The sequence below is a fragment of the Dasypus novemcinctus genome, chromosome 18 (genome assembly GCF_030445035.2).
Source record: "Dasypus novemcinctus isolate mDasNov1 chromosome 18, mDasNov1.1.hap2, whole genome shotgun sequence".
Classification (NCBI taxonomy): domain Eukaryota; kingdom Metazoa; phylum Chordata; class Mammalia; order Cingulata; family Dasypodidae; genus Dasypus; species Dasypus novemcinctus.
The window spans coordinates 56,773,792-56,917,970 of record NC_080690.1 but is presented as its reverse complement, the minus strand read 5'-3'; the positions used below and the strand labels follow the sequence as shown (position 1 = coordinate 56,917,970).

General features: G+C 38.9%; 2 protein-coding genes across 6 annotated transcripts; both read right to left on the bottom strand.

Moving 5' to 3' along the window:
* Positions 1-51,084: 51,084 nt before the first annotated feature.
* Positions 51,085-86,371, bottom strand: ZNF527 (zinc finger protein 527). Of its 4 annotated transcripts, none has more exons than XM_058279314.1 (6): positions 86,188-86,371; positions 81,393-81,467; positions 68,728-68,805; positions 67,609-67,735; positions 66,849-66,944; positions 51,085-55,047 (listed from the first exon to the last, which is right to left on the bottom strand). In XM_058279314.1, exons 2-6 carry the CDS (start codon positions 81,438-81,440, stop codon positions 53,474-53,476), a joined length of 1,923 nt encoding a protein of 640 aa, XP_058135297.1. In that variant the 5' UTR covers positions 81,441-81,467; positions 86,188-86,371; the 3' UTR covers positions 51,085-53,473. The 4 variants fall into 4 exon arrangements, with proteins under 4 accessions (XP_058135297.1, XP_058135299.1, XP_058135298.1 ...); XM_058279316.2 differs by having other exon boundaries at positions 67,619-67,735; positions 86,188-86,338; XM_058279315.1 differs by lacking the exon at positions 68,728-68,805.
* A 3,800-nt stretch (positions 86,372-90,171) lies between these two features.
* On the bottom strand, positions 90,172-124,873 carry ZNF875 (zinc finger protein 875). 2 transcript variants are annotated; one of them, XM_058279309.2, is made up of 5 exons: positions 124,564-124,873; positions 124,106-124,163; positions 116,224-116,350; positions 115,686-115,781; positions 90,172-94,957 (listed from the first exon to the last, which is right to left on the bottom strand). In XM_058279309.2, the coding sequence occupies exons 2-5, from the start codon at positions 124,136-124,138 to the stop codon at positions 93,282-93,284; spliced, it is 1,932 nt and encodes a 643-aa protein (XP_058135292.1). In that variant the 5' UTR covers positions 124,139-124,163; positions 124,564-124,873; the 3' UTR covers positions 90,172-93,281. The 2 variants fall into 2 exon arrangements, with proteins under 2 accessions (XP_058135292.1, XP_058135291.1); XM_058279308.2 differs by having other exon boundaries at positions 124,106-124,194; positions 124,564-124,694.
* Between the last annotated feature and the right edge of the window lie 19,306 nt (positions 124,874-144,179).

Below are 144,179 nucleotides of genomic sequence, written 5' to 3'. Positions count from 1 at the left end.
GGTAAAAGTATAGTCTTTTGGTGGACAATGTGACAATAACTATGCATGGGTAAAAGTATTAACAGATCCCTGTTTCCTGATGCTTGAGAACTGAATCTGTTCTTTACTTAAACTGTCTAGGCAGGATACCTAATAAGGGCAAAACTATCAGCCATGTTATCTAGCAACAGTGCTTATAATAAAATTGGTCCAACTGGTAAATTACACCTGACTGGAAGAAATCATAAATGAACTATAAATACCTGTTAGGAAATCATAACTCTGGGCTTCTCCAAGTGTATTGATATCCATTGTGAAGAATCTGGAAGCTATGCTTATGAATTGTTACAAAAGATATTGACTCATGTAGGACATGAGGCTTTAAGCCAAAGCAACTCCCACACCTGCCCAATGTTGGATCATATCTCTTTGTATTCAGTCACCTGAAAAGATGATGGTTCCCAGAAGGCTAAGTGAACTGCTTCAAAAACTGCTGCAAAGGCTCCTGTTGAGAAGAGTGCTGCCTGCTGGCCAGCTGTGCTTCCTGCCCTATAGCAGATCCTAAGTAGTCTAGTGCCCTATGTGAGCAATAGTGGTTTTGTGAGTCCCAATGTTTAGTTGACCCTAAGAAACCACCTGATAGGGTTAGCATGAAGAAAATTTCAATACACTACCAGTTAATCTAAACAAGTCTCCTAGGAATTTACCATATAGATAGACATGCAATTGTTGGCAAGCACAAAACCAAGAAATGACCTAAATGTTTACCAATTGGGAAATGGTCAAATAAAGTTTGGTAAATCCATACAATGAAATATTATGCAGCCATTCAAGAAAATTTAATTGTTGAAATGGAAAGAATCTGACACATTATTAGGAAACAAAAGAAGGAAAATTATTATGTGTATAATTCTGTCACATTTGTATACATTTTAAAGATATATACTAATTATATATGTATATTAAAAGCAGTTTCCTTTGATGTAGTCTTGAAAGGTCCCAGGTGAGGGCAGAGGACAGACTTCTGCTTTTTATTTTGTAATTTTCTATGCTGTTTGAGTTTTCCATAATCAAGCATTTAAAAAACTCTCTCTCAAATTTTATTGGCAATTTAAACCTATTTCTGGTGCTCCAAAACCTAAACATGTCCCCAAATCCCTCAAAATACCAGGATTTGAGAGTTGATTTTTCTTACAGACAGAATACTGGTCTATCATCTTTAACAAAGAGAAAATGGTTCTAAAAAAAAAAAAAAAAAATCCATCATTCACTCAATGTTCTTTATTTTTTTAAAGATTTATTTATTTTTCCTCCTTCCCCTCCTCCCGCCCTGTTGTTTTTGCTGTCTGTGTTGTCTTCTCATTCTCTCCTCTAGGATTCATCAGGATTCGATCCTGGAGACTCCTGATGTGGTGACAGGGTCCCTGTCAATTGCACCACCTCACTTCCTGGTTTCTGCTGTGCTCCACCTTTACTCTCCCCTTGTCTCTCTTTTGTTGTGTCATCACCTTGCTGCACAACTCACTTGCATGGGCACTGGCTTACCATGTGGGCACTTGCACAGGCACTTACAAGGGCACTTGCTCACCATGTGGGCACTTGTGCTCACCATGCGGGCACTCGCACTCACTGGCTCACCATGCAGGCACTTGACTGGGCATGCTTTCTCTTCTTTTTCACCAGGAGGCCCCAGGGATAGAATCCAGGTCCTCCCATATGGTAGGAGAAGCTCTGTCACTTGAGCCACATCCGCTTCCCACTCAATGTTTTTTTAATTGAGTTTTAAAATTCAGCTTGGGAATATAAATTATCTTTAATTACATGATCTTGCTTACTTGGAATAGTTTATTAATGCTTTGTTTTGTTTGGCTTTGCCCAGAACCTCTTTTGATACCACCCCTTCCTCTTCTTTGCCCTCACACTTCCAGCATGGCTCAGACTGGCATCACCACCATTACCCCTCAACCAGATTTAGGGATAGGCATATTTCCTACAGCCTCAGTGACCATTTACAGAATAGCCTAAGGCCAAACTATGGTAACATGCACATGACTGGCTCCCTTCCCAACTTCAGATTTTTGCTTAAATGTCATCTTCTCAATGATACCCAACTTAAAATGTCAACTCTCCCCATACTTCCTGTTCCTCCTTTCCTACTTAACATTCATCCCCATCTAACTTGATAATGTCTTTTAATTATTTATCTTATTTATTGTCTTTCTCAATCTACTAAAATGCTAGCTCTATGAAGGCCAGGATTTGAGACTGTTTTGTTATCCACCATTTCCCCGGGTTGCAGAATACTCCTTGGTACATAGTAGGTGTTCAATATATATCTATTGAAGAAATGAGTGTGTGAATAAATAAAGAGTGAGTGACACAGAAGATATCCCTAGCAACACATTTTGGATTTTAATAATATATAGAATTACACAGAGAAGACAAGTGAACTCTAAAAACCTGATACCTCAGTGAGTCCTGTATAAAATCAGAATGTTTCTGAGCAACATATATTATAAAATGAGTATTTAACAAAATAAGTCATTGCAACGAATGCAAGATGAAGTATTTGAAAAGAAATCAACATGAACATGTATGAAAATAAAAATTTTAAACATGAGAAAGAGAAAGATTATCATAAATGAGGCTGTGATAATATTTTAGGAAAAAATTAGTTTTCTAATTAGTTATCTAGTGAATACAAATTTCATTTAAAAAACTGAACTTAAGTCTAACTAAAAGAAAAAATAATTATAATTTAACTTGAAATTTTTTGTAATTTCCAAAATAGATCCTAATAAAAATCAAAGTGTAATGAGAAAATATTTTCAAATTACATGACAAAGCGTTAAAAGAAAGACACTAATATTAAAGATATGAACAGAAAACTCACAAAAATACAAGTAGCAAATAAATATTTATCTTCACTAATACTAAAAGGAATACAAGTTAAAATTAAAGTTACGATCTTAAATGATTAACAAAATAAAATGTTTAATAATAATAGCCAATACCAATGAAGATTCAAATAAAAACTAATACTGTCATATGTTCACATGCTACTGGTATTCAGGTTAGCTAGATAAATCTATTAAACAATGTAGGATTGTGATTCAAGTGCCTGAAATATTCTCATTTCCTCCAGAAAAGCAATTACACACATGGGGTTCAATTCTAAGCAGAATCTGAAACATACATAAAGATCATATAGCAGATTTTTTTTAAAAAAACAGCATAAAAGAATCAATGGTATAGATATTCAAAACTTTGCCACATGAAAAAAATAATACTATGTGAGAAAAATGAGGGTACAATAATTGTATTACCCCATGATAAGAAATATATAAACTGTGAACAAGAAATTATTTTAAAGGGGAACAAATAATAAGGGGAAATGTATATGCATTTATAGAAATTTCTCCTCTTTCAGAACAACATCTTGTAATAGAGTTCTTCCATAACTTAAAAATCCATATATATATTTCCATATCTCTTCCCTGAGATCCCAAATTTAAAAGAACTCCCACCTTCCTCCTAGTGAAGTGAATTCTGCCCATTCTACTCCACCTGCACTTTTTCAAAACCAGAAACCTTATCTGGGTTATTGAGTTCCCTTATATGTGATGCTTTGCTTTTCTCTTGCTGCTTTCAGAATCCTCTCTACCTCTGATATTTACCATTCTGAATAGTAGGTGTCTTGGGGTAGGTCTATTCAGATTTATTCTGCATTGTCCTTGGATATTAATATTTATGTCCTTCATGAAGGTTAGGAAGTTTTTGGTCATTGTTTCCTCAAATATTCTTTCTGTCCCTTTTCCATTCTATTCTCCTTCTGGGACACCAGTAATGCAAATGTTTGTGCATTTCATGTTGTCATTCAACTCCCTGAGATCCTGTTCCATTTTTTTTCCATTCTCTTCTCTTTCTGTTCTCCTGTTTTTTTCCAGTTCAGATGTTTTGTCTTCAAAATCACTAATTCTGTCTTCAAGCAATTCACATCTGCTCTTATGTGCTTCTAATGTATTTTTAATCTCATACATCATGTCCTTCATTCCCATAAGGTTTTTAACTTTTCTTTGCAGGCTTTCAAATTGTTCTTTATGCTCTCCCAGTATCTTCTTATATCCTTTATTTCTTTAGTGATATTTTCTATAAATTTTTGAAGTGATTAGGGAGAGTTGTGTGATTATCATTTATTAATTGTATTAAATTCTGCATCTCTTCAGGATATTTGGTTTGTTCTTTTGGCTCAGTCATCTCTTCCTGTCTCCAAGTATGGCTTATAATTTTTTGCTGATGTCTAGGCATCTGAATATGTTGGTGAATTTACTCTGATGGCTAATTTTTCTCTTGCCTATTGTTTTTTTTCCCCACAGCTCTTCTTTGATATATAGTTCAACATATTCTCAGTCTTTATTTTTTTTTATTTATTTTTATTTATTTCTCTCCCCTCCCCAGTTGTCTGTTCTCTGTGTCCATTTGCTGCGTGTTCTTTCTCCACTTCTGTTGTTGTCAGCGGCACGGGAATCTGTGTTTCTTTTTGTTGTGTCATCTTGCTGCATCAGCTCTCCGTGTGTGCGGCACCATTCTTGGGCAGGCTGAACTTTGTTTTGTGCTGGGCAGCTCTCCTTATGGGGTGCACTCCTTGTGGGGCGCACTCCTTGCACGTGGGGTTCCCCTACATAGGGGCATGCTCGCGTGGCATGGCATTCCTTGCACGCATCAGCACTGCACATGGGCCTGCTCCACATGGGTCAAGGAGGCCCGGGGTTTGAACCGCAGACCCCCATGTGGTAGACGGACGCCCTAACCACTGGGCCAGGTCCACTTCCCATAGTCTCAGTCTTTAAAACTGCCCAGCTTAAGTTTTCAAAATCAGTCCAGGGACTCACAACTAGGGTGCAGATTTTCTCCCAGGGGTTGGATACAGAGAGCACAGTTTTTGTCCATGCAATTTCCAGACTGGCCAGAAGATGGTGCTAGTCAGCACACCTTTCCACAGGGGTATTTCAGACTTGGCTTTCCTGTGTTCCTGTGTTAAATCTTTAGATTAGAGATTCAAAGTGGCTCTGCTGGCTGAATTCACTGAAGAAAAGCACCCTGACCTCCCCTCCCTTTTCCCTTGAAACAGCTGACAGGGAGAAAAATATCTGTTCCCCTCTCAGTTGGCTGCAGTGAGCCAGGTCTTTTACCCCAGCTTAATATCTTGGGAGTGGGGTAGGGGAGCTTGGTAATTCACTTTTGCCATTTTTGGATTTTTCATCTCTCTGTCCCTCATTCTCCTTGAAGTTGTATAGCACTGTCTTGGTCTGCTGACCCCTAAAGCAGGTCCCTCTGACAGCTTTTGGCTCTTTCTCTGTTGTTTTTGTGAGAGCATTCAGCTCTGCCTGTTAGACTGTTGCCATCTTCCCACAATACTACTCATTTCTTTTTGAGATTCAGTTTCACATTTGCAGCTCCAACCTCTCCCTGAGCTCCAGACTCATTTATTCAATTGCCTACTCAACATTTCTATTCCGTGTTCGGAACCAACCTCTGATTTTACCCCCAAATCCCCTCTTCCTCATTTCAATAAAAAATAGCTTCATTCTCTTACTTGCCCTGGCTAAAACCGTTATTCCTTTGTTTCTCATATACCTCACAATTAATCTATCAGCCAAGTCCTTTTGGCTTCACTTTCTAAATATATCAAAGATCTGACCATTTCTTAGTACCTCTACCACATAGATCCAAAGCACTATCATCTGCCACCTAGATTACTTAAATAGTTTTACAGAAAGTCTATCTATTCCCAACTTTGCCCTACAATATACTATTCCCCATATAGCAGCTAGAATGATCCTGTCAAAAACTAAGATCAAGTTACTCCTCCTCTTAAAAGCCATTCTTGGCTTCCCATCTCATTTAGAATAAAAGTGACAAGCCTGAAAATGGTCTTCAAGGCTGCATATAAGCTGTTCCTCTACTATGTCTGTGACCTTATCCTCTATTAATTTCTTCACTCACTGTACCAGCCACAATGACCTCCATGCTGACCCTTAAAAATGTTAAGCATGTTGCTTCCTCAAGACCTTTGCACTTGCTATTTTCTCTCCTTGGGATGCTCATTGCCCAGATATCATAATGGAATATTCCCCAATATTGTACAGGCCTCTGCTCATATTTCATCTTACTAGAGAATGCATTCTGGGCCACCCTATCTAAAAGAGCACTTCCATACCCCCAGAACTCTCTCTATCCCCTTAACTTACTTAATTTTTCCCCATAGTACTTATTACTATCTAATATACTATATACTTATTTGTTCATTAGTTTATTGTCTCCCCCAACAAGAATGTAATCTCCATGAAGGAAGGAACTTGGTCTATTTGTTCATTGCTATATCTCAGAATCTAGATTAATGCCTGGAACAAAACAGAATTGCAATAAATATCTGTTGAATGAATTTTAACTTAGAAGTCTAACTTCATAACCCAATCTATTAAATGGCACACTGATCTCACTATTTTGTCCTATACAATGAACTTATTCTCCCTGAATCTGATAATGCTACCATTATTCATGTTCCCACCAAGCTTGGAAAACGATCTCTTTCCATCATTTAAACTCTTATTTGAAGTTCCCTATGGCAGTTTCTATTTTTCTTATCTTCCATACTATACATCTATACAGTACTATAAATTCCTTAAGGATGAATATAACCATGATACTATTATAATCAATTATCTATCCTCTCATCTGCTCTAACCATAATCCAAATCAGAACTTCAATAAATGTTGAATAAAGGGATGACTGGATAAATATAATTATAAATCAATTAAAGAGGAATTAGAGGAAGAAATGAATGACTGAAGGAAGCTAAAGAGAATGACAGAGTGAAGGAAAATTATTTGTATATGGGGGAGGGAGTATGGGATAGAATTATGAAAATATGAATGTAAATGGGAACAACTGGAATTATGATCCAGAATAAAGGTGAAAATGTTATTATAAGAGAGAGTACAGGGAAACGGACTTTGGCCCAGTGGTTAGGGCGTCCGTCTACCATATGGGAGGTCCGCGGTTCAAACCCCGGGCCTCCTTGACCCGTGTGGAGCTGGCCGTGCGCAGCGCTGATGCGCGCAAGGAGTGCCGTGCCACGCAAGGGTGTCCCCGCGTGGGGGAGCCCCACGCGCAAGGAGTGCGCCCGTGAGGAAAGCCGCCCAGCGTGAAAAGAAAGAGCAGCCTGCCCAGGAATGGCGCCGCCCACACTTCCCGTGCCACTGACGACAACAGAAGCGGACAAAGAAACAAGACGCAGCAAATAGACACCAAGAACAGACAACCAGGGGAGGGGGGGAAATTAAATAAATAAATAAAAATCTTTAAAAAAAAAAAAAAAAAGAGAGAGTACAATATACTATACATCTTTCTAGGCCTAGGGAAGATTATAATATGAGGTGGGAATTTTAAAATGATAAGTGGGGGTGGATGAAGGAAGAAGAGCCTCAATTTTCAGGCCTGGAGCTACAGTGAGGCCCAAACAACATCTTTAGAATGTGAATGGAATGGAACATGACAGTGAAGCAGTTGTTTTCATGAATAATGTCTTCTCCCTGTCTGTCTCTGCCTACTCACCTGGACACAGGTTTCTTGTCTTCCTTTTCCATTATCTACTGTTATTTTAATTCCTCCAATAAGGAAATCACATCTGGCTTAAATATAGAAAAGCCTGCATTTCAGGGGAAAAAAAACATGACTGAACCAGGCATAGCCAACCAAGAAATCAGACCCACTCCCTTAGTCAGGAGAAGAAAAGACAATAAAGGAGGGCCTGGAGGAAATTGTAAGGATGATTACAAAAGAGAAAGATAAAACTTCAAGGACAGCTACTCATTTCTAACTAAACAGTTGAAACAGAAAGTTTTTTTTTTTTTTTTTAATTTTTTTATTTTTTATTGACTTTGTAATAATATTACATTAAAAATATATATGTGAGGTCCCATTCAACCCCACCCCCCCACCCCCCTCTCCCCCCCCCCAACAACACTCGTTCCCATCATCATGACACATCCATTGGATTTGGTAAGTACATCTTTGGGCACCTCTGCACCTCATATACATTGGTTCACATCATGGCCCATACTCTCCTCTATTCCATCATGTAGGCCCTGTGAGGATTTACAATGTCCGGTGATTACCTCTGAAGCACCATCCAGGGCAGCTCCATGTCCCGAAGACGCCTCCTCCTCTCATCTCTTCCTGCCTTTCCCCATACCCTTTGTCCATTATGTCCACTTTTCCCAATCCAATGCCACCTCTTCTATGTGGACACTGGATTGGTTGTGTCCATTGCACCTTTATGTCAAGAGGAGGCTCAGATTCCACCTGGATGCTGGATGCAATCCTCCCATTTTCAGTTGTAATCACTCTAGGCTCCATGGTGTGGTGGTTGTCCTTCTTCACCTCCATCTTAGCTGAGTGTGGTAAGTCCAATAAATCAGATTGTAGGTGCTGGAGTGAAACAGAAAGTTTTTTAATGTCTCCAAGAAAACGCCAAGATATACTGTGAAGGATTACCACTTCTTATAATGGTTCCACAAAATTCTGTAAAAATACCAGCTAAAACAAAAACAAACCCTAGAAATTCTGGGTAAAATGCAAAAGATATCTTCTAAATGCATGGCTGAGCTTGCAATAAGTTAATATTCCCAGAGAACAAAATTGCAGAGAAAGCAGGAAGCCAAAGTGTTGAGCAAGTACAAAAGTCACAGCTGCCCTGAGGGCTTTTGTTGGTCGCAGGAAACCACCTTTGGGCTTTAAAGCCACACAGCTTTATGAGGAAATGCAAAATAAATATACTATGGGATCTCATTTCATACACATCAGATTGGCAAAAGTTAAAAAGCCTGACAATAGTAAAGGCTGCTGAGAACAAGGAAAAAAGGGGGGAAAAGAGAACCCTAATACATTGCTTGTGGGAGTGTTAACTGGAAATATTAGTAAAGCTGAAAATACTCATACCCTAATGTCTCAGAAATTCTACCCCTAAGTATGAACCAAAAATAACTTTTTCCATATAATCCTGTGTTCATGGCAGTATTGTTTTAATGTTTATCAATGGGAGTATGGAGAATAATATATAATTGAATACAGCAGTGAAAATGTATGACCTAATAATATCAAGCAGGGCTGAACTGCATAATAATGAGCACAAATAAACAAGTTGCAGAAGGATATATATTATATAATATTTAAATAAATTTCAAAAACAGTACTACTACTATATTTCAATAATTCTAAAATGTTATCATGAATTAAGACACATCATTATTTTATGTGCCAGCAAGAAAAAAATGCTACCAACTAAAATATGATACATTATCAACCATAAGCTGTAACCTGGCTATTAGAATGCTAAAATGTGCATCTTAGCTTCAATGAAATCTGGCAAATATTGTTTAGGGATACATGCAAATACAGTAAAACTTTAAGGAAATGCATGGAAATGATACTTTTCAAATCCATTATAGTGGTTATCTCCACAGAAAAATAGGAGTAGGGCAGGTTATGATCAGGGAAAGGTCTTTTAAAAAAAGCAAGGTGCAGAATATGTGTAAAATAAAAAATAAAAAAGAAGAGTACTTATTTATGTGTTTATTTATATATAGATTATCTCTGGAAAGATACTTAAGAAATTGGTATCACCGACTGCTTCTATGGGGCAGGGAGTCAGAGTGAAGTGAGAGCCTTTTCACTGTGTACCACTTTGTACATTTTGAATTTTAAATCTCATGAATGTATCTATCCACAAAAGAGAATAAAATGGGAGAAAAAAGATCAAGCTTAAACCATCTTTATAGAATATGTTATATGGATGCTCAAAGATACACCCAGGGGGATGCTAGGTAGGAAGCTTCTGCACAATAGCAAGGAAATGTCCTACCAAGCTGGACCTGACTGCGATAGTTCTCCAACCTGATATCTCTGTACAGAGTCTGATAAGCAGGGTTCAGGCAGCCCCACGCTTCACAGGAAGTAGATGGCCACATCTCTGAAGGTCATCAGCCACTGAAAGGATAAACATATCCAAGCTTATCATGTGCCAGGACCCCAATAATCTTAGGGAAAGGAAGAATACCTGGAAGTGATAAGATAGCCACAATTTTAAAAAATCATTACTAATCTATTTGTGAAACATCCATTTACTCAGGTGAAATTTTTTAAAACTATCCCTAAAGAGTATTTAATGACACATTAAGGTGACCAACATAAATTATAAATTATAAAAATGACTTAGAGTCATAGAGTGAGACAGAGAAGAAAGAGATAGAGAAGGCAGAGAAATAACGAACAAGAAGAAATTCAGAGAGAGACTCATACACACAAAGAGCAAGAGAATGAGAGAAGTCCAGATAGCAGGAAATGGAGAACAGGAGAAAGCCAGACAAAGGGAGCCACTAAAAGAGACACACACATACATGAGAGACTACACACAGAGACTGACATATAGAGACAAAGCCATATAATGAGAGAGCCACATGAAGTTAGAGACGGACATAAACACACACAAAGAAATAAAAAGAGACATTCACAGAAATTCATACCCATAGAGATAGACACCCAGAGAGTGAGAGACCCAGGAACACTGTCACCCAGACTCTAACATACTGAAAAGAGAGAGAGAGACAGAGATACCTAGAATGAGTCAAATATAAATATAAATATATATAGAGAAAAAATACACACGTGCAGAGAAAGACTCAAAGAGAGAGCAACCCACACAAAGTGAGAGAGGCCCACAGGGAAAGAGATATCCATGCAGAAGGAAACCTAGAGAGAGACCCATGCAGAAGAAGAACTAGAGAGCAGCCAAAGACACACTCAGCCCCAAAACACTCTGGAAGGCACACAGAGACAGAAACACAAAACTATTCATCAAAATCTTAATAGTGATTGCCTCTGGATTGTATTACTCTAGGTAATTTTTATTGTCTTATTTGGGGTTAATATTTTGACAATGACAAAACAAAGATATCAAATACCTCCACACACACAACCCCAACACACACACACATAAATCTAACTTCACTATTGGGCCCTAGTTTCCTAGCCAGTCCAATGTTGAAATTTGCTTTATTTATACCTCTCAGCCACAATCCTCTCCCTCCACCTAACCCTGTCTTCCTTCCCCATGGGTCAAAGTAAAATCCCAGTATATATTTTTTTACAAAGCACCACTGTGTTTTTCCTGAGTGGCTGGTCTTTGTCCCCCATCTCACCCTCCAGTAGCCCCATGTCCCTGTAGTTGCTGAACTCTACTTGGGCTATGGTGTGTCCTGTGAACAGATGAGAGGGCTTTCCTAGCCACAACCTCTTCTCTCTTGCTGACAAGTGGGTTCATTTTGTGTTAAGACCATGCCTACAAGAGGATGTGTTCCACATCTTCTCATCCAGTCAATCCTACTTTGACTCTAATATTATTAGAATAAAAACTGAAAGGAATCAAACAGCCATCACCAAGTTCTTTAACAAAGTTTCAGAGTTTCTCCCCATGGGCTCAGATCCCTCTGGCTGGACAAGCAATGGCTGAGAGTCATGATAATACCTCCCTCTTCTGAACTCCCACAGGGGCTGTCTGGACTATGCTAGCACCTTTATCACACTCCTTATCTTACAATGATTTCTGTAAATTTTATCTACAGAGCTAAACTATTGCAAACTCAGAGAAGGGTCTATACTTTTTTTCCCCAATCACCACCACCACCAAGTAAAGAGTACAGACACTTGTACAATGTATGCATTTAATAAATACCTATTTTTCTGACCCAACAATCTCAATTTTAAGAATTCATACTACTACTACTACTGCTGCTGCTGCTGCTGAAGAACACTTACTACATGTCAGGCACTGTCCTAAATGTTTACATACATTTACTTATTTACTAAGTGTTAACATAACATTTTCATTTAGATATGCTTCCAGTTGGGTATATAATTATTATTACTGCCATTTTGCTGGTGAGGAAACCAAGACTCAGAGGAATTAAATGACTTTCCCTCCCTCTGCAAAGTTACACAGATAATGACAGTGTTTCAGAGGCTGTGGTCTTGTTCACAAAACATAACTAGAAAATCACACAAAGATATAATGTAAGGATGCCTACTGGATGTAATGCCAGTTATTTTCAAACCCTTGTATCCATTTGTAGATTCAATAAATTATGTACATCCATGAAATGGCATATCATCAACTGTTATATTGACATTTGTTTAAATCTGTAAACATGGAAAGAGGATCTTGAATAAAGACAAGACTATAGAATAGTATGTCTAATTGGGTTCATGTACAGCGACACATGGAAAAGAAGTCTGGAAATACAACAAATAATAGTGGTCATCTTCTAGAGGTAGGAAAATGATTTTATTTCCTTCATTTTCATTTCACAATTCCTGAATGTCTGCAATAAGCCTATACCAGGTGATTGAACTCTGTGTGGATGTCCAAAAGCCAGATACAATTCCAGCTAATCCTGACAAAATGTGGAGGCACTTCTGCATACCAGTTAAAAGGGCACAACCAATGTGATAATAGCTTAAAGTTTACATTTGACCTGCCTGTTTTAGCAAGGGAATTCTTGACAGACTTTTAATTATGGTGGAATGCTCACTTTAATTAAAATATTATACATAAAATCAGACTTATTGAATATTTTCATGCCCTACTCCTTCAAATTTGCAATAAAAAATGCATCTATACCATATAACATGCAAAATATTGGGAAGGAGGAGATAAGCTCTTTCCTTTTCATAAAAAAATTGAACCCATTTTTATTGGTTGCATTTGGAGGAGGCTAAGGATGAATACTTGCAGGATAATGGGTTGGGGAAAATCAATTTCAAGGAGACTGATATGCTTCTGCTATCTAGATTTGTGTGGAGCATTCACACAAATTAGAAATAGCAGAGATAAAACAGATGACATGGTATGATACAGGTGCTTCACAAATGTGACTCCTCTAACCTTTCCCAAAAATCACCAATTAAAAAACAATATATGTACATATATTTTTTCAGAATCTTTAAAGATATTTATATTTTTCTGATAGATGCTATTTAAATGCAATTCAATGTTTGTAGTATTCTGGTTCATCATTATAAATATTGCCTAACATTTTTCCTTACTACCATTTTACTTAATTACTTTATTTTGTAAGTTAGTAGGAGACCCAGGAAAAAACTTAAATATCTACTTTTGCTATTTTTTACATTTTTATTGTAAAAATTTTCAAATATATACAAGGAGAGAGCAATGAACAAGCATGTAACCATTACCTATGTTTAATGATTATTTACATAATGACTTATTTAAGTATTTTTTTGCTGAACTATTTTAAATTACAGCTATGATGACAAGCCAGCTCTAAATGTTTCAGATTACATCTATAAAGAATGATATTTTCCTATATAATCATACTACTACCATCACATCTAATAAAATTGACAGTAAATCTGTAATATCATCTAACATCATCCAATTCTTGGACAATTAAATATGACTTATGGCTTTACAAAGTTCTATGACCGGGGATTGCAGGAAGATGGCAACAGATTAGACAAATAAGGCTCAGTTCTCCCACAAAAACAATGGAGAAAGATCCAAAAATTACTCAAGGGACCTGCTTTGGGGGTCAGCAGACCAGGAAAGTGCTTCACAACTCCCAGGAGGATGAGGGACAGAGAGGCAAAGTAGCCAAAACAATAAACTGTGAGTTTCTAAACCTCCCAGCCACCAGGAAGAAGGGCTCCCCTCCCCCACCCTGGAGATATTCAGAGGCAGTAAAACACCTGGCTCATTGTAGCTAACTGAGAGGGTAGCATTTGTCTTCCTCCCTGTCAGCTGTTACAAGGGAAAAGGGAAGGGGAGTTGGGGGTTTTTTCTTCAGTGAATTAGGCCAGTGGAGCCCACTTTGAATCTATGCTCTGGCCAGATAAAAAACAAAGGAAAACTGAGAAACACCTCATTAGAAAGGTGCATCAGTGAGCACCATCTGCTGGCTGGTCTGGAAATTACAGGGACAAAACTGCTTTTAGAGTTCTCTTTACCCCACCCCTGGGAGAAAGTCTGTGCCACAGTAGTTAGTCCTTGGCATAATTTTGATAACTTAAGCTGTGCAATCTTAAAGACTTAGGATAAGTCGAACCAAATATCAAAGAAGAGCTGTGAAAAAAAAAACAATAGGCAAAAGAGAGAAATGGGCCAGCAGAGTAAATTCACCAACAAATCAGATGCCAAGACATCAGTAAAAATTACAAGCCATACTAGGAAACAGGAAGAGATGGCCCAACCAAAAGAACAAACCAAATATCCTGAAGAGATGCAGGATTTAATACAATTAATCAGAGATAATCACACAACTCTCCTAAATCACTTCAAAGAATTTATAGAAAACATGACTAAAGAAATAAAGGATACTAAGAAGACACTGGGAGAGTATAAAGAACAATTTGGAAATATGCAAGCAAAGTAACAGATCTTATGGGAATGAAAGACATGAGAGATGAGATTAAAAATACATTAGAGGGGGAAGTGGACTTGGCCCAATGGATAGGGCATCTGCCTACCACATGGGAGGTCCGTGGTTCAAACCCCAGGCCTCCTTGACCCGTGTGGAGCTGGCCCATGTGCAGCGCTGATGCACGCAAGGAGTGCCGTGCCACGCAGGGGTGTCCCCTGCGTAGGGGAGCTCCATGCACAAGGAGTACACCCCATAAGGAGAGCCGCCCAGTGTGAAAGAAAGTGCAGCCTGCCCAGGAATGGTGCCGCACACACAGAGAGCTGACATAGCAAGATGATGCACCAAAAAGAAACACAGATTCTCAGTGCCACTGATAAGGATAGAAGCGGTCACAGAAGAACACACAGTGAACGGACACAGAGAGCAGACAACTGGGGGGGGGGGATGGGGAGAGAAATAAATAAATAAATCTTTAAAAAAATACATTAGAGGCACATAAAAGCAGATATGAACTGCAAGAAGACGGAATTAGTGATTTCAAAGACAGAACATCTGAACTGGAAAAGACAGGAGAAAAGAAAGAGAAGGGAATGGAAAAATGGAACAGGGTCTCAGGGAACTGAATGACAATGCCAAACACCCGAACATATGCATTATCGGTGTCCCAGAAGGAAAAGAAAATGGTAAAGCAACAGAAAGAATATTTGAGGAAATAATGACTGAAAACTTCCCTACCTTTATGAAAGACATAAATAAACTATTCAAGAAGGACAACACATCCAAAACAGAATAAACCCAAAAAGATTTACTCCGAGACACCTACTATTAAGAATGACAAATATCAGAGATAAAGAAAAAGTTTGGAAAGCAGCAAGAGAAAAGCAAAGCATCACATACAAGGGAAACTTGATAAGATTAAGTGTCGACCTCTCATCAGAAACTATGGAGGAGAGAAGAAAGTGGTCCGATATATTTAAGATACTGAAAGAGAAAACTACCAGCCAAGAATTTTATATCCAGCAAAGCTGTCCTCCGAAAATGAAGGGGATTTCTAAGTCTTCACAGACAAACAAAACCTGATAGAATATGTTATGAAGACCAGAATTACAAGAGATACTAAAGGTCGTTCTGCAGTCTGAAAGGGGGGAAAAAAAGGCTGAGAGACTTGGAGAAGAGTGTAGAAATGAAGATTATTAGAAAGGGCAAATTAAACGGTAAAAAGACAAGAGTTTGATATGACAACAGAAAGCCAAGGGTCAAAATGGATGGAGTAAGTAATGCCTTTACAGTTATAACACTAAATGTTAATGGCTTGAACTCCCCAATCAAAAGACATAGACTGATAGAAAGGATAAAAAATATGAGTCATCTATATGTTGTCTACAAGAGACTCACCTCAGACATAAGGACAAAACCAAGTCAAAAGTGAAAAGCTGGAAAATATATTCCACACAAACAGTAACCAAAAAAGAGCTGGAGTAGCAATACTAATATCAGACAAAATAGATTTTAAATGTAAGCTGTTACAAGGGATGAAGAAGGTCATTATATATCAATAAAAGGGGCAATTAACCAAGAAGAAATAACTATAATAAATATTTATGCACCTAACTTCAGTGCCCCAAGATACATGAGGCACACACTGGCAAAACTGAAGAGAGAAAAACATGTCTCTACAATAACAGTTGGAAACTTCAATATACCACTGTCAGTATTGGACAGAACATCTGGACAGAAGCTAAATAAACAGAGAGCTTGAATAATATGATAAATGAACTAGACTAACAGACATCTATAGACTATTGTACCCCAAAACAGCAGGATATACATTGTTTTCAAGTGCTCATAGATCCTTCTCCAAGATAGATCATATGGTGGGTCACAAGAAAAGTCTCAATAAATTTAAAAAGATTGAAATTATATAATATACTTTCTCTGATTATAATGGAATGAAGCTGGAAATCAATAATAGATGGAAAAAGGAAAAATTTGTAAATATATGGAAATTAAAAAACACACTCAAACAATCAGTGGGTCAAAGAAGAAATTTAAAGAGAATTCAGCAAATATCTTGAGAAGAATGAGAACACAACATATCACCACCTATGGAATACTGCAAAGGCAGTGGTGAGAGGGAAATTTATAGCCCTCATTGCTTACATTAAAAAAGAAGAAAGAGCTAAAATTGATGATCTAACTGCACACCTGGAAGACATAGAAATAGAACAGCAAATGAACCCCAAACTAAGCCAAAGGAAAGAAATAGTAAAGATCAGTGCAGAAATAAGTGAAATTGAGAACAAAAAACAATAGAGGGAAATGGATGTGGCTCAAGTAGTTGGGCTCCCGTTTACCATATAGGAGTTCCAGGGTTTGATGTCCAGGGCCTCTTGGTAAAGGCAAGCTGGCCCACATGGAGTGCCAGCCCACACAGGAGTGCTGCCCTTGCAGGAGTGACCCCCATGCAGGATTGCCACCCTGCACAGGATTGCTGGCCAATGCAGAGAGCTGGCACAGCAAGATAACACAACAAGAGAGACAGAGGAGAGATAATAAGAGACATAGCAGAAAAGGGAACTGAGGTGGTGCAAAAGAATGATCGCCTCTCTCCCACTCCAGAAGGTCCCAGGATCAGTTCCCATAGCCACCTAATGAGAATACAAGCAGATAGAGAACACACAGTGAATGGACACAGAAAGTAGGCAATGGGGGGGTGGGGGGGGATGTGGGGAGCCCTGCAAAGCAGGATCCCCAGAAGCCTGCAAAGGAGGCTCCAAGTTCACAATAAGAATGTAAAATGCACTTGGAGAGTCTGGAGATAAAATAAGAAGTGTCTACTGGGCAAGGTCATGTGCTGAACTAAATATGCTGAGTGTGGATAAGAAGTAGAAAGAAACTGTTATCTGTAGGCTTATGAATAGATAAATAACTTTTGTGTTTGTAGTGACCTAGAAATGCAAACCTCCTGAATGTGCTGTTTCCCCTTATGATATAAAATAAAGTGTGTGTTCAAGCCAAGGGCCTGAGGTAGTTGGACCCGGCTATTTTGTGTCTTTCATTTCTTCAGCCTCATACCCCTCTCACCTCAGGAACCTGTTCAGCTGCACAGATCACAGCAGAGAAATAAATAAATATTTTTTAAAAATCCATAATAGGGAGAATCAACAAAATCAAGAGTTGGTTCTTTGAGAAGATCAACAAAAGCAACAAAACTTTAGCTAGACTGACAAAGAAAAAAAAAAGAAGACACAATAAATAAAATGAGAAATGAGAGGGGGACATTACCACTTACCCTGCAGATAAGAGAGATCATAAGAGGATACTATGAACAACTGTATGCCAAAAAACTAGAAAATGTAGATTAGATGGTCAAATTCCTAGAAACACATGAACCACCTACACTGGCTTTAGAAGAGGTACAAGAAATAAAAGGCACCTGAGTGGGAAGGGAGGAAGTAAATCTTTCACTATTTGCTGATGACACAATCCTATATCTAGAAAATCCTGAAAAATCCACAACAAAGCTACTAGAATTAATAGATGAGTTCAGCAAAGTGGTGGGATACTAGATTAACATGCAAAAGTCTATAGTATTTCAATACACTACTGATGTACAATCTGAGAATGAATAAGAAAAAAAATCCATTTATAATAGCGACTGTGGCAGTTTGATATAATTGATGAATTCCAAAAAGAAATATTGGATTATGCTTGTAATATGATCTGTATCTGGGCATGCTTGAGTTATGATTAGGGCTTTGATTGGGCCACATCATTAGGGCATTGAGTCCCCACCCATCAAGATAAAAGACATGACAAAAGACAAAGTTGGAGCTTTTGATGCGGGGGCCTTTTAATGTTGGAGTTTTGATTTTGGAGTTTGATGCTAAAGACTTAAACTGGAGCCCTGGGAAGTCAGCACACAGAGGAAAGAGAAGCCAGTCCCAGGAAGGAAGGAACCTTGAACCCAGAGAAAAGCAAGCCCCAGGAACGCAGGAACCCAGGAAGCCTGAACCCTCACAGACATCGGCAGCCATCTTGCTCCAAATAGATTTTAGTGAGGGAAGTAACTTATGCTTTAGGGCCTGGTATCTGTAAGCGCCTACCCCAAATAAATACCCTTTATAAAAACCAAACAATTTCTGGTATTTTGCATCAGCACCCCTTTGGCTGACTAATACAGCGACTAAAACAATAAAATATTTAGGAATAAATTTAGCCAAGGGCATAAAGGACCTGTATTCAGAAAACTATAAACTAAAAGAAACCAAAGTAACCAAAGAAGACTTAAGCAAATGGAAGGACACCCCATGTTCATGGGTTAGAAGACTAAATATAGTTAAGATGTCAATTCAGGGAAGCAGATGTGGCTCACTGACAGAGTGTCCACCTACCATATAGGAGGTTCAGGGTTCGGTACCCAGGGCCTCCTGGCCTATGTAGTGAGCTGGCCCACATGCAGTGCTGCCATGTGCAAGGAGGGCTGTGCCACACAGGGGTGCCCCCCGGGAAGGGATTCCCCATGTACAAGGAGTGTGCCCCGCAAGGAGAGCTACCCCGAATGAAAAAAGCACAGCTCACCCAGGAGTGGCCACTGCACACACAGAGAGCTGACGCAGCAAGATGGCCCAACAAAAAAAGACATGGATTCCTGGTGCCATGTGACAAGAATGCAAGTGGACACAGAATAATACACAGCAAATGGACACAGAGAGCACACAATGGAGGCGGGGAGGAGAGAGAGAGAGAGAAAAAAAAGATGTCAATTCTACCCAAACTGCATTACGGATTCAATGCAATCCCAATAAAAATCCCAACAGCCTGTTTTGCAGAAATGAAAAAAGCCAATAATCAAATTTATTTGGAAGTGTAAGGGACCCCAAATAGCCAAAAATGTATTTAAAAAGAAGAAAGAAGTTGGGGTACTCTCACTTCCTGACTTTAAAGCATATTACTTAGTTATAGTGGTAAAAACAGCATGGTACTGGCATAAGTACAGACAAATTGACCACAAGAACTAAACTGAGAACTCAGAAATTGACCCTCACAAGTGTTTTTGACAAGGCTGTTAAACCCATCCAACTGGTCCAGAACAGTCTATTCAACAAATGGTGCTGGGAGAACTGGATAGCCATATCAAAAAAAAGAAAGAACGAAGACCCCTTTTTCACACCTTAAACAAAAATTAACTCAAAATGCATCAAGGACCTAAATATAAAAACAACAACCATAAAACTCTTAGAAGAAAAGGTAGGAAAACATTTTCAAGATCTTGTGGTAGGTGGTAGTTTCTTAAACCTTACGCCTAAAGCATGAGCAACAAAAAAATAAATAGTCCTTTGACAAAGTCAAAGTCCTTTGACAAAGGACTTTGTCAAAAGGGTGGGAAGGAAGCTGACTCAATAGGAGAAATTATTTTGCAATCACATATTTGATAAGAGTTTAATACCCATGATATATAAGGAGATCATACAACTCAACAATAAAGAGACAAACAACCTGAATAAAAAAATGGGCAAAAGACTTGGAAAGACAAATGTCCAAAGAAGAAATACAAATGGCAAAAGAAACATATGAAAAAATGTTCAACATCACTAGTGATTAGGGCAATGCAAATCAAAACTATAATGAGATATCATTTCACACCTATTAGACTGGCCATAATTTAAAAATCAGAAAACCATAGGTGTTGGAGAGGATGTGGAGAGGTAGGAATCCTTGTTCACTGTTGGTGGGAATGTGGAATGGTACAGCCATTGTGAAGGACTGTTTGGCAGTTCCTAGGGAGGTTGAATATAGACTTGTCATGGGACCCAGCAATACCATTGCTAGGTATATACCCAGAAGAACTGAGAGCAGTGACACGAGTGGACATCTGCACCCCAATGTTTATAGCAATGTTATTCATGATAGCCAAAAGTTGGAAACAACCCAGGTGTCCATTAGCTGAGGAATGGATAAACAAATTGTGGAGTATACACATGATGGAATATTATGTAGCAGTAAGAAGAAATGAAGTCATGAACCATATGACAACATGGATGAACCTAGGGGACATTACATTGTGTGAAGCAAGCCAGACACAAAAGCATAAATACTGTATGATTGCACTATTATGAACTAAATACATTATGTAAAATATAAATATATCATAAAATATGAATATGGGTAGAATTGCATATATAAGACTGTTTTTCTTTACAGCTAAACAAATGAAAGTTAATACTACACAATGTTAATATCAGACCAAAAAAACCCCAACATTATACTAAGTGGAGGAGACCAGACACAGAGTGATACACATTGTATGATTCCAATTATATAAAATGTAAATATAAAGCAATTTATAAAAATGAAATTAGATTAGTGGTTATGTAGATCTGAGGAAGGAATGCAAAGGGATGTGGAGTCTTTCTTTTTGGGGTAATGAAATTGTTCTAAAATTTTTGAGATGATGAATGTACAACATTGTGAATATACTAAAAGCCAGATAGAATAGCCAGAAACAACAGCTATGTATAGTGGGGGAAGTATATAGAGAGATTGAGAGGTAAAGAATTTTGTTTGTCTATTTTTTATTATGATTATTATTGAAATAATGAAAATGCTCTAATAGTGATTGAAGTGATGAATGCACAAATATGTGATTACACCAAATACCATTGATTATACACTTTGTATGAATTGTATGCTTTATTAATATGTATCAATAAAATTGATTAAAAAAAAAAACTTCTATGACATGCACAAACCATAAATTAGGTATACATTCATTGTGGGACAATGATTTGGGACAAGATTATTGCAAACACCCTTGCCAGTGCTGACAGTCTTGGGGTTCTTAACACTTTGGGGATTACGCAATCTGAGAATCTGATTCAAAATTTGGAACCAATCCCTAGCAAAATACACTTTGGCCCCAATATGCAACAACCTGCATACAAATTCTGGGAGTTCAAGGACCTCCAGGAACCTGTCCAGGGAGTCCCCCAACCTCAGTCAAGGAGTCCAACTCCTTGCTTGGGACCTGCAACTGTCCACTGGACTAAAGTACACCCAGTCAATCCACTGATGAAAATAGAGCTGGCAGGCTGATCCAGAGTTGCAGAGACATGGCCATTATCCAAAACTGCTTCAAAAATCCTGTTGTTCATGTCCTAGCAATTCCCTGCCAAAACCTCTGCCCCCTTAATCCACACTTCTGTGCTAAGGCTCCAACTACAAACCTTCTTTTAAATACCTCCTAAAGCAATTTACCCCTGTCAGGTCTCAAGACTGTCTCTTCTCTGGGCTTTAAAACTCTTATTTATGTAGTTCCTCAAATCTAAGACATTATTGATAAAAAAATTCATCCCAATTTCAAAAATGTTCAAATGTGAAGTGAATGTATCTCAGCCTCACAATTTTACAGATTGATAAAATGGTTAGTAGACAGCTGCTGCCCCAATCCCATGTCCAAGGCTGGTGAGCTGGCTTTGCCTCCCTCAGCAATAGTTTCCATCTTTGGGTTCAAAGGGCATGTTAAAATTCTCAGCATCTCACTGTCAGTGGGGCTGAGGAAGGAGAGAAGAAGCAGGCACAATGCTTTCTAGGGTCGTACCCAGAAATGATACCCATACCTGTGGTTCACATCTCATTGGCTGGATCTGAAACATAAGGCCACAATTAGCTGCCACAATACTGCTTGGTAATTGTATTTCTAGTTGGACAGCTATGATAATATGAAAACTTTAGGAAGTTTATTATTAAGATTGAGAAAACTAATGGTCTCGGGCCTACAGGACCAACCTGGATGCTAGAGATACCAAATTTCAAACTATTCCCCTACTTACCCAAGAGCTGAGACATATTAGTTGGGATACTCAGATCAAAGAGGTAAAAGAATAATTAGGAGAGTGATTTTGCAAGATTTGATACATATAGGGAAGCGGCTGAGGTTCAGTCAGATGAGTTCCCGTCTACCATATGGGAAGCCCTTGGTTTGTGTCCCGGGGCTTCCTTGTGAAGGCAGGCTCGCCTGCACACTGCGGAGCGCCATCTGACCTGCAGGTGCTGCGGAGAGCTGACTCAGCAAGGTGATGGAACAAAAAAATAAAAAAAGAAGGGAGACAAGCGACGAGAACATGGAAGATCCTGCAGTGAATGGACAGAGAGAGCAGAGAGCAAGCAAGCCACAAGGGGGGAGGGGCAATAAAAATAAATAAATACAGACACAGAAGAAAGCACAGCGAATGGACATAGAGAGCAGAGAGCACACAAAAGGCACAGGTGGGGGGGATTAAAAGATTTTAGACATATGAAGAATAAGAACTATGTGTTTCTGACCAAGATAGACTAGCCAAAGTGGAAAAACTCAATTTATGCTGTACCAGGTAGACAACTAGGGAGGATTTTGCCTCTGGACTGCAGCAAAATTAGATATAGAATAAATGATCCTTCTAACCTAACCACTTAACAAAGCTCAAAACCAGTCCCTGAAATAGTCAAACAGTTGCTAACTAGCTTAATCAGTTCCCACAATAAACCTAAAGAATATTTGTAGGAACACAAATATACGCAGCACCCAACAAAGTATAATTCAAAATGCCTGGCATTCAGGGTAGGAGGGGCAAGATGGCAACAGTAAGGAGCTTGAAGAGATGGCTCATCCTACAGTGCAGTTAGCAATCACCCAGTGCTATCTAAATCAACTGTTTGAGGGACCCAGGAGATAAGGAGAGCACCCTGCAACATCTTTGGAAGACCATAAAGAGGAGACTGCCCATCTGCAGTGAAGATCCATGAGTAAAGTACTCCATGCCAGGCCAGTGTGCAACCCCAGCTGATGGTGCAAAACTTTTCAGGAGATATTCCCTGGCTGGAGGTGGAAGCTCTATTTCTGAAAAATGGGGGAAGAAGAAATGATCAGGCACTGACTTCAGCTATTGATTAGCAAATTTGACTGGCTAAAGTCCAGTTGTTAGAACAGCTAAAGTTTGAAGCTATCACCTTGGAAAAAGGCTGGTAGTTTCCATTATAACTCCACCCCTAGGATAAGAAGAAGCAAGTATGATTGAAAATCACAGTGATGGTAGGGACCGGCTTCTTTCCATCTAGGTTGGATTGTTGCCCTAGCCTAGACTCGAGCACCAGCTCTGGTAGGGAGGAAACTGAGGGAACCTGCACCAGCCTCTTTGGGCAACTGTAGTTGCTTGCAGCCTGCATGGATTAGATTGTTAGGCATGCATATGGCTACAACACTGCCTCCAATAGGACAGGAGTGGCAGAGGTGTTTCCTCAGCCTTTCCAGGCAACTGCAGACATGTTCAGCCCACACAGAGTTGTTGGGCACTTGCAGCTGCATCCCCACCCCCAATCAGACAGGAGGGGGGACTGAGGTTCCTCAGCATCTTCAGGCAACTACAGGCACTTTTGGCCCACACAGACTAGATTGTTGCCCCTGACAGAGCAGGAGGAGGGACAGTGTTCTCAGCATGTCTGGGCAACTATAAATGCTTTCATCCCACATGGACTAGACTGTTGGACACTTCTCTGACTCCATCCTTGCCCTGAGAGCAGGAAGAAGGATAGTGCTCCCTCAACTTCTCCAGGCAACTGCAATTGCTTTCACCTTACATGGACTAGATTGTTGGGGAAATCTGTGGCCATGCCCCTGCCCCCAATAGGAAAGGAGGGAATTGATGTTTCCTCAGCTTCTCCAGGCAACTGCAGCCATTTTTGGCCCAGACAGACTAGATTGTTGGACATATTTATGGCTCCATCCCCACCCCTGTCAGCAGGAGGAGGGACAGTGTTCCCTCAACTTGTCTGGACAACTGTAGCCACTTTCAACCTGCATGAATGAGACTGTTGGACACATATGTGGCTCTGTCCCTACCCCCAACAGGGAGGAGGAGGGATAATGCTCCCTTAGCCTCTCTGGGCAAATGTAGCCACTTTTGGCTTGCATAGACTAGACTGGTGGGCACACTTGTGGCTCCATCCCCACCCCTGACAGGGAGGAGGAGGGACAGTGTTCCCACAGACTATCTGGACAACTGTAGTTACTTTCAGCCCACACAGACAAATGGTTACACACATATGTGGCGCCATGCCTGCCCCTGGCAGGGGAGGAGTGGGCCTAGTTCTTTGTCAGTCTATCTGGGCAACTGCAGTCAGTTTTGACCCACATGGCTTAGTTTACTGCTCACACCAATGGCTCCATCCCCACCCAATGCAGGGGAGGAAGAGGCATGGAGATTCATCAGTCTCTCTAGGCAACTACAGTCTTCCCTGCATGGCTTAGTTTACTGCACATGGCTGCAGCTGTATCCTTGCAGAAAGGTGGGAAAAACTCATCAGTTTCCGGTGCAACACGGGCAGATTCAGCCTCCACTGCTTACAGTACCAACTGCATTCCTAGCCCCTACTCTGCCACCAGCAAGGGAGGAAGGACAAGAAACAGATGAAAAAGAGCAGAAAAAAATTCAGATTGGTAAAGATAAGCCACTATAAAGCTCCAAATTAAGTTGAATCAAGTATCAAAGACAAGTTGTAGCACAAAACCAATCAAATAGAAAGCCCCAGACTAATGAAAGAAAGTGAGGCCAGAATAAGTACTAGTAAATCAGATGCTGAGACACCAACAAAAAATTACAATCCACAAGAAGAAACAAGAAGGTATGGCCCAGTCAAAGGAACAAACTAAGCCCCAAGATGACATAAAGGAGTTAAGACAACAATGTTAGATGTTCAAACAAATCTCTAATTCAGTGAGATGGCTAAAGAGATTAAGGATATCAAGAACACAATGGGTGAGCCCAAAGAAGAATTTGAAAGCATGAACAGAAAAACAGACCTTATGGGAATGAGTGGCACAATAAACGAAATTAAACACACACACTGGAAGCATATAAGAGCAGATTTGAAGAGGCAGAAGATCTTGAAGTGAGCTTGAAGACAGGGCCTCTGAAAGCAAACATACAAAAGATCAGATAAAGAAAAGAATGGAAAAAATTGAACAGGTTCTCAGGAAATTAAATGACAGCAAGAGACATGCAAACATATGTATTATGGATGTCCCAGGAGGAGAAGGGAAGGAAAAAGGGGCAAAAGGAATATTTGAGGAAATAATGGTAGAAAATTTTCCAACCCTATTGAAGGACAAAGATATTCATGTCCAAGAAGGACAACATATATCCATCCAAATAAATCCTAACAGACCTACTTGAGACAAATACTAATCAAAATGTCAGATACCAATGATAAAGAGAGAATTCTGAGAGCAGCAAGAGAAAAGTGATTCATCACAAGGAATGCCCAATAATATCATTGGCTGACTTCTTATCAGAAAACATGGAGGCAAAAGGCAGTGGTATGATATATTTAAGATACTGAAAAAGAAAACCTGCCAGCTAAGAATCTTAAATTCAGAAAGACTGTGCTTTAAAAGATGAAGATGAGTTTAGAATATTCACAGATAAATAGAAACTGTGAGAGTTTGTAACCAAGAGACCATCTTTGCAGGGAATACTAAAGGGAGTGCTACAGCCAGAAAAGACAGGAGAGAGAGGCTTGGAAAAGAGTTAGAAATGAAGATTATGTCATCAAAGTAACTAAAAATGTTTTAAAAAGCAGTGAAAATAAGATATTACAGATAAAATCCAAAGGTCAAAGTGGGTGAAGTAAGAACTGCCTTTAGAGTAATAACATTGAATGTTAATGGATTAAACTCCCCAATCAAAAAACAGAGGCTGGCAGAATGGATAAGAAAATATGAGTCATCTAAAAGCTGTCTACAAAAGACTCACCTTAGACCCAAGGATACAAACAGATTTAAAATGAGAGGCTGGGAAAAGATATTCCACACATGCAGACCAAAAAAAGCTAGAATAGGTATACTTATATCAGATGAAATTGACTTTAAAAGTAAAGCTGTTATTAGAGACAGGGAAGGATATTAAAAATCAGTAATAGGGACAATTCACCAGGAAGAAATAACAATCATAAATGTATATGTACCTAACCAGGATGTCCCAAATTACATGAGGCAAACACTGGCAAAACTGAAGGGAGAAATAGATGTCTCCAGAATAATAGTTAGAGGGGAGTGGGTATAGCCCAGTGGTTGAGTGCCTGCTTCCAATGTATGAGGTCCAGGTTCAATTCTAGGTATCTCCTCAAAACACCCACTCACCCCCACACACACAATGATAGCAAGAGACTTCAAAACACCACTCTTAGCCTTGGATAGAACACATTGACAGAGATCAATAAAGAAACAGAGAGCTTGAATAATATGACAAATGAACTAAACCTAATAGATATATTGAGAACACTGCATCCTAAAACTGCAGGATATATATTCTTCTCAAGTGTTCATGGATTTTTCTCCAGGATATGTTGGGTCACAAAACAATTCTCAATTAATTTAAAAATATCAAAATTATATGAAGAAATTTCTCTGTTAATAATGGGATAAAGCTGGAAATCAAGAGGCAGAAATAGGGAAATTTCCCAAATATATGGAGATTAAATAACACATTTACAATAATCAGTGGGTCTAAAAAGAAATTGTGAGAGAAATCAATAAATACCTCAATGAATGAAAATGAGAACACAAAATATCAACATATGGGAAGTAGCAAAGGCAGTGCAGAGGGGGAAATTTCTAGGCCTCAATGCTTACATTTTTAAAAAAAGAAGAGCTAAAATCAATGACCTATCTACACAGCTGGAGGAACTAGAAAAGAACAGCAAACTATTCTCAAAGCAAGTGGTAGGAATGAAATAACAAAGATCAGAGCAGAAATAAATGAAATTGAGAAAAAAATAAAATAAAATCAACAAAGCTAAAATTTGGTTCTTCAAGAAGCTCAACAATATTGACAAACCCTTAACTAGAGTAACAAAGAAAAAAGAGAGAAGATGCAAATAATAAAATCAGAAATGAGAACAGGGACATTATTACTAACACCACAGAAATAAAAGAGCTCATAAGAGGATACCATGAACAATGGTAAGTTAATAAACTAGACAATGTAGATGAAGTAGAAAAATAACTAGAAACATGTGAACAACCCAAACTGATTCTAAAAGAAATAGAAGACCTTAACAACTAATTATAAGTAAAGAGATTCAGTCATCAAACAACCACTCAAAATGAAATATCCAGGAGCAGATGGCTTCACAGGTGAATTCTACTAAGCATTCAAAGACTAAACACCAATCTTATTCAAACTCTTCCAAAAAATTGAACAGGAACAAATGCTACCAAACTCATTCTACAAAGCCAAGATCATTCTAATAATAAAGTCAGGTTAAGATATTACAAAAAAACACAAAACATAAAACACAGATATATTTCCCTAAGGAATACAGATGCAAAAATGCTCAGCAAAATACTTGCTAATCAAATCCAACAACACATTAAAAAAATTATTCATCATGATCAAGTGGATTTTATACCAGGTATGCAAGAGTGGTTCAACACAAGAAAATCTATCAGCATAATACACATTAATAAATCAAAGAAGAAAAATCACACGATCATCTCAATTGGTGCAGAAAAGGCACTTAACAAACTATATCATTGTTTCTTGGGGAAAAAAATGCACCAAAAGATAGGAACTTAAGGAAACTTTCTTGCCAAGATAAAGGGCATGTATTGAAAAACCCACATCAGACATTCTAATCAATGATCAAAGACTGAAAACTTTCCTGTTGAGATCAGGAACAAGACAAGGATGCCCACTGTCACTACTGTTGTTCAATACAGTGCTAGAGGTTCTAGATAGAGCAATTAGGTAAGAAAAAAATAAAGAAAAGGTGCCCAAATTGGAAAGGAAGAAGCCAAATTTTCACTATTTGCAGGTGAGATGATCTTATACATAGAAAGCCCCAAAAAAATCTACAACAAAGCTACTAGAGCTAATAAACAAATTCAACAGAGTGGCAGGCTACAAGAATAATACTCAAAAATCAGTAGTGTTTCCTTACACTAGTAATGAGCAATCTGAGGGGGAAATCTTCATTACAACAGCAACTCAAATATTGAGAAATAAAATTAAACAAGAATGTAAAGGACTCATATACAGGAACCTAAAATGTATTGCTAAAAGAAATTTTTAAAATACCTAAATAAATGGAAGAACATTCTGTGTTCATGGATGGAAAGATTAAATATTGTTAAATGTTAATTCTGTCCAAACCGATATACAGATTCAATGCAATCAAGATAGAAATTCCAACAGCTTTTTAAAAAGAGATGGAAAACTCAATTATCAAGTTTATTTGAAACCTCTTATGAAATATGAATATGGATAATATTGCATATGTAAGGCTGCTTTTCTCTGAAAGTGAACAAATATATGTTAATAGGCAAGAACACAACCTAAGCAAATTGTGGGCAATAGTATATAGTAATGCATTAATAATCTTCCATTAAGGGTAAAAATAAAAATAGGAAATACACGAAGGGAAAGAAACTAGACACAAGGTACTATATATTATTTGACACTATCTATACAAAATACAAATATAAATAAACTGGAGAGACAGCTACAGAATAGCAGCTATGTATGGCAAGGAAAGCATAAAGAGATTGATTGAAAGGTGATGAGTTTTTTGGTCTATTTTTGTTTGTATTATTATTTGGAATAATGAAAATAATCTAATAATGATTAATTACTATATGATTATAACAAATACCATTGACTGTACTCTTTGGATTGATTGTATGCTTTATTAATATGTATCAATAAAATTGATTTGTTAAAAAAAAGAGAGACTGAGAGAACAGATACAAAAACATGAGCCATCTATATGATGTCTACAGGAAACTCACCTCAGATGTAAAGACACAGCCAGGTTGAAAGTGAAAGGTTGGATAAAAGATATTCCACACAAATAGTAATCAAAAATTATCTGCAGTAGTGATACTAATATCAGACAAAATAGAGTTTAAATGCAAAACTGCTATAAGAGATGAAGATGGTCATTATATATTAAGAAAAGGGGCAATTCACCAAGAAGAAATAACTATAATAAATATTTGTGCATCTAACCCAGGTGCCCCAAGATACATGAGGCACAGACTGGTAAAACTGAAGGAAGAAATAGACATTTCTACGTTAATAGTTGGAGTCTTCAATACACCACTCTTAGCATTAAATAGAACATCTGGATAGAGGATAAATAAGGAAATAAAGAGCATGAATATTATAAATGAACTAGACCAAACACATATTTGTAGAGCATTACACCCCCAAAATAGCAGGATATACATTATTTTCAAGTGCTCATGGATCCTTCTCCAGGACAGACCACATTTTGGGTCATACTACAGGTCTCAATAAATGTAAAAACATTAAAATTATACCAAATACTTTCTCTGATTATAAAGGAATGAACTAGAAATAAATGACAGAAAAAGGGAAAATTTACAAACATATTGGAATTAAACAACACACTTAAATAATCAGGTAAAAGAAGAAATTACAAGAGAAATAAGTAAATATCTTGAGAAGAATGAAAATGAGAATATAGCATATCAAAAATCTATGGGATACATGTGGTGAGCTGGCCCACTCAGTGCTGATGCGTGCAAGGAGCGCCGTGCCACGCAGGGGTGTCCCTTGCATAGGAGAGCCCCACACGCAAGGAGTGTGCCCTGTAAGGAGAGTCGCCCTGCGTAAAGAAAGTGCAGCTTGCCCAGGTGTGGCACCGCACACACAGAGAGCTGACGCAGCAAGATGACATGAGAAAAAGAGACACAGATTCCCAGTGCCACTGACAAGAATTCAAGTGGACACAGAAGAACACAGTGAGTGGACAAGAGAGCAGAAAATGGGGTGGGGTGAGAGAAATAAGTTTTTGAAAAATCTTTTAAAAAAATCTATGGGATAAAGCAAAGGCAGTGCTGAGAGGGAAAGTTATAGCCCTCAAAGCTTTCATAAAAAACAAAGAACTAAAATCAAAGACTTAACTGTACACCTGGAGGAAGTAGAAAACAAACAGCAAACTAATCCCAAACCAAGCCAAAGAAAAGAAATAATAAAGATCAGAGCAGAAATATATGAAATAAAGAAGAAGAAAAAATAGAATTAAAAAAAAAACAACTCAAAGTTGGTTCTTCAAGACTAACAAAATCAACAAACCCTCACCTACACTGACAAAGAATATAAGAGAGAAGATGAAAATAAATGAAATCAGAAATTAGATGGGGGCATTACCACTGATCCTGCAGAAATAAGAGGATCATAAGAGGACACTAGGAACAACTTTACGCCAACAAACTAGAAAATGTAGATGAAATGAGCAAATTCTTAGAAGCACATGAACAACCTACACTGTCCCTGAAAGAAACAGACGACTTCAACAAACGGTCATGAGTAAAGAGATTCAAACAGTCATTAAAGACCTCCCAAGAATGTTCTTTTGGTAAACATGGCAAGAGAAGGTCATTAATGCAGGGTTTCAATGGTGAGGGTATGTGTGGGAAAGGATACACCTGGGGCATGCTTCTATGGAATATGAATGTGTTCATCTTGTCAGGGGGTGTTATCTCAGTGGGAGGAGCCCCATACAATAAACAAAAAATAATAAACTCCATCCTGGGGAGACCTGCTACACTCTCAAATAGAGGGGCAAGAATCTCTCAAGTACATAGGCAGTGCCTATAAAAGAAAACAGGCCAATATGTCAAGCCCTCAATATTAATGCACATAACTATGAGCCTTATTCTTGCAAAATTGAAACTTAGCCTAATAGTAACTATTGCCTAAGAGTTACCTCCTGAAAACCTCCTTGTTGCTAAAATGTGACCTCTTTCTAATCCAAACTCAGCAAATAAATGCACTACCTTCCCCCAGGCATGGAACATGACCCCCAGGGATGAGCCTTCCAGCACCAAGAGATTAAAACCAAGCACCAACCAGCAATGCATCTGGAAAAAGACCTAGACCAAAAGGGGGAAACATCAAACACAAAAGTTTTTACAACTAAGAGATTTCAAAATTAGTCAGAATATCATTCCAGAGGTTACATTTATGCATGTCTCAGGCAGACCTCGCTAACTACTACTGTGAATAAAGTCTAAAATAGGGGTGCTCCTGAAGGCTTTAGAGCTGTCCAGACACTACAGGCAAGACACACAATCTCTAGAAATCAGCATCCTGTTGGTGAGCTTGACCCTGGAATATACGACAACCTGTTTCCCCAATGTTACAGACATTTATAATTTTCACATGCATGATTCTTCTACACCTTTGATTTGAACCTATAATTAGCACTATGCCCATTAAATATATATCTCAGAGACTTAAATATTTGGTCCATTCATATGCTGGTTAGGGCCTGAATCACAGGAGACTTGCTGCCAACACCTATTCTACAGTTCATCAGACTCGCCCAGGACAACAAACAAAATGATGATGGAAAACCCCCATCCCAAAAATCAGAGAGTAGCTAAACTGCAAGCAAAACAGTTCCTTCAATCTGTCCCATATGATCTAAGTCCCCTCTCAATCTGAGGCAGAGCAGGCATCACCATCCCAAAATCCTCATGATTGAGTAAGGAACAAACATAAGGGGGGAATGCAATCATGGACAAAATAAACTTACTAATATTGTAGTAGTGGAAGAACATGTAACATTGATATAAAGATAGTGGTTACCAGAGGTTCTGAGGGGAGAGGGAAGGAATAATAGGTGGAACACAGGGCATTTTGGGGGCATTGGAATTAATTTAAACTACAGACCTTGGTTAGTAGCAATGCTTCAATATTTATTCATCAATTGTAACAAATGTACCACACTACTGTAATATGTTATTAATAGAGGAAGATGTGTGTGGGGGGGTGGAAGGGGGTATATGGGAATCCTTTGAACCTTCAATGTAACTTTTCTGTAACCTAAAACCTCTTTATAAATAAAGTTTATTATCTATATATACATACCTCCCAAATATGAAAAGTTCAGGACCAAGTGGCTTCACAGGTTAATTCTACCAATCATTCTAATACCAATCTTGTTCAAGTTCTTCCAAAAAAAATTGAATGGAAGGAATGCTATCAAACTCATTCTATGAAGCAAACATCACCCTAATACCAAAACCAGGTAAAGATACTACAAAGAAAGGAAGTCACAGACTAGTTTCTCTAATGAATATAGATGCCAAAATCCTCAACAAAACACATGCAAACCAAATCCAAAAACACATTTCTTTTTGGAGTAATGAGAGTGTTCTAAAATTTTTGAGATGATGCATGTTCAACAGTGTGATTATATGAAAAGCCATTGATTATATACTTTGGATAGATCATATGGTACGTGAATATATCTCAATAAAACTGCTTAATAAACAAACAATTGTGCAAGAATACCCAGAGAGAGCAGCTATGTACAGAAAGGGAAATACAGAGAGATTGAGAGGTGAGGAATTTTCTAGTTTGTTTTTTTATTATTATTGAAATAATGAAAATGCTCTAATAATGATTGAAGTGATGAATGCACAACTATGAGATTATACCAAATACCACTGATTGTATATTTTGGGTGAACAGTATGCTTTGTTAATATGTATCAATAAAATGGATTTTTTTATAAAAAATACTTGCAAACCAAATCCAAAAGCACATTAAAAGAATTTATACACCACAATCAACTGGGTTTTTATCTCAGGTGAGCAAAGGTGGTTCATTTAACACAGGAAAATCAGTAGCTGTAATAAACCACATTAATAAATTGAAGAAGAAAGTCACATGATCCTCTCAGTTGATGCGGAAAAGGCATTTGACAAAATACAGCATGCTTTCTTGATATAAAAAACACTCCAAAATATAGTAAAAGAAGGAAGTTTTTTCAGCATGGTAAAGTATCCACAGATACTATTGTGCTCAACAATGAAAGACCGAAAGTTTCCCACTGATACTGGGATCAAGACAAGGATGCCAGTCATTACTGTTATTCAATATTGTGCTAGAAGTTCTAGATACAGCAGTTAGGCAAGACAAAGAAATAAAAGGTACCCAAAAAGGAAGGGAAGAAGTAAAACTGTTGCTTTTTGCTAGTGATATGATCCTATATTTAGAAAATCCTGAAAAAAAAAAACCCTACTAGAACTAATAAAAAGTGATTCCAACAAAGTGGCAGGATATAAGATTGATACGCAAAAATCAGTATCACTTCTATACACTACTGATAAGCAATTTGAGATGGAAGTTAGAAAAAAATTCTATTTATAATAGCATCTAAAAATATCACATATTTAGAAATAAACTTGGCCAAGGACATAAAGGACCTCTATTCAAAAAACTAAAAAAACATTGCTAAAAGAAACCAAGGAAGACCTAAATTCCATGTTCATGGATGGGAAGATTAATATGGTTAATATGTCAATTCTACCCAAACTGATTTACAGATTCAATGCAATCCCAATAAAAATTCCAACAGCATTTTCTACAGAAATGGAAAAGCCAATTATCAAATTTATTTTGAAGGGAAGGGGCCCTGAATAGCCAGAAATATCTTTAAAAAGAACAAATTTAGAGAACTCTCACTTCCTGAATTTAAAGCATATTACTTACTGACCATGGTAAAACTAAGTTAGTACTATTGACCAATGGAACCAAATCAAGAATTCAGAAATAAACCCTCACATATACGGTCAGTTGATTTTTGACAAGGAAGTCAAACCCAACCAGCTGGGCCAGAACAGACTATTCAACAAATGCTGCTGAGAGAACTGGATATCCATACCCAAAAGAAAGAAAAAGGACCCTTATCTCACACCTTATACAAAAATTAACTTAAAATGGATCAAGAACATAAATATAAAAACCACAACCATAAAACTTCTAGAAGAAAATGTAGGGAAACATCTTCAAGACCTTGTGGTAGGCAGTAATTTCTTAAACCTTAACCTAAAGCATGAGCAATAAAAGAAAAGAGATAAATGGGATCTCCTCAAAATTCAACACTTATTTTCCTTAAAAGACTTTGTCAAAAGGGTGAAAAGGCAGCCAACTCAATGGGTGAAAATATTTGGAAACTACATTTCCAATAACGGTGTGATATCCATGTTATATAAAGAGATCATGCAACTCAATGATAAAAAGACAAGGAGCCCAAACGAAAGGTGAGCAAAAGACTTGAATAGACATTTCTCCAAATATACACCCCCAGATGTATAATGCCTGGAAATGAGAGTTGGTGAGCCTGGATTTGAAACCATCAGTCTGCAGTGTTAGTGTCAGATGCAGAGACCCAACTAAACAAAATCTGCCAAGAAATAACCAACCAAATAAATTCCTTAGTACGGGATATGGGAATTCCAGTATGGACCTCTGGGTTCCCCAGTTTCCATAGCTTATAATGCTTTAAAAGAGTTACAAGGTTTACATTGAGGCTGTGACTCCATTCCTATTCATTGAGCAAAGCTGCCCACATGCAGAGGACAGTGTATTTCCCCCCAAGGATAAGCCATATCACAGTGGGAATGGAGTAGATAAGGACCCATCCCTTCCAGATCCCAGCATTCCAGGAATACCCTACCTCCTAACCCACTACCCCCAAGCCATGCAGGAGAAGAATTCACTTTTATAGGTCCTTGTTAACCAGAGGCTATACTCAGAGTCTAACCCCCTCCCCTCAAACTAACGTTTTCCCGCCTTTTGATGTACTGTATAAATTCACACCTGCACCTTCCACAAGCAGGTTGAAGTCTAATCTTCAAACTCCCTCTGTTGGGAGAGCTTCCCAATAAACTCCTGCCTGCCTGCAATCCTCAGTCTCCATGTCCCAGTGAGCACCATTTTTCTCTAAAATTACCAACCAATCCTACCCTCACAGAGAGCAGCATCCCCGTAAGGAGGAAGCTGTTAAAGGCCTCCAGCCCATGACTAAAAAGTTCTTTAATAAAGACCTCCTAATTCCCTGTGAATCTCCTTGCAACATGCCCATTCTTTCTGTGAAAAAAAGCCCAACAGCACTTACCAGCTGTTTCAAGACATAAAAGCAATTAATAGCTTTGTTATACCAGTTCATCCAGTTGTGCCCAACCCTTATACTCTGCCAAACCAGGTGCCAGAAATAGCAGCTTGGTTTACTGTTTTTGACTTCATGAATGGCTTTTTCTGTATTCCACTCCACCAGGACTCCCAGTTCCTTTTTTCCTTTGAATGACAGGAGTACAACTTTAAAATTCTGGTCCAGCTTACATGACTGTATTGCTATAAAAGTTCTCAAGACAGCCCCATATTTTTGGGAATGACTTAGCTCAGGACCTTGCTGATCTCCACTTGCTCCTCTTACAATATGTGGATGATCTGTTGCTTTGTAGTCTGACAAAGGATATTTCTGATGCCAACACGATTTTAGTCCATAATTTCCTACCGATAGGGGCTATCAAGTGTCGGCATCCAAGGCACAAATCTCTTAGCAGAAAGTCTCCTATTTAGGGTTTCTTCACACCCTAGGGGGAAAGGCTCTCTCCCCAGAAAGAGTTCAACCCATCATTAGTAAGGCAGGCTAGTAGTTTAGGGAATCAATAGATGGATCTGGAATCTAGCAGGAAACCCATGTGGCCATGGGTACCCCACAAGATGACTGCTGGAAGGCCCTTGTGAGAACCCCCATTTGGAATGATATTTCCTGTAGAAACAAGGAGAAGCCCTGGATATTCTCCAGGGACTTATCTTTGGTCCCTCCTGGGGGATTAAGGGATGGGGTAATCAATCAAAACAGCAAACAGCTGGGACTCCTCCACTGTCATTACCAAAGGGGCAGAATAATAATGGTTCAAAAAGCAAGGTGGAAGCTAAATTGGCCATTTTTCCCCCTTTCCCCTTACCCTTTTCTCACCTTTTCCTCTCCCTGCCTGGATAAGCATGCAAGTAAACCTGGGGATTTGTAATCTTTAATGGAGAACTGTAATCTGTAAATCAGCCTCTTCCTCTCTACCTGGAACCCATAATCTGTTATTTTCTCCCATTTCTCTTCTCTCCATTCTTTAATAAATTACTGGCCTAACTAAACTGGCTTGCTCTTAAAAATCATTTCTTGTAGCTTAGCCAAGAACCTAGAGAAAATCTGGCAACACTACTATCTCCCAACCCCAAACAAAGAAACAACTGTGGGCTTTTCTAGGAATGGCTGGTTACTGTAGACTGTGGATACCTAGTATTGGAGAAAAATGTTGCTTACTGGGACACAGAGACTGATATGACCACAGGCAGAGAAAGAATTTATTGAGAAGCTCTCCCAGTGGAGGGGGTCTGAAGAACAGACTTCAGCACCCCCACCAGCATGGTCTGAAGAGAGACTTTAGTCCACTCCTGGAAGGGGGGGACTTGAATTTATACAGAACTTTCCTAGGTGGGGAAATGATAGTTGGTAGGAGGGGGGTGGGGGTCCAAGTGAGGTGCAGGGACCAAAAGGAAGCCCTAGAGGTGAAAATTTTCCCTGATAGTGATTAGAAGATAGTGGGTTAGGGAGTTATGGTTTCTTGGAATGCTGCAGGAGCAGATATTTCTTTGATCTGTAGAGATTTTCTTTCCCTCTGATAGGCAGGTAGGAAAGGTTTCCATTTCCCTTTACTCCCATCTCTATGTGGTTTCTTTGTTTAACCTGTGGGGAAGTGCCATGCCCTTAGACACATAGGCTTATGGGGGATGGGGTTAGCCTTTCCCCAGTGCATATCAGGGGAAATGGAGCTACAGCTTGTTAATTATTGCAAACCTCTAACACCCAGGTTTGGTGAAATAGCCTGGCCACTGTACAGTGCTATTGCAGGGGCTAATAACCAACCCTTAGAATAGGGAACAGATCAGGAAACTGCCTTCCATGCCTTAAAACAGGCCTTAGTTAGCCCTGCCACCTTAGGAACACCTAACCTAGGCAAGCCTTTCTTTCTGTTTGTAACTGGGAAGAAGGGAGTGGCTCTAGAAGCGTTAATCCAAAAACTGGGTAAAATTTCTTGACCAGTAGCTTATTTCTCAAAACTACTGGATAACAGCACAGGGATGGCCACCCTGCCTGAGAGCAGAGGGGCACCCTTTTAATTGAACAACCCACCAAATTAACCTGGGGGCAACCTCTCACTGTCTTCACCTCAGTTCAGGTTAAAGACATCCTTGAAGCCAGGGGCCACCAATGGCTTACAGGTAGCCAGTTATTTAAATACCAGGCACAATTACTAGAAACCTCTGAGGTGCAGCTAAGGGTATGTCAGACCTGCAACCCAGCCACCCCGCTACTGGTAGAGGGCCCAAGGCCAGATCCTGAAGGTCCCCTTCTCCACTCCTACCTTGAAACTCAATCAAAACTACTCAAGCAGGCCGGATTTAAAGGTGAGCCTCTAACAAAGCCAGACTTTGAGTGGTTCACAAATGGAAGCAGTTTTGCCCAGGGAGGAATTAAAAGGGCAGGCTATGCAATTGTCTCTCAATTTAAAATGATAAAAGCCCAAAATCTTCCCCCAGGGACGTCAGCCCAGAGGGGAGAGATAATTGCCATAATCTGAAGCTTAATAATAGCTGCTGGAAAAAGAGCTAACTTTTACACAGACTCCAGTATGTGTTCCTCATCCTCCATGCCCACTCTGCTATGTGGATGGAATGGGGTTTGCTTACTAACAGTGGGTCACCTATTAAGCATCAGCAAGAAATCTTAAACCTAGGGGTTATTTTGTTGCCTCAAGAAATAGCAGCTATGCATTGCCCAGGGCACCAGAAAACAGACACTGCTATAGCTAGGGGAAACACCCAGGCAGACACAGCAGCTAAAATTGCAGGGCAAATCCAAGTTTTCCTCCTAGCCCTTATCCCAGAACCTGTCCCACTACCTAAGGCTCCAGAGTATACCCAGCATGAGCAAATTCAAGCAGCTCACCTCAGAAGCCAGTGGGCAGTTTGTTAAGGCAGCTCATCTACCTGCCGGAAGCAGTTTAGAGGAAGAGTCCTTCATTGATTCTACCAAGCCAATCTAGGGAGGGCCAACCTGGCTTAGCCAAATGGGTTTTTGAGGGCCAGGTCCTGGCAAAAATAATCAAGGAGGTCACCAAAAGTTGCTCCTTATGTGCAATTAATGACCCAAACAACAGGGGACTTAACAAACCTTATAAGGATCATACGCAGGGGAGGACTGGCAAATAAACTTTACCCACATGCCATCTTGCCAGGAATATAAGTACCTCTTAGTACTTGTAGATACTTTTACTGGATGGGTAGAAGCATTTCCCACTAGAAGGGAAACAGCAAACAGGGTGACTAAGGCCCTCCTAAAGGAAATCATCCCCAGGTTTGGACTGCCTAAGTCCCTCCGAAGTGACAATGGGCCAGCCTTTACTGTGAAATAACCCAAGGTCTGTCAGTTCCCCTCAGAATTAAATATCATCTTCATTGTTCCTGGAAACCCCAATCCTCGCGGAAAGCAGAAAGACTAACCAAACCCTAAAACAAATTCAGTCAAACTTTGCCAGGAAACTACATCACCTTGGGTCACCAATCTACCCGTGGCTCTGCTGAGGTTGCAAATAGCTTCAAAAGACCCACTTCAGCTTAGCCCCTTCAAGATGGTCTATGGATGACCTTTCCTCACCCAGGAACTAGATCAGGAGACACAGGAACTCACAAAATATTTTACAAACATAGGAAAACTCAACAAATTATCCAGGAGCTTGGGAACAAATTACTCCCTAGCCCCAGATGTGAGTTACCTCTACCTAACAGGAGAACAGGTCTGGCAGGAGAACAGGTCTCACTCCCAATTACAGCCAAAATGGAAGGGACCTTACTCTATGATTCTGATCACTTCCACAGCTATTAAAGGAATTGCAAACTGGTTGCACTTATCCTGAGTGAAGCCCACTGTCCAAGGAAGTGCCAATTCACTGCAAGCACCTAGATATTCAAGTGCCAGCCATTGGACAGCCTGGAATACCTATTCAAGAAATAAAGTTAAGAAGTGTATATGTCAAAGCTATTACACAAATAGTGTGCTATTCCCTCTAACTCCAGCCCAAATGAAGCTTCATGTATGATACTACATCATCCTATCGCTAGAGGGGGACATAGTAGATGTCTACTTAACACCATACCCCAACAATGCCACAATGCTTACTAGCACCAAAGATCCACTCAAGGCTTAGCAGCCTAGGGGAGGAACCAGTACCGTAGGGGACACCCTGCTAGCTCTTGTTTCCATACTTCTAAACACAATTTATGCTGACCAAAACACCCAGAGAAGCATCCTGTTTCATATCCCAGGGCCCAATGGCTGTGTGCTAGCTGGTACTGTCTGCTAGCTGGTAACTGTCAGCTTTGAGGATGGCTCCAACTCACAATAATTAATATCACATTTGCTGCTACTTTAAACTACCAAGATGGAATTTTCTTTCTTTGCAGAGACAAGGCCTACCTCTCTTTTTTTTTTTTTTTTAAAAGATTTATTTATTTATTTAATTCCCCCCCCTCCCCCGGTTGTCTGTTCTCGGTGTCTGTTTGCTGCGTCTTGTTTCTTTGTCCGCTTCTGTTGTCGTCAGCGGCACGGGAAGTGTGGGCAGCGCCATTCCTGGGCAGGCTGCACTTTCTTTTCACGCTGGGCGGCTCTCCTCACGGGCACACTCCTTGCGGGGCTCCCCTACACGGGGGACACCCTGTGTGGCATGGCACTCCTTGCACGCATCAGCACTGCGCATGGGCCAGCTCCACACGGGTCAAGGAGGCCCAGGGTTTGAACCGCGGACCTCCCATGTGGTAGACGGATGCCCTAACCACTGGGCCAAGTCCGTTTCTAGGCCTACCTCTCTTTACCTCCCCTTTGGGCCAGCTTATACTCACAAACATATATCACCTCCTCTATCTACTATGGTCCTGAAAATCTCATCACACCATTTCCTATATTTTCTCATCATACAGTAACTAAAAGGGCAGTACATCTCCTCATCCCTCTCCTAGCTGTTTTAGGCATAACCACCATCATGGGAACTGGGGTTGACAATTTATACCAAACCTAGCAAGTCTTCCACAGTCTCTCCCTAGATTAACCAAAAGTATAGAAGAAACTAGCCATAACTTAGAAGTCTTTAGATAGCAAATACTGCCTTACCACCATGGTGTTGCAAAATCTAGAGCCCTAAACAAGCTAACAGCAGCACAGGAAGGAATCTGTCTGTAACTCAAGGAAGAATGCTGCTTCTATGCAAATTGCTCTGGAATAGTCCTAGACAGCATTTGAAACGTACAAGATGAAGCCCATCAATGTCAAGAGGATGCAGCCTCTGGAGGCACCTGGCCTTTCTCATTATCATGGTCCAGTATGTCATAGCACCATCTTCTTTATCCTTTTAGTAGGACCATTTATCTTCAAAATTATGTTTATTTCTTCCAGAATCAATGCCTTCCAGAACAAGGTATTATGTGGGGAGTTCATCCAGTTCCAACCATGGTGCTGCACCTGCCTTCCCTCAACCTCAATAAAGCAACCAGAGAATTCTGCACTCTGTCAGGTAGGGACTATTGCCCCTAACCAGCAAGAAATATTTACAGAAGAATGATCATCACCCTTCAGCTCCCCCTTAAGAATAAGGGAATAAACTCTCTGAGGGGGGAGTTGAGGCAAGTTAGTACAGGGAAAGAGGAAAGATGAGTCACATCTTCCCAGCAGAGAACATAGCCATGATACCCCCCCTGGAAATACCCTGAGGGAAGGCCGCTACTAAAAATAAAGCCAGAAAGACCCCCTGAGACCCTAGGTTCATGAGGAAGCCCAAGATAACCCCAAAAAGGCCTCCCATTGGCCCTAGATAACTCCAACAAAAGGTCTTATCATTGGACTCCTGAGAGCTTACAGGTGGGAATGGTAAGGGAAACAATCAGAATAACAAACATCTGAGGTCCCTTCCCAACATTAGGAAAAGCAAGGGGTGAAGAGCAACTTTAATAAAGGCAATCCCCTGACCCCAGGTGCTTCTCTTTGCCTGGAGGTAGCCTGCATCTATGCCTTGAGTGTGTGCTTTTCTCATTTCTCAATAAACTCTTTTTACTGGCCTAATTAAAAGAAATTAAAAGAAAGGAAGTAAAAAGGCAGCCTACTTAATGGGAAAAAAGAATTTGATACCAATGTTATGTAAAGAGATCACATAACTCGATGATAAAAAGACAAGCAGCCCAATTAAAGAATGGGCAAAAGACCTGAATAGACATTTCTCTGAAGAAGAAATATGAATGGCCAAAATGGACCTTCAAAATGTTCACCATCATTAGTTATTAGGAAAATGTAGATCAAAACTGCAGTGAGATACCATTTCACACCTTACAGAATGGCCATCAGCAACAAAACAGAAAACTACAAGTTCTGGAGAGGATGTGGAGGAAAAGGAACACTTCTTCACTGTTGGTGGGAATGTAGAATGGTGCAGCCTCTGGGGAAGTCAGTATAGCAGTACCTCAAGAAGCTGAATATAGAACTGCTGTATGATCTCAGTATCTCAATACTAGGAACATATTCAGGAGAACTGAAAGCAAGGACATGATACAACATTTGTACACCAATGTTCATAGCAGGATTATTCACTCTTGCTAAAATATGGAACCAGCCAAGTGTCTATCAACTAATGAATGACTAAACGAAATGTGGTACACATATATTATGGACTACTATTCAAGTGAGAAGGCAGTAGTATGATATATTTAAGGTGCTGAAAGAAAAAAACTGCCAGTCAAGAATTATATATCAGCAAAATTGTCATTCAAAAATGAGGGAGAGTTCCCAATAGTCACAGATAAACAGAAATTGAGAGAATTTGTCATCAGGAGTCCTGCCCTTGAAGAAATACTAAAGGGAGTCCTGCAAGTTGAAAGGAAAATACAGGAGAGAAAGGGTTGGAGAAGAATGTACAAGTAAGGCTATTGGTAAGAGTAACTAAAAGGACTAAAAAAGATATAAAAATAAAACATGACATATATAAGCCCAAGAAAAAATGTCTAAAGTAAATACTGCATTTAGAGTAATAACATTGAGTATCAATGGGTTAAACTGTGCAATCAAGAAATACAGAATGGTAGAATGGATAAGAAAATATGACTGATCTATATGCTGTCTACAAAAAACTCACCTTAGACTCAGGGTTACAAGTGAAAGGTTGGAAAATGGTTTTACATGGAAAGAATAACCAAAATAGGACAGAAGTAGCAATACTAATATCAGATAAAATATATTTTAAATGCAAAACTGTTGTAAGAGACAAAGAAGAACACTATATATTAATAAAGAAGAAAGAACAATCATAAATAATTATACACCTAACCAGGAAGCCCCAAAATACTTGAGGCAAATACTGGCGAAACTAACAGAGAAATAGACATTTCTAGAATCATAGTGAAGGATTTCAATACACCATTGTCACCATTAGACAGAACATCTCAAGAGAGGCTCAATTAAGAAACAGAGATTTTGAATAATATGTTAGAGGAACTAGACCTAATGGATGTATACAGAATATTACAAGCAAAAACAGCAGGATATATACTTTTTTTTGGAGTGCTTATGGATCATTCTCCAAGATAGGCCACAGGCTAGGTCACAGAACAAGTCTTGACTAATTTAGAAAGACTGAAATTATACAAAACTTTCTCTTACCACAACAAAATGAAACGAGAAATCAATAAAGGATAGAGAACTGGAATAGGCACAAATATATGGAAGTTAAACAACACATGCCTAAACAATCAGTGGGTTAAGGAAGAAACTGCCAGAGAAATCAGTAATTATCTCAAAGAGAAAGAAAATCAGAAAACAACATATAAAAATTTACAGGATACAGCTAAATCAGTGCTTGGAGGGAAATTTATAGCCCTAAATGCCTACAATAAAAAAGAAAGAGTTAAAATCAAAAGCCTAACTTCAAACCTGAAGGAACTAGAAAAAGAACAACAAACTAATACCAAAGCAAGCAGAAAGAAGGAAATAACAAAGATTAGAGCAAAATTGCATGAAATTGAGGGAAGAAGATGTGGCTCAAGAAGTTGAGCATCTGCTTCCCACTTCTGAGGTCCCAGATTTGGTTCCTGGTGCCTCCTGAAAAAAAAAAAAAAAGAAAAAGAAACTAAGAATAAAAAACAACACTAAAAAGAATGAACAAAACCAAAAGCTGGTTGAGAAGATTAATGAAATCAACAAAGCCTAAGTTAGACTAACAATGAAAAAAGAAAAGATGCAAATAAATAATCAGAAATTAGAGAGGGGACGTCACCACTGACCCCACAGAAATAAAAAGTATCATAAGAGGATACTTTGAAAAACTGTATGCCAACAGGATGGACAATTTAGATGAAATGGATGGATTTCTAAAAACACAAGCAAACTACATTGATGAAAGAAGAAATAGAAGAACTCAACACAAACAAACTACATTGATTAAAGAAGAAATAGGAGAACTCAATATCAAGTAGTGACATTGAACTAGTCATCAAAAATTTCCCAAATAAGAAAAGCCCGGGACCAGATGGCTTCACAGGTGAAGCCACCAATCATTCCAGAAAGAACTAATACCAATCCTGCTCAAACTCTTCCAAAAAACTGAAAAAGGAACATTACCTAATGCATTTTATTATGCTGACATCAATGTAATACCAAAGCCACATAAAGACACTAAAATAAAACTACAGCCCACTCAGAGGCAAAAATCCTCAAAAAAATACTTGCTAATCATATCTAACAACACATCAATCATATTATATGCCATGATCAAGTGGGTTTTATCCTAGGTATGCAAAGATGGTTCAACATAAGTAAATCAATGCAATACACCACACTAACAGATCAAAAGGGAAAAAATCACACAATCATCTCTATTGATGCAGAAAAAGCATTCAACAAAATAAAATATCATTTTTGATTTAAAATTTTTTTCAAAAGATAGGATTAGAAGGAAAATTCCTCAACATGATAAAGGGCATATATGAAAAATTCACAGCTAACATACTCAGTGGTGAAAGGTGAAAAGATTTCCCTCTAAGATCTGGAACAGACAAGGATGCCAACTGTTACCACTCTTATTTAACACTGTATTAGAAGTACTTGCTCAAGCCCTTAGGCAAGAAAAAGAAACAAAAGACATCCAAATTGGAAAGGAAGAAGTAAAACTTGCCCTATTTGCAGATGACATGATCCTATATGTAGACAGTCCTGAAAAATCTATAACAAAGTTTCTAGAACTGACAAACAAGTTCAGTAAAGTGGCAGGATATAAGATCATCATACAAAAATTAGTAGTATTTCTGTACAATAATAATGAGTAATCTGAGGAGGAAATCAAGAAAAAATTCCATTTACAATATCAACTAAAAGAATTAAATATCTAGGAATAAACTTAACCAAGGATGTAAAGGACTTGTACACCTAAAACTACATAACACTGCTAAAGGAAATCAGGGAAAGCCTAAACAAATGAAAAAAAAAAATTCCATGATCATGGATTAGAAGACTAAAATCAAGATGTCTATTCTACCCAAATTGATCTACAGATTCAATGCAATCCCAATAGAAGTTCCAACAGAATTTTTTACTGAACTGGAAAAGCCAACTATCAAATTTATCTGGAAGTGCATGGGGCCCCAAGTAGCCAAAAACATCTTGTAAAGAAAAACAAAATTGGAGGAATTATGCTGACTAAAGTATACCACAAAGCTACAGTGATCAAAACTGCATGTTATTGGAACAAAAATGGACATACGGACCAATGGACTTGAATTGAGAGTTCATATATAGATCTGCACATATTTGGCCAACTGATATTTGACAAGGCCACCAAGCCCAATCAACTAGGTCAGAATCATTTCTTCAACAAATGGTGCTTGGAGAACTGGATATCCCTATGCAAAAGAATGAAAGAGGATCACTAACTTATGCCCTATACAAAAATTAACTCAAAATTGACCAAGACCTACATATAAAAGCCAGGACTGTAAAGCTCCTAGAAGATAATGTAGGAATCATCTTTAAGATCTGGTAATAGGAAGTGGTTTCATAAACTTTACACCCAAAGCACAAACAACAAAATTAAAAACAGATAAACAGGACCTCCTCAAAATTAGAAACTCTTGAGCTCCAAAGGAGTTTGTCCAGAAAGTGAAAAGGAAGCCCACTCAATGTGATTAAATGCCTGGAAGTCACCTATCTGATAATGGTGTAATATCAAACATATATAAAGAAAGTTTACATCTCAAAAATAAAAAGACAAACAACCCATTTTTAAAAATATGCAAAGGATTTGAATAGACACTTTTCCAAAGAGGAAAAACAAATGGCTTAAAAGCACATGGAAAGATGCTCAACATCACTAGCTATTAGGCAAATGCAATGAGATATCATCTTATACCTATTAGAGGAGGTGCTATTAAAAAACAGAAAACTACAAGTGTTGGAGAGGATGTGTGAGAATAGGAATACTCATCTGCTGGTGGGAATATGCAATGTTTCAGCCACTGTGGAGGACTGTTTGGCAGTTCTTTAGGAAGCTAAGTATAGAACTGCCATATGATCCGGCAATCCTTCTACTAGGAATATATCCAGAAGAATTGAAAGCAGGAAAGCAAACAAATACATGCACACCAATGTTCATCATGGCATTATTCACAATTGCCAAAAGTTGGAAGCAACCCAAGTGTCCATCAATGGATGAATGAATAAACAAAATGTGGTATATACATACTATGGAATATTATTCAGCTGCCAGAAGGAATGAAGTACTGACAAATGCAACAACATGGATGAATCTTGAAGACCTTATGTTGAGTGAAGTAAGCCAGTCACTAAAGGACAACTACTGCATGATCTCACTGATAGGAATGAGGGATATTGAGCAGATACACAGAGGTAGAGTCTGGAAGATAGGTTACCAGGGGATAAAAAGTGAGTAGAGAATGATGAGCTAATGCTCAATCTGGGTAGAATCTATGATAAGTTGGATGGGGGAGGTTTGCCAGTGGATGGGGGGTATGGTGGTACAGCAATATGAATGGGTCAAGGATGATGGAGTGTGTGTGAGTGGGATTGTGGGGGCTATCCATAGTGTTGGAGGTCTGGAGGAAGGAACAAGTGAACTCTGGGGAGGTAGAGGACTGTGGTTGAGAATACAATTCCGTTTGGGGTGTGTTGTCCAACTCCAAGAAAACTATTATTCAGAATGTCAAATGCCAGAGATAAAGAAACCAACTCAGGGAAACCTACTATTCAGAATGTTAAATGCCAGAGATAGAGGATTCTAAAAGCAGCAAGAGAAAAGCAATGCATCACATACATGGAGGTGTGAAGGAAATGGTATATTTTAAGGTGCTGAAAGAGAAAAACTGCCAGCCAATAATTCTTTATCCAGCAAAACTGTCTTTCAAAAATGAGGTTGAGTCTAGAATATTCACAGCCAAACAAAAACAGAGAGTTTGTTCCTGAAAGACTGGATTTACAAGAGATAATAAAGGAGTGCTGCAGCCTGAAAGGAAAAGACAAGGGCAAGAGACTTGAAGAGTGAAGAAATGAAGATATTAAGTAAGAGTAACTAAAAGGGTAAAAAGACAGGCAATGCTAAGGTATGACAATAGAAAGCCAAAGGATAAAACAAAGTAATGTCTTTACAGTAATAACGCTAAAGGCTAATAGATTGAACTCCATAATTCAAAGTCATAGACTGACAGAATGGATTTTTAAAAAATGAGCCTTTATATGCTGTCTACAAGGGACTCACCTTAGATGCAAAGACAAAATCAGGCTGAAAGTGAAAGACTAGAAAAAGATACTCCATGCAAATAACAACCAAAAAAGATCTGGAGTACTGAAAGTAGTATCAGACAAAATAGATTTTAAATGCAAACTGTTATAAAAGCAATGAAGAAAGTCATTATATATTAATAAAGGGGACAATTCACCAAGAAGACATAACAATCATAAAAGTATATGTACCTAATCTATGTGACTCAAAATACATGAGACACACACTGGAAAAACTGAAAGGAGAAAGAGACATATCTATAACAATAGTTTAAGACATCAGTACACCACTCTCAGCACTGGATAAAATATCTGGATAGAGAATATAGGGAATTGAATAATATGATATATGAACTAAGCTGGACAGACATTTATAGAGCATTACACCCCAAAACAGCAGGATAGAGAAGCAGATGTGGCTCAAGCAGTTGGGCACATGCCTGCCACATGGGTGGTCATGGGTTTGGTTCCCAGTGCCTCCTAGGGAAGACAAGTGGGACAGTGAGCTGGTATGATGGGTTGGCACAGCAAGCTGACACAATGGGATGATGCAGCAAGATGATATAATGGGGAGACACAATGAGGGGCACAAAAAGCAGGAGGGATCACTACCAAACACATTCTACGAAGCCAACATCACCCTAATATCAAAGCCAGACAAAGATACTATGAAAAAAAGAAAAATACAGCCCAATTTCTCTAGTGAATACAGGTGCAAAAATCCTCAACAAAATGCTAGCTAATCAAATTCCAAAAGCACATTGAAAGACTTATACACCACAATCAAGTAGGTTTTATCCCAGGTATGCAAGGGTGGTTCAACACAAGAAAATCAATATTGTAATAAACCACATTAATAAATTGAAGAAGAAAAATCACAGGATCATCTCAATTGATGCAGAAAAGGCATTTGACAAGCTAGAGCTTTCTTGATTAAAAAAAAACAACAACTCTGGAAGAATAGAAGGAAGCTTTATATGGTAAAGTGCATACATGAAAAACCCACAGCTAACATTGTATTCAATGGTGGAAGACTGAAAGCTTTCCTGCTGAGATAGGGAACAAGACAAGGATGACCTCTGTCACCACTGTTATTCAATATTGTGCTAGAATTTCTAGCCAAAGCAATCAGGCAAGAAAAAGAAATAAAAGGCACCCAACTAGGAAAGGAAGAAGTAAAATGTCACTATTCACTAATGATATGATCCCATATCTAGAAAATCCCCCCAAACCCATAAAAAAGCTACTAGAATTAACAGATGAGTTCATCAAAGTGGCGGGATACAAGATTAATAAACAAAAATCAGTAGTGTTTCTATACACTATTCATGAGTAATCAGAGAAATAAATCAGAAAAAAAATTCCATTTACAACAGCAACTAAAAGAATGAAATATTTAGGAATAAATTTAACCAAGGACATAAAGGACCTATATTTAGAAAACTACAAAACATTGCTCAAAGAAACCAAAGAAGACCTAAATAAATGGAAGGACATTCCATATTCACGGGCTGGAAAATTAAATATATTTATGATGTCAATTCTACCTAAACTGATTTACAGATTCAACGTAATCTCAATAAAAATTCTAACAGCCTTTTTTACAGACATGGAAAGCCAATTATAAAATTTAATTGGATGGTAAAGACCCCCAAATAGCCAAAATGTCTTTAAAAAGAATGAAGTTGGAGGAGTGTAATTTCCTGACCTCACTGGCATAAAGATAGACACATTGATGAATGGAACCATCTGAGAATTCAGAAATAAAACTTCATGTCTATGGTCAAGCAATTCTTGATAAGGTTATAAGACCCACCCAGCTGGGTCAGAACAGTCGATTCGACAAATGTTGCTGGGATAACTGGATATCCATAATTAAAAGAAAGAAGACCTCATCTCACACCTCACACAAAAATTAACTAAAAATGGATCAAAAACATAAATATAAAGGCTAGAACCATAAAACTCCTAGAAGAAAATGTAGGGAAACATCTTCAAAATCTTGTTGTAGGTGGTGGTTTCTTAACATTTACACCCAAAGCACAAGCAACAGAAGGAGAGAAAAAAAGATAAATGGGACCTACTCAAACTTACATACCTTAGCACTTCAAATGACTTTGTTAATAAGTTGAAAAGGCAGCCTACTCATTGGGAGAATAATTCCGGAAATGACATATCTGAAATGGATTAGATCTCCATATTATATAAAGAGATTATACAATTCAATGATATAAAGACAAGCAACCCAATTAAAAAATGGGCAAAAGACTTGAACAGAAGTTTTCCAAAGAAGAAATACAAAAGGCCAAAAAGCACATGAAAAGTTGCTCAACATCACTAGCTATTAGGGAAATGCTGATCAAAACTACAATGAGATATAATTTCACACCTTATGGAATGGACATTGTTTAAAAAAAACAAAAACTACAAGTGCTGGAGAGGAAGAAGGGAAACAAGAACACTCATTCACTCTTGATGGCGCTGTAAAATGGTTCAGCCTCTGTGGAGGACAGTTTGGCAGCTCCTCAGGAAGCTAAATACAGAATGCCATATAATCCAATAATCCTGCTAATATATTCAGAAGAACTGAAATCAAGGATGTGAAGAGACAGTTGCACACCAATGTTCATAGCAGCACTATTTACAATTGCTAAAAGATGGAAACAACGCAAGGGTCCATCAACCAATGAATGGATAAATAAGATATGGTGTATACACACACACACACTGGAATACTATTCAGCTGTAAGAAGAAATGAACTTGGGATGCATATGACAACATGGATGAACTTTGAGGACATTATGTTGAGTGAAACAAGCCAGATACAAAAGGACAAATATTGTATGGTCTCACTAATATGACCTAAATACAGGAAGAAAACCCACGGAATTAAACTATAGAGTTTACTAGGAGATAGAATGTGGGTTGAGAAGGGGGAGCTGATGCTGAATGTATGTAGAATGTTTAATAAGGAGGATTGTAAATGTGGGGAAATGGTTAGAGTTGATGGTAACATATTATAGTGAGTATAATCAACACTGCTGACTTTAAAATGTCACTGTGACTGAAATGGGTAGTCTAGGGAGGTTAATGTCAATTGAAATAAAGCTGGAGGATAAACTAGGGACTGGATAACAGTAATTTCAGTGGTGGAAGATGATTGTGGCTAATAGTACGAATACAAGACATTCCTCTGTTACAAGGGTTTAAGAATATGGCGTTACATGGAGAAAATACAACTAATGTAATGTATAGACTATAGTTAAGAGTAATATTGCAACTTTTTTTTTACATCAATAGCAAAGAAGGTACTATATTAATGCTAAGGGTCAATAATGGGAGATATAAAGGTTACAGGATTTTTCCTTTTGGAGTAATGAAAACATTCTGAATGGACTGGGCCAATGACAGCACAATTCTGTGATGAAACAGAGCCAATGAATTTACACTTTGGCTAGACTATATGAGGCAAGGGACTGTATAACACAGTGAACCCTGTGGTGAATAATGGACAGTTGTTAACAGTACAAATAAGAGAGTGTTCTCTAATGAACTATAACAAAAATACAAAACTAATACATGGTATTAATAATAGGATAATTTGTGGAGAAAATATACTAAATATATGCTACAGACTATATTTTAAAAAGAGGCCATACAGTCTTAAATTTTAAAATGTCCTACCACTCCTCCTATATATTTTTCTCCTTAGAATTTACTCTTACATATTGTTATATTTTACTTATAAACATTTTTAATTGTCTGTCTTCCCCATTAGAAATTAGCTCTATGAAGGTAGGATATTTGTCTTAGTTCACTATTGTATTTACATTGCCTACATTAGAACAAAGCCTGGCACATAGTAGGCACTCAATAAAAATCTTTTAATGAACAAATATATATATGTAAATACAAATCTTCCATTTAACCAAGAAAGAAATGAAGAAAGAAAATTTTTAAATATGACAAGCAAAACTTGCATAAACTATACAAAGGCAGAAAGATATGTTGAACCTTAAAGGTCAAAGAGAATAACCAGATTAAAAAGAAGGTCCAATAGTTAATCGGCATTGATCATATCCAAAAAACAAGTAGAAAGGGTTTCATCAGTGTGTTCTAAAAGAATTAATCCATGTCCTAAAGAGAATTAAGTGAAGAAACTCAAACCTTTATTTACTAGGACAGGAAATCTCTAGATGGTCCTACTAACTAAAAGATCTAAGAAAACTTAAGTTTTCAAGAATGATAAAAGATCAGGTCAATAAATCACAGTAAGACAATGGTTTGTACAGTTGCAGCTAAACAAAATTCAGTACTTCAATGTGAAGGAAAATGGTAGACTGCAAAACACAAACAGATATGCTATAGGCATGAGCATAAAAGATTATCAACACTACAAGTGAAACTTAACTGTAAAAACAGAGAATCAACCAGTGGTTTGGGCATATGTTACCTTGGAGAAAGAAACCAGGTGCCATATCTCATTCAAGAAGCTGTCTGAAATATGCTATTACTAAACTCTTAGAGAGTATTAAAATAAGTATTCTTATACACCCAGAAAAAATAAAGAAATGATGACATGAATTCTTATGATGCTAATATATTTTAGAATATATGTAAATAAGTTTGGCAATGTTTTATAATAATTTCTTCTCAAAGTTTGAAGTATTAAAAAAATTAGTCACACTAAATCTGTACCTTGGTTTTTTAAAAGGGAATTTGTTTTATCAATATTTGAGGAGCAATTTTCAGATTTTTAGGTATGTTTGACTGTTAAATCACTGTTTTGTACCATGCACATACCTAAATTAGTCTTTCTTAATTCATTGATTCTGATGTTTTTACAGATGCTATCCAGACAGTCCCTAAGATTCTAACTGGTTTTACCTGTTCAAGGTGGCTAAGTTTCTATATCACCAAAGTTTACCTCCCTACATCTATTCAAATAATATAGGAATATATAACCCATACCCTCATGGTTCTCATTGGCTTAAAGAATAGGAATGATTTGTTCTCTAAAATTTTAGGCTCCAAATGCCTTATTTTTACCATTAGTTGAAAATGGTTGATCCTTTCTGTCTTCCAGGAATGTCTTTGTTTGATTATTCTAGTTCCAAATAAGTTATCCATAAACTTCTTAAGTAAGTTTGCAGACCACCCATGAAAGACCTCATTTCCAATTTCATTTTATTACAGTCTATCCGACCTTATGTTTAATCCCTACTAAAGCAGGAAATGAAATCCTTTAAAATGAAGAAGAGTCATTCAAATTGATGGATCCATTATTCTCTTAGTTTTCCATTCTCTGTTTAAAGGCCTATGGTAAAGTGCTGCCTCAAATGATTTTAACTCCTTAAATGAAAGGTTTTAAAGGATTTTACTGGATGAAGTTTCAAAAAGTTGTCCTTATTGTGAAACATACTAGTAAATATGAAGTTAATTTTATCAATAAATAAAATGTAACATTGTTTTGGCTTTATGAAGACTTACTCAACTTTCATACACTTGCTATAGCATAAGCTTTCTTTTCAGGATAAATAATTATGTTATATAAAAGATTAAGGCTTTTTCACATGTACAGCAAACAGGGTACAGGAATCGAGACTTGAATTACAAGAGGCAAAAACCCAATTCAAATGAACTTAAGCAAAAAAAGGGGGGTTTATTGGCTCATAAAAATAAAAAGGTAAAGGATGGTATAGACTTTGGGCTAATGGATTCAGGAGATCTAACAATGTCATCAGACTTCTGTCTCTCATCTCCATTGTCCTTTGTGTTGGTTTTGTTTTTGAAGGCTTTCTTCATGTGGTGGCAAAAAAGGAACTGGTGAGTTTTTAACCTTACTTAATACTCAAAGCTAGCAATTCTGGGAGAAAAATAGAACTTCTCTTTTAGTGCCCATTAAAATACCCTGAAGGAAGTCTACTGGCCTAGATAGACCAATTTGCCAGTCCCTTATTAATCACTAGTTAGGGAGAATAATTGGTCAGCCTGTAACTGATCCACTGTTCTCTTGTTAAGTTTCATCAGCATTATATGCAGCAGGGATGGGTAAAGTCTCAAATGGGGTAAAAACAGATTTTAAGAAGTAACAGATGTCTACTACTCAGGCTATTTCAAATAAGGGATGCTCATAGGCTGAAGGCTTTTCCATAGGTCCTACATTCACATAATTACCACTAGAAAGAACTCATTGATAGTCAATAAGGACTGAGTGGTGATTAAATGTTTTCTTTCCCATATTTGTTATAATCAGAGAGTTTCTCTATTATGAATTCTCTGATGTCGTCTAAGGGCTGAGGCACAGCTAAAATTATTTCCACATTCGTTACACTTATTGGGTTTCTCTCCAGCATGAATCCTCTGGTGCAGCCTAAGGGACAAGATCTGATGGAAAGCCTTCCCACATTCATTACATTCATAGGGTTTCTCTCCAGTATGAATTCTCTGATGCTGATTAAGGTATGAGCCACAGCTGAAGGCCTTCCCACATTTATTACATTCATAGGGTTTCTCTCCTGCATGACTTCTCTTATGGTGAATTAGAATTAAAGCATCACTGAAGGCTTTTCCACATTTACTACATTCAAATGGTCTCTCTCCAGTGTGAATTCTATGATGTCGATTAAGTTGGGAATCGGTCCTGAAAAACTTCCCACATTTGATGCACTCATAGGGCTTTTCTCCAGTATGAATTCTCTGATGTTGATTAAGATGTGAGCGATAGCCAAAGGTCTTCCCACATTCATTACATTTGAAGGGTTTCTCTCCTGTATGAATTCTTTGATGCAGAGTAAGGGCTATGCGTCTGCTGAAGGCTTTTCCACACTGATTACATTCATAGGGTTTCTCTCCGGTGTGAATTCTCTGATGTTGATTAAGGTGGGCACTCTGTCGAAAGGCCTTGTTACATTCCTTACATTCATAGGGTTTCTCTCCTGTGTGAATTCTTTGATGTTCAACAAGGAAGGCATAACGACTAAAAGCCTTCCCACATTCACTGCATGCAAAAGGTTTCTCTCCACTGTGGATTCTCTGATGTTGAGCAAGGTGTGCACTCTGTCTGAAGGCTTTGTTACATTCTTTACATTCATAAGGTTTCTCTCCAATATGAGTTCTCTGATGTTCAATGAGAAAGAATTCATGGCTGAAAGCTTTTCCACAGTCATTGCATGCATATGATTTCTCTCCACTATGAATTCTCTGAGGTTGAGAAAAGAATGTGTAACAGCTAAAGGCATCACCACATTCATTGTATCCATGGGGTAGTTTTCCAAAATGAGTTGTCTGATACTGGGTAATTAATGAGTGGAAGCTTAAGAGATTTGAAAAACCATTACTTTCATAAGGTTTCTCACTAGGAGGAATCCCTATATCTTTAGCAAGATGTCTACTAGGGTTGAATTCTTCCTCACATTCATTATCTATCAAAGATTCCTTCTCAGCATGGAATCTTGTATGTTCAATTATGACTGAATTTTGAGGGAGAATTTTCTCATAAATATCAAATTTATATACTTGCTCTTCTGTGGGAATACTCTGTTGTGTTATAAGTGACTTCAGGTGGATGTGTCTGCCAGAATTATTATATTCATTGTCTCTTTTCCCAGTAGAGATTTTCTTGAGAGCTGTCACTTGCCTGAAATGCCTCTTCTGATTTCTTTGATGCCTCTTAAATTCACCCTCATATTTCCAGACTTCTCTGAAATTGGAGCACTCAAGACCACGGCTTGTAAACCTTTCCATTACCATCCCTTGGGATATTTCTTCTTCATCAATGTACCATTTTGGAGATAATTCCTTGATTTCACACCAAGACTCCCAGTCTGAAAAATATCAAGAAAGCAAATGTCTCCTTTTTTTCCTTTGCTAGGAGAAAAAAAACCAAACAAACATAAAAGAAGTTGAAGAATTTAACTCAGGGGAAGGAAGAAGGAAAAGTACATGGTTGTGATATTTCTCAAATACGGCCACAGAATGTGAACAAAATAAAAAGTGCAAAGAATGAAGAGGGTGGATAGAAGAAGGTATATGTATTTATTGGTGATGGGAAAGGGGTAATAGGGAAACAAGTAAATTGGAGAGAGGGCATCAAGATGCAAATAAAGATAAATGCCAAGAAGATAAGGAATTGAGGGTGACTGTTTAGATAATAATCACAGTTTTCCTCTAATCTATAAAGCCTCCAGCCCATCTCACACTGCTCTCCATAAGACTTAAAACTCCTTGAGGTCCGGGATTAATGTTTACTTCTTTTTTCTTACTGTTACATCTATTCCTAGGACAATGGCAGCATTTTGCTGAGTGAATGAATGCTGCCAGATTAATCTCTTCAAAATAATTTTTCACAAATGCTGCTCAACAGCTTCTATAGAAGCTGCAGAAGCACAACTACTTCTTTTCCTTCACCCACTCTCCTAGGACTTCTGAACAGTATCAAACCAAGGCCACTATATTCCCTCTTATCAAGAATATATCTTTTCTATACTCCAGGCAAATTGCATCAGCTTTATATAATAACTAATGTAATGCTGAGTGGGTAAAAGAAGTCTGATTGGGAGAATACTACAGACATTTTCTAACATGGAAGGATTTCAAGTTGCTTGGAGCTCCAACAACTCCCTTAAAAAAAAAGATCCTATGATTAAATGAGGAAACGATAGAAAAATAGAGATAGGAGTCAGTTTAAGGGAGAGAGAAACTGAATAGAGCTTTGTACAGAGAAAAAGGATAGTATGGGTTCTATAGAGGAAGGAACTCCATATGGGGGGAGCAGCCTAATGAAAATAAAGAAAAGGAAACAAGTATTTTATGTGTGGAAGATACATTCACTATGACTGGAGTTAAGGAATATTTAGAAGTTAATGGTAGACTGAGGAGAGAAGAGTTTTTGTGAATTCAGACAAGTGAGTTTGAATCCCAACTCTGTACCTAGCTAGCCAGTTATTCTGCCTTTAACAAACTAATTAACCTACCTATTGAGCTTCAGTTTCCTATTAGGTGAAAGGAGGCTACCTTGCAAATATGGTCTAAGGATAAGAGATAATATATTTATAAATTTCCCAGCATTGTCTGGCTCATTACAGACACTCAGTAATTAATAGTTACCATAAAATGAAATAAATAACATATACTTATCAGTAATTCTTGTACCTGTATTACTAGTAAGCTCAGATATTATTACATCTATGTCTGAACAGACATTTGAGATAGACTTATGGTTAAGTTGCAAGATGACGAATGGGCAAGTCAAGTTCTTTGGGGTTAAAATGTCTCCAGGTAATATGTTAGATATCAGAGCTATGCAATTTCCAACTGATTATAATCTGTCACTGAATGGAAGTTAGAAGTCAAAGAATTATCAACTATGGAATCTAATCAGAACTGTATTATAATTAGGCTGATATATAACACTGGAAGACGAAAATGTCTAACTAGACTATGGACCTACTCTCCTGCATACTGCATTTGGGGGGCAAGATCAGGCAACAGATAAACTAAGTAAATTATCATTATATTCCTGGTATGAGACCCAGGAGATACTGGTGGGAAGTGTGGGAAGAGAGGACCGATAAGAAAATTTTGATAAGAAAGAGGAGAATTAATATATTAATGCCTAGAATATCTTCCAATGAATAGACTGACCAATGACACACAGACTTAAAGATTAGGTCTCCTCCTTTAAAAGGCTGCCCAATATGGTTAGTACTAGTCATTTGTGGCAAATTAAATTCATAATAATTAAAATAAAATGTCATTAAAAATTCAGTTCCTTAGTCACACTAGCCACATTTTAAGTATTCAATAGCCAAATGTGTCTAGTGGCTACTTATTAGAAAGCACAGATACAAAACATTTCTATCATTACAGAAAGTTCTATTAGACAGCAATTGGATAGAGACCAAGTTAAGCTGACAAAAATTCTACAGTTAAATAAGGAAATGATAGAAAAATTGAGATAAGAGTCAAAGGGAGAGAGAATCAGAACAGAGCTTTGTACAGAGAAAAAGGATAATACAGATTCTGCTATAAGAAAAGAGTGATTAGAACTATCTTACATATCTCAATAAGCTGAGAAATCTGAAAACTGAAGAAACACACTGGATTTAGTCAAACTAGAGGGGCAGAAGCCAGATTGCAAGTAGTAAAACAGTGGAAGAGAATTTGAAGTAAAGACAGTAAGTGGATTACAAGTATTACATATATGTACAAAATAAGATACTATAAGTAATAGAAAAAGAAAAGGCAGTATGGTGTGCAGGAACACTAAAAAGAACCAATAAAATGTTATGAAATGCCCAAGAGAATTCAGAACATATGTTCACCCAAAAACTTGTACATGAATGTCCATAGGAGGATTAGTCATAACAGCCAAAAAATAGAAACAACCCAAATGTCCATCAACTGATAAATGGATAAACAAAATGTGGTATATCCATACAATGGAATATTATTCAGCCAAAAAAAGAAATGATACATGCTACAACATGGGTAAACCTTGAAAACATTATGCTAAGTGAAAGAAGCCAGACACAAAAGGCTACCTGTTGTATGATTCCATTTATAGGAAATGTCTAGAATAGGTAAATCCATAGAGACAGAAAGTATACTAGTGGTTGCCAGGGGCTAGAGGGAGAAGGGAATTTGGAGTGAGTGCTAATGGGGTACGGGTTTTTTTGGGAGGGAGATGGAAATTTTCTGGAATTGGATAGAAAAGTAGGTTGCACAAAATTTTGAATATATTAAAATCCACTAAATTGCACACTTTAAAATGGTTAAGTTTATGTTATGTGAAATTTTAAGTTATGTGAATTATATTTCAATAAAAAGTTAGGAGTTAAACAAAAATATGTTATCTGTACTAATAATATACAAAATATGTACTAAAAGAAAAAAAATAGTACATGCATGCTTGTTTACCTGAAGTAAACAGATCAATTTCAAACAGAATTCCATGAGGAGTTTTATTTCTGAAGTTAAAAATTTTTTAAAGGTTCATGGGAAAAATGGTCAAGAATACCAAAGAAAATTCTTAAGGTAAAAAAGAAGTTTTAGGGTCAAAAACATTACATAAGCCTTGGCATTTTTCTCCATCTCTCCATCAAAATCCCTGTAAAAGTAATGACCTGCAGGGGAAAAAATACTTACAAAGCCTTAATGTCCTGAATATATAAATGAGTTCTGCAAATTACTTAGAAGATGAACAGCCTAATTTAAAAATGTGCAAGATGTAAGAAATTCATTAAGAAGGATATAATATATAAAAAATATATAAATTATATAAATATATAATAAAGGTACTCACACACTAATGAAGGATGTTGTTAATGTGGGAAAATGTGGGAGGGGGAGGGAGTGGGCCATAGGGGAATGCCTTGTATTTTTCATGTAACATTTATGTAGTCTAAAGCTTTGCTAAAAATTTTTAAAAATTAATTTAGAAAAACCTAAAAAACAAAAAAAATGTTAAAAAAGGTACTCAATTTTATAATCAGAGAATTACAAATAAAAGAGTAATGAGGTATTCTTTACCCATAAAGGGAAAGATTTTAGCCAATGAGGTTGGATATATATACTTTGTGTTAATGGCAGGAACATAAATTGATAAAATTAATTGGAGAGCAGTTTGATGGTGGATATGAATATATAAAATATGTATGTAGTTTTATTTAACATTTTTACTTTTAGAAATGTATCCTATAGAAATATAAAATTATACGAAAACGCGTATATAGTAGCAGCTGTTTATTTGATTTGTAAGTGATTAATTTAAAAAGTTACTTACAAGGAATCACAAAAAATGATACAAACATGTGGGACTTTTTAACTTTATAACATATAAATGAACATTCACTCGTCTTTTGATATAATGCCAAGGCTTTTTACTTGAGTATGAATTTGTTGATTGGAATTTAGCACTGCCTTTCTTGCATAAACCACACTTCTACCACACTCTATAATTTCCAGTTTTGATTTATTTTAAAGTGAAACAAAATACTTTCAAATTAGTGAGAGTACATAGTCCTTTTAGAGTTCAAGATTTTTAGCAGGCTTTTATAATTCTCTTTCACACCTAGTTAAAAATCAGGTTTTTAAGTAACTCGCTTTTAGCCTGTTTTTCTAAAACTTTCAACTTAGCTTTCATTAAGAAAGGACTTTCAGCACTCATTTAATTAAATATTTAATTAGTATGTAAATACTGGAAAAAGTCAATGTGAAAGAAACTCATACGGCACATGTAAAAATTAAATTCCATATGGATTACAGGCCTAAGAGTGAAAAACAAAACTTTGAAACTACTAAAAAATAATACAAGAGAATATGTTTATAACGCCAGGTTAGGAAAAGACTTAGTAAACAAGATTATAATAAAGCACAAACTGTATTGGAAAAGATGGATAAATGTAACATCAACATTAAAATTTCTATGTGGGAAAAGACTCCATAAAGTGAAAAGGAAAGGAAGAGTCTGGAAAAAGACAACTAAAACACATTACAGAAAAATGATTATTGCCAAGTATATGTCAAGTTCTACAAATCAATGAATATATAAAAATAAAAATACTAACCCCAAAAATGGGTTAAAAAGATGACAGACAATTCACAGAAGAGAAAAAAAAGAAATGAATGGACAATACACTTACAGAAAGATGCTCAATACCACTAGCAAAGTAAAATAATCACAAGAGCATTTTTACTTCATTGTAATGGCAAAAATTTAATATCAAGACATATAAAAAACTTAAGTTCAAGAGAATAAGGAAATAGGAACTCTCTGACAATGCTGGTAGAAGTATACAGTGATGCAATCACTTTCAAGGACATTTGAGTATCTAGTAATATAAAAATGTGCATTTCTAAGCACTAGCAGTTTTACCTCTATGTACAAATTTCTGAGAAATTCTTATACATGAAGACATATATGGAAAAATACCATGCTACTATGTGAAGCAACAAAAGTGGAAACAACCTAAAAGAAGAATAAATCTCAAAAACAATGTTGAGTAGTAAAAGCAAGTTGCAGAACACAATAGTTCATTTTTAAAATGAATGTAGAAAATAATACCTATGAAAATAAAAATACTGTTTTTTCACAGATGCATAAATGTTTACAAAAAATGTTAAAAAATGAAATGGAAACATACATTGAAATCATGAGCGCTTGCTGCCAAGAGCAAAAGGAAGATGAGGGTAAGAGAGCAGAGAATAGGGACAAAGAGCATTTCTAATTAATCATGATGACATTTTTTATTTTAAAAATATGCCAAAATATTAACAACAGTCAATTCTCGTGGTGAATATTTGCACATTTGTTACATTATTCTCTGTACTTTACTGTATTTTTAACTTTATCCAGACAAAAGATTTTTCCTGAAATAAAAACAAATCTTGAACACACATACTAGGAAAAAGTGACCCAAAATGGTCAAGATTGTGACATTCTCTTTTAAGTGACTTTAAAACTAAAGAATCATTTGGATGACCAGAACAAAATATAAACATACTTATATATTAAGGAAAAACATCAAGGTGGTATCAGACTTCTCCTCAGCAACATTAAACACCACAGTAGAGCAGCAGTATAAGAAACTCAAGGAAAGAATGGTTAGCACCACACTAATGCAAAGTGTTAAAAATAGGGAAATCTGGTGGGGGTGAGAGGTACGCTCTTCTTTCTACATGATTTTTCTGCAACAACTTATCTCACAAAAAATTTTTAATATGACTCATTAACACTAGGTGGTAGAGGAAAGGGAAAGGAAGAAAATGACACAAACTGGTTTCATTAATGCTTACAGGACAGAATGAGTAAAGTACACAGCAAAAGAGCATAATCATGAAAGTAAACACTTAAAGAAAAAGAAAAATCTTCCTATTATAAATACATGACAAAAAAGGCAAGAGAAACTGTCTTTTTAAAAAAACATCTTTTTAAAAAATTATAAAACCAGAAAATATAACATAAGACAATATACAGAACTAAGTCTAAATATATCAATTGATGTAATTCACCTATTTAAATGAAAAAAAAAAAAAAGCAGACAGGTTCCCAAAACAAAATTCGATTACATATTCCATATAAGCCCTATACCTAAAACAGTGATTCAAAAAGTTGGAACTGAAAGGATGTGTAAAGGCTCATAAATAAAAACAAGTACTTTCATATACATTGCTGGTAGGAAAGCAAACTAGTACAACCTTTGCAGAGGTGAATTTGGGAATCCCTAACAAACTACACAAGTATTTATTTACTCAGCAATCCCATATCTAAGAATCTATCTTGAGAAAACAATCCCAACAATATGTACCATGTTATTCACTGCAGCATTGTTTGCAATTATAAAATACCACAAATAATCTAAATGGCCACGTACTGGAGAGTAGTTGAATAAACTATGATATATCCACACAATAGAGTACAATGAAATATTATGCAGCTATTAAAAAGAATGGGGAAAGAATAATCTAGGCACTGGATAGCACAGTAAACCAAGAGGTGGGTGAGAATTGTGGTTGATGGTATGGATGCAAGAGTGTCCTTTGTTAGCTGGAACAAATGTATATCACTACTGCAGGGTTGGGAATGTGGAGAAGCATGGGAGAAGTACAGCTGGAGTGACCTATGGACTGTGGTTGGTAGTAATAATATAATATTCTTGCATCTATGCAGAGGATGTACTGTGTTGATACTGAGGCAGTATGGAAAATGTGAGCCAAATACATGCTATGGACATGGTAATAATCAGATGATATTATTTTATCTGTAGCAAATGACACACCACATTGCGGTGGGTTGATGGAGGGGTGTTGTTTGGGAATTTTGCACATGTGTATGATTGTTTTGTGAGTTTACAACTTCTGTCATAAAAAAATATATTTTAAAAGTGGTAATAGAGTGGGTTGGGGGAGAAACACACCAAGTGTAGGATGAGGACTGTGACTAGTAGTAAGATTTTGACACTGTTCTTTCATAGTTTGTAACAAATGTCTCATGACAATGCAAGGTGTTGGTGGAGGGTTAATGAATGGGATCCCTGTATGAAGTTATGCATGTTTGCCTTGTAAGTTCACAACTTTTACTATACGCTTAATTGTTTATGTATGTTCATATATAAATGATGTAAAGATAATAATCAGATTGGCTAGGGGAAAATACTTCATTAGTAGTAATATTTTGACAATGCTCTTTAATCATTAGTTAAAAACGCTGAAAAACAATGCAGGTTATTGGTGGTAGGGTGAGATGTTATATATGTTTGTTTGGTGTTGCATGTGTTTGTTTTGTAAGTTCACAACTATTATACACTTATTGTTCATGTATGTTTATGTATGAGTGATATATTTCAATAAATTTTAAAAAAAGAATGGGGAAGATCTCTAAGAACTAATATGGCATAATTTCTAGTATATACAGTTAAGTGAACAAAGCAAAGTGCGGGGTTTCTATTGTATTCTATCCTTTGTGTAAGATAAAAGGAGATACAAGAAAATATACATAAATCTACTCATTTGTACAAAAGAAACATAAGAAGTATAAACCCAAAAATACAGGGGTAATATACAAGGGGTGTGTAGGGAAGAGGTAGAAAGAAGTAGGGAATAGGAACAGGATAATAACAATAAGGAGGGAGTAACACTTTTCTGATAGTATCTTTTTGAAAAACTCCACTCTTAGAACCATAATAATGTTTCAAATATTCCCCAATATAAACCAACAATTAAAACTAACCAGGATGTGATAGGAACCCAAAGTGGAATGCAAACAGTAACAAGTGAATCTAAAAGAACTAACCTAAGTAACTTTGGAAGACAGTATTTCAACTGAATACTATAAGACTAAAGAGAAAAGAGAAAAAGAACTGTACACAAATACTGTAATATAGTTAGTAAATTTGTTACACACAGAGATATAGTTTAGGAATTCTGAAACTATTTTATATGCTAGGATTGAGCAAATAAGTAAATATACTATAGGAAATGAGAGTCAAATTTCTCAGTCAGAAAAAAAACTACAAATAAATAATGGAGGAAGGCTACAGTGGACTCTGTTGAGCTGGTCTGAATTCAGATCTATCAATATAAACTCATATTTTTTGCTATATAAGAAGATAGTATAGAAATAAATATGTGTGTGCAATATATGTAAATTAGTATAAATAAATATATTTCCTAGATACATCTGCTGTGAGGGCTAGATCTAAGCCATGACATCCCAGTAGCAATGAATATACCAAACATCATTCCCCAATAAAAGGAACAATGGCTTCTTAGAGAAGCGGTTGATTCTAGCGTTGAGGCAAGAAAAATATAAGATGCACTTGGAATACCTCGTGGTGGAGAAGAAAGTGCTCATAAAAAAGATGAGGCATGTTAAAAGATTTCCTCCAACTTATAGGAGATCCTAATGGCCAAAGTCAGAACAGTTTGAGCAGCAAAATAAATAATGATTTATTGATAAAAGTCAGTAAGTCCATAAATAATAAATAATTGAATATCTATACAAATGAGGGGAGAAAGGGAGAGCTCTTCCTTATAGAACATTCCGAATAATATATGTAAGGAAAAGAAGGAAATAGAAAATCACCATTAGGTTAACACCACAGTAATAACTACTGCAGGTAAGAATCCACCAATGGATTTTGAAAAGGGAATTTCACCAAAGCTTTAAAATTCAGATAATTTCAAAATCATTTAAACTCTATAGGGTACAGAAAAAGAAGAAAAACTTCCAAGTTTTTATGAAGAAAATATGACACTGATAACTAAACCCACCAAAATTGCACAAAAAAAAAAAAAGAACTGTAAACAATCTCACTTATGAATATCAATGCACAAGAAACTGATAAAAAGGTTACTGGAGGTTAGCAAGAATTTTCATTACATAATCTTTTACCTCTTTTATACTTTTTGCTTTTTTATTCACATGATGAGTTATAGCTTGAATTGTGTCCTCCACAAAGACATGTTCAAGTCCTAACCCTTGGCCCTGTGGATGTGAATCAATTTGTAAATAAGATCTTTGAAGGTGAGGACAGATTGAATTAGGGTGGGCCTTAACCAACATGACTGAAGTCCTTATAAGCAGAAGAAAATGGACATAGTAGGAGGAGAAATAGGGAGGAGACAGAAGGAGGCAGATTGCCATGACAGAGTTATAGATTGCCAGTAAGCCATCAGCAGAATGCTACAGATTTCAGAGAAAGCAGGGCCTGTCAAGATCTTGATTTTGGACTTCTAATCTCTGAAACTGTTTGAGACAATAAATTCCTGTTATTTAATCCAACCAGGCTGTGGTAAAATACCACTTATAGAAGCCCCGGCAAACTATGACACGATATATTACCTATTTGAAAATAAATAAACAAAATAGATTTTTTTCAAAGGTTGAAAGAGAGGACCAGTCCAGGAGTTTCCAATATCTAATTAATCAAAATTCCAGAAAGAGAATGGAAAAAACACAGAACAGGAAATAAAAGAAATAATTAAAAAGTTTTTTTTAAGACTAAAGGACATGAGCTTCCCAACTGAAAGCGCCCATGAAGTTTAGCACATCAGATGGCAGTTTATCAGCACAAAGACATGCTATGGTGAAATTTCAGAAAACTGGGTTGAAAGAGAAGACCCTATACACTTTCAAAAAGAAAAAAACAGATTTCATATGCAAGATCAATTATGAGAATGGCACTGATTTTGCAACAGCAATGTTGAAAGCCAAAAGAAAAGGCAATGGATAATTACTATGACAATGCTGATGGAAAATTATTTCCCACCTAGAATTTTATATCTACTAAGCTATCATTCATGTATAAGAGTAGAATAATGACTTTCAGATATCCAAGGTTACAAAATATTTACCTCCCATACCACTCTTTCTCAGGAAGTTGCTAAGGTGTGTACCACCAAAACATGAGTATAAACCAAGAAATAGAAGTTTTGGGTATAAGAAACAGTAGACTCAACAAAGGAGCAAGATGAAGAGATTTCCCAGGATGATGAAGAAAGAAAATCTCAAACAGGGCCCCTTTGTACATAGACGAAAAGGCCCATCTATCAAGAAGAAAGCATATATGAAGACTCTGGAAAATATTTCTCCCACAAAATTAAATTAGTATTTTACCTAATAAGTCCAAATGTCTTGAAAGTTCCTCACACAATGGGTCTTCTGAGGGCTCTAGAGACATCTAGACTCTATAAGCAGGGCAGACAGGCTTAGCAATCCGGCACGCTGTTCTGCCCCTTTTATTTGAATCTCTAATTAGCACTATACTTGTTAAATATATGTCCCAGAAACTTAAATCTTTGGTCTGCTCATGTGCCAGTTGAGCCCTCAGTCTCAGCAGAGTTGCAACATCTACTCTCCAGTTCACTGGATTCATCCAGGACAACTAACAAGAAGATGATGATGGACAACACCCATCCCAAGGAACAAAGTGTCTACAACTGCAAGCAAGAGTGTTCCATCCATCTGTCCCATGGGAACTAAGTCTCCTCTCAATTAGAAACAGAGTGGGCATCAACATCCCAAAATCCTTAAGAATGGGGAATGGACAGTGGACTAAAGTAGACTTACTATTATTCTATTATAGACTTATTATTATTCTAGCAATGGAAGAATTTTTAACAATGATATAAAGGCAGTGGCCACCAGAGGTTTAGAGGGGAGGGAGAGGTAAGAATAGGTGTAATATGGGGGCATTTTGGGGACACTGGAATTGTCCTGCATGAAATTGTAATGATGGATATAGGCCATTATAAATTTTGCCATAACCTACAAAATTGTGTGGGATAGGGTGTAAACTATAATGTAAACTATATCCACCACTGGTACCAATATTTCAAGATGTGTTCATCAATTATGGCAAACGAACCACACTAATGAGGAATGTTGTTGGTATGGGAAGGTATAGGGGGGTAGGGATGGGGCATATGGAAATCTCCTATATTTTTTATGTAACATTCATATAATCTAAAGCTTCTTTAAAAAGAAAAATTTTTAAATTAAAAAAAAAATTTTTTTTAAGATAGGGGGATGGGAGTATATGTATGCACGTGTGTGTGTATGAGTACATATGCTGGATTGAGGGTAAGAAGGTGCAAAAACCTTTGTTTACTTAGAAAGGAGATATTGGAAAAGGAATAAAATTGAAAAAACAATCAGGAAATAGCAACATAAATGTAATTTCTTTTAGTGACAAGAAGCTACAAAAGCAAAGAAAGTAGATCCCTCTAGGGAAGGGGAAACTGAGAAGCAGGGAAAGATTATCATTTTTTAGGGAACAAGCTTTATAGAACTACTTGACTCATTAAAAATGTGTATGCATAACTTAGAATAACTGATAATAATTAAAACACTGAAAAGAAATCTAGAAATATATACAATTCTAACCATAAAGGGAAAAGAAAAGTTGGGAAGGCCTGAAATTCAGGGTATAAGTAGAAGTCTACTAAGTATAATTTAATAGAAATAGGGAAGAAAACTCCAAGGGTTTAGGTGAGGTTTCTAGGGAAGTTCACGTTAAAGAAATTTCAGTTCCCTACTCAAACTCAAGGAATCTCAAGGTAATCTCATGACCACTTGCGCTGGCACCTTACAACAGCCCGCCCTGCCAACGTCCCTGTCACTTACCTGCACAATGACCATCTGATATCTCTCTTTCCATCATCCAAGGCTCCTTCCCTTGTTCCAGTAAGGTGATCATGCTGGGTTTAGAAATGGAGAGTCCTATTTATTGAGGAATTAAAATGAGAGTGAGAGAGAGACAACAGATAGACAAAGAGACAAATCAACATGCTATAGATTGGAATTCAGACCCAATCTCTTGGCCACCTGGCAAGAAAGTCATTACAGGAAGGACCAGAGAATGGAGTGATGCTTGCATGGAAAATGAGGAAGATGAAGTTTTTTCCATTGCAGTGGTTCTCAAAGTGTGGTCTCCAGAGCAGCAGCAGTAGCAGCCGCAGCATCACCTAGGAACTTATTAGAAATGTAAATTCTCAGGCCCCAACTCAAACCTACTGAATCTGAAAACAAAGGGGTTCTCAAACTTTAATAGGCCTTAGTATCATATGAAGAGATTACTAAAACCCAGACTGCTGGGCGCCAAACTTAGAGTTTCTGATTCTGTAGGTCTAGAGCGGAGTCCCATAATTTGCATTTTAACAAATTCCAAGGTCACACTGATGCTGCCATTCCAAGCCACAATTCTATTTATTGTGCAAAGGGAACTACTTATTTCCAACCTTATGACACTACTCCAAATCATTGCCTGGGAACAGGAAAGAGAAATTCAGCTAAGAACTTTAGAAATGCCCTAGATATTCCCAATGGAGGAAGCAAAAACACTTCCAGTGGGAATTTTTGAATTACAGAGGAAAGAAATCCTTACCAAGCCATACCAAGTTCCTGTAGTTCTCCAATGTGACATCTCTGTATAAATCCCTCTGAGATGGATCCAGCCATTCCCACTCCTCTTGAGAAAAGTCTACAGCCACATCCCAGAAGGACACCAACCCCTGAAATAAAAAGATGTTTGCCAAACATCCAGACTCCCATATGGTCCAAGCAAAAAAAAAAATCAATTCTGCCAGAGTTCAAAGCTCTGTTCTAAGTGACCCAAGGAAAATTGGAGGAACAATTAGGTGCCCAAGTTTGTCAAATAGTTTAAGAAAAAGAGAAATATTAGATATAGACACCCCTTGAAAGTTTTACATTTTTGTGAAAGAAAAGATATATTAAACTAAAAAAATAGCTTATGACACGAAACAGTGTATGAGCAAGGGCTAAATTGTATGTTACATATACTAGATATAAAGAAATTCTTATACACAGAGAATTATTTTTTACTCCCAAAATTGGGTTATCAGGAAGGCAGAGTAGTAAAGGAAGGCCTTGAATTAGGCTTTAACAAGAGAATATGGTCTGAAATTTAGACTCTAAATGGAAGGAGAAACTTCCAGGAATCCTAAAGAAATAATAAAGTATATGTAAAGAGATTTAGATAGACTTTTCAATGAAAGGTTATATGAAAAACCTGGAAAAACTTTAGAAGTCTAAAAATAAGGAGTTTAGGATATACCACTGGACTATAATCTGTATGAGGAGAACGTATGTTTTATAAACAGATGTATATTCAGTGTCTATTACAAAAGCTTCCATACACTAAACAGTAAGTATTTCCACTCATTGATGAAATTTTGAAGTCTCCTATAACATATCCTTATGAAGGAAGAGTACACATGCGTAAAAATGATAAGAGTTCCAGTTTGTAGAATAAGGCTTGACTTTTATTAAAAATAATAAAATATCAGGAAGGGGATGTGGCTCAAGCAATTGGGCTCCTGTCTACCATATGGGAGATCCCAGGTTCGATTTCCAGGACCTCCTGGTGAAGGCGAGCTGGCTCGCGCAGAGAGCTGGCCCGCATGGAGAGCTGACGCAACAAGATGACATACACACACACACACAAAGAGAGACTGAGGAAAAGACTATGAGAGACACAACAAACCAGAGAGCTGAGGTGGCTCCAGCGATTGAGTGCCTCTCTCCCACATTGGAAGGTCTCAGGATCAGTTCCTGGTGCCTCCTAAAGAGAAGACAAGAAGAGAAGAGAAGCAGACACAGAAGAATGTGCAGCAAATGGACACAGAGAGCAGACAGTGAGCACAAGTGGCAAGGAGGGGGGTGGTGTTAAATATAATAAATAAATCTTTAAAAAAATAAAATAAAATAATAAAATACCATATGGTTATTCTACATAATGAAATAATGGCCAAATAGGGCTGGACAAAAAATTACACAATAAAAAAAAATTACACAACTATGTAATACCTCTCTTCTCTGTATCCTCAGAGGCTGACCCATATTAACTACATGGATAAACTTCCTTGCTCCATCCCATTTTCTTTCTTTTTTTTTTTTATTTCTCTCCCCTCCCCCTCCACCCCAGTTGTCTGTTCTCTGTGTCTATTTGCTGCGTCTTCTTTGTTTGCTTCTGTTGTTGTCAGTGGCACAGGAATCTGTGTTTCTTTTTGTTGAGTCATCTTGTTATGTCAGTTCTCTGTGTGTGTGGCACCATTCCTGGGCAGATTACACTTTCTTTCATGCTGGGTGGCTCTCCTTACGGGGCACACTCCTTGCGCATGGGGCTCCCCTACATGGGGGACACCCCTGCATGGCACAGCACTCCTTATGCGCATCAGCACTGCGCATGGGTCAGCTCCACATGGGTCAAGGAGGCCCGGGGTTTGAACCGCGGACCTCCCATGTGGTAGACAGACGCCCTAACCACTGGGCCAAGTCTGCCACCCCATCCCACTTTCAATTAGGTTCAGTCACAGACAAGAGATGGGAGGGAGGCAAGTGAGGTAAGATGTGTTTTCCCTGGACCCTAGGTGGTCTCTGTCCCTCAATCAAAGGCCATAGTGACTGTCAGTGGCCCTCTCCACTCAGCTTTTTCTGGCTCTGGTTTCAGGCCTAGGGTTAGTGAGGACACTCTTCTGTTAATGAGGCCAAGGGCACAGCACTATCAGCTATGGTTTCTCTCTATCCTGTCAAATCTTCCAAGTCCTTTCAAGTTTCTTGCTTGAACTCTGGACACATGTTGATGCAATGTACTTCTAGGATATGACCAGAGATCCCACAAAAGCACTGCTGGACAACTTGACTACACTTCCCTAATAAATTCACTCTCCCACTCTGCTGGATGACTATTTCACACCTTGTCTCTCTCAAACTACAAATTTCTCCCCTGTTCTCACCTTGAGCTGTTTACTTTGCTCTTTCTTCTACTAAAAAATTAGGAACACAGAGGATAGACTGAAACAGTCTCAGAAAAGATATTCTAGGGTTTAGGACACCAGGCAAGGCTGCACACTGCTCAGAGGAGAAAGGGACAAAGGAGTAGAACTGCCACCGCAGAGCTGTGAGTTGACACCAGCAGCTACTGCTGCTGGCACCCTCCCCCACACTAAAGGCACTTTGGTCCTTCCAGCTGGGGTGGGCTTCACCATTGTTTGCCTTGGGAGCCAGCAAGGGGCTAAAGATAAAGGACCATCCCAATCTCCTCTTCTACTAACAGGGACTGACTGATTGTTGAGGACTGAGACTCAGAGGGAGTGGAAATATTTCTTGGGTGGGTGGGGGGGTGGCTACCAGAAAAGGCTAGAGAGCTGTCACTGAGAAAGTTTGAATTACAAGGTTCTTAGCCTCCAGGCAGGAAGCTCAATCGCAAGGATCTGGTAGTGTTGCAACAAATACACTCCTACCAGGCACTGAAGTGAAAGCTGTCAAAGAGTGTCATCTGCTGACAGACAAAGGAAGTGCCCATGAGAAAACTAAAAATAAGAGAAGCTTTTTCTGGCCTTTATAGCTTCCCTCCCCAAGGCCTAGGAAGCCAGTCTGCAACAAATTACTGGGTCCAGAGCCCTGTTTTGAGCAACTAGCAGGGACAATCCTAACAATCCAGGTCAAGCCAAGAATCAAAAAGCAGTGGTAACACACAGCCTCCTGCCACTAAATTCCTACAAAAGAGAAAGAAATTGAGCATCTGAGTAAACTACATCCTAATCAGATGCCTGGACATCAACAAAAACTTATGAGCCATATTTATAAAATGGGAGACATGGCCCAAGAAAAGGATTATACTGAGGCCCCAGAACAGACACAGGATTTGAGAGAAATAGTGAGATGCACACAAATTTCTAAAATCAAATTAATGAGTTAAAAGACAATATGTTAAAGAGATAAATGATATAAAGAAGACATTCAGCGAGCACAAAAAAGAATTTGAAATCCTGAAAAGGAACAGAGCTCGTGGCAATACAAGACATAATAGGTGAGATAAAAAACACATTAGAGGCATATAACAGCAGGCTCAAAATGATAGAAGAAAGAATGAGTGATATCAAGGACAGAACAGCTAAAATTGAAGAGAGAAGAAAATGGAAAAAATTGAGTAGGGGCTCAGAGAGTTGAATGATAACATGAAATGCAACAACATACATGTCATGGGAGTTTCAGAAGGAAAAGAGAAGGGAAAGGGGCAGAAAAACTATTTGAGGAAATAATAGCTAAAAATTTCCCAACTCTCAAGAAAGAAATGAATTTACACGTTCAAGAAGCACACTGTACCCCAATCAGAATATATCTGAATAGACCTACTCCAAGACACATACTACTCAGAACATCAAATGTCAAAGATAAAGAGAAAATTCTCAGAGCAGCAAGGGAGAAGCAAACCATCATGTACAAGGAACATCCAGTAAGACTTTGTTTTTGTTTTGTTTTGTTTTGTTTTTATTGATTTTGTAAAAATATTACATTAAAAAAATATGAGGTCCCATTCAACCCTACCACCCCCATCCCACCACTCCCCTCCCAGCAACCCTCACTCCCATCATCATGACTCATCCATTGCACCTGGTAAGTACATCTCTGGGAATCTCTGCACCCCATGGTCAATGGTCTAAATCATGGCCCATACTCTCCCACATTCCATCCAGTGGGCCCTGGGAGGATTTACAATGTCCGGTGATTGCCCCTGAAGCACCATCCAGGGCAACTCTAAGTCCCAAAGGCGCCTCCACCTCTCATCTCTTCCTGCCATTCCCCATACCCATCAGCCACCATGTCCACTTTTCCCACTCCAATGCCACCTTTTCTCTGTGGACCTTGGATTGGTTGTGTCCATTGCACCTCTATGTCAAGAGGAGGCTCAGATTCCACATGGATACTGGATGCAATCCTCTTGTTTTCAGTTGTAGGCCCTCTAGACTCCATGGTGTAGTGGTTGTCCTTCTTCAACTCCATCTTAGCTGAGTGAGGTGAGTCCAATAAATCAGATTGTAGGAGCTGAAGTCTGTTGGGGCTCAGGGCCTGGCTATCATATTGTCAGTCCAGAGATTCAAATTCCCTAAATATATCTTAAACCCCAACACCAACTACAATTCCAGTAAAGTAGCAGGAAAGGCTTGTGCAAAGAGATCCCATCTGAATCCAGCTCCATCACGCAGAAACACCGGCTCCAAAGAAGGGCCATCTGCCACGGCAGTAAACCCCATCTGCCATGACCATAGAACCCGTGGGTCTCTTTAGCCCTCAAAGGAACGAATACTTGGGGTTGTATCTACTTTATCTGTCTTTTAGACTCTGCTCAGTTGTGCTTAAGGGCAATCCTTCTGAAAGCCTCCAGACTCTTTTTTAGAGACTCGTAGCCATATAAACTCATTTCTCCTTTCCTTTTCCCCCTTACATTAGGTCAAACAGCATTTTAAAGTCATGTTATTATATGTAGACAGTGATATTCTGCTGATCCGCTTTGAACCTTCAATTCAAGGTCATTTTCCAGTTGCATCATCAGTTGGTACTTGGTAGTGATCTCTCGGTGCCAGGGAGGCTCATCCCCGGGTGTCATGTCCCACGCTGGGGGGAAGGCATTGCATTTACATACTGAGTTTGGCTTTGAGACTGGCCACATTTGAGTAACATGAAGGCTGTCAGGAGGAAACTCCCAGGCACAGTGCTGCTCTAGGCCTTGTTCTTATTTCAGGCATATAGGCTCACAAGCATAGTCATTAGTATCATGCTCTCACTGTTGGACCCTCATTCCTTCCTGGTCCTTACCGTTGCACCTGGGGGACTGCCGCTGCTCCCCTAGGGGCCACGACAGAGCACCCCCGGCCAGGAACCCAGTACCCCCCCAGCTTTAGTTTTTAATTGTTGCCACTATGAGTATATCCAAACATTACCATGCACCCTGGACATATGCCCTGTATAGCTCCCTGTCAGCCCTATATCACCTGTCAATAGTGTCCTATACCAGTATTCCTCCACCGCTATTGCCGAACCACTCTGTGATCCAAAACCTCCCGAAAATTGAAACCCAATATGTCAGGATCCCTTACTAGCAAAATGGGATAAGGTCCAGTAAGACTTTGTGCAGATTTCTCATCAGAAACAATGGAAATGAGCAGACAGTGGTATGACACAATTAAGACACTGTAGCAGTTTTATATGGTTATGAATTCTAAAAATAGATATTGGATTATGTTTGTTATGATTAGGGCTTTGATTGGGCCACGTCATTAGGGCACCCCACTAAGGGGTGGGGACTCACAACTAAAAGGCATGGCAAAGGACAGAGTTGAGGGTTTTTGATGTTGGAGTTTGATACTGAAAACTTAAGCTGGAGCTCCAGGAAGTAAACACACAGAGGAAAGAGAAGCCAGCTCTAGGAAGAGAGGAACCCTGAATCCAGGAAGAAGCAAGCCCTGGGAAGAGAGGAACCATAAACTCAGAGAGAAACAAAACCCCGGAAGGGAGGAACCCAGGAAGCCTGAACCCTCACAGATGTCGGCAGCCATCTTACTCTAACATGTGAAAACAGACTTTGGTGAGGGAAGCAACTTATGCTTTATGGCCTGGTATCTATAAGCTCCTACCCCAAATAAATACCCTTTATAAAAACCAACCAATTTCTGGTATTTTGCATCAGTACCCCTTTGGCTAACTAGTACAGATACTGAAACAGAAACATTGCCAGCCGAGAATTCTTTATCCAGCAAAATTGTCCTTCAAATATGAAGGTCAGTATAAAATGTTCACAAACAAACAGAAACTAAGAGAGCTTGCAAAAAAGAATTCACCTTTGCAGGAAATATTAAAGGAAGCCTTAGATCCTAAAATAAATGGCAGGAGAGAGAGGCCTGGAGGAGAATATAGAAGAAAGAAGAAAGAAAGGGTAACCAAAAGAGTAAAAAGACAGACAAAAATATGATAAGACATAAAAAAACCAAAGAATAAAATGGTGGAAGTAAATAATACATTTACAGGGAAGCAGCTGTGGCTCAATCAGCTGGGCTCCCGTCTATCATATGGGAGGTTCTGGATTCGCATCCCAGGGCCTCCTTGTGAAGGCAAAGATGGCCTGTGCGCCGCAGAGAGCTGATGGCCCATGCACTGCAGAGAGCTGCTGTAGCAAGATGATGCAACAAAAGGGAGAAAAGAAGATACAGGAAAAATGCACAGCAAATGGACACAGAGAAGAGACAGCAAAAGAAAAAGGAACAAGCCACAAGGGGGGAATAAATTTAAAAATCTTAAAAAAAAATAATGCATTTACAATAATATCATTGAATGTGAATGGATTAAACTCCCCTATCAAACTATAAAGGCTGACAGAATGGATAAAAAAACATAAGCTATCCATATGCTGCTTATAAGAAACTCATCTTAGAATCAGGGACAAAAACTGGCTGAAAGTGAAAGGTGGGAAAAAGATACTCCATGCGAATAGTAACCAGAAAAAAGCAGGGGTAGCTATACTAATACCAGACAAACCAGACTTTAAGTGTGAAAAAGTTATATGAGATACAGAAGGCCATTATATATTAATATAAGAGACAATTCAGCAGGAATATGTAACAGTCATAAATATCTATGTACCTAACCAGGGTGCCAAAAATACATGAGACAAACTCTGGAAAAACTGAAGGGAGAAATAGAAATCTCTATTATGATTGTTGGAAACCTCAACACCCCACTCACATCATTAGACAGAACAACTAGACAGAAGATAAACAAGGAAACAGAAAACTTGAACAATATGATAAACAAGTTAGACCTAACAGACATATACAGAACACTACAACCAAACTCAGTGGGTTATACATTCTTCTCTGCCCATGGATCTTTCTCCAGGACAGACCACATCTTAGGACACAATGCAGCTCTCGATAAATATAAAAAGACTGAAATTACACAAAGCACTTTCTCAAATCATAATGGAATGAAACTGGAAATCAATAATAGGAAAAAGTAAACTCACAAATGTGTGGAGGCTGAACAACACACTCCGAAAGAATCAGTGAGTCAAAGAAGAAATTGCAAGTGAAATCAGTAAATATATTTAGACAAATGAAAATGAGAACACAACTTATCAAAACTTATGGGATACAGTGAAGGCAGACTTGAGAGGGAAATCTATAGCCCTAAACACATATAGTAAAAAAGAAGAAAGAGCTAAACTCAAAGATTTAATTGAACAACTAGAGAAACTTGAAAAAGAACAGAAAACCAATCCCAAAGCAAGCAGAAGGAAAGAAATAATAAAGATTAGAGCAGAAATAAATGAAATGGAGAACAAAAAAACTACAGAGAAAATCAACAAAACCAAAAGCTGGTTCTTTGAGAAGAGCAATAAAATTGACAAACCCTTAGCTAGACTAACAAAGAAAGAAAGCGAAAAGATGCAAATAAATACAATCAGAAATGAAAGGGGGGGGGGGAGTTACTACTGACCCCCACAGAAATAAAAAGGATCACAAGAGGATATTATAATAAAATGTATGCCAACAAACTAGACAACCCAGATGAAATAGACAAATTCCTAGAAATACACAAACAACCCACACTGACACTACAAGAAATACAAGAATTTAACAAACCAATCACATTTAAAGACATTGAATCTGTCATCAAATATCTCCCAGCAAAGAAAAGTCCAGGACCAGATGGCTTCGCAAGTGAATTCTACCAAGCATTTTGAAAAGATTTTAAACCAATCCTGTTTAAACTCCTCCAAAAAATTGCAGAGGAGGGAAAATTACCCAACACATTTTATGAAGCCAACATCACACTAATACCAAAGCCAGATAAAGATGCTACAAGAAAAGAAAATTACAGACCAACCTCTCTAATGAACATAGATGCAAAAATTCTCAAAAAATACTTGCAAAACAAATCCAGCAGCATATCAAATTATATATCATGACCAAGTGGGATTTATTCCTGCTATGCAAGGCTGGTTCAACATAAGAAAATCAATTAACGTAATACATCACATTAACAAACTGAAGGAAAAAAAACCACATGGGAACAAGACTAGGATGCCTACTGTCACCATTGTTATTCAATATTGTACTAGAAAGTATAGATAGGGCAATTAGACAAGAAAAAAAAATTAAAGGCATTCAAATAGCAAAAGAGGAAGTTAAGCTCTCAATATTTGTGGATGACATGATCCCGTATTTAGAAAATTCTGAAATATCTATAAAAAAGCTACTTGAGGTAATAAATGAGTTCAGCAAAGTGGCAGGGTACAAGATCAACATGCAAAAATCAGTAATGCTTTCATACACTAGTACTGAACAATCTGAGAAGGAAATCAGGGGGAAATTTCCATTTACAAATGGCAATAAAAAGACTCAAATACCTAGGAATTAATTTAACCAAAGAAGTACAGGACCTAGATGCAGAAAACTACAAAACAAAGCTAAAAGAAATTTAAAAAGACCTAAACAAATGGAAAGACATTCTGTGTTCATGGATTGGAAGAATAAATATTGTGAAGATATCAATCTTACCCAAACTGATTTATAGATTCAGTGCAATACCAATCAAAATTCTAACAGCCTACTTGACAGAATTAGAAAAGGTAATTACCAAATTAATTTAGAAAAGAAAGTGCACCCGAATAGCCAAAAGCAATCTAAAAACGAAGAGCGACATGGGAGGAATTTCACTGCCTGACCTTGAAACATATTACAAAGCTACAGTGGTCAAAACAGCATAGTACTGGCATAAAGATAGACACATAGAGCAGTGGAATAGAACTGAGAATCCAGACATAAACCCTTACCTATATGGTTAAATGGTTTTTAACCTACCAAGTCCATGTTAACCAAGTCCGTGTTAACAGAGCAAAACAGTCTCTTCAACAAATAGTGCTGGGAGAACTGGATATCTATAACCAAAAGAATGAAAGAGGGCCCCTTCTCACTCCCTATACAAGAATCAACTCAAAATGGATCAAGGACCTAAATATAAAAGCCAGGACCATAAAACTACTAAAAGAAAATGAAGGGGAACATCTTAAAAGACCTTGTGGTAGGTGGTAGTTTCTTGGACCTTACACCCAAAGCATATGCAACAAAAGAAAAAATAGATAAATGGGACCTCCTCAAAATTAAACACTTTTTCACATCCCAGGACTTTGTCAAAAGGGTGAGAAGGCAGCCAATTCAATGGGAGAAAGTATTTGGAAATCACATGTCAGATAAGGGTTTAATATTTAGGATATGTAAAGAGATGTTACAACTCAACAATTAAAAGACAAATGATCCAATTAAAAAATGGGCTAAACTTCTTTGGAGCTGGTGTTTCTGCGTGATGGAACTGGACTCAGATGGGATTTCTTTTCACAAGACTTTCATGCAACTTTACTGGAATTGTCGTTGGTGTTGGGGTTTAAGATATATTTAGGGGATTTGAATCTCTGGACTGACAATATGATAGCCACGCTCTGAACCTCAACAGACTTCAACTCCTACACTCTGATTTATTGGACTTACCCCACTCAGCTAACATGGAGTTGAAGTATGTCAACCACCACACCATGGAGCCTAGAGTGCCTACAACTGAAAGCAGGAGGATTGCATCCAGTATCCATGTGGAATCTAAGCCCCCTCTTGACATAGATGTGCAATGGACACAACCAATCCAAGGTCCACAGAGAAAATGTGGCACTGGTGTGGGAAGGGTGGCCATGGTGGCTGCTGGGTGCGGGGAATGGGAGGAAGAGATGAGATGGGGAGGCGTTTTCGGGACTTGGAGTTGTCCTGGGTGGTGCTTCACGGACAATTACGGGACATTGTAGATCCCCCCAGGGCCCACTGGATGGAACGTGGGAGAGTGTGGGCTATGATGTGTACAATTGACTATGGGGTGCAGCGATGTACAGAGATGTACTTACCAGGTGCAATGGATGTGTCATGATGATGGGAGAGAGTGTTGCTGTGGGGGGAGTGGGGGGTGAGGGCGGTGGGATTGAATGGGACTTCCTATTTTTTTAATGTAATATTTTATAAAAAATGAATAAAAAAAAAAGAAAAAAAAATGGGCTAAAGACCTGAATAGATATTTGTCCAAAGAAGAAATACAAATGGCAGGAAAACACATGGAAAAATGTTCAACATCACTAATGATTAGGGAAATGCAAACCAAAACTACAATGAGATATAATTTCACATCTATCAGAATGGCCACTAATAAAAAAAACAGAGAGCTACAAGTGTTGGAGAGGAAGTAGAGAGATAGAAACACTTATTTACTATTGATGGGAATGGTACAGCTACTGTGGAGGACTGTTTGGCAGTTCTTGAAGAAGTTTAATATAGACTTGCCACATGATCCTGAAATACTTCTACTGGGTATATACCCAAAAGAACTGAGATCAGTGACACAAACAGGTATCTGCACCCAAATGTTCACAGTGGCATTATTCACAATTGCCAAAAGTTGAAAACAACCCAGCTGTCCCTCAACAGATGAATGGATAAACAAACTGTAGTGTATTCATATGATGGAATATCATGCAGCTGTAAGAAGAAATGAAGTCATAAAGTATATGACAACATGGAAGAACCTGGAGGACATTATGTTGTGTGAAGCCATACACAAAAGGACAAATATTGTATGATTGTGTTACTATGAACCAAATATATTGTGTAACATAGTGTATGATTTTTAAAAAAAGTATATGTATCCAGTATATTTAACTGAGAAATATGCTTTTATTTCTGTTTTCTTTTCTTATTTTTTATATTTTTCAATTATTAAATGTACAAAATAAAGTTAAAAAAATAAATAAAAAATTAGGAACACAAAGAAAAGAACTCATCCTCCTGCCACCACATCTATTTACCTACCTGCATCTGTACTCATATTTTGTCTTCCTTCTGCTGCTATGGATGAAACTGTGGGTTCCTATCTCAGACCAACCCCTCTGTTTTTCCACTTAAGAATACTGTCACCTCCCTCCCTTGTATTATCAAGTTTTCTCACTTCACAAGATCATTCCTAGAAGCATACAAACTGATGCAATATTTTCCACCAAATAAACAAACAAAAATCCCTTCCATAATCTCACTGTAACTATTGCCCCATTTCTTCACTCCTCTTAACAAAACTGTTCTGAAGAGTTATCTGAACTAGTGATGTCCAAAAGAAATATAATAAGAGTCACACAGGTAATTTAAAATTTTTCAGTGACCACATTAAAAAAGTAAATAGAAATAAGTGAAAATAATTTTAATAATATATATTTAACCTAATTTATCTAAAATGTTACCATTTCAACATACAATCAATATAAAATTATTATTGAAATACTTTCTTTTTGTACTAAGTCTTCAAAATCTGGTACATATTTTATACTTAATAGTCTACCTCAATTCAGAGTAGTCACATGTGGCTAGTGGTTACTGTATTAGATAGCACACATCTAGACTCACTGTCTCTATTCTTACTTCCTTTGCCTTTCATTCTCTCTTTTTTTTTTGTCTTTATTTTTTTAATGTTACATTCAAAAATATGAGGTCCCCATATATCCCCCACCCCCCCTTCGTTCTCTCTTTAACCCACTGCAATGTTTTCATCCCAACCACTCAGTGAAGTAGATCTTGTCAAGTCTATCAGTAACTTCCATGTTGCCAAATCCAACAGTCTGTCCCTAGTCTTCATTTTCCTCTTCTTTCAGCAGAATTCAACTCTCCTAAATTTTCAAGGAGGAAGGAAATTTGATCATTTCCTCCTTAAAACACTTTCTACTCTTGGTTTCTAGAACCCACACTCTCCTGGTTTTCTACCAACCTGTCATTATTTCTTCTCAGTCTCCTTTTCTGGTTCCTGCTCTTATTATTAGCCTCTAAATGTTGAATGCCCCAAGTTCAGTGCTTGGACTCTCTTCCCTATCTACTCTCACCACAACCCTGCTCTCAAGATAATCTTATCAAATACACTGATGACTCCCAAATTCACATCTCCAGGCCTGACTTCACCTTTGAAATCCAAATATTTAATTGATGTTCTATTTGGATGTCCAATTGGTCCAAAACTAAATTCTTTTTTTTTCTAAGATTTATTTTATTTCTTTCTTTCCCCTCCCCCTGCCCCCATTGTCGCTGTGTGTTCTTCTGTGTTCACTTGCATTCTTGGTGGCACTGGGAAACTGCGTCTCTTTTTTGTTGCATCACCTCTCCATGTGTGCGGCACCACTCCTGGGCGGGCTGCACTTTTTTTCACATGGGGTGGCTCTCTGCAGGGCACACTCCTTGCATGTGGGGCTCCCCTATGCGGGGGCACCCCTGTATGGCATGGTGCTCCTTGTGTGCCGCAGCACTGCGCATGGGCCAGCTTACCACATGGGTCAAGAGGCCCTGGGAATCGAACCCTGGACCCTCCATATGGTAAACAGACACTCTATCAGTTGAGCCATGTCCACTTCCCCAAAACTAAATTCTTGATCCCCATTTCCACTCTGATCCTGTCTTCCCATCTCAGTAAATGGCATAACCATTTATATAGTTCCCCAGTCCAAAAACCTTTGTAGTTATTCTTGACTTCTTTCCTCTTCTCATACCCCACAATGATTTCATGATCAAATTCCATAATTTCTATCTCCAAAATATATCCATCTCACCAGTATGCTACCATCATGGTCCAAGCCACCTGGATTACTGCAGTAGTCTCTTTACTGGCCACCCTGCTTTCACTCTTGCTCCCATTTTGCCTGGTCTCCTTTTGTAACATAAGTCAAATCACATCACAAAAACTCCACTGTCTCCCCTTTACACTTAAGACACAATTCAAAAAGTTCTTGTAATTAACTTTCAAAGACCTATATAATTTGGTCCCCAGCTAGATTTCTGATCTCAGTGCTCATTTCCCTCCAAGGACACTAGCCTCCTTTGTTAGTCCTGGAACATATCAAACATGCTTCCACCTCAGGAACTTTCTACTTGCTATTTTCTACTTGTAAAACTCTTCCACAGATCTCTGCAAAACTTGCTCCCTACCTTCACTGAGGTCTTTGCTGAACTGTCACTTCCTCAGAGGACTGCATTGACCTCCCTATTTAATAGGACATTCTACAATCACACTCTATCTCTTATTTCATTTGCATTCATCTCTAGCTCAATAAATCATAATCCATCTAAAGAAAATATTTCTGTTCGATCACACATTTAAGAATAACTCTGAGCAAAAATGATGTCTTGTAGAAGGATTTTATGAACAAAAGATTTTCACTGGGCTATTTTGTGAGTCTCCCTGTGGTCTCAAAGTCCTGAAAAATGAGGTGGAATTACTAGAAACAAAGTGAAAATATCAACTCACCTGAGACATGGCTTTACAAAGTCCAACAGCCATTCTTCTTTTCTTCATCAGCTTTCTTTCTTGGAGAATGAAGTCCTGAGAAGAGAGAATTAAGAAAGAAGAAATGCTGGCCCCAAACTTACAAAGATAGAAGTAGTTCCTGTTTATGGAAGGGAACATGACTCTGATTCATTCCATGGGAGGGAACATGACTCTGATTCACCTCTTCTAAGATCTAAGAAAGAGGTCAAAGCTGAAATAATCCCCTAAAATCTTGATTGGTATTAAAGACATATAGATTAAACTCAACAAAATCCAAACATCCATCCAATGACCAAGAAGGCTATTTATGACCCAGGGCCCCTGGTTGTCCCTGTGACCTCATTTCCTATCCTTCTCCCCCTTGTTCACTGCACTCCAAGCATACAGGTCTTCTAACTGTTCCTCAAACACCACACATGTTCCCTCTGCCTAGAACCCTCTTCTCCCAGATATAAGCATGGCTCACTCCCTTTCTTCATTCTGCCTGTGCTCAAATGTCACTATATCAGAGGGTCTTCCCGGAACAACCTATCTAGAAGAGAACCCCTCTCACCCAGATGCTCTTTTCCTTATCCTGATTTATTTTTCTTCTCAGCCTTTATTACCATCTGACATGTTTGGTTTTTTTTTCTGTTTACAGTATATCTTCCCCCACAAGACTAAGATCCAAGACAGCCAGTATTTGTTTGCTTTACTATTTTATTTCCAGTGCTAGAAAAATGCTAGAACTATTGCAGATGCTCAAAAAATTTTTGATAAATAAACCTTTCAGTGCCTCCTGTAATATAAATAGCCATGTTATACATACTGTATATATGTCATTGTCCTATTATAGTCTCACAACACTGTAAAGGTAGATATTATTATCCACATTTTACAGAAAGTAAAATTTGAGGTTCAGAAGACTTAAACAACTAAACTAAAGTCACAAGAGTCCAACTGAGGTGTGATTTAAAAATTGGCCCTCCAATAGTTAACAATAATATAATATTTTTGCAGCAATGGCAAAGAAGATTATATGAATCCTAAGGGACAAAAACAGGAGGGTATAAATGGGTATGGGATTTTTCCTTTTGGAGTAATGAAAACATTTTAAAATTGATTGAGGTGATGACAGCACAACTCTGTGATAAAAATGAGAGCACTGAGTATACATTTTGAATGGATTGTACAAAACATGGGACTATATAACACAGGGAATCCTATGATAGAAGATGGACTGTGATTAACAGAATATGAGATACAAATAGTACCTCATGAACTATAACAAATATATAATACTTACATAGGATGTTAATAATCAGCTGACTTAGGGGAAAATAAACCAAATATAAGATATGGGCTATAGTTAGTAGTAATATTTTGATGATGCTCTTTCATAGTTCATAACAAATGTTTTACAAAAGTGCAAGGTATTGGTGGTACGGAGATGTATGGGAGCCCTGTATGATGATATGCACATTTGTTTTGTAAGTTCACAATTTTCACTATGCAGTTATTGTTTATGTACGTTGATGTATGAATGATACACGTCAATAAAAATTTTTGAAAGAAAAGAATTGGTCTTCTATCAAGAGATCACGATACCTAAGTGGAAAATATTCAACAAAACCTGAGGAATCAAAGCTATAATACTCCTTGGCAAAGCATCTTCAAAGCATCTTCAAAAATGGCAGATGTTACCTTTATTACTTCACAGAAATGCAGACTGAGGGAAAAGGGGCCAAATTTGAATTCCAAACCAACAACAAACTGTACAAGCTGAAAAAAGTTCCTTGTCCTCTCAGAACCCAAATTTCTTCATTCTGAAAATGGGAATAACAGTCTCTGACTTAGAACTCAGATACACAACCCCCTAACTCTTGGCCATTCTGTACACTAGCCAACTCAGTCTCTATGAAAGTTATTTCCTTAGTGAAGTGCAGTTTGAACTTGTCTATAAAGGACTTTGCAACCTGAAAGGAGAATTAGAGTAGTCTTCTGGGCATCTGGGAAGAAGTAGCCCTAAGTAGCACCAGCATAAAAGAATTTTTTTCAAAGTTTCTGTTTGCAAATAGCTGTGCATCCCTTGGTTAATATGTTTCCAAGCCTGAGATGAGTCATCAGTTTCTGAAAGGTGTAATGGAAAAGACTTGAGCTTTACTTCTTCCCTCATTCCACTCCTTCCCTCACTGGCTACATGCATGACTTTGGGGAAGTTAATTCATCTCTCAGAATCTTTCTTTCCTTACTGACAAGATTGCATGAGTTAGACCTAGCTTAGATAAATGACACCCTCATTCCCACTTCAACTCTACAGATATATTTGGAAAGGAGATGAAAACATTTATCCTTATTGAATGAGAAATTAGAACAGATAGCTTAGCTCACTTGGTACATCAGAAATAGAGCCCTGGATCCAGCCTTGCTCAGCACCAAACATGGAAGAATTTTGACAATGACAAAATTAAAATCTCAAACTACTAGCCCAAGCAGAGGACAACCTGGCTTTCAGACTGGGCTTTCCTCCCCCACGGGCAGCCAATTTGAGGTTGCTCCCTACTCTAGGGTCCTTCAGTCTGGGTCCTGTCACAAGGCAACTGAAAGAAAAGACCCAGATTAAGTTTGCCTAAATTCTGTGTCCTAAGGTTCCTAGTCCAAGACCAGAAACAATCCTCTTCAACACCTCAGAAATCGAGGTCTCTCATTCTTCACTCTCAAAATGTAAAAAAGTTCAAGGGAGTTAAGAGCAAGGACTCTATAGCCAAAATGCCTGGATTCAAGTCCTGGTTCTGTCATTTATTAACTGTGTGAACTTGGACAGGTAATTTTAAATCTTTCTGTGCCTCAGTTTCCTCATTTGTAAAACGGGGAGAATGCATACCTGTCTCAGAGGATTTTTACAAGGAATTAAAACACATAAAACTTAAAGAAAGTACCTGACATACATACAAAGGTTAGCTATTAAAACAATAATTATTTAAAAATAAAAGAAAAAATGTTCTAATATTGACTGTGGTGATGACAGCACAACTCTGTGATGATACTGAGAGCCACTGAGTATAAACTTTGTATGGCTTGTACAAGGCATGTGACTGTATAACACCATGAACCATGTGATGGATGATGGACTATGGTTACCAGTACAAAGATGAGAATGTTTTCTCATGAAGTATTAACAAATGTACAATACTATTACATGGTATTAAAAATAGGGTGGCCTATAGGAAAAATACACCTAACGTATACAAGGGACTATAGTTAGTAGTAATATTTTGATGTTCTCATCAATTATAACAAATGTTCCCCAACAATGCAAGTTGTTGGCTGTGATGGTGTATGGGAATCCTGTATGTTATGCATGATTCTTCTGTAATTCCCAACCTCTCTAATTAAAGTAAAGTAGTAATTATTATTATTTTTACATTATACATTACCCACACTGTATCAGCACTACCCCTACATCCTATCCCAGTCTCCTCTCTCCCATGCTGTCCCTTGTAATTGAGAACTCCAACGCCACCTACCAAGAACTCTCCTCCTTCTTAGAGTTCTCCAATCTCAGCCTGGCCCACATTGAGTTCCCTAGGAAAACTGTCCCCTGGACAGATCCCTGCATCCTGGGTTTCCTCTTCTTTCTGGTTCCTTCTCAGGAGCATGATTTGAGGGCAACTTCTAGATTTAAAATTCTCATTCCTTTACCACAGTAGATATATATATATACACACACATATATATACACACATAGACTTAAGGTTTCTCCTAAAGACTGTCTTAGTTTTACTCCAATTCAGGAAAATGCCCTTATATCCAGGATGGCCACATGGTCCCACCCAGCACACATGGCAACCCACAATTATGCACAGCATCCACATGCTCACACAAAGGATTATGCATAATCATAAATACATAATCATAGTATATTTACATCACAGTATATAACCATATATACATAATCATAAGGATTATACATAATCATATACAGTCATACAAAATTCTACATGCTTGATGACACACAACTATACATACACATGCAAAGTCACTGCAGATACCCACATGCTCACAAACATCTGGTGGCACACAATCAGGCAAACACCAGGTGATCATTCCACACTAGATCCCACACAATCAAGCCACAATTTCACATACACATACAAATCCTCACCCATAAAAAAATCATACACATACAAATCCTCACACATATATACATGGTCACACAATCAAACTTGTAATTTCACACACACATACTGTCACATTAATACAGAGATGGAGAGATGTTTACACACAATTATTCAAACGAAGTCACAGTCACACTCAGTGACATACCACTTACAAGGTCACACATTATGTCACTACTACTCACACAAAATTATCCCTGCACAGACAGATGGTCATGGTCACACACAATCACAAATGTTGTCACACATATTTAAACAGTTATATCCAAGGAGACAGTTAAACACATGCAATGTCATACCCGCAGTCTCTGGCACACTCATACACAATAACAGTTATACCTACAGAAACAGACAATCTCACACAAACACATGCATACTCACACAATTTCACACGCAGTCACACGGCCACAGTCACATAAAATTACACACATGCAGCACGGAAATACACAAGATCACATTCTGTCACATCCAAAGCCTCTCGCGTAGTTATGCTGAACCCTACTACACGGTGATACTCAGACACACAGTCTCCTTGGCAGCGGCCGCGGAGTCCCTGCCCGTCGGCCCTGAAGCCAGCCCTGGTTTCTAGTTTTCGCCCGCGGCCCGGTCCAACTCACCTCCCCGCGCCAGCGGCACGGGATTCGGACCCCGCGACCCCAGACCCACGACGTCGCTCCCAGAACCCCCGTGAGACCGGGCCTGCGACGCGCGGGTCCCCAACCTCGGCGGGAGACGCATCCAGCGCCCGGGACCTGGGCAAGAGACACTGTAGTCCCTTCAGAACTCGCGAACCACAAGCCCCAGAATGCTTTGCGCTGGTCTCTGCTGAACTACATTTCCCAAAGGGCGGCGCGTCCTGCTTCCGCTATGCGCCTGCGCAGCGGGCGGCCAGGGTAACTGCTGGCTGCCGAAGTCAGCTGGGCGGTAGGGGGGGGCTTTGGCACCCTGCGCGACCCTGGACAGTCAAGGACCGTGAGCGACTGTGAGTGAAGCTGTGCGCCTGCCTTACTGAGATTGAACCCTTGTGGGGAGGGGGTTTCATGTGTGACTCGCTGTACACTTTTGTACTTCTGCATCATGGGAGTGACAGTGTCTGTCAGTGCGGCGACCTTCGTTATTTCAGTCACGTCCTTGTGATTGTGATTCTTTTGTGATAGGTTGTGGGTGTATTACGCTAAGAATGTGAGGATGATGACAGGTGTGTGAGAAAGACTGGCTGATTTTGATAACTGTTCTCCTTGCATCACATGATGCCAGGCACAGATTCCATTTGTACAGAAAGCTCATTTGCATCAAATGTCTTCATACTTTGGTAGCTGTTAGCCCTGGGGTTCCTCATGCAGCTGTTTCCACCATTCACTTTGCAACTTTAATTAGGGGCTCCCTTCAAGAAAACCGCCCACAGTTAGGAGGACAAGAATGACAAGAGTGTGAATCCCTAAATCAGGATTTCTTACTTAGCAAGGTGTCCGTGGGCTTGAATTGAAATAAAGAAACAAAAAACAAAAAACCAACATTATTCTTGTAGGGATGTGTTGGTGCGGTGTGATATATTTATTAAATAATACATAGTATAGTGTGGACTTAGTTCGGGATCTGTGTTTTTACCTGACTGGCAAGGGGGTCCATGGAACAAAAAAGGTTAAGAACCCCTACCCTAAATGAAAGTTCCAAACAAAGCAGCATTCTTTCCCATCCCCAGACCCTACTGCAGAATGTATATTTAGGTCTGGAAGGTATACCCAAGTCAGGATTCTAGTAAGTAGGTGATTTGTGAAAGCAAGGAGAAGTTCTGGATATGGGAATCCAGCCTTGGGAGATGTATCCTCCTGTTCCCTCCCCTCAGAGAACTCACTAATCTCTAAAGCCAGAAAATCTTAGACAAAAGGAGTCTGGCTACTTTTGTTATTTACTCTGTGGAACTGGGCACTGTCACTTTCAGAAGCAAGCAAGTAATTTTTTTTAAGGCTTTACAAACAATCTTTTGTCATTTAAAGTTGAGTTGTTTTATTGGGGAAACTTATGAGTTAAGAGTTTTTAGATGATCACTGTGGTTTGGTACTTGACAAATACATAAAACATGACTTCCCTGTACTTGAATACCAGACAGATTAGAAATCATCTTCAACATTCACACCAAGGTGCTAGAAATTTGAGGTATTTCATTCTTGACTGGCAAGGCATACCTTCAAAGAGACTTTGGGTGGTGTATGAGTGTTTCTTTTTATGTTGATAATTGATCTGTAAGGAAGGCTTTGTGTCCTTTATTTTTCCCATTTCAGACCACCAAGTCCAACACTGATTTGAGTGCATCATTCCCATAGATGTGTAATTTGATTCATGTTCCCCACAGACATGTTCAAGTCCTAATCCCCAGTCTTGTAGGCTTGAACTCATTTATAAATAGATCTCTGAAGATCCTATTTGGATGAGGCCAGATTAAGGATGGGCCTTAATCCGATATGACTGAAGTATTTGTAAGGAGAGGAAATTCAGAAACAGTCAATAGAAGCCAGAGGAGGAGTCAAAAGACAGATTGTCACGTGATGGAGAGTAAGATTGGTTGCCAGCAAGCTACCACCATTTAAAATACTACAGACTTCAGAGAAAGTTTGATCCTGCTAACAGCTGGATTTTGGATTTACAGCCTCTGAAACTATGAGACAATAAATTCCTGTTGTTTAATCCAACTAGTTCTGTGGTATTTTGTTATAGTAGCCAAGGTAAATGAAGACATTGGAGTATGACAGTGATCCTCAAAGTTTGCCAACTAAGTGGTTCCACTGTTGAAAGCAAATAGTCACTGGACTTGGCCATAAGGGACAAATCAAGAAAACGGAACCACACTAGGATTTTCTAGTAGAGGAGATTTGATTACAGGAAATTAATTAAATATCTCTCTTAAGTGCTTTCCATTGGCAAACTCTAACAGGAAGCCAGGTGGCAAGGGATTCTTAGATATACCTTTGACAGAGTCTTATCCCTAACATTATAGAATGGAGAAGGGTGCTCTTGGAGCTAAAACATGACAGGGGAATAACCAGGAAATGATCCTTTTAAAATTTTCTGGGCAATAGGTTAATTGCTATAATTTTCCAAGTTTTCCTACCACAAACTAATAATATACTACTTCCTTGTGAGAAAATTCTATTAGATGATAAAAATGGGATATATATAATAACGGTATTTTATTGACAGCAAAGAAATATAAATTATGAAATAGCTTATGTGCAGTTTGAGATTATTTATGAATTCCAAAAAGAGAGATTATGTTTATAAACTGGTCTATTCCTCTGGGTGTGATACCCTTTGATTGTATTAGATTCAACTGAGAAGTCTTTGATTAAATTATGTTAAGATTAGGGTTTTGATTTGACCAAGTCAGTAGGATGTAATTCAGGTTAAGTCCCCACCCGCTTGGTGAGCTGATATAAATGAGGACTCACTCAATAAGACACAGAAGAAAGCACAGCAAGAAAGGGAGCTCCATAGACACGGCAGAGAAGAGAACCTTGATCCTGCAGCCCCAGGAAGAGAGATGAGCCGTTTGCCTAATAGTTTGCAGCAAAAGGAAACAGAGCAGCTAAGCTGAGGAAGGCCAGAAACAAATCCTATGTCAGCCTACAGCTGAGATGGGAAGAAGCTGGGCCCACAGAGCTTTAAGAGGAAGAAGCAAGGAGAGATCAGTCCGCCATCTTACTTCAACATGTGGCAACTGACTTTGGTGAGAAAGTACCTCTTATGGAACCTTGAGTTGGACTCTTTAGGGCCTTATAACTGTAAACCTTTCTTCCAAATAAATACCCTTTATAAAAACCAACAGATTTCTGGGATTTTGCATTAGCACTTCTTTGGCTAATACAGCTTATCATATCTAGTTTAATAAATAGTTCTTTGGATGAACTCATAATTTATCATTTTGTTGTAATTTTTATAGAAAATGTAAATTTTCTCAATCTTTGTTATTATTTAATATGAATATTTTGTGATGAACCAATAATTGTCCATTTTTGTTTCCTAGGTTACCAAGGCAAATACGATGAAATGGGTTGGGTTAAACAAGGGATTAGCTCCTGAGTTTGAAGCTAGGAAAATGTCCAAATCAAGGCACCATTAAGGCAATGCTTTCTTCCTGAAGACTGGCTGCTGGTGATCCTTGGCTTCTCTGTCACATGGCAAGGCACATAGCATAATCTGCTGGTCTCTCCCTTCTCTTCCAGGTTTCTTTCAGCTTCTTGCTTCAATAGCTTTTTCTGTGTCAGAATTTCATTCTCTTATAAACTCCAGTAATAGGATTAAAACCCATCCTGACTGAAGTGGGATACACCTTAACTGAAGTAACCTCACTGAAAGGTCTTACTTAACAATGGGTGTACATCCATAGGAATGGAATTGGATTTAAGAACATGTTTTTCTGGGGGTACATAGAGCTTCAAACCACTGCAGCCCCCATGACTTCACGGTTCTCAGTATCCCAAATAAGTTTGAAAATCTGTCTGTCTGTCTGTCTGTGTGTTTGGTAAAGTATTATGTACCTTAGTTATTTCTTACTTGAAAGCAGTGAGTTCGTATCTGAATTGAGAATGAATTAAAATCCTTGATTTCTTGGTTGTAGTTATATTTTCTAACATTGAAAATTTATTTATTATACTGTTTACAGAACCGGAAATATCAAGTTTTAAAAATAAGGCTTATTTCTTCTGCTGGGGTAGATATATCAGTGTTTGTTCTATTAATTATATCTGTATTTACATCAGAAATCTAATTTTACATTTTAGTCATATATTAAAATTAATAAATAATAAAAATGAAGAGACCATTAATACAAAACAGCAGAATAATAAGGTAAATATACAGAAAAATATCAAAAATTAACAAACATGGCTTAATTTTGTATACTATCATTAATATAGAGGTACACACATTTATTTACAAATTTCACACTAATTTGGAATGCTGATTGATCACATTCTAAATGCTCATTTATAGATGGGTTTGTTTTCTGTTTGTTATATGGTGCTAAGACAAGGGTTCTTAACCAGGGGTCCACAGATCCCCAGATCTCAGGGGGTCTGTGAGCTTGAATTGATAAAAATCAACTTATCATCTTTATTTTCTCTGACCTCTGAAATCTAGCATTTCCTTCACTTATGAATATATGCAATAAATTACAGTAGTATCCATCTCACCTGTCAAAGGGGTTCGTGGAACCAAAACTGGTTTAGAACCCTGTTCTAAGAACTATTATTCTAAATGCCTTTATCAGGACAAAAAGACAGATGTTACTAGAAAATTTCTATATTTTCCTGCCCATTCTTGAAAATTTTATTTTTCAAACAAAATTCAGAATCAGTTAAGTTCCATTAAAAAAACTGAGATTTGACTCAGGATTTATAAATTAATATGTGGGATGTTGCTGTTTTCAAAGAGAGAATTCCCAGTCAGAGACATGATATATTTTAGTGGTTGGACAAATTCAAGCCAAATAAATTACCTCTGGAATGCTGTGTGATTTCATTTTCTATTTCTGCATGTGTGCATATGTTTTCTTTATAAAAGCACATAACATATTTCTAGTCCAAATACAACAATCAATAAAAAAATATCTTCATTATGATTCAACCTGGGAAGAGGAGTGAGGCCCAAGAAGCAAGCAAAGCTAGGTTATTTCAAAAGATGGATACTTCTTCCCCAAATTTAGAGCTAGGACATTTCAGTATTTCTCCCCTATCGGCCCTCTGCATTAAAAAAAAATCAGTCTATTTTTGCATTATCCCTGTCCCCATTAATTCACCATTCCCCAAACTCTCCCTTAGGGGACCCTGATGACTCATATGGGGTTTTTGCCAAGAGTCTTTCTCACATAGAAGGTGAGACAGACATCAAGAGACCAGTTATAGCAGTCATTTCTACCATATATAGATTACTATGGAAGGAGTGTTTATTTTTTTATTCATTTTTTAAAAATATTACAGTCAAAAAATGAGGTCCCCATTCACCCCCACCGCCCCCACCCCACCACTCCCCCCACAGCAACACTCTCCCCCATCATCATGACACATCCATTGCACCTGGTGAGTATATCTCTGGGCATCGCTGCATCCCATGGTCAATGGTCCACACCATAGCCCACACTCTCCCACGTTCCATCCAGTGGGCCATGGGAGGATCTACAATATCTGGTAATTGTCCCTGCAGCACCCACCCAGGACAACACCACGTCCTGAAAATACCTCCACATCTGATCTCCTCCTCCTATTCCCTGCACCCAACAGCCACCATGGCCACCCTTTCCACACCAATGCTACATTTTCTCGATCACCAACCACAATAGTTCATGAATGGAATATCAGTAAGTCCACTCTAACCCTTACTGTATTCCTCCTTCCTGTGGGCCTTGGATTAGTTGTGTCCATTCCACATCTATGTCAAGAGGGGGCTTAGATTCCACATGGATACTGGATGCAATCCTCCTGCTTTCAGTTGTAGGCACTCTAGGCTCCATGGTGTGGTGGTTTACATTCTTCAACTCCATGTTAGCTGAGTGGGGTAAGTCCAATAAACCAGAGTGTAGGAGCTGAAGTCTGTTGAGATTCAGGGCCTGGCCATCACATTGTCAGTCCAGAGATTCAGATCCCCTAGATATATCTTAAACCCCAGCACCAACTACAATTCCAGTAAAGTAACAGGAAAGGCTTGTGAAAAGCTCACATCTGAGTCCAGCTCCATCACACAGAAACACCAACTCCAAAGAAGGGCCAACTGACATGACAGTGAGCTCCATCTGCCTTGGCCATAAAACCTGTGGGTCTCTTTAGCCCTCAAAAGAACCAATACCTGGGGTTGTATCCACTTTATCTGTCTCTGAACTCTGCTCAGGTGTGTATAAGGGCAATCCTTCTGACAACCTCCAGACTATTTTTTAGAGACTCACAGCCATATAAACTCATTTGTCCTTTCCATTTCCCCCTTAATTTAGGTCAAAAAGCATTTCCAACTCCTGTTATTATATGTAGACAGGGATATTCTGCTGGTCCACGTTAAACCTCCAATTCAAGGTCATTTTCTAGTTACGTCATCAGCTGGTACTTGGTAGTGATCCCTCGGTGCCAGGGAGGCTCATCCCCGGGTGTCATGTCCCACGCTGGGGGGAAGGCAGTGCGTTTACATGCTGAGTTTGGCTTCGAGACTGGCCACATTTGAGTAACATGGAAGCTGTCAGGAGGGAACTCCTAGGCACAGTGCTGCTCTAGGCCTTGTTCTTGTTTCAGGTGTATAGGCTCACAAGCATAGTCATTAGTATCAGGGGCTCACTGTTGGACTCTCATTGGAAGGAGTGTTTAAATCGACATGGGAAATGATTCACCTCTGTTCCCTAATTTCAACCTCTTTAAAAGTACTCCCTCCATCAAGTTACCTGAATAACCTTACACAACACACCATACCAGTGAGGGGAAGCCAGAGTTTCTGGAAATTTGCCAGTGATGCCCCTTCAGGTAAAATGTAGATCCTGACTCTTTCTGCTACAGCTTCATGCACACACACTCCTGTCACACATAAGATGCCTCTGGTTTGGTATCTGGCAATGGCTGACTTATTACTAAAGCTACAGCCTGATTCTGAAAAGACTTTCTGCCCTATGTATGTCCTCTGGTGTCTGATGAAATGTGACTCCCGGCTAAAAACTTCACTCTATCTTTCACAAAGGTTTCTATCCTGAGTGTGTCCTCTGATGTCTGATGAGGTTTGACTTCCGACTAAAGCCTCTCCCACACTTTCTACAAATATAAGGCTTCTCCCCAGAGTGTGTTCTCTGGTGTCTGATGAGGTGTGACTGACGACTAAAACCTTGCCCACACTCCCTGCACACATGAGGCTTACCTCCTGAATGTGCCCTCTGGTGTGTAATGAGAGTTAACTTATCACAAAAGCCTTGTCCACACTCCCTGCAGACAAAGGGCATATCACCTGAGTGTGCCCTCTTGTGCCTGAATAGGTTTGGCTTCTGACTAAACCTCCTACCACACTGCCTGCATATGAAAGGCTTTTCCCCTGAGTGTGTCCTCTGGTGTGAGATGAGGGTTGACTTATCATTAAAGCCTCGCCCACACTCCCTGCATACAAATGGTTTCTCTCCTGAGTGTGTTCTCTGGTGTGTGATGAGGGTTGATTTCCGGGTAAAGCCTCGCCCACACTCCCTACAGATAAATGGCTTCTCCCCTGAGTGTGACCTCTGGTGTTTGTTGAGATTTGACTTCAGACTAAAGCACTGCCCACACTCCAGGCACATATATGGCTTAATCCCTGAGTGTGTCCTCTGGTGTGTCTTGAGGTTTGATTTCCAGCTAAAATGACGCCCACATTCTGGGCATACATAAGGCTTCTCTCCCGTGTGTGTCCTTAGGTGTCTGATGAGGTGTGACTTCTGGCTAAACCCTTGCTCACACTCCCTGCAAACATAAGGCTTCTCTCCTGAATGTGTCCTCAGATGTCTGATGAGGTGTGAATTCTGGCGAAAGCCATGCCCACATTCTCTGCAAACAAAAGGCTTCTCTCCAGAGTGTGCCCTCTGGTGTGTGATGAGATTTGACTTCAGGCTAAAGCTCTGTCCACATTCCTTACATATATAAGGTTTGACCCCTGAGTGTATCCTCTGATGTGTGAAGAGGTTTGACTTCCAAGTAAAGCCTCGTCCACACTCCTTACACACATAAGGTTTCTCCCCTGAGTGTGTCCTCTGGTGTGTGATGAGGTTTGATTTCCAATTAAAGCCCCGCCCACATTCCCTGCACACATAAGGCTTTTCCTCAGATTGTGTCCTCCGGTTTTTTATGAGGATTGACATGCTGTTAAAACCTTCTCCCCACTCACTATACATATAAGAGCTCTCTGCTATGTTTGTCTTCTGAAGGCTTAGTAGGTTTGACTTCTTGATACAGCCAAAACCAAAATCTGTACATTTGATTGCTCCAAATCCTGATATTTCTAAATCATTAAATACTTTGTCTGTTTCTTTAAGGTGTGTCCTCTGTTCTGGGCTGGGACCTATGTCCATCACTGTGTTGTCTTCCTTGGACCTTACTGGCTGTTCCACAAGTGGGCTGGAGAATGCCTTTGAAGTGCTGATGCTTATTCTCCCAAACAAGGGTTTGGAGTCTTCTCTCTCTTGAACTTCTGCTTTGTCACTTGAGCAGCTTTTATCAAAGGGAAGTTTCTGCTGCTGCTTCTGATCTCCTGGGTACTGCTTTCCTGGATAGAGATGATTTTCTGCACATAAACTTGAAAATATCTGAGGGAGATGACTGAGCCACACATGTTGGCTGAGGGCTTGCTGACTGGAGAATACCAGTGGGCAGGAGGGACACGACTGAATGTCTTGCTTTGATCCTAATGAAGGAAGAAAGTTTTCCAGTCAGAGTAGTCACATGTAGGATTACCTAGGCCATTTTACCATATTTTAATAAGACACATCCCTGTCTTCTACCAAGACATCTGTCCTGAGACATTTTGCTTTGCACATTACGTTTTCTACTCTAGGAGTCAGCAAACTCACATGATGGATGAAATCTAGCCTGTGACCTCTTTCTGTGAGGCAGCCATACAAAATGATTTTTAAAGGGCTGTAAAGTTTTAAAAAAAAGAATATGTGACAGACTTCATGTGGCCTGGAATGCTTAAAATATTTATCATTTCGCCCTTTATAGAAATAAATTGTCAGGCACTATTCTATTGCAATGCAGAAAACCCATACTAAAGATTTGTTTTCACATTATCCGGCAGACCAAAAATTTTCAGGGGACCTACCAAATCAACCAAAACCATACACTAAGTTAAGAAGTATTTATTAATGAAAAATGCTGAGATTCACGCAAGAATAACAGAAGTCTGCGGCATTGTGTGGAGCTTCTGCTACCCTCTAGTCTGGTTGGCATGGTAGTTAATACCAGCACAAGGCATGAAACCATCAATTTTGCTGCTGCTAGAAGAGACTCACTTGATTTAAGTGGACAGTAAAAATCAAGTCCAGTATTGTCCATAAAAGTAGTAACCTCAGTAGTAAACAAACAAGGATGGCCAGCAACTCTGCTAATCTGGATACAGTCTTGTATGGAACAAGAAACAGACTGGTGAAATGGCCAGAAATATAGCATGAAGACCCCAGAAATAAGACAACCAGAGAGCGGCTTGATAAGCCTTCCATATAACCCTGGGTGACGGAATGCTATGGGTACAAGCAGGAAAGACTGGAGGGGGCCCATGCTATACATAGATCCCTGCCTGACAAGGAGGTAGCTCCCAGGTACAGAGGTAAAACAAGAAGGTCCAATGGAAAGTAAAAGCCAGGAGAGACTTGAAAACTGCCTGAATTTTTAATGTGTTCCCAGACCCATAATCTACTGGCAGAGATAGGAAGCCTTACTGGCTCTAGGTCTTTGAACACAACCTATGGCAAATCACTGCAGACCACTAAGCTATGCAGGCACAGTGCTGACATCTCAGAACCCAGGATTAAAAATAAACAAAAAAAATGAAATAAACTGAACAGAAACATCATCTCCATATAGGAGAGATATTCCACAGATTTAGTCCAAAAAAATTATTAAATAAGCAAAGAGCACTAAAAACTATCATAAGGCAGGAAATACAATCAGAAATTAGAGGTGCTACCATATAATACCGAAAATGTCCAGTTATCAAAGAACAGGAAAGGGTGACTCATTCTCAGGAAAAAAATTCAGTCAAAAGAAACGGTCTCTGAATAATCTCAGATAATGATATAGGGGGAAAAAAACTTCAAAACTGATAATATAAATAAGTTTAAAGAACAAAAGGAAACTGTGTAAATATTAAAGGAAATTTTGATAATAAAGACTTAACAACAGAAAATTCCAATAAAAAAACTAAAGCTATTAAAAAGAACCAAAAAGAAAGTCTGGAATTAAAAAGTAAAATAACTGAAATTACAAAGTTACTTGAGAGAGACAACAGCACAAGTTTGATACAGAACCAGTGAACTTAGATATAGATAAACATCGTTACCCAAACTAAACAAGAGAGTGAAAAAAGGTTGATGAAAAACAAACAAAGCCATAGATACCTGGGGACCATCAGGCAATCCAACCTATGTGTAATGGAAACTCAATAAGGAAAAGACAAGCAAGAAAATAACAGGAAAAAAATCTGGAGAAATAATGGCCAAAACTTCACAAATTTTATGAAAAATATTAAGCTACAGATCCAACAAGCCCAAGAAACCCCAAGCAAGATAAACATAAAGACATCCCCAATTAGAACACTGTAGTTAAACTGTTGGGAAAAAAGGACAAAGAAAAAATCTTGAAAGCAGCAACAGAAAAATGACTTAACATGTATAGTAGGAAAAACACCTATAATTAATGCTGACTTCTCATCAGATAATGGAGGTCAGAAGGGTGTGGAATAACATATTCAAAGGACTAGAAGAGAAAAAACTATTAAAGAATTCTATTCTTGCAAAATTATCCTTCAAAATTAAAATTTACTTTCCCAGATTAACAATTACTAAGATTATGTGCTAGTAAAGATGTCTTACAAGGAATGCTAAAGTAAGTCCTTGAGGCTGAAAAAGAAATGATGCCAAACACAAACTCAAATCCATAGGATGAAATGAAGAGCACTGATAATGATAATTATGTGAGTAAATATAAAATGTTATATAAATCTATATTTCTCTTAATTTCCCTTGAAGATTGTAAAAAGCAATTGCTATTACAAAAATTGTTAGCTCTAATATGTATCAGTTTTTACTGGAATTAAGTTAGTATTAAATGGCAGTAGATTGTGATAAATTAAGATGTATATTCTAATTCATAGAGCATCATTAAGAAATAACTAAAAAAAGTTTAAAAAGTGAGAGGAATTAAAGGTACACTTATATATTCATCAATCAAAAAAGGGCAGTAAAGGAGGACAAAGGAATAAAAAGATACGTGACATACAAAAAAAAATAGCAAAATGGCAGACTTAAAGCCAACCATATCAATAATTAAATTAAATATGAACAAACTGAATACTCCAATCAAAAGGCAAAAACTGTCAGACTGGATTGAAAAAATCTATATCCAACCAACAATGGACTGTTTACAATAAAAACATTTTAGATCCAAAAACACAAATAGGTTGAAAGTAAAAGGATAGAAAGAGATTTGCCATGCAAACAATTATCATAAGAGAACTGAAATACCTATATTAATATTAGATAAAATAGATGTCAAGACAAGGAGAATTAGAAAAAAGGAACATTTCATAAGGACAAAAGGGGCAATACATCAGATGATGTTACAATTATGAAAGTATATACAAGTAAAAATAGAGCCCCAAAATACTCAAAGCAAAAACTTACAGAACTGAAAGAAGAAATAGATAATTCAACAATTGGGAAATTTCAAAATTCCATTCTTAATAGAAGAGAGAAAACCTAGACAAAAAAATCACCAGACATAAAAGACTTGAATAACACTCAACCAATTTGACCAAACTAACATGTGGAGAACAATTCATCCAATGACTGCAGAATGCACATTCTTTCCTAGTGAATATGCAATATTCTCCAGAATAGCAGAAGAGGATAGAAGAAGTAGAATAAGAGAAGGAGAGGAATATATGTAAATTGTTAATAAGCATATAACAAGATCAACATCATCACCCAACAGGAAAATGCAAATTAAAATCACAGTGAGGGAGAGGACTGTGGGACGATAGCAGAGTAGGAAGTTATATAATTCAGTCCTTCCATCAGAACAACTATTACACAGGAAGGAACAGTCTGAAACAATTATCTTGAACCTGTGGAGGCCAAAAGAACACTGTTCAGCAACCAAGGAAGAGTGGGAGGAAGAGCTAGTAAATTATGATAAAAACCAGTAAATTGCTCTCTCCATGGAGTGGTTACCAGCCCACATCTCCCCATTTTCACAGCAGGCTTCTGTGGGGTCCAGCTCCTGGCTAGCTTCTATTGACAGAAAGGGACATAAAAATTCTCTCCTCTAAGACCAGTGGTGGGCATGGCCAATCACTGATCATAACTATTGATTAGCAACTTCAAATCACTGGGTGCCCAGCTCTGAGGTCAGCCATTGTTCCAACCCTGACCTGGACAAAGGCAGTGGGGAGGAGGACTTGAAAACTCCCTGCTTCCTCAGGGTTACGGGATACAGTTAGTTGAAGGACTGCCTTTACTGGGCAGGTCAAGAAAGCTCCTGGTGACCTTCCTGATCCCCTACTTGGGGCAGTTTCAAGCCAATCTGCACCCCATTCATGGGTCCCTGGCCCTGTTTTGGCTGGGAAAGATTGACTTTGGTGTGACCTGGTGTACCCCCCTCCCAGAATTTGCCCTCTAGGTGAAAGCAGCTAGAGAGAAAGAAAGGAGTATAAAGACTATAAAGGAGGATAGCCTGGGGCAAAGGCTAACTTGCTTTAAACACCTGAGAGAGGGAGGTCTGTATCCTGGGAAATAGAGGGGGCAGTCAAATTCTTGTAAACAGGAGGAAATCTCCAAAACAACTAACAAGCAAGGCTCAGGACAAGACACAGGCCCAGAAAAGACAGGGAGAACCCTCACTCTGCATTTGCCTTAGGCAAATTTTCCTCATAGGAGGGCTGAAACTAAGAAACTCTCTGTCCTATCATCAGCTGGTAACAAAATCAAGAAACAGACATCACAGAGAATAAATCCCAGAATTAACATTTTAAAATATTAAAATGTATAGTGTGCAACAAAAGAGTACAAGACAAACAATGAAATAGGAAATGGTGGCCCATTCAAAGGAAGAGGATAAAAATCCAGAAAACATAGACAATGAAGATTAGAATGAGGACATAACAAAAACAGACTTAAAAAAAAAATCGTCTTAAAAATGCTCAAGGATATGAAGGAAAATACGGACAAAGAACTAAATGATAACAGGAAAACAGTAAATAAGCAATATGAGAATCTTAGTAAAGAGATAGAAATTTTAAAAAGGAGCCAAACAGAACTACTGGAGTTGAAGATCATAATAACCGAAATGAAAAGCTGCCTGGAGGGTTTCAAAAGCAGACTGGAGCTGACAGAAGAAAGAATCAGCAAACAGAAAGACAAGATAATTGAAATGAGTAAGGCTGAGAAGCAGAAAAAAACAAAAATTGTAAAAAGCAAAAATAGAGAAGTGGATGTGGCTCAAGCAATTGGGCTCCCATCTACCATATGGAAGGTCCAGGGTTCAATACCCGGGGCCTCCTGGTGAAGGTGAGCTGGCCCGCACAGCAAGCTGGCCCAAGCATAGAGCTCATGCAGCAAGATGATGGAACAAAAAGATACACAGAGTAGAGACAATAAGAGAAGCAACAGACCAGGGAGCTGAGATGGCACAAAAGATTTAGCACCCCTTTCCCACTCCAGAAGGTCCCAGGATTGGTTCCCAGTGCCATCTAAAGAGAAGACAAGCAGACATAGAAGAACACACAGCAAATGGACACAGAGCACAGACAACAGGATGGGGGAGGGGGGCAGAGGTATGTGTAAATAAATAAATAAATCTTTTTTAAACAGCAAGAATAGCTTAAGATTCCTCTGGGACACCATCAAATGTACCAATATATGCATTATGGGAATCCCAGAAGGAGAAGAAAGAAAGGGGTGAAGGACTATTCAAAGGAATAATGACAGAGAACTTCTCAAACTTAGCAAAGGTCGTGCATTTGCACATCTAAGAAGCCCAGAGAATACCAAAAAGGATAAACATGAAGAAAAGTCCACCCCATCATTTACTGATCACACTACGGAATGCAAAGGATGAGGACAGAGTTCTGAAAGCTGCAAGAGAAACTCAACATGTTATGTACAAGGGAGTCCCAATTAGATTGAGTGCCCATTTCTCATCAGAAATCATGGAGGCAAGAAGGCAGTGGTTGAAATACTTAAAAGTACTGAAAGAAAACAACTGTCCACAAAGAATTTTATACCTGACAAGACTTTCCTTCAAAAATGAGGGAGAGATTATGACATCCCCAAATAAACAAAAGGTTAGGGAGTCATTACCACTAGACCTGCTACTCTACAAGCAATGCTTAAAGGAGTTCTTCAGACTGCACAGTAAAGGACACTAGACAGTGGTTCAAAGCAGAATAAAGAATATTCCCAGGTAAAGGTAACCATTTGGGTAATTATAAATGTCAGTATTATATTGCATTGTCTGCTATATAACTCCATTTCTTACTTGCTATATAGGTGCTAAAAGCCAAATACAAAAAACTAGCAATAAATCTATGATTTTGGACATACAATGTACAAAAATATAAGGGGTAACAACTACAGAAAAAGGTAGAGGGACGGAGGGGTATAGGAAAATTATATGTATATACAAGTATATATGACTATTAAAGTCAAGTTGGTATCAAACCAAATATGATATATTTATGATGTTAAATTTTAATCCTATAGTGATCACAAGGAAATTATATGAAAAAAATATCCATATAGAAAAGAGAAGGCACTCAATAAGGTACAATACAAAAAAATCAAATAAATATAAATAGGCATTGAGAGACAAAAAAGGCATAAGACTTACTAAGACTAAACAACAAAATGGCAGAAGAAAGTCCTGTATTATCAGGAGTGACTTTAAATGTAAATAGATTAAACTCTCCAGTCAAAAGGCAGAGATTGGCAGAATTGATTAAAAAACGCATGACCCAACTATATGCTATCTATCAGAGATGCATCTTAAATTCAAAGACACAAGTAGGTTGAAAGTGAAAGAATGGAAAAAATGTACCAGGAAAGTAGTCCAAAAGAGAGCTGTGGTAGCTATACTAATATCACCTAAATAGACTTTAAGTAAAAAATAGGTACAAGGAACAAGAATAGTCATTATATACTGATAAACAGGTCAATTCAACAAGCTGTAATCATTATTTATGCACCTAAGAGCAGAGCCTCAAAATATACGAAGCAAATACTGATAGATAGAAAGGGGGAAATTAGTGTTTCTACATTAATAGCAGGAGACTTTAATACAACACTTTCAATCATGGATAAAACATCTAGTGAGAAGATCAGTAAGGAAATACATGACTTGAATGATACTCTAAACAAACTAGACGTTCCATATATATGGAACATTCACCCAACAAAAAAGAATGCATATTCTTCTTGAGTACACTATCATTCTCCAAGACAGGCAATACCTTAGGTCACAAAATAAGTCTCAATAAATACAGATATATTGAATTTATTCTCTTTAATGTAACCTGTCCAACCACCCTGGAAAGAAGCTAGGAATCCGTATCAAGAAAAAATGGAAAAATCACAATTATGTGGAAACAACACACTCTTAACAACCAGTGGGTTAAAGAGGAGATCTTAAGAAATTAGGAAATATCTTGAGCCAAATGAAAATGAAAATACCAAAACCTATGGTAAGCAGCAAAGGCAGTTTATTTATAGCTCTAAATGCTTATAGTAAAAAAGAAGAAAGACTTCAAATCAGAGAGCTAACCTCCAAACTGGAAGAACTAGAAAAAGAAGAACAAACTAAACCCAAAGCAAGCAGAAGGAAGGAAATAAGAAAGATTACAGTAGAGATAAATGAAATAGAGGGAAAAAAATAGAATCAACAAAACCAAAAGTTGGTTCTTTGAAAATATCAATAAAATTGACACACCTGGGAAGTGCTGTGACTCAATCAGTTGGGCTCCAGTCTACCATATAGGAAGCCCTGGGTTTGTGTCCCTGGGCCTCCTTGTGAAGGCAGGCTTACTGCAAGTGCCACAGAGTGCCACCTGGCCCACAAGCACCACGGAGAGCTGACTCAGCAAGGTGAAACAACAAAAAGGGAGACAAGAAAAAAAAAAAATGCAGAAGAGCACAGTGATGGACACAGAGAGCAGACAGCAAGCAAGCCGCAAGGGGGGGAGTGGAAATAAAGAAAATAAATACAGACACAGAAGAATGCACAGCGAATGGACACAGAGAGCAGAGAGCACACAAAAAAACCCCGCAAGCCAGGGGGGTGGGAATTTAAAAAAATTTTGACAAACCTTTAGCAAGACTAATAAAGGAAAAAAGAGAGAGGACGAAAATAACAAAAATCAGAAATGGCATAACTACCAACTCTGCTGAAATAAAAAGGACTATAAGAGAATAGTAGGAACAACTGTATGCCAACAAATTAGGTAAAACTAAAGGAAATGAACAAATTCTTAGAAACACCATAAATTACCTACACTGACTCAAGAAATAGACGATCTTAACAAACCAATTACTAGTAATGGGATTGATTCAGTAACAAAAAAATAATAAGGTGGTAGTATATGGGAATTTTGTATTTTATTAATGATTATTCTCTAAGCCCACATCTTCCCTAATTAAAAAAAAAGGAATAAACTAGTGATATGACAACTGGGATAGGAAAAAAAGCAACCAACACAATGAAATACCACTACACACCCAATAGAATGCCTATAACCAGTTAGAGACAGTGCCAAATTTTGACAATGACAGGGAAAAACTCAAACCCTAATACATTTATATTAGGAGTATAATATGGTACAGCTACTTTGTAAAATATTGCCAAAAATAGTTTGGCAATTTCTTAAAAAGTTACACATAAACACACCATACAAACCAGTTATCCACTTTAAGTTACCTACCTAAAAGAAATTAAATCATATGTACACACCAAGTGTGGTACGTGAATGTTCATTACAGCATTATTCATAAGAGGGAAATAGTAGACAACAATCCAAATGCCCATCAACTGGTGAATGGATAAACAATATGTTTATATATAAACAATAAAATACTATACACCAATAAAAAGTGAATTACTGATATATTCTGTATGATGGTTTGAAGCTGTATGTACCCAAGAAAAGTATGTTCTTAAAGGTATTCCATTCCTGTGGGTGTGGATCCATTTTAAGTAGGATCTTTTGGTGAGTAGGATCTTAACTTAAGATGTGACCCACCTCATTCAGGGTAGGTCTTAATCCTCTTACTGGAGTCCTTTATAAGAGAATGAAGTTCAGACAGAGAGAGCCACAGAAGCAAGAAGTTGAAAACAACAAAACCCTGAAGAGAAGAGAAAGGAGAGACAAGCAGATGCCACCATGCCAGGTGGCAAGGACCTGAGGATCACTAGCAGCCGGTCTTCAGGAAGAAAGTATTGCCTTGGAGATGCCTTGATTTGGACATTCTCACAGCCTCAAATTATAAGCGAATAAACTCATTTAAAATGAGTTAAAAGCCAACTCATTTTAGGTATCTGCTTTTGGAAGCCTAGCAAACTAAAATATGCCATGAAATGAATGAACCTCAAAAATATTATGCTAAATGAAAGAAGCCAGATGCAAAAGACTATATATTTTAGGATGCCATTTATATGAAATGTCCAAGAACACCAAATGTCCAGAGTCAGTAAGCAGATCAGTGGTTTCATGGGCTGGGATGGGAAAGGTGGTTGAATACAAATTTTTAGAGTGATGGAAATGCTATAAAGGTGGATGGAGATATCATATAACTCGATAAATTTACTAAACATAATTGAATTATACTTGCAGTAGGTAAATATACCTCAATGAAGCTGATTAAAAAAAAAGCGGGCTGTGGAATTCTTCTAATACGTCAATGTCATTAGAAGAAGGAAAGGTTATTGAAATCATCTATATTAAAGGTATTATATAGACAAGACATGCAAATACATTACCTGAGTTTGAACTGGATCATATTTTTGAGAGGAAAAAAAAACTCTATTGCCAAATTTTGAGTATTAATGGTAGATATTAGATAAAATTATTGTATCAAAGCTAAGTTTACAAAGTTAAGTCTTATAGTACAGACAACTGTACTGTTGTTTTATGAGAATAGACACAAATTTAACATACACCCACATCTGAATACACACACACACATATAATGATAAATATTGTGAGGGAGAGGAGGAAGGAAAGAATGTGTGTGCAAGAGAACATAAGAGCCAATGATAAAGCAAATTGGGTAAAATATTAATAGGTTTATATGTGTAACGGATATGCAAGTTTCTCTGTACTGTTTTTGTTTTTGCAAACTTTCAGTAATTTTGAAGTAATTTCCAAATATCAAGTGAAGCCCACTTCTGAAAAAGGCAGAAGTGAAATGATCACACAAACCCCTTAGAGTAAACAATTATAAAACTGAAAAAACACAACAAATAATTTAAAGGCACTGAAAAATATCTGAAGGCAACCAAAAGCTTGGGGAGAGTTTATATCCGAAATAACTTCAACAGACAGGAGTAAGAATTACACTGGTAAATTCTATCAAACATTTCAGTAAGAAATAATACCAATTTTAACTCTTTCAAGAAATAGAGGCAGGGCGGCGGACTTGGCCCAGTGGTTAGGGCATCCGTCTACCACATGGGAGGTCCACGGTTCAAACCTGGGGCCTCCTTGACCCATGTGGAGCAGGCCCATGTGCAGTGCTGATGTGCACAAGGAGTGCCCTGCCATGCAGGGGTGTCCCCCAAGTAGGGGAGCCCCCACATGCAAGGAGTGTGCCCCTTAAGGAGAGCCACCCAGCACGAAAGAAAGTGCAGCCTGCCCAGGAATGGCGCTGCACACACGGAGAGCTGACACAAGATGACGCAACAAAAAGAAACACAGATTCCCAAGCCGCGGACTAAGAAGACGCAGCAAATAGACACAGAGAATAGACAACCGGGGTGGGGGGAAGGGGAGAGAAATAAATAAATAAATAATAAATGAATGCATGCATGAATGAATAAATAAATAAATAAATAAATCTTTAAAAAAAATAGAGGAGGACAGGAGAACCAGCAAGATGGTGGCACAGTAAGAAGCCCAAGAGTCAGCTCATGCTACAGGGCAGTTAGTATCACTCAGAGCTATCTAAAGCACCTGTTTGGGGCTTCCAGAAGAGCATCCTGGAACATCCTTGAAAGAACAGGAGGAGACTCCCCATCTGCAGAGAAGATTTGTGAGTAGAGCACTCCAAGCTGTGGAGGCAGGTGCCCTTATTCCATTGGTGGTGCAAGCAACCTTGGGAGATATTCCATGGCTGGAACTGGAAGTTCCATTTCTCAAAAATAGGGGAGGAAGAGATGGTTGGGCACCACCTTCAGGTACTGATTAGTGAATTTGGCTGGCTGAAGTATAACTCTAAGAACAGCTAAAGTTTGAACCTAAGTTGGAGAGAGGCCAGTAGCTACCATTTTGACTCTGCCCCCAGCATGAGGGGAAGCCAGGCTGATTGAAAATCACACTGACAGTAGGGACCACCTTCTTTCCACCCAGATCAGACTGCAGCCCTAGACTAGGCTCCAGCCCCACCTCTGGGAGGGAGGAAGCTGGTGGGACCTACACCAGCTTCTCCAGGTTAACTGCAGGTATATTCAGATGGCACAGACTAAATAGTCAGACACCTAGGGTTCCATCCCTGAACCTCAATAAGATAGGAAAGGAGCTGTGTTTCTTCAGCCTTTCCAGGCAACTGCTAGGACTTTCAGCCCACACAAACTAGTTTGCTGAGTGCCTTCAGTTCCATCTCCACCCCTCCAACCCTTAGGCTAGGAGGGGGCTAGGTTTCTTCAGACTCTCTGAGAAACTACAGATGCTTTCAGCCCACACAGACTAGATACTCAGGCACTTGTAGCTCCATCCCTGACCCCCAATAGGATAAGTGGGAGCTGTGTTTCCTCAGCCTCTCTGGATAACTGCAGGTGCTTTCAGCCCATACAGACTGAATAATCAGACACCTATAGCTCCATCCTTGGCCCCCCCAAGTAAGGTAGAAGGGGAGCTATGTTTCCACAGCCTTTCCAGGCAATGGCAGGTACTTTTTGCCTCATGACCTGGATTGCTGGGTACCTATGAATCCACCACCATCCCCCAATAGAATAGAAGGGAACTGGTGTATCCTCAGCCTCCCCAGACAATGGCAGGTACTCTCGGCCTACACAGACTGAACTATTGGGTGCATTTAGATCCATCTCCACTGCCCAATAGGATAGGAGGGGGCTGGTATTTCCTCAGCCTCTCTGGGCAACAGCAAGCACTTTCAGCCCACATGGACTGAACTGGTGGGCATCGGTGTTTCTGTTCCCACCCTCTAAAGGGCAGAAGAGACATTACTCCCTCAGCTGCTCAGGGCAACTGCAGATGCATTTGGCCTGCACAAATTAGATTGTTGGGCAGTCCAGAGGGTTTATCCCCACCCCTGACCTGGAGAGGATGAGGGGGTGGGGCTATGTAAGTCTACCGGGCAAGTGCAGTCATTTTGGACCTGCACAACATAGATTGCTACCCACACCTGCAGCTCCATCCCTGCCCCAGGCAGGGGAGGAAGAGGTGTGAAGCTTCATCAGTCTCTCTGGGCAACTATAGATGGTCTTGGCCTGCATGACTTGGATTACTACACATGGCTATGGCTCTGTCCCTACCCCTGGCAAAGCAGAAAGGTGTGAGAAGCTTCATCAGTCCCTGGGGCAATGTGAGCAGCTTCAACCACCACAGCTTACAGCACCAACTACATCCTTGGCTCCTACTATACAACCAGCAAGGGAGAAAGAGATAGAAAGCCCTAAACTAAAGAGAGAAACTACACCCGGAATAAATACATCTAGTAAGCCAGATGACAAGACACCAACAAAAACAAAGTTACAATCCATAACAGGAAACAGGTAGATATAGCCCAGTTAAAGGAACAAGATAAGCCTCCTGATGACATAAAGGAGTTGAGACAACTAATCACAGATGTTCAAACAAATCTCATTAATAAATTCAATGAGCTGGCTAAAGAGATTAAGGCTATTAAGAAGACACTGGGTGAAGACAAAGAAGAATTTGAAAGCATATGTAGAAAAATAGCAGATCTTATGGGAATAAAAGGCACAATAAATGAAATAAAAAATACACAAAGTCATATAACTGCAGATTTGAGGAGGCAGAAGAAAGGATTGGTGAACTTGAGATATGGCCACCAAAAGTGAGCATACAAAAGAACAGATGAAGAAGAAATGAATGGAAAAAATTGAACAAGGTATCAGGGAACTAAATGAAAACAAGAGACATGCAAACACACATGTCATGGGTGTCCCAGAATGAGAAGAGAAGGGAAGAGGGGCAGAAGCAATATTTGAAGAAGTAATAGTAGAAAATGTTCCAACCCTATTGAGGGACATAGATATACATGTCAAGAAGCAAAACATACTCCCATCTGAATAAATCCAATAGACCAACTCCAAGACATATACTAATCAGAATGTCAAATGCCAAAGACAAAGAGAGAATTCTGAGAGCAGCAAGAGAAAAGCAATGCATCACATATAAGGGATACCCAATGAAATTAAGATTTATCTTCAGAAACCATGGACAAGAAGATAGTAGTATATTTAAAATACTGCAAGAGAAAAACTTCCAGCCAAGAATCCTATATCCAGCAAGACTGTCTTTCAAAAATGAGGGCAAGTTTAGAATATTCACAAATAAACAGAAACTGAGAGAGTTTCTAACCAAGAGACCAGCTTTGCAGTAAATACTAAACAGTGTGCTACAATCTAAAAAGAAAAGACAAAGGACAGAGGCATGGAAGAGAGTCTATAAATGAAGATTTTATCAGTAAAAGTATCAAAAAGTGCCAAAAGAGTGGTGAAAAAAAAATATGACAGATAAAACCCTAGGTCAAAATGGTGAAAAAAGAAATACCTTTATAGTAATAACATTGAATATTCATGGATTAAACTCCCCAATCAAAAGAAACAGACTGGCAGAAACTAGATAAGAAAATATAAGTCATCTATTTGCTGTCTACAAGAGACTCACTTTAGATGCAAGGAAACCAAAGATTGAAAGTGAAAGGCTGGAAACAGATAGTCCACACATGTGGTAACCAAAAATAAGCCAGATTTGCTATTTTTATATCAGATGAAATAGACTTTAAAAGGCACTAGTAATGCACAATCTGAGGAGAAGTCAGGGGAAAAAATTCCATTTGTAATAGTGACTAAAAGAATCAAATATTTAGGAATAACCTTAACCAAGGATGTAAAGCACTTGTATTCAGAAAACTATAATACATTGCTAAAAGAAACCAAAAAAGACCTAAATAATTGGAAGAACATTCCATGCTCATGGATTGGAAGACTAAAAAGCATTAAGATGTCAATTCTAATCAAATTGATATACAAATTCAGTGCAATCCTGATAAAAATTCCACCAGTATTTTTTAAACAAATGGGAAACACAATTATCAAATTTATTTGGAAGGGTAAGGGGTCCCAAATAACCAGAACATCTCAAAAAGGAAAAGTGAAGTTGGAGAACACTCTCTTCCAGATTTTAAATCATATTACTTTCTACAGTAGTAAAAACAGGATGGTACTGGCATAAAGATAGACACATAGACCAATGGAACTGAACTGATGGTTCAGAAACAGACCCTCATATCTATGGTTAAATGATTTTTGACAAGTCTTTCAAACGCACCTAGCTTGGGCAGAACAGTTCTATTCAACAAACGGTGCTGGGAGAACTGGATATCTATAGCCAAAAGAAAGAAAGAAGACCCCTATCTCACACCTTATACAAAAATTAACTCAAAATAGATCAAAGATCTAAACATAAAAGGTAGGACCATAAAGCTCCTAGAAGAAAATGTAGGCAAACATCTCTAAAGACCTGGTGGTAGGTGGTACATTCTTAAACCTTACACCAAAAGCACTAGCAATGAAAGAAAACATGGATAAATGGGACCTCCTCAAACTTAAAACACTTTTGCGATTCAAAGGACTTCATCAAGAAGTGAAAAGGCAGCCCACTCAATGGGAGAAAATATTTGGAAACCACAAATGCGATAAGGGTTTGCTTTCTATTCTATATAAAGAGCTCAATACCTCAACAATAAAAGAGCAAGCCATCCAATTTAAAAATGGGCAAAAGACTTAAACATTTTTCCAAAGAGGAAATACAAATGGCCAAAAAGCACATGAAATAAAATGCTCAATATCACTATTAGGGAAATGCAAATCAAAACCATAATGAGATATCAACTCACATCACATAGAATGGCCATTATTAAGAAAACAGAAAATAAGTGCTGAAGAAGATGTGGAGAAATAGGAACACTCCTTCACTATTTGTGGAATTTAAAAATGGTGCAGCCTCTTGGAAAACAGTCTGACAGTTCCTCAGGAAACTAAATACAGAACTGCCATATGATCCAGAAATTCCTCTACTAGGAATATATCCAGAAGAACTGAACACTGTGACACGAACAGACATCTCCACACCAATGTTCATACTGGATTTATTTCTAATTGCCAAAAGATAGAAACAACCCAAGTGTTCATCAACCAATGAAGGGATAAACAAAATATGGTATATACATATGATGGAACACTATGCTGCAGTAAGAAAAAATGAAATTGGGACACATATGATAACATGGATGAATCTTGAAGACATTATGCTAAGTGAAATAAGCCAGATACAAAAAGACAAATATTGTACGGTTTCACTAATATGAACTAAATACAAAGAATAAACACATGGAGTTAAAACCTAGAGTATAGGTTATTAGGAGACAGGAGGGTTGTGAAGGAGTACTGATGCTTAATGTATGTAGAAGTTTTAATTAACTTGACTGTAAATGTGTGGAAATGGACAGAATTGATGGTAATGTAGTGAGTAGCAGCTGCTTTATAAATGGGATTGTGGCTGAAAAGGGTAGTCTAGAGATATAAGTGTCAATTGAAAGAAAGCTAGAGAATAATCTAGGAACTGAATAACACAGCAAACCCAGAGATGGATGAAAATTGTGATTAATGGTACAAATGCAAGAATGTTCTTCTGTGAACTAAAAGATGTACATCATGGGAAGTGGATTTGGCTCAACTGATAGATCATCCACCTACCACATAGGAGATCCAGGGTCCAAACCCAGGGCCTCCTGACCCTGTGTGAGCTGGCCCACTCGCAGTGCTGATGTGCGCAAGGAGTGCCATGCCACGCAGGGGTGTCCCCTGCACAGGTGAGCCCCATGTGCAAGGTGTGTTCCCCTCAAGGAGAGCTGCCCCATGCGAAAAAAGCACAGCCTGCCCAAGAGTGGCGCCACACACATGGAGAGCTGATCCAGCAAGATGCCTCAACAAAGAGAGACACAGATTCCCAGTGCCACTGACAAGAATGCAAGTGGACAAAGAAGAACATACAGTGAATTGACACAGAGAGCAAATGGGAGGGGGGGGGTATAGGGGAGAGAAAATAAAAATAAATAAAAGTTGTATATCACTGCTGCAAAGTGGTGGGAATGTGGAGAAGGATGGGAAAAATACAGTTAATGTAACCTATGGACTATAATTAACAGCAGTACTGTAATATTCTTGGATCAATACCAAAGATGTACTTTGTTAATAATAGAGGTGTGTGGAAGAAATATGCCAAATGTATGCTATGGACCATAGTTAGTGGTAATAGTCTCATGATATTATCTCATAATCTGGTGTGTTGATGAAGGGGTACTATATGGGAATTCTACACATGTGTATGATTGTTTTGTAAATTCACAACTTCTCTAATAAATATATATTTAAAAAGTTAAAGAACAGCAAAATAGGCCAAAAAAAGGAAACAATAAAAGTAAGTTCAGATGTATTATAATACATACAATAGACATGATCAACAAGACCAGGAAGTTGCTTTTGAAAAGATTAGTAAGATTAACCTCTGAAGACAAGATTGAGCAAAGAGAAAAAAACACAGAAGGTACTAATAAACAGATGAAATAGTTATCTACATATGAAAATCAAAAGAATCTTTGTAGAACAAATCATTAGAATTAATAAAACTTTCCAGCAATGCTTCTGGATGTATGATCAATAGGATGAAAGGAATTTTATTTATATATTTCAACAAAAACAATGATAAATATTCGTTTTTAAAAATATAAGTTTCAGACAGTGGCATTGGAGGTGCTGAAGGCAGGGAGAGGGAAAAAGAGGTGTAATATGAGGACATTTCTGGGACTTGGAATTGTCCTGAATAACATTGCAACAACAGATATAGGCCATTATATATCCTGCCATAACCTACAGAATGAGTGGAAGAGAGTGTAAATTACAATGTAATAATAATCCATGCTTAGTGGCAATGCTCTAAAACGTGTTCAACAATTTCAGTGAATGTAACACACTAATCAAAGAAGTTAATGTGGGGGAAAGTGGGAGGTATAAGGAGAGGCATATGGGAATCCTTTATATTTTTTTATGTAACATATTATGTTATCTAAGTATCTTTTAAAAAATAAAAAATATATTTAAAACAAAACAAAACAAAAAACAAGTGCTTGGGGAAAAAAATGAAAACGTAAGTGTCAAAATAAAAAAATATACTAAGCCTATTGTTGTGGGTTGAATTGTGTGTTCCCCCCAAAAATTTGTTCAAGCCCCAACCCCCACTATCTGTGAATGTTATCTTGTTTGAAAACGGGTTCTTTGCAGATATAATTATTTACGTTAAGGAATCATACTGGATTAGAGTAGGCCCTATGTCCAATATGACAGTTGCCCTTATAAGAGACACAGACACAGACGAAGACAGCCATGTAGAGATGGAGGCAGAGATTGGAGTTATGCTGCCACAAGCCAAGAAATGCCCCCCTGAAGCTGGAAAAAGCAAAGATGGATTCTTCCCTAGAGCCTTCAGTGGAAGCAGTTCCCTGCCAATACCTTGATTTTTAATTTCTAGCCTAGCCTCAAATCTGTGAGAGAATAAACTTCTGGTGGTTTCAGCTCCCTAGTTTGTGATAATTTGTTAGGGTGACCATAGGAAACTAACATACTTGTAAATAAAGGTAGATGTGCACTTAAAGAAAGTATAAAATCTAGCAAAAGGTAGTAATGAAAACAAATATAAGGAGACAGACCACCTATTAATAAATAGACAATACTGTATAAGATATTGATTATCTCTAAATTAATTTGTTAATATACATAATATAATTTATATATATATTAATTTATATATAAATGCAATCAATTACTACAAAATCCTGACAGAATATTTTATGAAATCTAACAAGCTGATTGTAAAATGTTTATGGAACATTAAAGGCTAAAACTAATAAAGACACTGTAAGGGGAAGGAGACTTGGCCCAGCGGTTAGGGTGTTCGTCTACCACATGGGAGGTCCGTGGTTCAAACCCTGGGCCTCCTTGACCAGTGTGGAGCTGGCCCATGCACAGTGCTGATGCGCGCAAGGAGTGCCGTGCCACGCAGGGGTGTCCCCCACATAGGGGAGTCCCACGTGCAAGGAGTGTGCCCTGTAAGGAGAGCCACCCAGTGCGAAAGAAAGTTTAGCCTGCCCAGAAATGGTGCCACATACATGGAGAGCTGACACAAAAAGGTCGATGCAACAAGAAGAAACACAGATTCCCGTGCTGCTGACAACAACAGAAGCAGATAAAGAAGAACACGCAGCAGATAGACACAGAGAACAGACAACTTGGGGGGGGGTAGGGGGGAAGGGAGAGGGGGGAGGAATGGGGAGAGAAATAAAATAAATAAATAAATCTTTAAAAAAGAAAGACACTGTAAGGAAAAGTATGGAAAGATTTAAACTACCAGATGTCAAGACTTCTTAAAGCTATAATAAATTAAAACTGTGTGATAATAGTACAGGGATAAGTAAATAGACCAATGGAACAGAAAAGAGAGTCAAGAAATTAATCTATACATACACTGAAACTCAAAATATGAGAGAGGTGGCATTTAAATAGGGGAAAATAAACTACTTAATAAATGATGTCAGGCATCCATTTCAAAACATATAAAAATAGATCCCTGTTTCCCAACACTCACAAATTCAATTCCAGGGGGATTTAAGATCTAAGTGGGAAAAGCAATTTTTTAAAAAATTATAGGAAAAAAATCTAAATAATGTTATTATGACCTTGACAGAGGGAAGGATTTCTTAAATGAGACACAAAAAACCCCACAAACCACAACAAAAATTGACAAATCCAAGAACACTGAAAATTTAAAAATTATTATAAAAGCCATTTTTAAAGTAAATTTTATAATACTCTTGAAATACCAAAATTAGAGTGATAGAAACAGATCAATGGTTACCAGGGTAAAAGTTGAAAGGACAGTAGCATGAGAGCTTCTTTGTAGTGATGAAACAGTTCAATATCCTTATTGTGGTAGTGGTTACATGAATCTATATATGAAATAAAATTTCATAGTTCTATACAATAACAACAAAAAAGAGTACATGTAAAAATTGATGAAATCTCAATCTAAGGGCTTGAGTTTATTTAAAAGTATTATACCAATGTCCAATGTCAATATCCTGGTTCTGAAAATGAACTATGAATATATAAGATGTTATCATTGGGGAAAGCTATGTGAAGAGTACATGAGATTTTTCTGTTATTTTTTTAAATTGAGTCTTAAATAATTTCAAAATTTTAAAGTTGTTTAAAATGCAGGTAGGCAGGCGACAAACTGGAAGAAGACAGACACAATATATCTAACTATTTATTCCTAGGATTTAGAAGGAATTTCTACAAATCAGTAAGAAAAAAAAAAGCAAGCAAAAAATTTGAATAGGCAATTTATAGAAGAGGAAACACCAATGCCAATCAACATATTAACCTACGAAAAGTTGCTCAATCGCAATGGTAATCAAATTAAAACCTCTGTGAGATGCCATTTCATATCGAAAAGATGGACAAAAACTGAAGTCTGACTACCCTAAGTATTAACAAAGGAACAGAGCAACTAGAATTCTCATCAATGCTACATGAGTAAAAGCAACTCTGGAGAATAATTTAGCATTATATAGTCAAATTGAACAAGAGCACATACTGTGACATGACTATTCCACTCCTAGCTATATATTCTAGAGAAGCAAGTGCCTATTTGTCTAAGGACACGAATAAGAGAATGTTCATAGCAGCATTCTTTAATAACCAAAATTGGTAAAACCATAAGTGTCCAACAAAAATGGAGTGGATAAATGAACTGTATTATAATTATGCATTTACTGCAATACTACAGAGTAGTAAAAATAAATGAACCAGAGCCACGCATATCATGGAAGTTGTCAATGAAGAGCACAAACTGCAAAAAAGATATATAATATGGTGTCTGTAGCAGTTTGATATTATCGATGAATTCCAAAAAGAAATATTGGATTATGTTTGTAAACTGTTCTTTTCCTCTGGGCATATTAGATTATATTGGATTCACAGGATTAAGTAATCAAGTAAACCTCTTGTGCCAGTAGGGTGTTGATCAAAGACATGGCAAAGGACAGAGTTGGACCTTTTTTTATGTTGGAGTTTTGATGTTTGAGTTTGATGCTGGAGTCCTGAGCTGGAGCCCAGGAAGTAAGCACACAGAGGAAAGAGAAACAAGCCCTGGGAAGAGAGGAACCATGAGCCTGGAAAGAAGCAAGACCCAGGAAGAGAGGAAGGAACCCAGGGAGCCTGAACCCTAGCAGATGTCGGCAGCCATCTTGCTCCAACACATGAAAACAGACTTGGGTGAAGGAAGTAACTTATGCTTTATGGCCTGGTATCTGTAAGCTCCTACCCCAAATAAATACCATTTCTGAAAGCCAACAGATATCTGGTATTTTGCATCAGCACCCCTTTGGCTGACTAATACAGTGCCATTAAAATAAAGTTTTAAAATATGCAAAACAACACTATAGATAATTATGCTTAGCATAGGAGAAACTGGAAAGTATCTAGAAGGCTGGCAGACTTAATGCTTGTGGGGTAGGTGCAAGTTTTTTTTAAAATATTAGGCAGAGAGAGAAAAGTCCACAAATGAGGACAGACTAAGCATATTGGAAAAGGCAGGCCACGTGGGAAGAAGGGAGGCTTCCTGGTAGAGGAAAAAGACAAGAAAAGCCAGGAAAGCCCCTCCCTCTCTCAACCAATAATGATGATGTCCTAGAAGGGAGGCCAGTCAAGGCAGCCTTACCAGCCTAGACCTAGAGAAGAGCTTCCTCCTTACTAACTCAGAGATACCTCTTCCTTCCCCACCTGCCAAGCTGCTGCTGTCCCATCTGCCTTGTACTCCCACTTACCTGGACAGAAGCCCAAAAGACGTTTTCTCTCTTCTTTCCAGGGCTCTTCCCCTTGCTCCAGCTGAGTAATGAGTTTGGGCTTGGAAAATGGAATTCCTGCCCATAGAGAAAGAAAACAAAGAGATTCTTGATCATGGGCTCCAGGGGCCATTCCAGAACTCAAAGCCAAAATGGGTGGGGAAACCAAGAGGGTGGACAAAAGGTCTATGAATAGTGAAGTCTGTGCAGGAAAGGGTTGAGAAGGGAAAGCTGACTCCAATTAAAAAGACAGCATACTGATGAAAATCTCCTGGGTTTTGAGAGCAAGATAAAGCAGGAAGAGAATCCCAGCCTTGGAAGAGAGGACTGGAAGTGCAGAATGTCATATGCAACCTGAATAAATCTACCTGCTTTACCAGATTCACCTTGATGGAAAAGATAAATTATTGCTTTTAAGCCTAACCCTAAGACAAAGCTGCTGCATGGGTAGCCTTTTCTCGTGATCAGTGGAAGATGATCTGTGGGGCAGATTTTAAGCACTAAGGGAAGCCATCCTTACCTAGTGAGACCAGGTGGTTGTATGTCTCCAGCATCACTTCCCTGTATAGGTTCCTCTGAGCAGGGCTCAGCAACCTCCACTCCTCCTGGGTGAAATCCACAGCCACATCTCTGAATGCCACAGACACCTATAACACAAATCATACCCTGGTTCATTCAGGAGTCAGCCCTGCTGAGGATTGAAAAGGCTGTCCTGAGGAAGGTAGATAAGATTTCTAGACCTTACTTTGGAAGTTGACCTTTGGTGCCAGGGGCTCTATCCAGCCAGCCATCATGTGTATACCTATTACTATCAACATTCTAGGCTGGCTGCTAGGGGGATAAGAACAAAGCAAAACAAACAAAAATAAATAAATCCTTATACTTGGGGAGCTTTAAATATAGGCAGAGAGAAGAGGAAGACATCACATTCATACATATACATATACAAATTAAATAAGAATAAAAGCATTATCTTTCTGAATTTGAAAAACTTCTGAGAGTCTAACCATTTGTGTTCTACTTGAAGCAGCTGAGCCCCTAGTGAGGTAAATAATCCACCACTTCATAAACTTCATACAGCAGGACTCACTCCTTCCCCTAACTCACACTGCCACATTCCCTGCTCAGGCCTCAAGAGTAGAGGTGAATGGTGGTGAAGAGCAAGGACTTCTACCACACTGCCTGGATTAGAAGCCCACGTCTGCCCACAACTAGTATAACCTTGAGCAAATTAGCTAACCTCTCATTGCCTCAGTTTCTTCTTAAAACGAGAATAACAGTGCTTATCTCACAGGGTTGTGGTAGGGATTAAATGAATTCATAAATGTGAAGTACTCAGACAGCTGACTGCTGCACACGCCAGGAAGTCTTTCCTGGCCAGTTATGTAAAATCCCACTCCCGAACTAGGTGCATATGTAAGATAATACATGTGCTATTAACTTTTATTGCCTAAATCCCTACGACATTGTGTCACTCAAAGTAATTCCATGCTGTACCCTCCCCAGGAAGGACCCTCCCCTGAATTTCCTGTCTCAACTGTTCTAATTGGATGTGGAATGGCCTTAAGACCCCTCCTCCCTTACAGTAATAGCAGTCCCAATGTACTTAACCACAAATGGAAACTCACAGATATAAGCAAGAGCTGTGGTTTTCACTCCTCATCCTGGACTATATATTAGCGCTATCTTCGTGCTTTTTAAAGATATGGATTCCTGGGCCCCACCACAAATCAATAAAATCAGATTCTCTGGGGATAGGGTTCAGGCTTTTACACTTTTAGCACTCTTAAGTACTGCCATGGCTGTAATCATTGGACTAGAAAAATCTCAAGAGGCAGAGATCATGTGGGATAGAGATCAGGACATGTTGGATGAGAGAGAGGTCTCAGTCTTAAAGGGCAGGCAGGATCTGGAGGTATCAAGGAGAGAAAAGAGGTAGGATTCTTCAGATAAGGCATATGGGATTGGAGGGAACTGAGTTAAAAGTGGCTAGCTGGAAAAGACTGTAGCAGCCTTTAGAGGGTTTGAAATGCCAAAGGAACATAAAATATCCTCTACTATGGGGTGGTAGCTTATGCTGAGGACAGACTAAATTCTGCATTTAAGGCAATACTTGAGTATTATCCTTGAACTGATAATAGAGCAAGGTACATATGGGTCATAAAGCGCATCTAGGAAAATGTTCATTGTTGAATCTAGGTAGTAGGTATATGAGTGTTCAACGTACAAGCCTTTGTATTCTTTCTGCATGTTTAAAACTGTTCACAAAATTTAGGAGAGAAAAATTCTAGGCAACAACAAAAAAAAAACCCCTTGAATATCTCAGATGAAGAACCTACATTAGAAACTAACCTATCTCATTTTAACAAATTCAGGACAACTGTTTTTTGAACAGCTCTGGAACAACTCATGGTTTCTTTGTCTGAGAATCAAAGATACAACTAGCTGGCACAAAGGAGGTATGTAAACATTGTAGAACTGACTCCTCATGATCCATTCCAAGCCTCTCCCACTGAGTAGCAATGCAGCCAGCAGTTCAGAGAACTAAAGTGAAGTCAAGTGCAGGGGAGGCCTGACTCATAATCCTTCTGCACAGGAACCCCTGAGGCCACCATGTTATAACCTGAGCTTACCTGCAACCTGAACTTACCTGCCAGAGAGGCCATATGAAGGAGACCCATGAACTAGGCATCCCAGCCACTAGGCATGTGAGCCCATCTAGCTGACTAAAGTTACTCTTTAAGCCAACAGGAAAACCACCAGGTATGCCAAGCTTAATTGCTAATCCAGAAAATTATGAACTAATAAATTATTTTGTTTTAAGCTAGTAACTTTTTTTAAGCCACTAAATTAATATGTAAAAGTAAAGTGCTGTGATAACAAATACCCTAAATATGTAACATTAGCTTTGGGATCAGGACAGGGCAGAGGCTGGAAAAGCATCCATAAAACGGTTAGCAAAGGATGGAAGAGGGGTAAACAGCCTGTTAGTGGAGGCTGGAAATGTGGTGAGGAAACTGACAGAGCAACTTGAAAAAGGCAACTCATGCGATATATTAGGAAAACTACTGCCTGCAGTAACTTGGAAAATATATTAAATAAATTTTCAGTTCTGGCTACAGAGATCTCCAGAAAGGTTGCTTCAGTTGGATGCTTCTACCTGTTTATGATAACATACAGAAAGAGAAGTGCTAAAGAAGGAACTATGCAGTTTGCAAGCATCAGTTAGAGGAAATATAGAGGAGCCAGGACTTACTGGGTTGGAAACTAAAACTGTTTTTACATCTCCAGTCTCTCTATTCAGCAAAAGAGTCTCAAAATAAGAAATGCCCTCAAGATAAAGATCAAATCAAGAGTTTGGTGAAAGATCCTTCATTAAGACGTCTGAAAGTATTAAGGTGGTACCTAATAGACTCTCTAAAATAGACAAAAGGGCTTTTGAGATTCCCTCAGACATTGTCCCAAAGCACCCTCATACCCTGCCTAAAGATAAAAGGCTTATCTCAAAAAGAATTTTATGAGTATAGTTCTTGTCTAACCAAGTGGACTATAATCTAATACACAGAAAACCCATAGAGTTTTAAAGGAAATTGAATCAGCTTGGACCAAAAGGGCTAGAGATAATTCAGAATGAAAAGAGGCCTCCTATGTGCTTCCCATTACTTCCCTTTTTGAATGGGAGTGCCTATTACAGGTCTCCTGTCCCCACTTCACCATTGTATTAGTCAGTCAAAGAGGTACTGATGCAAAATACGAGAAATCTGTTGGGTTTTATAAAAGGTATTTATTTGGGGTAGATGCTTACAGTTATCAGGCTATAAAGCATAAGCTTCTTCCCTCACCAAAGTCTGTTGCCACGTGTTGGGGCAAAATGGCTGCTGATGTCTGCAAGGGTTCAGCCTCCCTCTTCCTCTTAAGGCTCTGTGGTCCCAGCTTCTTCCAATATCAGCTATAGGTTGGGATAAGTCTTGTCTCTCTCCCAGGGCTTGTTCCTCTCTGGACTCAGCTGCTCTGCTCTCTCTACAAGGTCAGCTGTAGACTATAAGGCTAATGGCTCATCTCTCTTCCCGGGGCCTCTGCCATGTCTAATGGAGTCTTCTCTTGTTCCTCACATATCTACTTCTCTGGGTGTCTACTTCCTGGGGCTCCAATATCAAAACTCCAACTTTCTCTTCTGCCATTTCGTTTTCTCTACTCAATGTCCTATTGATATGGCCTAATCGAAGCTTTAATCATTATTTAATCAAGTAAAAGTGAAACCTTTGAATCCAATCCAATCTAATATGCCCAGAGGAACAGGCCAGTTCACAAACATAATCAAATATCTGTTTTTGGAATTTATAAACAATATCAAACTGCTACAACCATCATTTGCTAGCTAGGTAGTTGGGGGTAGAAGGGGAAAAATAACTCATCTTAAGCAGAGGCTTAAAGTGTGCTTGTTCATTGGGGCTGTTCTCTCTCTTGCTGTGTAGGGAAACCTGAGACCGCAATTTGACCAAGCCCGAGCAGTCTCTAGACTGCCAAGACCATGTGGAAGAAAACCAAGAAGAACCAAGACACCCCAGCCAACCAGCTTGCTAACTGTCACACAAGGGTGGTCATCGAACTCCAGTCAAGCCATCAGCTGACTACAGCAACATGAGCAAGCACAGGTGAAACATACAAAAGAACCAACCACCCAAGCCCAACCCCAAATGCCAACCTACAAAATTATGTGCAAATAAGTGATTTTATTTCAAGCCACCAAGTTTTGGAGTGGTTTATTATTTAGCAAAGGCTGATATGCTGATAGAGGAGTCACGTTATATGACAAATATCTTATGACTGGTATTACCCTAGCCTTGCTGAGATGCTCATGCTGTGAGAAACTCAGAAGAAAGATTTAGAGAGTAGCAGATTCAGTCCTCCCATCTCTCGCTCTCTCCTGGGTATAAGCTTATTAAATGGAAAAGGACAAATTTACCTAAACTATTTTAATAGTTATTTTTCTCCCTTTTTTCAGCTGAGTGCATAAACAGTGAATTTATCTCAGTTAAAGATATGTATGAGATGACTTCACTGTGGTGATTAAATAGACACATTTTTGGAATGAATGATCAGAACATGATATCAGACACCAGGACAAAAAATTTGAAATCAAAACTGTCCTGAATATCTAAGACACTGTTGTGAGCCACTAAAGGTTTCTGAACAAAAACAGTAACAAAAGTGATGTTACTGTAATGTATGGGGAAAATAAGGATTACCAAAACATGCATTGGGTAGCAAAGGCCCATATCAACCTGTGGAAACAAATCAGGAGGCTACTATGAGCATCTGCATGAGAGAATGAGAAAAACTGCCCTGGGAATATAAAACTGCATGTATTAAGTAAAGACATGGTGAAGGAAGAATGGAATCTCAAAAAAGGAAGAAATAATTGTTTTAGAACAGGCAGAGTTCAAAGCTCCAACAGGAATGAGTGCATAGTGCTTCAATATAGTCATTCTATTCACCTTGTCATATTTATTTTGAGAAGAAATGCAAATCCATAAAAGCAATTCATGTACAAAGTTGACAATATTTATAAAAATTAAACATTGGGAACAAGTTAAATGTCTAAAAATTGAGAAGTAGTGAAGTGGGATCTTCCATTTGTTGGATTATCATGGAAGCCACTTTCAGTGGGATAAATGCTGGCTGTTTTAGAAATATGGGCTTGGGGCATTTTTACTGTCACTAGTCCTAATACACTATGATTTTATCATTAAGGCCTGTAAAAATATATGCATGCCGGTATGTGTGTATGTATATGTATAAATGATTTAATTAACTCAAATCCCAAAGATAGATGAAAACCAAAATAAAATGAAAAACTCCTGGGGAAGGAGATTTGGTTCAACTGATAGAGCATCCATCTACCACATGGGAGGTCCAGGGTTCAAACCCAGGGCCTCCTGACCCATGTGGTGAGCTGGCCCACAGCAGTGCTGACATGCGCAAGGAGTGCTGTGCCACACAGGGGTGTCTCTTGCAAAGGGAAGCCCCACGTGCAAGGAGTGTGCCCCGTAAGGAGAACTGCCCCACGCAAAAAAGTGCTGCCTGCCCAGAAGTGGCGCTGCACACACAAAGAGTTGATGCAGCAAGATGACACAACTAAAAGAGACAGATTCCCAGTGCTGCTAACAAGAATGCAAGCGGACACAGAAGAACACACAGTGAATGGACACAGAGAACAGACACGGCGGGGGGGGGGGGGGTTATTAAATAAATAAATAAATCTTAAAAAAAAAAACAAACTCCTGCATAGACAGTGCTTTACACATCATTAAATGTAGGCTATCATAGTGTTTTGCACACAGCAGACATACAGCAAATTCACTGAAGAGAATCAATGATAAAATACTAAGAATTAGTAACATGTACCTGCCAACCCATATCGTTTGTTAGAAGCTTAATACAAATTCCAATTTATCCTCTTAGGCAGAGGTTCTTCACAGTGATACCTCAAATCCTACTGTATATTTCCTTAGATTTTTCAGTGTAATTCAGATGTCATATATATCATAGTGCCTGGAAAATCTAATACTTAAACCCCCTGAAATATGTGGCTAATTATATGCCTTAGATAATATATTCCAAGACAAACAACAAAAAACTCCTTTGTTATTTAATTTCTTCAAATAATTTATTGAAGGTGGTAGTTTCTTCATGCACCAGACATTTCATTTATGCCAGGTATTCCTCCAGGCACAGAGATGTCATCTTAAACAACTTAGGCATTCAAATGATTGTGTCCTTTGATCAATTTTTCCTGAATAATTTTATTAAAAAAAAAAAAAAGCTATATTGAGGAAGATGTTAGCTATAGACAGGATACAGTTCAGAGTCAACCTACTAAAAGTGGGAAAGCCAGGGCAGGAAAAGTCAATGGATACAAACTTCTGCTTTTTCTTAGCAAATCAGAATGATTCCCTATTATCATTGACAGGTAAAAAAAAGTACACACACAAATGATTCAATGTTACTTTAAGAAATGTCCTGAATTGGATTCCTTAAGCCTTTTTGGTACTGATACATTATATCATAAAATAATATGAATGAATGAATGAAGGAATGAATGAATGAAATATTTTACAAATGAGAAACATAGAACTCAAATTTGTTCTGATAACATCCAGGAACATGTAACTCTCTACCACAGGAGGCTTGAACTAAGAATTAATCCAGATCTCTTTTTCTCTCCAACTTTTACTCTGATTTTTGATAGGATGCTGAACGAGCCAAATCAATCCATATTTTTAAAAAATTACTGTAACCAGCCTGTTAACTGTGTAGAGGCTTAGTAAGTGTTAACTGCATTAAATTAAGTTCAGCACAATCACCATTCTCAGGGGTTAGAAAGCATTCCTTTTAGCTCCTGTATACCATCAAACACTATGTCCACTATTTTCCTTATGAAATATCTCTTATCAACATCCTTCAAAATCCAGCTTGATCAAAGACAAAGTCTACACTCCTAAGCCTGGCATTCCAAATTGTTTGACTCAGAGGTGGAAACTGCAAAGTCTTCAGGAACCAAGCAGGTAATAAAAATAAAAGAGGCAGAGTGGCGAGCTGGCCAGTAGTTTCAACCTGAGTGTGGAGGAGACCGTAGGAAGTGCAGTAAATAGACCATGCAGGCCCTGTCTAAATGATGAAGGCCCTGTTCTACTCAAATTGCCTGACACAAGGGACAATGCACTTCAGGGCAGATTTATTCTCAGAGAAGCAGGCAATCCAGAATTTCTGGTGAAATCTCCCAATTGTCAGATGCTAGAAATGCTCTCAAATCTAAAATCTGGGTAAAATTTCAAACTCCTCCTTGTTCCACATGTGGACAACTATGTCTGTATCTTCACCCATACATATTTTTTAAATCAACCTTAAATAAGTCCATTGGCCACTACAATCCTCCCACACTGTGTCAAGGGCAGTGTGCCCCGTGGCCTAGCATCTGAGTATTACCACACATCGTGCCCTCCTCCCAATGGCATGTCTTGCTTCAACTCTCCAAATTACCAAACCCTTCAGGGGCAGCTCAGACAGCCCTGGACCTCCTGGAAGTTCTCCCCACCACTTCAGGCCCAGGAGATCGCTGCTGTCCCTGCTCTTCATCCACATCATTGGACTGTTGAGCATGGACATCCCCGTATTTTCATTTAAACTGCTCCATGTATGTTGTTCACAATTACTTGGTGGGTGACTAAGGCATAGATGAAGCAGAAAGGAATGCTGAGGGAGGACACCAGGTAAGATGAGTCACTCCTTCAGGACCAGAAGTGGGCTTTACCCTATATCAACAAGGCATTATACAGGGCAAGGAAAGGGAACAGATCCATCCTATTGACAGCCAACATGGAATTACAGGAAATTCTCACCTCTTTTTTGGCTCTCAGGAGCCCCGTGGCCATTTTCCTGGTCTCCTGAGTGCTCTCCCTGGAGAAGGGCAAAGTCTCAGAAGATAGATCTAGGGATGTGAAAAGAAATGAGAGAGTGCCGAGGTAGAAACCTCCCCACGAATCAAAGTGGGATCTGCTCCACAGCCGCACAATTGAGGGTTGGAGGTGTAACAAAAATCACCAGCGCAGGCCAACTGCCAGCCAAAGCCCTAGGGTGGTAGAGTACGGACAAGCGCAGGCTCAAGCTCTGGCCAGGGAGGGAAGCCCCTTTCGCCCGGCAGAGTGAGAGTTTGTCTCTAACCCTGTGGGCTCGAATGAAAGAAAAAAGAAGAGCGCCCGAGTTCAGAGGCAGCTCTGCCTCTCCCGGCCTGTGAGCAAAATGGGGACAAGCAAAGGGACGTGCTGACTGGATGAGGCCATGCCTACAGGGCACTCACGGAATGGGGCATGGACGTTGCTGATTCTGAGGCTGAAGCCCGGGCAACCAAGCGCAGGTGTGGGAAAGACTGGAGCGAGGAGGCCTACCCCGCGGCCAGCAGGGCTCGCCCGCGCGACCCACCAGCCGCGAGCGCTCCAGCTACGCCAACTGGGCAAGCTGAGGGGCGGGGGCGAGGGAGGGCGACGGCGGGCGCAGAGGCGTCTGGGGAGTGTAGTCTTTAGGGCGGAGAGGCGGGGGAGGTGGCCTTGCCAACACAGGGTGACTTTATCTGCACCCCTCTGACAAGGAGCCCATTGTTAAGATGCCCAGACCGCGAGGCTCCTGGGAAATGTAATCCCGGCGTCAGGTGAAGATCCGGGAAGTGTGGGCCCTGTGGGTGTATTTCGTCGCCGGGTGGCCAGACCGTAGGCACTGCTCTTCAGTGGTGCGGAGGAGCGAGGCTCACCTGCGCTAGTCCAGCCCCGCTGTGGCCTTCCCGGTGCAGAAACGAGGGTCTGCACGGGCGGAGCCTGAGCGGGGCGGGTACTGCGCGGCTCCGGGCTAGACGTTTAGAGGCGGGGGGCAGCGGAATGCGGCTAGTCCTAGGCTCTTGGTTGGGATGGCTGTAGTCTTGCGTTCCCGGGACGAGAGGGATACAGGGAGGAGGAGACAGGACTGACAGAGGATCCCCAGGCTATTTTCGGGGAGAGCGGGATCGCCTTGGGCCACACTCTCGGATTGGAGGTGGAGGCCGCTCTGGTTGTGTCTCCGGAATTTGGGGGACGTGGGGAAGGGATATCGGCGGGTGGAGGAGACTGGACTTAGGGAAAACAGCCAAAGGTGCCTTGGTGGTCGTAGTGGTAATGGTGGTGCTGAGGCAGTGCGGTTTGATCAGAAATCCGCGGCGTTTTTATTGGAGGGTGGGGGAAAGGCGCAATTGGGAGCAAATTTCCCAGGGTGGTGGTGGTACTGAAAGGTGGGAAGTGAGGGGATGGATAATTCTGTTTTGCTCATCGTGGAATTTTTTTTTTTTTTTGCATTATTTTGATTTTTTAAGGATATTATATTAAAATATTTATTTTGATTACTGTGGTTTTTGGCACCCCCTTAAAATTTGCACCCATAGATCTGGCACTAATGAACGCATGGATTGATCTGACCCTTTATATGAACTTCTTGGCTCCTACTGGTCTATAGCCTTGGTGGGAGGGTGAGGCCTTGGCTTCTGGGTATTTAGTAGCCAGAAAGAGTCCTTTAGGATCTTTGAACTGAATTTGTTGAATGATGGGTGATCTTATCTTTTCCTTTTCTGATTTCCTTAATATTCCTAGTTTCCTGGTAACCATCTTTCCCAAAGCCCCGCCCCCAAGGCTTCTACAAGGCCTTAGTGTTAATAATGGAAGATGATTCTTTAATCTTCACACACCTCTCCAGAGTCTCTTTCCAGCATCCCTTTGCCTGGAAAATTAAAAAACAGGGTTTGCACGTTAAGTGTCAGCCTTTCCCCTAGGATGGGTGCGAGGGAAGGAGGGTCATTCCAGGGCCCTAATTCTAGCCCAGAGTGCTTAAATATGGTGCTCCCTTAAATTCTTTTCTGCTACACGGCCACCACTGACAAATTTACAACTGGGTTTGTTTAAATCAAAGGTGATATTTACTGAATGCTAGCCCTAGGTACAATAATATACTGTGGATCTGAGTATGCCTCAAAGCCCTCTATGATGCCTGTGCTTTGAGGAGCCTTGTAACCGAGGAGTAAGAATAAACAAATGATTACCAAATCATTATATAGATGCCTTTTACTTCCAGGATATTATTAAATAGCCAAAGGTTGATATCTGCAATTACTGCAAATGGCTAAACTGACCTCTCTTTGAATATGGTCATTCTACCTGATATTTTGACTATTTCAGATGGATCTTGCCCTTGCATATGACTATTTCTATTGACATGTCAACCACTCCACCCTCCTGTGTTGAAACTCCATAAGAACCTCATGACTGACTCCCATTCTGTATCCCCTGTTCCCAGATGCCTTGATTCCTGATAATGATTGTCTTATGATTATAATAACCTTGTGCCTCACCTCCATTTTTTACCCGTCCTGTTCAGCCCCTTAATGTTTATTAATGAAAGAACCAGGGCCAGTCCCACATAAATTACTTATTAGCATAAATTGCTAAATCTGGAGATTATAAAATTATCAGGATAACTGCAGTTCCCAGAGACAGTTTTGGGGCCATTAGGCCACTGTTCTAAACAAATAAATGCTTTCACTCTTTGAAATCTCAATGTTTTAAGAATTGGCTTTTAAAATGCATTAAGAAGGGAGCATATACAATATACAGTACTCCCACATATCCAACATAAAACCCTTTTCCCTTCCACAGCAATAATCTTTTTACATGTTCATATTATATTTACTGAAACTGATGTACAGATACTGAGACAATAGCTTTCAAACAAGGTAACATTTGAGTTTACATTGTAGTTTATACTTTAGGCTATACAATTTTCTAAATTTTTAGTTATCTTTTTACATTATGATATGTGGGAGTATTGTATATTGTATATTTGAATTACTGTGATCTAAAACTTTTGTGACGATAAGCTTAGGAAAAGAAAAAGAAAAAGAAAGGACATAGACACTGAGGAAAAGACAGAAGAAGTTGCCTTGCCAATTTGCATACAGGGCAACACTTATTGCAGTGATGGAAGGCAAAACATCAAAAACAAAGCTTTTGCACTTTTTAAATTTTTTGATACCCCAATTTATTTTTACCTTAATTTTTCTAAATTCATATATATTCTATAGCTAACCTTTAAACTCATCACTATATTCCATTTTACTATTAATGGAAACTGGCAATATATTTGGCTTCATTTTTGAAGAAGTTTTGGATCACAGAGAGGTTCAACAATGGCAGGGGAGGAATACTGGTGTGGGATGTTATTGACAGGAGACACATGGTTGGCAGGGAGTTCTCCAGGGCATATATCCAGGGTACATAAAATGTTTGGATATTTTCATAGTGGTTACAATTAAAAAACAACTGATGGAGTGCTGACTTCCTAGCCAAGGGAGCTCTATCACAGTCCCTAAAGGAACAGCAACAATCCCCCAAGTGCAACGCAAAGACCAAAAAAGAAGGAAGGTCCAACAATGAGCCCTTGATACTAATGACTATGCTTGTAAGTCTGTGCACCTGAAATAAGAACAAGGCCTAGAGATGCAGGGTGCCTAAGAGTTACCTCCTGAGAGCCTCTGTGTTGCTCAAATGTGGCCAGTCTTGAAGCCAAACTCAGCATGTAAATGTGTTGCCTTCCCCCCAGCGTGGGACATGACTCCCAGGGATGAGCCTCCCTGGTGCCAAGGGATTACTACCAAGTACCAGCTGATGATGTAACTAGAAAATAACCTTGAATAAAAGGGTCAATTCAGACCAGCAGAATATCTCAATCTAGATATAATACCAGGAGTTAAAAATGCTTTTTGACCTGAATCAAAGGGGGAAATGGAAAGGACAAATGAGTTTGTATGGCTATGAGTCTCCAAAAAGAGCCAGGAGGTTATCAGAGGGGTTGCCCTTATGCATACCTCAGCGAAGTCCCAAAGACAGATAAAGTAGATGCAACCGCAGATATTGGTTCTTCTAAGGGCTACAGAGACCCACAGGCTCTATGGTCACGGCAGATGGAGTTCAGTGCCATGTCAGTTGGCCCTACTTTGGAGTTTGTGTTTCTGTGTGGTGGAGCTGGACTCAGATGTGACCTTTGTTCACAAGCCTCTCCTGTTCCTTTTACAGGATCTGTAGTTGATGCTGGGGTTTAGTGTATACCCAGGGGACCTGAATCTCTGGACTGACCATGTGATAGCCAGGCCCTGAGCCTCAACAGACTTGCAACTCCTACACTCTGGTTTATTGGACTTAAGCCACTCAGCTAACATGGAGGTGAAGAAGGTCAACCACCACACCAGGGAGCCAAGAGTGCCTACAACTGAAAGCAGGAGAATTGCATCCAGCATCCATGTGGAATCTAAGCCCCCTCTTAATATAGATGTGGAATGGACACAACCATTCTAAGGTCCACAGGATGGAGGAATAGAGTATGGATTAGAGTGGACTTACTGATATTCTATTCATGAACTATTGTGATTAGTAATTGAAGAAAATGTGGCATTGGTGTGGAGAAAGTGGCCATGGTGGCTACTGGGGCTAGGGAGTGGGAGGAAGAGATGTGATGTGGGGCATTTTCGGGACTTGGAGTTGTCCTGGGTGGTGCTGCAGGGACAGTTACCAAACATTGTATGTCCTCCCATGGCCCACTGGGTAGACTGTGGGAGAGTGTGGGCTATGGTGTGGACCATTGACTATGAGGTACAGTGGTACTCAGAGATGTATTCACCAAGTGCAATGAATGTTTCATGATGATGGAAGAGGTTGTTGTTATGGGGGGAGGAATGGGGGGAGGGGGTGGGGGATATATGGGGAACTCGTATTTTTTTAATGTAACATTAAAAAAATAAAGACAAAAAAAAAGAAGGGAGCAGATGTAGCTCAGTGGTTGAGCACCTGCTTCCCATTTATACGGTCCTGGGTTCAGTCCCTGGTACCTCCTTAAAAAAAATGCAGGAGCAAAGAACCTGATTTTGTTCAGTATCAGTCTTATTTCCCACACTTCTATTTGGGCTCTGAGCCACAGAAATTGTAAACAGTAAAAGAAACATGTTCATGTTCATCTAGAGAACATGTCTGATTAAAATTAACATATTTGATAAAAATCACTAAAACAAAAAAAACCTGAAAAATTATTTGAAATTAGAAGCTCTAAAACTACTGGTAGATCAAAGAAGAAATCAACCTGCAAACTGTATAATACTTAGGAAGAAACAAGATTGAAAATACTTCAGATTTAAACCTGTAGAATGAGGCTACAGCAGCGCTCAGAGATACTACAATCTTAAAAATAGACAGTGCTAAGAAAGTAGAGCATTATTAAACTTTATACACATTTTAAATAGTTTCTAGTTTGAAACTCAAACATTGAAATAGAAATGATTACTAAAAGGGCAGAACAGGGAAGCAGCTGTGGCTCAATCAGTTGGATTCCCGTCTGCCATGTGGGAGGCCCTGGGTTCACATCCTGGGGCCTCCTTGGAAGGCAGGCTCACCTGCACACTGTGGAGTGCTGCTCGGCCTGCAGACACCATGGGAGCCGACTCAGAAAGGTGATGCAACAAAAAAAAAGGAAGAAAAGCAAAAACACAGAAGAGCATATAGTGAATGGACACAGACAGCATGCAAAAAGCTACAGGGGCAGAGATAAAAAAATTTTTTTAAAAAGGGCAGAACAAAACTCCAGAATTGGGGATGGAGGGAGTCTAAGTCATCGATGACTAAAGAAGAAATAATTTTAAAATAATTTCATTTCCAATGAATGCCGATGAATAAAACTATGAAGCAAGACTTGTAGAATGAATCCAAAATAGTGTTTAGAGGAAAACTTGTAGCCTTAAAGTAATCTATGACTTAGAAGCAGAAAATCAAGGAGCTCGAAGACATATTCAGGTTGGAAAACCAACAGAATTATGGGACATAAGAGAGAGAGGTAATAGCCAGACACCATGGGGCACAATGAGGATGGATGAGGCTGGAAGAGCATCCACATAAAGTCACACTAAAAGGGATGGTGGGGAGGTGGGTGCCCAAGATCACACTACAGGTGAAAGGAAGATGGCAGGCACCACTGGAGAATATATTCAGGGATTGACATTGAATAAGAAACACAGAAGATTTAAGTATGGAGACTTTCCCATCCTACACACAACAGAAAGGCAGTAAAGGGAAGCGGACTTGGCCCAATGGATAGGGCATCCACCTACCACATGGGAGGTCTGCGGTTCAAACCCCAGGCCTCCTTGACCTGTGTGGAGCTGGCCCATGCACAGTGCTGATGCGCGCAAGGAGTGCTGTGCCACGCAGGGGTGTCCCCCGCGTAGGGGAGCCCCACACGCAAGGAGTGCGGCCCGTAAGGAGAGCCTCCCAGCGTGAAAGAAAGTGCAGCCTGCCCAGGAATGGCACCGCGCAGACAGAGAGCTGACGCAACAAGATGATGCAACAAAAAGAAACACAGATTCCCGGTGCCGCTGATAAGGATAGAAGCGGTCACAGAAGAACACAGCAAATAGACACAGAGAGCAGACAACTGGGGGTGGGGGAAGAGAAATAAATAAATAAATCTTTTTTTAAAAAGGGGGCAGTAAAGATAATGTCACCAGATGCTGGGTGCAAGTGAACAAATGGGGAGTCAATAAACACCTTGTGAAAATGGAGTCCCTCAAGAAAGAAATGGGGGAAATCACAGGCCTGCCCTCCGAAAGACACAGCATTTAAATCCACTCATGCAGAAACCCAGGGGTTCAGGACAAGACTGTGGTTTCATCACCTGTGTGGTAAAAAAGTCACAGGGTGGCAGCAAAACCCACTTCCAGCTGAAGCCTCTGCTAAAGCAGAGGAGAAACTGGAAGGGAGTTCAGGAGAAGCTGGGACCTCCCCAGGCTCTGAGAACTGCTGGTTCCACATTGAACTGGGGAGAAGGCTCCCTGTTCTCATGTTTGGGGGATGGAGGGAAGGGTAGTGGTGAGAGAAAAAACACAGAGGAAACATAATACTTGTGTGTTTAAAAAATATACTTAATATATGTTCAGGTAGAGGTGGGTACAGTGACAGAAAATAAGGTAGAGAAATGAGCTAGTATAGTATAGATAAATGATATATAGTATAGATAAATGATGATAGATAAATGAATGGTGTATATGGGGAATTTTCCCACATATGTGGACTTTTTATGTTCACATAAATATTTATATGTATACATCCCCTGGATAAGATGTTTACATGAATTTCATTTACATTGTGAAGTTGATAAGGAGTTCCCTTCTGAACAGTGCCTCCTGCCTGCAGCAGTAGATGGTAAATTACAGCCTGGCCCCGTGACCCAGAATGTCAAATTTGCAGATATACATACCATAGAACTCACCAGAAACCAAAGCCCAGCAATGCAGGCACTCTGAAAGACAGACTTCAAGTAGAAGGAACTAGAAAACTCCAGGAGGGGACAATGGGGATTAAGATACAAAGTCCATATGCCTACTAGACAAGGCAGCGAACAAACGTGTGTTAGTTATTAGCTTAGCATGAACTCAAACATCATCCTTCTCTGGTGAGTCTCAAACTTTGGTGTGCTTCAGACATACCTGGAGGGCTTGTTCAACACATTACTGATTTAGTGGTCTGGAATGGGGCCTGAAAATAAGCATTTTGAACAAGTTTCCAGGTGACACCAATGCCATTGGTCCAAGGACCACACTAGAAGAGCTACCGATCTAATCTAACGCCAGGTCAGGGGAAGATGACCGTGGTGAAGAGCAAAGAAGAAGCAGAGATAGAGACTTGAAGACTATAAGGGTTTCTCAATAAACTCCTCAAACAATAACCTGCAAGATGCTGAGAAAGCATCTGCAGTATCATATCTCCAAATAAAAGGTAGCATTCAGGGAGTTCTCCAGCTGGTGAACACTGGGCCTGAGAATCCTTACACAAACCTCCAGAAAACTGAGAATCCTTACACAAACCTCCAGAAAACCTGTGACCTTTGCACTATGAGAAGCCCTGTTTCCCACCCTTCCTTCTAGGGATCCTGACACCTCTGAGTAGTGTCTAAGAAAGTACATCATCCACATGCCCATTTTTATAAACATTTTCTAGGCAAAAATAACTTACCACTCAAGCAGAAATATTTTGAAATACATTTTAATTTTTGATATCAATACAAAACTCTGCATCAGTTTAATGGAAACCCTAAAATACATAGGAAAAAATAAAATTATTATCAATTATCAAAAATGTTCCAAGAAGGATAGCAATACTTAGAATGAGGCCTTATATCCTAAAATATATATACCTATATATGTTAATTTTAAAATCAAGGCAGAAATATAAGGCAATCTATAAACACCTCTAAAAATATACTTTCTAGTTTAAATCTAAAATTAATTTGGAAATCTGTCAAAAAAGATGTAAGAAAATGATGGGAAAAGTGTCAAAATCCCTAATGGGTCAAATACATTAGTCATTAGGAAGTAATTGCAAATAAATGCCAAAAACAAAAATGATGTAAAATCTTAAGGGAAAAGGCTGAAATGGAAGTTAGAGGAAAACTTACCATTAAAAGAATGCAGGGGGAATTGGATGTGACTCAAGCAGCTGGGCCCCTGCCTACCACACAGGAGGTTCGGCTCCTGGTGCATCCTAAAGAAGAGCTAGACAGTGAACTGATGTGATGGGCTGGTATAGGGAGCTGATTCAATGAGATGGCACAATGAGGAAATACAATGAGAGCACAACAAGCAGGGAGAAGATGTGGCTTAAGTGATTAGGTGCCTCCGTCCCACATGGGATGGTCCCGAGTTCAGTTTCCAGTGCCTCTTAAAAAGAAGACAAGCACACAATGAGCAGACACAGAGAGCAGACAGTGAATACAAACAACAAGGGGGCAGGGAGAAGTAAATAAATAAAATAAATCTTAAAAAGGAAAGTAGGACAGAGAAGCAATCAGGTCAGAATGTTAAGGACATAGAAGTTATTCCCCAAGTTAGTAAAGGAACACAACAAAGAGAAAAAGAAGAGAAGGGGAAGCAATAGTCAGATCCTGAGCTGGAGAATGAGCAGGTGGGGGATAGGGTGTGTGGTCAGTGAGAATGAAGGAGACAGGAAGAGATTATAGAGGTGTACAGACAAAATCACTCTAATCTTCATTGTCCAATATGGTAGCCACTCACCACATATGGCTACTAATCACTTGAAATACAACTAATCCAAATTGATATATACTGAAAGTGTAAAATACACTCCAGATTTTGAAGACTTAGGGGGAAAAAGTAAATTATCACATTAATAATTTTATATTGAGTATTTGCTAAGATGAATATATTGTGTTAAATAAAATATATTATTAAAATGAATTTCACCCATTTCTCTTTAATCTCTTTAAAGTAGGCTACTAGAAAATTTAAAATTACATTTGAGGTTCACATTATCTTTCTATTGAGAAATGCTACTCTAGAGAGAAATGATCTCTAGGGAGGCAGGAACATGGGGTCCATAGTAGAGAGAGTTGAAGGGAAGTGACATACACAGTGGACATATCCAGAGATGACAGTGGACGAGGGACAAAGGAAAGATTCAGGTGTGGACACACCCCAATTTATACACAGCAGGAAGTAGCATGGGTGACATTAGTGGGTGCTGGGTTGACATGCAGAACAACTTAAGCTTTATAAGAATTTTTTAAAACATACTGCTAAATCACTGACAGCTCATAGAACAAATCACAAGAAACAAGAAAATACTTAGGAACAAATCATATATAAATATATAATATCAAAGCTAGCTGGCTTAAGGAAGAGCCCCTCTGTATTAGTCAGCCAAAGGGGTGATGATGCAAAATACCAGAAACTGGTAGGTTTTTATAAAGGGTATTTATTTGGGGTATAAGCTTACAGATTCCAGGCCATAAAGCATAAGTTACTTCCCTCACCAAAGTCTAATGGAGCAAGATGGCTGCCAACGTCTGTGAGGGTTCAGGCTTCCTGGGTTCCTACGTTCCTGGGGCTTGCTTTTCTCTGGGTTCAAAGTTCCTTTCTTCCTGGGGCTGGCTTCTCTTTCCTCTTCGTGCTGACTTCTTGGAGCTCCAGCTTAAGTCTTCAGCATCAAACTCCAACATCAGAAACCCTCAACTCTATTCTTTGCCATGCCTTTTATCTGTGAGTCCCTGACCTCCAAGGGGTGGGGACTTAACACCCTAATTATAACTCAATCATGTCCAAGTACAGATCAGATTACAAACGTAACCCAATAGCTATTTTTGGAATTCATAAGCATATCAAACTGCTACGCCCCCATTCATGAAAGGATAAATTGTAAGAGAAGTGAGGCTCCAAGTCAGAAAGTCCTCGGTTGCGTGATGATTCTTTCTGGACGTGCTCACTACTGTCAACATGATTTGAAGCTAACTCTGATTAGCTCACTCGAAATGTTAAGTTAGAAATCAGTAACAGAAGGAAAACAAAAGAAAATTTATTTTGGATATTTAAGAAAGCAAAACTTAAAATTCATTGCTAGATAAAAAGAGAATGAATTTTGAGGGAAAATATAAAATATTTCCACACGAACACTAAGGAAAATTCTAACAACCAGAACTTTTGAAATTAGGGTAATCCAGATTGTTACCGACCACTTTCTGGGTTCAATCCTTGAAACAGGTTTCACCAATTGAACGAAACCAGATTTGAAAAATAAAACAGAAACTTTATTCTGTGATCAAAGAATGGAGGAGAAGGGTGGACCTGTGTCTGTAAAGCACCTTCTCTCCAAAGGGAAGGAGGCAGAATCCTTTTATTGAGGAGTCAAGGTTAATAGGGAGGCATTATCTCGACATGCACAACGGTGACTTCGTTGTTCTCAACACTTCTGCACCCGGTTATCTGGACCTGTGCCAAGGTCTTTTCTTTGTATCTAGTACATCTGTACTCGATTCCTGAAAGCAAGCATAGCTTAAACAAAGGGTTAGGTGGAAATTTTTATGAGTAATATTTGGGTGACACTTCATTTCAGTAACAAAATGGGAGTTTAACCTCCATAAAGGAAGTTTAATTTCCCACCAACAGGGGTTTAAAGCTAGGGATGGAAAATTATTTTTATAGCTCTTCACAAAGAATTCAATTTGTGAAATATCCACTATCATATCTTTCTAGTCTGAAAGGAACTATCACCAAGAACAGAAAAGTCCCACAGGAACTTAACCTGGAATCTTCTCAAAGCAGGGTTTGAGAATGGAAGATCTTAACATCCCTTCCTCAAGGGAATCTGGAATATTCCTTCAGGAAATATCCACAAAAACCTGGCAAGAGAAAGAAATCAGAAAAAGGTTATGATGAGGTTAGAGCCTGAGGTCTTCAGATGGGACATTTTCTATACTAGAATCTGACCAGGTCAATTATCACTCCTTAAAATAATGTGATCAAAATGAAAGACACAAAATGGGGAGAGAAACATTGGATCAGAGGTTTAAAGGGAGGGCTTGCCTCTCTGCTACAACCTTTAGCCCCAGATGGACCAAGCAACAGGAGGATCTGGAGGGATTAGCAGTTTCTCTGTTAACCATGGTTATTAAAACATTCTTGACAGTTTATATAAAACATAACAAAGTCATCACAGGCAAATAAGACTAAATAACACATATACTTTATCCCAATTACCTACCCACAAGCTGAAGGATTTTAAATGGTTGGGACCATTGTCTCTATTATCATCATGACATGAGGTCACAATCAAAACCACATGTGCCACACAGACTGCATCTCTGTGCTCATGTAAATACGCTCCTGCTTTGAAATGCACAGATCAAATGTGGGGGTAGGCAGCACACAAAGAGGTAAGTGATCTGGGTATACATTTAAATTGAGTAAACAAATTCTCACCCCCACAGCAGCCCTGTCCCTCACTGGCACCTCAGTCTGGGGCCTTATGCCTTTATGACCAGTGGAGGAGGAAGGACCCCACATTCAAGCCATACCATAACTTCTGAGCTGTGTGTAGACTTTCCTAATGTCCACTCCCTTCACCACCCAAAATCACAGCCCAAGTCATCTCCTTTATCAGCATGAATTTTCAAGTCTCAGCCTTATCGCTTCACCTTCTAGTGAGATTCATCCAAAAGCCAGACCTAAAAGAATACACAACAAGGTTTGCTTGAAAAGATTCAGCCTCTCCCTTCTGAGGGGAAACCCTTAAGAAACATCACTCTAGGCTCTTCTTTGCTCAAAAACTCCTTGTGACCATCCTTCAGGAGCAGAAGGCAAACCCCAACTTGGCCCACCTACCTGCAAGAACTGTGGCACAACACATAAACACAGAGAAAGACAAGGCAATATATTTTAATAGAATGCAAAGTCAGGGAGGGATGCCCACTGTTAGCGGATGGCTCTGGGTTCTGGATTCTAGGTTCCCCACCTCAACAACAAAAAAAAAATTCAGAGATATGCCAGTTTCATAAGGCCAGTAACAAGAAATGAGAAATTAACAAATGAGAAAAAGAGATAGTACATACCCAAGATATGGGTGCGGACATGTTACAGGGTGAAACTTACACATGAGGCCTCAGGGTAGGTCTTTTTAAGGCCTTTCCTCCTCCCCTTTCCCCATATTGAGAGACCTCAGCTATTTGTTGTCCTGATTGGCTGCTTTTCTACCTTTACCTACTGGCTTTCAGGAAACCAATAGGGAGAACTTTCTCTTTGGAGTTATCTGGGAATTCTTTTGAGTCCAGGAGTTTCAAACAGGATCAGGATCTCATGACCACGGTATTGGCAGGCTTTTCAGCTGTAATAGTTATGGCTTTGTTCTCAGGTAGAGGCAACCCCTCAGGGGGGTTCCAGATGGGATCTTATGGCCAGCATACTTTATTCTGACCAGCCGCCTTCCCTTGTTCTCTATATTAATCTGCCTCACCACTATGAAATGTTCAAGCAATAAAGTTGTATTGGGCAATAGTGATAGGCTGGAAGGGGGAGATAGTGACAGACTGAGAAATCCACATCCTGGTGGAGGCGGGGATGTGTGATCAGGTTTTGCAGGGCCCCATAGGCCAAAATTAAATGTGCACACTCATACACAATTAAAATTATACCAGGTCAGGTGATGAGATGGGCATTTAGGAACAATGGAAAGCAGGAAAGAGGCTAGATATGTGAAAGGGCTTCTCTGTAAACTCTGAGGACAGTAAATGCCAGCAACATCCCCAGAAAGTGTTTACAGCAGCATTTCTTCCATTAACAGTGCAACGGTTGGAGCACCAAGTTCAAGACAGACAATGGCCAGATACTTATGCTGGGTCATCCTAAGTGAATCTGGTAGCCCGCTACCCTGGCTGCCACCATAATAAGACAAATCCCAGAAAGGTTCGGTGGTGGTTCCAGGATCAGACAGCTAATAAATAGTCTGGGTCTGGGATCTGAACAGATGCCATTGGCCTCCCAGGCCTGTCAAGTACTAAAATTCAACCTCACTTAGCAGAAAGGTCATAGAAAATATCTTTCCACACCCATCAAATTATCTTTTCTGGTTGGTGTTTCCTCTGTGAGTTAGGCACGTGTATAATAGAGAACTTGGCTAGTTAGGCACATGTATAAAATAGAGAACTTAGAGGAAAAGACCTCTAAAATATTGGGAATTTCTCATGATAGGAGCATCTTTTGTTATTCTTGGTAGCAAGTCCCCCAACCAACCACCATACCTGACAGTTTTGCAAACAAGATGTCAGGGTGGGGTCAGCCACACAGATAATTTTAGAGTGTGGAGTAGGCCACGCCAGAAAGACTAACCATATGATTAGGGTATTAGAGCTTTGAGTCAGGTTTTATCTGCCCAAACTTTGGAAGAGGAGGGTGCTGAAAATTGAGTCAACCACGTGGGCATTGATTCATTTTATTATAGTAAAAAAGAACAGGATTAAAAAGGATCCAAAAGAAAAGACATGTAGGATGAGATCTGGGAAAGCCTCAAACACATGCTTCCATGTTTTCTCCATGTGGAACCAGATCTCATCACCCTCCCAGCATATCAATGCATGTTATCAATCATGGAAGCTCAGTTGAGCTTCAGTGACTGAGTAAACCCATGGAGTTAATAGCTAGAACACAAATCACCAGAAAATAGAATGAGATTAGAGAATGGAAAGCTGAGGTTTAATCTGTGCAGAACTGGGGGAAAAAAGGTTATTTGGAAATGAAAGAAATGGTGAAAATACATCATGGTGTTTGTAATTAGCAGCACTAATATATGGCTGTGATAGTGATTGAAAGGGAAAGTCTAATGTCATGTATATCATGAGAAGGAAAGCTAAAAAATGAACCATGGGACTGTATAGTATAGCAAACCTTCTTGTGAAAAAATGAGTATGGTTAATAGTGCATATATAAGAATCAGAACTATAGCATTTTCAGTAAATTCTATAAATTGTTCTAGAAATTATTGAACCTGATGGAGTGATGAGGACCCCTGAATTTGTAGCAAGCTGATCAAAAGTAAGGGTGGCCCTAGAAACCCATATTGTGGTGGGTATCTGAAGGGCAATCTTGCAGAGGATTGACCTTAACCTGTCTGGCCTAATTGAAGTAGGTTCAGAAGTTATTAAAGTCATGTGCACATGAAAGATGAAAATGAAATTCAGGAAAGTAAACACTTTTAAACTGACCAATGGTCAAAGGAGGAAATGCACTATTAATGAGAAAATACTACTACATGAGGATGAAAATGTCACTTAGAAAAACCCACAAAAGGAGTCCAAAGTCAGGCTTACAAGGAGACTTTTACCTTCAAGTGCACCTGAGACAGAAGACCAGAACTGGAAACAAAGCTTCTAATGCCTACTGAGGTGAGAAAAAGATCAGCACAAACAGAAAGAGATCAGGAAAACAAAATAAAACAAAAACATTTACAGACCAATTTCTAAACCATTGCTGGGTCCAAGACAAATGGGAAAGTCCTACTCTGACCAATAAACTCAGACAGAAACTGTGCATTTCAAATCTCAAGAAAGGCCTGAGTCTTTGCTGTATCCTGGACTCCTCTGACATGTGGGAAATTCCCTGGACTCCTCCTCAGAGTAATGCTAGAGAGTACATGAATTAAAACCCACAGGATTTCAAAGGGAGATCAGTTATGTAGAAAAGCAGTCATTGCAATGCTTTTAAGTTGTTTTTGATATTTTAGTGGATATGTCACTTTGGTATTTTAAAATAAAATGGCTGCATAATACTTCACATTCTTTCCATTGTGGGGAGCAGTTCAATATCCCATCCCCTCAATCATGGATGGATTTGTGACATGTTTGTAACCCAAAGAGTAAGTACAGTGGAAGCTATGTGATTTACAAGACTCATTTATAAAAGACCATGAGGCTTCCGTCGTGGGTGCTGGGACACTCACTTTGGAGGTCTGTGCCACCATGTAAGAAGTCCAACTACCCTGCGACTGCTGTGCTGTGAGGAGAGGCCACATGAAGGTGCTATGATGTATGGTCCCAGCTGAGTCCAGCCTTCAAAGCATCCTAGCCCAGATACCAGATATGAAAGAATGAACTCCCAGCTGTTGAGTCTTCCGGGCTGAGGTCACAGACATTTTGGAATTGAGACCAGCCATACTATGTCATGTCTGAATTCCTAACCCATATAATCTGTGAACATAATAAAATGGTTGTCGAGTCATTAAATTTTTTTCCCTTCGAGCCAACCTATTGTGAGCTGACTGCAGCAGGCATCAAGGTTGGTCATGAGTTGCTGGGAGTCACTAATTCAAATTTGGACAAGAAAAAGTGATAACTCCACAGGGGGGTTGGAGGACATCTAGTCATAGTTTCCAGACACTCAAGAAAAGGGACACCTACCTGAATAACGGATTAAGGATCAGTGTGAAGATGTGGAGAAATACCAGCAGGAAACATCAGTGGCTAATTCTTGATATTTCCACAGCTCTCACATAACCACAAAAAATTCAGCTTCATTTTCAGTATAATGCTGGGAGTGCTGAGAATTAAGGGTAAGAGCTGTGAAGGGTATAGGAGTTGTTCACGAACTCCCAAATCTCCACATCTCATGGAGCCCACATGAGGTCTCTCATCCAAACCTATGAAATAAATCATGAAAATAAGAGACCTTACAAGAATCATTTCAAAGGGATTGGGAAGGTATTATTTCCATCATTAAAAGAATCAAAACTGGGGTTATAGTTCATTAACAAAAAAAAAAATCCCAAAACTTCCTTAACTGGTTGTTCCTTTCACAAAAATCACTCTATATAATATACTTGCTAATAAGATTTTAAAGGAATTAGGGAATTATTATTACTATTAAGAAATCAAAAGCAGGAATTTATTTTCTTTAAAAGAAAAAAGTTCTAAAGTCACTTGTCCCTTTCACAGAAATGCTTCAAATAAAATTTGAAAAAGCCTGAGAAATTGTTGCTGTTATTAGGGCAATCGAAGTTTAAAAATTTGTTTTATTGACAACAATAAAAACCCACACCCATTGCAACTGACTGTTCTCATCACAGGCTTTCCATCATTCCTGGAGGCTCTGTGGTGCTGGGGAATTCATAAGCCCTGAGCAGGCTATTCAGGGGCTTGCAGGGCAGGAGGTCTTTGAAAACGGATTGGGTGAGACAGAGACGGAGGAGTCTTTTGAGAGGCGTGGAATTTTGGGTTTCTGACACAGAAATCAGCACTTCCAGCCCTGCCCCGTAGTCCTGGCTGCCCATCGGTGGTGTCCTTAAATCGGTCGCAATAAAGAGGCATCTCCAGCAGGCTCTTTCAGGGGCTTGCAGGGTGGGAGGTGTCTGGAAGCAGATTAGGTGAAACAGAGACGGAGGAGTCTTTTGCGAGGCATGGAACTCTGGGTTTCTGACATGGAGATCAGCACTTCTGGCTAGAGCGCTGCCACCTAGGCCTGACTGCCAATCAGCAGCGTCCTTAAATCGGTAGCAATAAAGAGGCATCTCCAGCAGGCTGTTTCAGGGGCTTGCAGGGCGGAAGGTGTCCTGAAGTCGAACTGGTGACACAGCAACAGAAGAGACTCTTGTGAAAGGGGGAATTTTGGGTTTCTGACACAGAGGTCAGAGTTTGCGGATGTGACCCCCCTGTAGGGCTGGCACCCAGCTGCAGGGATCCCTGAAGGCTGTGTTGCACTGCAGTGCTCCCAGGCTCCCTGTTAACCGGATTTGAGGTTGCCAGGTCTGTGTCCCCTAAACCCTGGTGGCCCACACCCCAGAGACTCACACCTCTTGGGTCTGCAATATCACAGACTTCCCATCCCTGAATCCACCACGCCCTAAGGTCCACCTGAGGTCCTTGATTGTCCTAGCCCTCAACGTTTGCGTTTTTTCTTTTGTTCTCTTTCCTTTTTCTCTTTTCTCTTTTTTCTTTTTTTTCTATTTTTCATTGTTCTGGTTGCTAATATTGCGTTATCTCCTAGTCTTTTCTCCCATTGTATCCCCCAAGGTCTTTTTTTATTTATTTACGGTTTTTTTTTTCCTTTTTCTTTTCCTCTTCTTTTATTTTTCTTGCATGTTTCCCTCCCTTTTCTTTGCCCACCCCCTTTTTTTCTTCTCTTTTTTTTTCTTTTCCCTCTGTTTCTTCTTATTTTATTTTATCTTAATTATAAAATAGGTGCTGCAGGGAACACCTCACATTTGCTGGGTTTCCTCATTCTCCATTTCCTCATTTCTGTGTGAATTGATTTTGGCTACCTACGCTATCCCTTTCCCCCCACATCTTGATATCCTCCATTATCTACTGTCTCTCCTATTTTCCACCTCCCTTTCTTTGGTCCCCAAATTGTCTAACTTTTAATTTCTAATACCTTTGTTTTATTTTCTGTCTTTTATCCACTCTTCATACTATTGTCTTTCTTTTCTCTTTCCTTCTCTCATGAAAACACTGGCTTTTTAATTCATACTATATTCCTCCCACATTCAGTCGACTACCTCATTATAGGTACTCTACTTACTGCTATAACTCTACACAACTTACATGAATCTAATATCCATCCTCCCAGATCTCATATTGTTGCTCTGTTAACATTTATTACCCATACTACTTTACACATTTTCCTTTTTCACACAATTGCCGTTCCCTGTCCCTAATATTTTCCTTCAAAGTGAACTAAGGCAGCAACAAGAAATTGTAATAAGAAGAACAAAGTGACAAAGAGAAGATATAACACTTACACAAGAACAAAGCTAATTAATCCCCAAGACTAGACAAAGAAGCTAAGGAACTGATTAAACCCGTCAAGATAAAATGATGACCAGACAGCAACAAAAAACTACAAACCAAACCAGTAATCAGGAAAACATGGCTGAATCCAATGAACAAACTAAAAACCAGGAAGGGGAGCAGAACTTTGGACAAGTAATTAAAGATCTCAGAACATATATCAGAGACAAACTTAATGAAGTAAAGGAAGAGTTTAACAATATGAAGAAAACACTTGGAGGGGAAATTGCAGACATATGCAAAAAAGATAACAGATATGATGGGAATGAACATCACAGTTCAAGAAATCAAAAATACACTCGCAGCAATAGCAGCAGATTAGAAGAGGCAGAGCAGAGAATTAGCAATGTGGAAGACGGTACATCAGAAATCAAACAGATAGTAGAATTGATCAATAAAAAGATAGAAAAAATCCAGCTAGGACTTAGGGACATGAATGACAATGCAAAACGCACAAACATACGTATTATAGGCATCCCAGAAGGAGAAGAGAAGGGAAAGGGGTCAGAAGGGGTGTTGCAGGAAATAATTGCTGAAAACTTCCCAAATCGACTGAGAGAGACAGATGTACATATCCAAGAAGCACAATGCACCCCAAACATCATAAACCCCAACAGGCCCACCCCAAGACATATACTTCTCAAATTATCCAATGCTCAAGACAAAGAGAAAATTCTAAAAGCAGCAAGAGAAAAGAAAACCATCACATACAAGGGAGGCTCCATAAGATTAAGTGCTGATTTCTCATCTGAAACCATGGAGGCAAAAAGGCAGTGGTATGATATAGTCAAGGTACTAAAAGAAAAAAAATTCCAACCAAGAATACTCTATCCAGCTAAACTAGCATTCAAAAATGATGGAGAGTTCAAGATATTCACAGATAAACAGAAATTGAAAGAGTATGCCCACAAGAAACCTCCCCTTCAAGAAATTCTAAAGGGAGTTCTGCAGGAAGAAAGGAAAAAACAGGACAGGCAGAGTTGGAGGAGAGTGTAAGAGCAACAAAAAAGACAAAGAGAAGAAAAAACAAACAAACAAAATATGACAAACACAAGTCCAATCAAAATATGGCTAACATAAATAATTCCTTGAAAGTAATAACACTGAATGTCAATGTATTAAACTCACCTATCAAAAGAGTCAGACTGGGACATTGGATAAGGAAATATGACCCATCTATATGCTGTCTACAAGAGACACATCTTAGGTAGCGGGCGCTCTTGCAGCTCCGGAGCCGTGGCGGCCAGGGGTTTTTTTTTTTTTTTCCTCTTTCTGGAGGCTTTGCGGTGCTGAGAAATTCGCGGATACTGGGCTGGCTGGTGAGGGATTGTTGGGACAAGACTCCTTAGCAGATTGATTTGGGGAGACAGACGGTGTTTTCTTGTGAAGTGGGGGACGTTTTGGTCGCCGGACAGGGGGGGAAGCGCTTCCGCCTGGAGCCCCATCCCCACAGGTCCGGCTGCAGATCTGCAACGGAATTGGATTTTGAGCAATAAGGGGACACAATTGGGAGACTGTTGTAGGGTGCAGTGAGGGAGGAGGACACATCTGGAAGCTGATTGGGGAATATTTTGCAAATTTGGGATTTCGGATCTTAGAGTCTGTTTTCCGCGTTTCCAGCTGAAGCCCACCCCACCCGGTGGGGCTTGGGATCTGGGTCATTGAACTGGCCGTGGTGTAGAGGCGCCCTCAAGTGGCCGTTGCGTGGGAGCACAGGGAGCGAGCTGTCCAAAGGCTGATACC

What these genes read in the sequence shown, in the direction of transcription:
- ZNF527 (XM_058279314.1), bottom strand. Translation starts at nt 81,440, where the DNA reads ATGAAGAAAAGAAGAATGGCTGTTGGACTTTGTAAAGCCATGTCTCAG. An exon ending in CAGGAACTTGGTATGGCTTG is followed by an intron (nt 66,945 to 67,608) that starts GTAAGGATTTCT and finishes CTCAATAAATAG; the next exon opens with GACTCTCCATTTCTAAACCC. An exon ending in ATCAGATGGTCATTGTGCAG is followed by an intron (nt 55,048 to 66,848) that starts GTAAGTGACAGG and finishes GATATTTTTCAG; the next exon opens with ACTGGGAGTCTTGGTGTGAA.
- ZNF875 (XM_058279309.2), bottom strand. Translation starts at nt 124,138, where the DNA reads ATGGCCACGGGGCTCCTGAGAGCCAAAAAAGAG. An exon ending in CAACCACCTGGTCTCACTAG is followed by an intron (nt 115,782 to 116,223) that starts GTAAGGATGGCT and finishes CTCTATGGGCAG; the next exon opens with GAATTCCATTTTCCAAGCCC. An exon ending in TCTTTTGGGCTTCTGTCCAG is followed by an intron (nt 94,958 to 115,685) that starts GTAAGTGGGAGT and finishes TTCCTTCATTAG; the next exon opens with GATCAAAGCAAGACATTCAG.